Consider the following 128,543-nt stretch of genomic DNA (forward strand, 5'->3'; position numbering starts at 1 on the left):
AATGGATTAAATACAAATATAGTCAATAAAGAAATACATTTCTGACAGAAAAATTTTTAAAGGAAAAAATTTATGTCCACAATTATGAGAGAAATGATATGATTATGGTTAATTTAGAGAAATATTATTATAAATTGAAGGTTCTATGATTAACTTGTTTTCTTTCCACAATTTAGAGGGACATGTCTGTCCTAAAGATGCTTTGCCACCTTTGAGTTTGATACAACAGTCCTCTACGAGATGCATAATGAAGAGTACGAAGGAGTACCAAGTAAATTACACAGAAATATTCTTTTAAGAATTGAAACTTCAGATTTTGTAATAAGTAGGTTGACCTTGCAAATAAATATTAATCATAATAAATTCTATGTTCAACTGAAACAAAAGTAGTTATACTATATAATGAGACACAATAGCAATCTATCATCTCCATTATACTACGAAGTTTGGAGAAAAAGACAAATATGTATCTCATTTATAGCAATGTAGAAGGTAAGCCTTTATTCTTAGATAAACTCGGATCAGAAATTTTTTCTACTCTATGGTAATTAATACTTGATATTCTTGATGTTATATAAATAAGATTACATTCTTTTCATAAAACAAACTGCAACTTTGTGGACAGTTCCAACCATTCTTCAAAATTTTGCATTGCTTGTGCAACTTTCCTTGGGTTACCAATTCAACAGACACAAATTTAACATAGATGCGTACTTTACAAATCCTGAAATGATTGGATATAAATCATCCTAAGTTCATCTTCACAATATTTGTGTTTGCATTTTTCCTACTCCTAAATCGTGTTATACTCATAATTTCATTTTACAGATATTTGCTGAAAATAAAAGTTGGAGATAAGAGTGGAGAGTTATGGATGACAATATTTGATAAACATGTTGAAGCAATATTCAATTGTGAAGTGTCCAAGATGAAAGAAATGAAGGTACAAAAACTAATGCAATTTTTTTTAAAAACTAATTCAAATTATTAATATCACGTATTTTTTCCTTTATTATCACGGCAAAAAGACGATGCAGAGTTCGTTTATTACAACTATGAATATTAAACTCTGGGAATTGAATCCTTAACTTTGAGCCTTAGGGGGCCATTTATAGTTGGAGGCTAACGGGATATTAGGCATGAGATTACCCTAATGCCCCTGGGCAGGTGTCAGACTGCAAATGGGCAAGGATTTGTAAAAGACAATGATCAAAACACAAAGGATTTAATGCCACTTGTTCACACAAAGATTACACTGAGAAGCAAAACCCACCCACAAATCACAACTCACACGAGAGAGAGAGAGAGAGAGAGAGAGAGAGAGAGAGAGAGAGATCTTTTCAATAATTTATTCAAAGCACCAAAGCAAAACCCACCATACACAACACTCGGTGTCTCACGTTTTTGCTCTACATACACATACACTCTACTCTATGCTATTGTATACGTTAACTCCACTTCTCTACTCTCTGCAATCTTGCTCTCTCTATGGATTCACGTTTTGGTCCCATCTCTTTTTATAGACGTACGACCACCTAGAATTCTAACTCCACTGCCAACCTTAACCCACTAGGACTTTAACTCTAACTATTCACAAAAATATCATATGTATCCTCTTTTTAACAAAACTCAGTTGACTCTTTAACTTTGACTACCGCTAAGACAAATCCTATTAGAACACCAACCCATTTTCTACCAACTAAATCTCAATAACCACACATGGTTCCGGCTTTCTCCTTACTCCAACAAAAATAGAAACTAATTCTAACTACTAGTAAACAAGAAATCCTAGTTTGACTAGGACTTGATTGAGTTGGTTTTGCATTCGCCCGTGTGGGCCCGCACTGACCTGCGTGGGTCCACACTGCGTCACGCTGGCCCGTCCCCTCCGGCATGTGTATAGAGTCGGGAATGACTCTCAACAGGATTTGCTCTAGAACCTTCCCAATGGAGCATGATTACTTAATTACCCCAGACACGTGTTAGCCTGTGATTAGGCCGTCATTTTTTGCCCCCATCCAGTGCCCCAATTCCTCGGGTCAATTTTGATATGGGGAATGAGTAGAAGGAGGGAGTTTTGACGGGCTGCTTGTCGTGCCGAGGTCAGTTAGGACGGCCCTTTTTGTTTTTGCTGAGGTGAACCACAGCCCGTCAAAACTCCCTCCTACTCATTCCCCGGCTCATAATTGACCTGAGGAATCGGGACCAAAAAAAATGACAGCCTAATCATGGGCTGACACATGTTTGAGGGTAATTAAGTAATCCTGCTCCATTTGGAAGTTTCCCGAGCAAATCCTTGCCCATTTGTAGGCTAACCCTTGGAGCTGATGGTGGCGAAAAATGACAGCTTAATCACGGTTGACACACGTCTGTGGGTATAATGGTCTTTTAGTTCGTACAATGCCCTTTCTAGGTTGATAGATTTCAAGTTACGTATCATTCGTAAATTAAGAAACTTTTTGTAATTAGTTAGTAAAATTAAGAATTGAAATTCAGTTTCGTAAAGCTTGCCACAGAGTTCATGTAAAAACGGCTTTAATAATCTAAGAAAAAATTAAATTTATAAGATTTTAAATAATCCTTTAGCCTAAGATTTACAGTTATATATACGTTATATGCACCCTAAAAACACTAGATAGATACAAGGCCCTGATTTGATTATCGGAAGTTTTAGGAGAAGTTTGGAAAGAAAAAAGTTTTCCAAAATTCTTGTTTTTCAAACGTTTGGTTACCCATGAAAAAAGATAACTTGAACCATCTTGGTTCATGTTTCACTTAGAGGAGCCTTCTATTTGTGATGATAACTCTCTAATAAACTATAACATCATTTTCCTCTAAATGGTGTAAAGGATAACATTTACCTAAAAAAATTTCTGCTAAAAAATATATTTTTCCTGTAATTTAAATAAGATTTTATTTTTATTGCCGGAATTTTAAGGAAAAGTTTGGAAAGGAAAAATATTTCTAAAAGTCCCTACTTTTTTACACACTAAAAATGATAACTTGAACCAAGTTTATTCAAGGGACCTTCAATTTATGATATTATCCCTCTGGATTAGTTATAATCATAGTAATTACTGGTAATTTGTGGTAGGAAAAAAATTCCCAAGAAAAAAATTCTGTCAGAAATATTTTCTTGCAATCCAAATAGGGAGCATGTGGAGGTTACATGTTTTATCCAACCACGAGGGAGAACCCGTTTTCATGTGGACACCATAGATGAAACATTCAGTTGAGTTTGGTCGAGTAGGTTAGCCACCCATAGTCCATTTCCTTTTAGGGCCTCAAAACCTTAACCTAACTCCCCCTGTTTTTTAGCCAAATCTAAAGGTCAGGGAAACATAGTCGGAAATGAGAATAGATTCAAATAAAAAATGGGAAATGAAATCAGGGCAGCAATTGTTTTATAATTGCACAAACCCCAGCTTGTCTTCTCCTTTTTTTTTATTTGGTTTTTGAGTGCTTTTTGGAAACTGTAATGACCTTTGACTCTGTTCACTTGCGTTCTTGGGAAATCAAATCCTGGGAAAACACCTCTTTTTTTTCCCGAGAAAGCTAAAATAGTGGTGTTCACTTGTTTTCCCAAGAAACTAACAGGATTAGGTGGAAAATAAAAAAAATGACATGGAAAATCCCACAAATGACGTGGAAAGAGTCTTTTCCCTCAAGTGTGAGAAACCATTTCCCACTATTTTGATGAGATTTGCTTTCCCAGGAAAACAAGTGAAAAAGATGGGCAAGCAGTTTCTCGTGAAACCTTTTCCTGCACAGCTCCTGCGCCCGTGAACATTCCCGGGAAACCTTTTCCTGCACAGTTTCTCAGAATTTCTTTTCCTTTTGCCACGTCAGTTTCTCGGGAAACCTTTTATTTTCCTTCCTGGGAAACCAAGTGAACAGAGCCTATGAAATGGAAAAAGATTCAAATAAAAATTTAATTAAAAAAAAAATCATTCGGACCGGGGGGAGAAAAAAATACCACCTATTGGGGTGGGAAACATAGTCGGAATTTTTTTCTCACTTTAATTCTATCCTGGTGTTGTTTCCAACCCCGCATGGACCGGGGAGGGAGGGGGAGAAAAAAATACCACCTATTGGGGTGGGAAACATAGTCGGAATTTTTTCTCACTTTAATTCTATCCTGGTGTTGTTTCCAACCCCTCATGTTGCGTCTATTGATTCCATTGGACCTGGCAAACGCGACCCGTGCCCGCGGGTCGACCCGACCCACCCGCAAATTTGCGGGCACGGGTCTGAGTTTTAGTGACCCGTCAAAACTAACCCGCGGTGACCCAACCCGCAAAAACACGGGTCGGGTCGGGTCAACCCCCGGGCACCCGCTTTTTTAAGGGTGGTGATTTTGTTATGCTAATCTAGTTAGATGGCTTTTTTTTTCTAATGCCAAGGATGGTGATTTTGTCATGCTAATCTATTTTTTAAGGGTTTGATGCCTGAATAGGTTATGGCTAGCACCATAGGTTGATCCCAACCCTCCGATCTGAATGTTAGAGGGTTGATCACTTGATCCTAACCCTCTATAGATCGGAGGGTTGGGATCAACCTATTGAAATGATTTTTGGGGCACAACCTATTTAGGCTGTGGGCCATCTAATGGACGGTTTGGATCATCCCACGGTGCCGGCCATACCGCCCTCATCAAAATCCAGTGATAACATTTCCCAAAAATGGAAGGGTTATGATGATCCTATGAAGCTGACTTTTTGGGCACACCCTATCTATATGAGGGCCTATCATATGAATGCTTTGGATCATCCAAACAATGTGGGTCTCCCTATGTTTGTGAGCTCTAGCTCATATAAGCTTATATGTGCTCTGATTCAATTAAGCGCATGACACATCATAATGGATTAAATACAAATATAGTCTTCAATAAAGAAATACATTTCTGACAGAAAACTTATTAAAGGAAAAAATTTCTTTCCACAATTATGAGAGAAATGATATGATTATGGTTAATTTAGAGAAATATTATTATAAATTGATGGTTCTATGATTAACTTGTTTTCTTTCCACAATTTAGAGGGACATGTCTGTCCTAAAGATGCTTTGCCACCTTTGAGTTTGATCCAACAGTCCTCTACAAGATGCATAATGAAGAGTACGAAGGAGTACCAAGTAAATTACACAGAAATATTCTTTTAAGAATTGAAACTTCAGACTTTGTAATAAGTAGGTTGACCTTGCAAATAAATATTAATCATAATAAATTCTATGTTCAACTGAAACAAAAGTAGTTATACAATATAATGAGACACAATAGCAATCTATCATCTCCATTATACTACGAAGTTTGGAGAAAAAGACAAATATGTATCTCATTTATAGCAATGTAGAAGGTAAGCCTTTATTCTTAGATAAACTCGGATCAGAAATTTTTTCTACTCTATGGTAATTAATACTTGATATTCTTGATGTTATATAAATAATATTACATTCTTTTCATAAAACAACTGCAACTTTGTGGACAGTTCCAACCATTCTTCAAAATTTTGCATTGCTTGTGCAACTTTCCTTGGGTTACCAATTCAACAGACACAAATTTAACATAGATGCGTACTTTACAAATCCTGAAATGATTGGATATAAATCATCCTAAGTTCATCTTCACAATATTTGTGTTTGCATTTTTCTTACTCCTAAATCGTGTTATACTCATAATTTCATTTTACAGATATTTGCTGAAAATAAAAGTTGGAGATAAGAGTGGAGCGTTATGGATGACAATATTTGATAAACAGGTTGAAGCAATATTCAATTGTGAAGTGTCCAAGATAAAAGAAATGAAGGTACAAAAACTAATGCAATTTTTTTTAAAAACTAATTCAAATTATTAATATCACGTATTTTTTCCTTTATTATCACAGCAAAAAGACGATGCAGAGTTCGTTTATTACAACTATGAATATTAAACTCTGGGAATTGAATCCTTAACTTTGAGCCTTAGGGGGCCATTTATAGTTGGGGGCTAACGGGACATTAGGCATGAGATTACCCTAATGCCCCTGGACAGGTGTCAGGCTGCAAATGGGCAAGGATTTGTAGAAAACAAGGATCAAAACACAAAGGATTTAATGCCACTTGTTCACACAAAGATTACACTGAGAAGCAAAACCCACCATACACAACACTGGGTGTCTCACGTTTTTGCTCCACATGCACATACACTCTACTCTATGCTATTGTATACGTTAACTCCACTTCTCTACTCTCTGCAATCTTGCTCTCTCAATGCATTCACGTTTTGGTCCCATCTCTTTTTATAGACGTAAGACCACCTAGAATTCTAACTCCACTGCCAACCTTAACCCACTAGGACTCTAACTCTAATTATTCACAAAACATCATATGTATCCTCTTTTTAACAAAACTCAGTTGACTCTTTAACTTTAACTACCACTAAGACAAATCCTATTATAACACCAACCCATTTCCTACCTACTAAATCTCAATAACCACACATGGTTCCGGCTTTCTCCGTACTCCAACAAAAATAGAAACTAATTGTAACTACTAGTAAACAAGAAATCCTAGTTTGACTAGGACTTTATTAAGTTGGTTTCGCATTCGCCCGTGTGGGCCCCGGCCCGCACTGACCTGCGTGGGTCCACATTGCGTCACGCTGGCCCGTCCCCTCCAGCATGTGTATAGAGTGGGGAATGACTCTCAACAGGATTTGCTCTAGAACCTTCCCAATGGAGCATGATTACTTAATTACCCCAGACACGTGTCAGCCTGTGATTTGGTCGTCATTTTTTGCCCCAATCCAGTGCCCCCAATTCCTCCGGTCAATTTTGAGATGGGGAATGAGTAGAAGGAGGGAGTTTTGACGGGCTGCTTGTCATGCCGAGGTCGGTTAGGACGGCCCTTTTTTTTTTGCCGAGGTGAACCGCAGCCCGTCAAAACTCCCTCCAACTCTTTCCCTAGCTCATAATTGACCTGAGGAATCAGGGACAAAAAAATGACAGCCTAATCATGGGCTGACACATGTCCGAGGGTAATTAAGTAATCCTGCTCCATTCGGAAGTTTCCCGAGCAAATCCTTGCCCATTTGTAGGCTAACCCTTGGAACTGATGGTGGCCAAAAATGATAGCTTAATCACGGTTGACACATGTCTGCGGGTATAATGGTCTTTTAGTTTGTACAATGCCTTTCCTAGATTGATAGATTTCAAGTACCTATCATCCGTAAATTAAGAAACTTTTTGTAATTAGTTAATAAAATTAAGAATTGAAATTCATTTCGTAAAGCTTGCGAAAGAGTTCATGTAAAAACGGCTTTAGTAATCTAAGAAAAAACATAAATGGTGATGATATTTTCACCGCCCTCGCAGTACTTGCACACCCCCCTTATAACGTGATTTGACATAAAGTTGCCCACTTTTGACGTCAAATCACGTTATAAGGGGGTGTGCACGTAATGCTGGGGGTGAAAATATCATCTCCCAAAATAAATTTATTAGATTTTAAAAAATCCTTTAGCTTAAGATTTCCAGTTATATATACATTATATACACCCTAGATACACTGGATAGATACAAGTCCCTGATTTGATTATGGGAAGTTTTAGGATAAGTTTGGAAGGAAAAAACTTTTCCAAAATTTCTTGTTTTTAAAACGTTTGGTTACGCATGAAAATGGAACTTGAACAATATTGGTTCAAGTTGAGCCTTCTATTTGTGATGATAACTCTCTAATAAACTATAACATCATTTTCCTCTAAATCGTGGAAAGGATAACATTTACCTATAAATTTTTCTGCTAAAAAAAAAAAATTCCTGCAATTCAAATAAGGTTTTGTTTTTATTGCAGGAATTTTATGGAAAAGTTTGGAAAGGAAAAATATTTCTAAAAGTCCCTACTTTTTTATACACGAAAAATGATCACTTGAGCCAACTTTATTCAAGGGACCTTCAATTTATGATATTATCCCTCTGGATTAGTTATAATCATAGTAATTACTGGTAATTTGTGGTAGGAAAAAAATTCTGTCAGAAATATTTTTCTTGCAATCCAAATAGGGAGCATGTGGAGGTCACATGTTTTATCCAACCACGAGGGAAAACCCGTTTTCATGTGGGCACCATAGGTGAAACATTCAGTTGAGTTTGGTCGAGTAGGTTAGCCACCCATAGTCCATTTCCTTTTAGGGCCTCAGAAGCTTAACCTAACTCCCTTTGTTTTTTAGCCATATCCAAAGGCCAGAGAAACATAGTTGGAAATGGGAAGAGATTCGAACAAAAAATGGGAAATGATATCAGCGCAACCATGGTTTTATAATTGCACAAACCCAGCTTGTCTTTTCCTTTTTAATTGGTTTGTGAGTGCCTTTTGGGAACTGTAATGACCTTTTACAGCTTTTTAAATAATAAAAGACAAGAGAGTTAGTGCGAATAATAAAACATGGTTGTGCTGAAATCATTTCCCAAAAAAATATCTTTGAGTTCTGTTCATATTCCAATTCCACTGATTCCATTTATTTTTTGAACCAAACGTTAGAATAGGATGCCCATTCCAATGCCTGAATTTGAAACTCCAAACGCAACCTAAAAGTTATTTGCACACAATCTCAAGAGGAATGCTAAATTGAATGGCATACCCCTGCAAAAACCCACTCGCAAGGGCCCGCCCACGTCACCCAACCATATTTATGTATCCCTTAATTATACAGTTTTTCTGTCGTTATCCATTACGGCTTGGTTTTTTCAGAGGCACGCTTCAGTTTAGCATCCCTCAATTTTAATATGCACTTATTCTTATTTATATGTAATGCTAGGTTTGGTGCTGCTCTCGGTCTCCATATCATTTTCCTATTTGTATATATAGAGGATAAAAGGAATGTTAATTTTAAGGGTTCTTTTCAAAAGATGGAGATTTTATATGGTGTAAGCCCGTGCAATCAAGTATTGTTCAAAACGTACTGTTCGGCCCACTCCATAGGATGATCCAAACCGTCAATTTCATGGGCCACACCGTGAATTGGTTGTGCCCAACACTCATTTCCATAGGATGATCCTAGCCCTCCGATCTATATAGGAATTGCATATTATGAAAACCTTTATAGATCGGAGGGTTTGGAATCATCATATGGAAATGATTTTAGGGAATAACTTATTTATGTTGTGACCCATTAAATGGACGGTTTGGATCATCCTATGGAGTGTGGCCTACGGTACTTTTTTTGCAATTGCATCTTCAGTTTAGCATTTCTTTTTTTTTTTCTTTTTTTTTAAGAATTTGCTACACAAATAATGGCTATATGATAGTTTTATTTTTATCTCACTAACTTGCTTCCAAAGAGGCCTTAATCTCCCATTTACGACTCATATTAACTTAATATTATCTTATTTACGAATAATCTCCTACGAAACTTAATATAATCTTTTCAAAAAACAAGGATCGGTTCCATTCCACCCCGCGCTGGGTGGGGAATCCCCGATTTGGGCGGAGACGGAGATCTAAAAAATTCCCTAGACCAGGGACGATGATGGCTCTGGCCAGTCCCGCCCTGTTTAAATACCTTGCATTATGCAATTATCAGTACATAATCTGCATTATCAAAAAAAAAAAAAAATTAAAATTCCAAATCTATCCTTTGGCCTTTGCCTTTTTAGTGTGTGGATCGGGGATGGGGATTAGATATTCCCTGCAGGGTGGAGACGGGGATTGGGAATTGAGCTGGGAATATTCCTTGAGTTGGGGATAGGACGGGGAATGCCCCGCCCCGCCCTAATTATTATGACCTTATTAAACAATATGTAGAACACATGAAGACAAAATGACTATCTGATTCAATTTTTTACATTATATATGTGGCAATGATTTCTTCTAACCTTTTTCTTTGATCTTTAAACACTGAGTGAGCCGTCACGGATCCTATGATGGGTTCAATCAATTAAGCCGTAGGCCCACCATCTGACCCTCATTCACTCTCTCCTTTTTCTCTCTCTTTTCCCACAAAACATTTTGCTTTATTTTAATGCACACACAAATATTCTACAGCTTCGGTGTATATCCGAAGGCTTGCTTTGTTAATTGTTACGCAGAATGTTCTTTGGGACACGTGTCTCTCTTTCGTTTGTGTTGGAACTTGAAATATGAATTCTTTCTCACTTCTTTCTCAATCATTAGCAACTAACTTTCTACTTAAAAAAAGATTATTAGGCAACTTAATATTGATTAAATAAATGGGTCCGGTATTAAAATATCCTATTTCATATGGAGTGATAGATTGACCCCCTTTCTTCTCCGGGCCACTTCTTCTAGTGTATTTTTAGCCACTCCTTGAGGTTTTGGAATACGTTTCCTTCCTAGCTGAAACCGAAATTTCGGCCGGAATATGAAGAAATCATATAATATAATTTTATATCATACAAAATTTCTGCGGAATCAGTAGTTTCGGCCAAAATTTCTGGAAAGTATTTAATAATAGCAAAAATCAAGCTTTTTGGGTGTAATCTTGTAAATTTCGGATGACATTTTGGGGAAAACAAAATTTAGACAGAAATTTAAAAATGGAAAATGCTATCAGCACTACTATATTTTGATGAGAGCACTCCTTACTTTATTAAAAGTATGGTATGGCCAGCAGCATAGGATGATCCAAACCGTCCGTTAGATGGCCCACAACATAAATAGGTTGTGTGTCCCAAAAGTTATTTACATAGGTTGATCATAACCCTCCGATCAACACTCTAACATTAAGATCGGAGGGTTAGGATCAACCTATGGAAATGTTTTTTTGGGGCACAACCTATTTAGGATGTGTCTCATCTAATGGACGGTTTGGGTCATCCTATGGTGCGGGACATACAGTACTTTAATTAAGTCAGGAGTGCCCTCATCAAAATACAATAGTGCTGATAACATTCCCTTAACAAATTTCTATACCATTATGGGTATACCCGATATAGGTGTCGCTCTCGACCGAAACAAATTTCGGATTTGGGACCAAATTTAAAACCATGCTCCTTTTACAATACAAGGGGTGGCAGGGAAATAAAAGGGAACGAATATATTATTTCCCTATTTAATGTATCCGAGCTGGGGATAACTATCTGCCTTTAAAGCTAAATCTATCTGCCTTTATAATAACGTTTATTTGGGCTACACATAACGGCGTGAGGGTTTTGAACTGACGGCGTCAGGTTTCCGGCTGGACTGAGGCCAGCGGGTAATTCGCCGGTACGCTGCGTGTCAGAGGCACGTTGAACTGACACGTGTCGGAGCTCTAATGAGACTTCCTGTAACTACTGCTAAAACCCTGAAAAGGTAAAGAGTAGCATGGGGGGGCGAGGGAGGTGCCGTGTTCTAGTACTTTTGTAATTACCAAAATAACCCTACTTTAAATTATATTTATTACACATCTCACACTCCTCGAGATATCTTATTTTGAATCGCTGTAGAGACGTTTTGGTCAAATTTAATTAGTAATAGAGATAACGGTTCCTACACATATGTGTAGATAAGTTATCTACACACTAGCTTAAAATACAGTGGGGGCCATATTATTTGGGTGATCCAAACCATTCACTTTTAAGGCCCTCACATAGATAGGGTGTCCACAAAAAATCAGATCCATAGGTTCATCCTAACCATTCGAACTGTGGAGGCAAAAAATAGACTAATTTGTGAAGGTTTAAAGACATCCATTTTACCTCCACAAATCGTAGGGTTGGGATGATCCTATGGATCTGATTTTTTGTAAACACCCTATCTATGTGAGGGCTTTTTAAATGGATGGCTTGGATCACCCAACAATGTGGGCCCCGTTTAGTAATAGAGAGAACGGTTCCTAGTACATTTTCATAAAAAAAGCTACTATGAAAATATTAGTTTCACCCAAGTAATAGAGAGAACGGTTCATAGTCCATCAAAGCATTTATATTGGAGAATTTTTAGGTGATTTTGTGAGGATGCATTTTTTTCTTTTGTGAACGATTTTCTTACTTTTTTTTGGTTACTGGGACTTTTGTGGAATTTCCGCTGGAAACCCACGTTTGGTTGGTGGGGCCAAAATAATCCTAGGAACCAAAATAACCCCGCACAAAATCCCAGGAAGAAAAAAAAATACTCCCAGGAACCAAAATAATCCTAGGAGCCAAAAATAAGATATAATCCTAGGAGCCAAAAATAAGCTTGCTTAAGAAAATTTTTCTTCCCAACAGTTCAAGCAACCAAACAATTTTCCCACCATAGTCCGATTAACCAAACATGAGATTTTTATTGTACTGGGATACTTCCGGGGAGTTTTTTTTCCCACCAATCTTCCAGGAAATTTTTTGTTCCACAAAAATCCCAAGAACAAAAAAAATTCCGGCAACCAAACGGAGAACCGAAACCCATAAAAAAGCTACTATGAAAATATTATTTTCTAAAATTTTATTTTTTACTACGTCTATGATGAGGGCATGTTAGTAATATTAATTGTATAATGAGCTCCATGATGCCGGAGAGAATAAATCGACCATACGACTAATTATTGACTCGAACTCAACAGACATATTTTTCCAAATGACAAAAACGACCTCCTAATCATCAATTTCCTATTGAAGAAGAATAAATAAATGCTAAATAGAAAAGGTCTACTTAGTGGGCCCCACTTATCTTTCATTAACGGTCTCGATTTTTCATTCATGTCCCCTGTGCCCTTCCTCCGCCTAGTTGGACTAGTTCGTCTTCTCCACTAACAAAAGGACTCTTTGGTAATTTCACAACTACATTTTAATCAATAAATAGTAAAATAACGAGCGATGATTTTTCACCCCACTTTAGGATAATGCGCCCCTCTTTTAACGTTCTCGTTTGCGCCTCCAAAGTTGGGCACCGTGCTCCTCTTTAAAGCCAAACATTTGCAGCTTTTTTTTCCCAGTTTCAGACTGTATCATCTTTTCTCTCTCTTTCTCTTTAATTAAAAACACTTTTGAAATTTCAATTTACTTTTTCTGATTCTGCCCGTTGCATGTTAGCTTAGCCCCCGTACACCCAGCGCATGTTAGCAACGCCCACTGTCATTTCACGACCATTACTCTCCCATTAAATCCATTTTTCTTCTATTTTTCATTCCATGTGTGTAGTGTTTTCTCCATCCATGGAGGAGGAGAGATTTCTACATAAGAATAAACTTCTTCTCTTTTTTATAATGGCACTCCTTTCATCTCTTTTGCCTGTCTCTTCTCCAATACAGGATGAAGGTACATTTTTTCTGCTTTGTGTTACTGTTTTTAATCACTATTCTACCCTTTTTTTTATTATTATTACTTTGAATATTTTTTTCCCAAAAAAGCTTATGCTCCAAAACCCTTTCCAAGAGATCTCTCTCTTTTTTTAATCACTATTCTATCCTTTTTTGGAAACATCTTTTCCTTTTTCTTTTTTTTTATGTCTTGTATTTTGTCTTCTTTGAGTGATTATTTTTTATTGTGTTTGAATGAAATGAATGGATGATGGTGTAGGAAAAGCACTAATGACAATGAAGGCGTCATTTAGCAATGTTGCTAATGTGCTCCTTGATTGGAATGATGGTGGGAACAATGATCACTGTTTATGGAGAGGCATTGTTTGTGACAATGTCACATTAGCCATTGTATTCTTGTAAGTTTAACTTTGATTTTTTTTTTTTTGTGGGTGTTTTTTAGATTTTCATTTCTATTAGTATTGACACCTCTTTTCTGTTTAGGAATCTCTCAAATTTGAATCTTGGTGGGGAGATTTCACCTGCAATTGGGGATTTGGTGAACTTACAATCAATGTATGTATTTATTTGATATATTTTTCCAGATATTTCTCATAAATGTGCAGAGAATTCTCTTAATTTAAGGAGCTTTATTATCCTAATGTGCAGAGACTTGAAAGGAAATCACTTGACTGGGCAAATTCCTGATGAGATAGGGAACTGTGTTAATCTGAAAACTCTGTAATCTTTTTACTCTTCTCTTTGAAAAAAGCAAATTCTAATGACTTGCTACTATTATATGACTAAATGAATGTGGTGGGTTTTGTCTATGTAGGGATTTATCCATGAATTTGCTTAGTGGGGATATTCCGTTTTCGATATCGAAGCTTAAACAACTTGAAGAATTGTTAGTTGCCTCCCTAAAATGGTTATTTTGATTGTTTGATTGTATAGTTAGGATTGAAGCTTTCTTAGCTTGATTTAAGTTCAAATGTTCAATTTAGGACATTGAAGAATAATCAGTTAACTGGCCCGATTCCTTCAACATTATCCCAGATCCCAAATCTGAGACAAATGTGAGATTTCTGCAACTGTTAGGTTTACTATCAAACTTCATACTTTTTTTGGATTTATTGTTCATGATAACTCTGTTCATATCTATGAAAACTGTCCTTTAACGGGTTGTTTTTGCTTGAGGAGAATCAATAGTCATTGGACTCCTTTTGCTGTTTATTTTATTTACATATTGGATGTTGATCATATGTGGGTGGTTTTTATTTATTTATTCGTGAAAACTTTGGACAGTGATCTTGCCACAAATAAGCTTACTGGTGACATACCTAGACTCATATACTGGAGTGAAGTTTTGCAATATCTGTGAGTTCCAGCTATCTGTTCGTTGTGTCTTTCACTCTGCATTTTTTTCTTATTAATCGATGTTTGCCATGTTTGTTTAAAGGGGATTACGTGGCAATTCATTGACTGGATCATTGTCTCCCGATATGTGCCAATTGTCTGGCCTGTGGTACTTGTGCGTGGTTATTGCTCTATCCCTCGTCCATGATTTTCTCTCATTTAACATATGCTCTATCTTTACGACCCTTGTTTGAGCTACTATCTACTGTTGTGTTGCAGTGATGTGAGGGGTAATAACCTAACTGGGACAATTCCCAATAGCATTGGAAACTGTACAAGTTTTGAAATATTGTATGTAATTTTCACAAACCGCATCTCCACTTGTATTGACTGCCATTGTTATATGGCTTGGAGGATCTTTCTTCATTTACTTATTTTTTATTCTTAATTGTGGATTCTAGGGATATTTCATACAACCAAATTACGGGGGAAATTCCTTACAATATTGGCTTTCTACAAGTGGCTACTTTGTAAGTAAACTTCACTCTTTCAGTTTTTGTCGTCTTATGAAGAAAGAAGGATAAAGACTATTCTTCAAGTTTTAAAGACTTGCCATGTTACTACCAGCTATAATGTGTTATGTAGTTGCTTAAATTGTCTAACTATTTTATCTACTTTCCTAATATTGAGGATTATTTACTATCTCCTATCGTTTGTCTATTGCTTGTTTTCCCCTCTAATTGATCTTTTTGACTTTTGTATTTTGTGCAATCATTCATAAATGTTATTTTTTTTAATGGCAATTCATAAATGGCATTTTAATTAAGTTTTTTTGTTTTTCCAGCAATATTTTACCATTGCTTAAAGCTTTTTTTTTATTCAGGTCGCTTCAAGGAAATAGGCTTGCTGGGAAGATTCCAGAGGTGATTGGTCTGATGCAAGCCCTTGCTGTTTTGTAAGTATCTACACTTGGTATGATCAATGTTTTCATGTACCTTTCATGAATTCTTTGTACCTTAAGCTTTAGTTGGACTGTTGGTAATTTTATCATGCCACCTGAATCTTTTGTAGCTAAATTTAAAATTAATGCATGGAGACATTTGGTGATGTTGAAGGATATCCAATTTTTGTTATGTTGTGACAATGTAGATCTTTTGGTAGATGGGAATGATATTCAACAGAAAAATTAAACAAAAAAAAAACACAATTCTAGGAGTTTGTCAAATTTTAATGAAGCTTGTGTAGGAAGACAATTAATACTTCCATCAAAGCCGCTGAAGTAAATACACGTTAGGATTGAACTTCAAAAGTTTACAGTAACAAACCTCAATCGATAGGGTCATATTGTCTTTTTGGATAACCTTCCATGATTGGCTTCATTTTCCTTCCAGAATAGTTTAAATTTCTAGGTGCTTTTTTCTCAATATTTCATTACTAGTATTGAAAAACTTGGACCAGTTAGCTTCATGGACAGATCTTATATTTGGTTCTTTAACAATTTTTTATTGTAGATTGGATGTCTAGCTTGACATTTTAATTTGCTCGTAGCATTGTAGAAACATTCTAAAGGTGCAAGAATTTTCTTTTTGTTTAGGGATTTAAGTGATAATGTACTTGTTGGGCCTATACCTCCAATACTTGGGAATTTGTCCTATACTGGCAAGCTGTGAGTTCTACGCATATCCTTCCCACCTTTTCACTTTAACAACGCTCGACTGTTCACTGCTTGTTCTTTTTGGTTTCCTGGTGTTCTGAAAGATTCTATGGTTCATTCTCTTCTAGGTACCTTCACGGCAATAAGCTTACAGGGCCAATTCCGCCAGAGTTGGGAAACATGTCAAAGCTTAGCTACTTGTGAGTGTTCTGTTATGAAGTGTTATCATTCAGTAGGTTTCTATATGCAACTATGTCTCAAATATCTCCGATATTATGAAAATATCACGTTTTTATCACGACATTTTTGATAAAACGATAAAACCCGAAATAATCCCGAGATTTAAAAAAAATAGCGATATTTTCTTTTTATCATAAAATAGCACGATATTATCCCGATATTTTTATGCTATTTTTATTTTATTTTTTTTTCTTAAATTTAATATATGTATATATTTTTTAAATAATTTTATATTTATCATTTTTTCCGATATAAATCTGAAAAAATAAAAAAGCTTAATATATCCTGAGATTTTCCCTTGCTCTGAGAAATTCCCGAGTACAGTATTTCTGACATAGATATGTAATTGCTGCTCCTTCTCCACATGCAGGCAGCTGAACGATAATCAACTAGTTGGTGTGATTCCAGCAGAGCTTGGCAAGCTTGAAGATTTGTTTGAACTGTGAGTCTATGTAGTGATTGTATTTTTCTCAGTTGTTTTGTACCCTCATAACTGGATAAAGCCAACTTTTGAATCTTGATTATGTTAGGAATCTTGCAAATAACAATTTGGAAGGACCCATTCCTGAAAACATAAGCTCTTGCACCGCACTAAACCAATTGTGAGTTATCAAACTTGAGCTACCTTCACATGATTTTGGTCTAGGTCTGATAATGTTGCTTCTCATTGCAGTAATGTGCATGGCAATCGGCTGAATGGTTCAATTCCTTCTGAGTTCCAGAAGTTAGAGAGTTTAACATATTTGTAAGTATTAATGGACTCAATGATTAGTTCATGTTCTTGTTGTTTCTCTCTGGTTATTCCTAGGCAAAATTCATTTTGTTTTTGAATTTTAAAATGACATTGATATAGGACTGGTAGATGAATTTAAGCCATGTTTTTATCCCTAGGCAAAATCCTTTTTTTAAAAAATTTAAAAATGACAAGCCATGTGATGCAGATTTTAGGCCTAAATAATAGGCATACTTGCAAATAAAAACTCTAAACATAATAAACTGTCTAAAATGGAAAATAAAATCCTAAAAACTAAATAACATGGAAAATAAATTCCTAGAAAATCTAAAGGGCAAATATGCCTCTTATTTAGGCCTAAAATCTGCATCACCATGTTTGGTTACCATTCTCTGGAGTGATTCCACACTTCTTTTGCTCCAGAGAACTGACAATGGCAGGGAGAATAGTATTCGGTAATATGCTGCCCAAAATTCCATTCCTACCGGCATAGTTTTAAATTTTGGCCGAAATATTTCGGTTTCGGTTTGGACCAAACCGAAAGTACATTGAATTGGATTTTTACATGATTTCCCCGAAATTCCAAAATTTCTATTGAAATGTTAAAGATTTCCACTAGGGGTGTAAACGAGCCGAGCCGAACTTGGCCAGGCTTGGCTCGGCTCGTTAAGCTCAAAAGCCAGGCTCGGCTCGGGCTCGAACCAGGCTCGGCTCTGCTCGGCTCGGCCAGGCTCACGAGCCTTATCTAGCTCGAATTATTTTAATTTTACACCCCTCATTTTCCCTGGACAGCCCTATCTAGTGTTTTTTTACTACTCTTTTTACACTAGGGGGGTGGTCCAAGTAACAAATGGGGTTCCAAAAAAGAAGTGACATATTTTGCCTCCCCCTTTCACTCCCTAGACAACCCTTTTAGTGTATATATTAATATATAATATATATATTTAAACATATTAAATTCTTAACGAGCCGAGCCGAGCCGAGCCGAGCCTGGCCTAACTCGGGCTCGGCTCGTTAAGCTTAACGAGCCGAGCTTTTTTCTAGCCGAGCTCGAGCGAGCTTCTGAGCCAAAATTGACACCCTTAATTTCCACCGAAATTGCCGAAATTTCCATGAAATTTTATACATTTTGGTGAAAATTTTATAAAACCAAAATTAAAGTCGAAGCTTTTCATGATTTCGACCAAAACCGAAATATTTCGGTTTTCGGTTTCAATGGTGGCAGAAACCGAAATTTAAAACCTTGCCTACAAGGTGTTTTATGTTGGATTTTGCAATGAAACAAGAAGTCACTTTTGAGATTCAGACTGTGCCCCACACCGTCCTGGAACCATTTTGAGAATGGTAACAAAATTCGGCCTTAAGTTCTGTTCCATTGGGATGAACTCCAGTGGTATATAAGGTTGTTCTATTCCAGATTTAACTATCATGAAATGTAGATATTCAATTTTATGTATTTCTGAGGTTCATCTTTTATAACTACAGAAACTTCTCATCAAACAATTTCAAGGGAAGGATTCCTGTTGAGTTAGGTCGCATAATCAACCTTGATACATTGTAAGTTTGGAGTTTCTTGTACGATTATTTGAACATCATAAGTTCTTCATCTTGATTATTGGACCTTGTTTTTACATTATGTTTCATAATCCAGGGATCTCTCTAACAACAATTTCTCAGGACACATTCCAGCGTCTGTGGGTGATCTTGAGCACCTTCTTCAATTGTAAGTGATTTTATCTTATGAGATCTCGCAGTTAATATTATGGCCATGGGAAATGCCTTTTAAAGATCTTTCTTGTGCACTTATACTGACACCGCTATATACATATATAATGTTAGAAATTTGAGTAAAAACCATCTTGGTGGACCTGTACCCGCAGAATTTAGGAACCTTAGAAGCATTCAAGTCATGTAAGTTACTAACCCTCTAATCATGTGTCGGATTTCTATAACGGAATAATGGAAAATTGATTTCAAATTTGCAGTGATATATCCTACAACCATCTCTCTGGTAGGATCCCCATGGAATTGGGCCAGTTGCAGAATATTGAAGCTCTGTAAGATCACCAGCCCATAGGAATCATTCTTTCATTCTTTGTAAATTTATAGATTCTGATACGCAGTAAATCTTGTATGTCAGGATTTTGAACAACAATAATATACATGGGATGATCCCAGATCAGTTAACCAACTGTTTTAGTCTTGCGACTCTGTGAGTTTATTCCCTTTACTTTTTTCGTTTTTCTTTTTCTAATTATACCTCGACTGAGTTCTTGACATAGTCTTTGCGTGATCATGTATGTGTTTGATTCAGGAATCTCTCATACAACAACTTATCAGGGGATATTCCTCCTTCCAAAAACTTTTCAAGGTTTCCACCAGAAAGGTACATGACTAACTTGTGTTTTTCTTTTCTGTGTATGCTAGTTTTGTTTCTAACTTTTGTGCGCCCTTTAGTTTCCTAGGGAATCCTTTGTTATGTGGCAACTGGTTAGGATCTTTCTGTGGGGTTTATCCCCTGGCACCGAAAGGTAATTTTTGGGAATTCTTGAGTTGATACATGTGTCCTTGTCAGTTTATTCAACTCTACATACTCTATATTCTCCATTGCAGCCAGCTTATCTAACATTCCAAAATTTGTATTCTCTATTGCAGTCATCATCTCCAGAACTGCGGTTGTTTTTATAACCTTGGGCTTCATCACACTATTATCAATGGTCCTAGTCGCAATTTACAGATCCAACCAACCAAAGCAATTTGTAAAGGGATCTAACAAAACGGTTCAAGGCATGTATACTTTTCAAGCAAAGTTCACCTAATTATATTGAGTTACTCATGGTTTGTACTCTTGGTTCAGGTCCTCCAAAATTGGTTATCCTTCATATGGACATGGCTATTCATACATATGAAGATATCATGAGAATCACTGAAAATTTGAATGAGAAATACATAATTGGCTATGGTGCTTCAAGCACGGTATATAAATGTGCCCTCAAGAACTCTAAACCAATTGCCATTAAGAAGATTTACACTCATTATCCTCATAATTTGCGAGAGTTTGAAACTGAACTGGAAACAATTGGCAACATCAAGCACCGAAACCTTGTCAGCTTGCATGGCTACTCACTCTCCTCCCCTCTAGGAAATCTTCTCTTCTATGAGTACATGGAAAATGGTTCCCTCTGGGACCTTCTTCACGGTTTGTAGCTTAGCTTTAACCGTCACTATTTATTTATTTTCTTCATGTATCTCTCAATATTCAACATTGTTATTCTGTAACCTTTTACAGGCCCATCTAAGAAGGTTAAGCTTGATTGGGATACACGACTGAGAATAGCAATAGGTGCAGCTCAGGGTCTCTCTTACCTTCACCATGATTGCAACCCTCGAATCATTCATAGAGATGTGAAGTCCTCTAATATTCTGTTGGATGCGGACTTTGAACCACACCTCTCTGATTTTGGGATTGCCAAATGCATCTCCTCTGCCAAAACCCATGCTTCGACTTATGTGATGGGCACAATTGGCTATATCGACCCGGAATATGCTCGAACCTCCAGGCTTAATGAGAAATCTGATGTTTACAGTTTTGGGATTGTTCTACTGGAGCTACTTACTGGAAAGAAAGCTGTAGACAATGAGTCTAATTTACATCAATTGGTAAGTATTGGCCTTTTAAGTTGCAAACATTTTGTTGTTGGTTCTTGTTGTGGGGAACTGATATCAACACAACCATGTTTTAATAATTGCACTAACTCTTCTTGTCTTTTATTAAAACACGGTTGTGTTGATATCATTTCCCTTCTTTTGCCACCCTACTTAATATTCTGATTTCTGTTCCTCCACTTCAGATCCTCTCAAAAGCAGATGATAACACAGTCATGGAAGCAGTGGATTCTGAGGTGTCAGTCACCTGCACTGATCTGAACCTAGTAAGGAAGACATTCCAACTGGCATTGCTTTGCACAAAGAGGCACCCTTCTGATAGGCCCAACATGCACGAAGTTGCACGGGTTTTAGTCTCCTTTCTTCCAGAGGCTCCATTAAAACAATGTTTGAAGCCTCCTGAGGTTAATTACGCCCGATGTGTTGTTAACACTGAAGAAAATCCACATGACCAACATGACAACAGCGCTTCTGATGCACAGTGGTTTGTTCGGTTTGGTGAAGTCATATCTAAGAGCTCCCTTTGAACTGCATTTCATTTTAACTGTTATCACAATGAAGAAAAAGGTCCCAAATTTTGTTTTTGGTAGGCTACAAATGTGTACATAGAAATCTCAACATGTTTTTGTAAATCTTCAGTTGGAGCAGAATTGAGATGCTGAAAGCTAGTTGTTTTTAACATTAAACAGGTGTTACCAAAGCTAGTCTTTTGGAATGCACTGCATTTTGTTCTAAATAGGGGGTTGATGGTGATGCATGTACAACCCCACTTTGTAATACGTTATGTGCCTTACTCGAGGTTGTACCCTAGTAAAGCCCTACCTAAATCTCACCATCTCTTTTATTATTCTTTGTTGTTTCTCCTCTCCCCTTTTCTGTCACACACACATACACACTAATACAATTGTGCCCGGTTGGTGCTTATTGGGCCTCATTGCTGTCTCCTAACTTTCTTAGAGCAAATGATGACTTCTTACTCTTATTGGGCCCCCATTGATTCGTATTGCTCATTATTTCGGGCCTTGCCTTTCACCAATCCGGATAGGTCATCTCATCGGTTTACCTTGGCTCTCACATTGTCCAAGATTGGATTTGATAACTATTTGATATAGATCATCTAATGGGCCTGCCTTGGATCTCACATTGCTCAGGAATTGAGTTGATAGCCATTGGAGATGGATCATCTAATGGGCTAGGTGAGAAAGAATAGGAAGGTTGAGATTTAACAACCTGACTAAAAGTAAGGTAGGGCTGGCAATTTAACCCGGAAAAATGGGGATCCACCCCGCCCTGTCCCACTTGGGGTGGGGATTAAGATGGGGATTTAAAAAAATTCCTTGCATCGGGGCGGGGATGACCCTCCCTGATTCAATACGGTACCCAGCATTATAAAAAACAAGTTATTTAACATTTGAAATTTCAAATCCACCCTCGGGGTATACGGGAATTGATATCGGCACACATACTTTGATATTTTCAAACCAATCTTTGATATTTTCCCCGCATTGTGCGGGGCGGAGATGGAGGCGGGAATGGGACTAGATTTTTGCCGTGGAGCGGGACGGGGATTTCCCACTATCCCCGAAGAGGAAGGGGACGGGGACAGGGACAGGGAATACAACATCAGGCCCCGCCCCGCCCCGTTGCCAGCCCTAAAGTATGGGTACCTATGCAAGATTAGTTCCAGGACTAAAGAACTCAACGGAGCCATTTGTTAATCTCACTTTCGTCTTTTTTTTTTTTTCCAAACTAATGTGGATTGGGATTACATACTATTATAGGGCATTGGGTAACTCACGATTATAGTGCATTGGTAACCTCTCTCTCTCTCTCTCTCTCTCTCTCTCTGAGTGGATGCAGATGCGAGCATACCCCACAGACAGCAATCAATAGTGTCGAATTCCTCGACTAAGACCAACTTTCCTTGGCTTTTTCTGTTACTCCTACCAACATAAGCGGACCAAATCCTTCCGAACCTCAAACATCCACTTCCCTCTACCACCCTTGTCTCCCTTAAAACTCAGTCCAGATTGGACCTTCTCTAGTACTACTCTTCACTCATCCACTCTGTTTTAATAATTGTGGTGCAATTTTATCGCCCCATTTTCATCCATTTTCATAGTAATATTATCAAGTTGGGATTTGCTAGCAAATCTGCTAGCGTCCATCGCAAAAGGCATTTCGCAGACGCTCTATCGTATGTCAGAGCAGCCACGGAGTGAATGATGATAAGACTAATGCAGAACGTTCGGCATTGATCAAATCTTTTACTTTTATTTCCTATTTTCGTCATTTTATTTGCAGTATTTATTTTTGCATCAAAAATTGTCTATTTAGCTTGATTTTGGTGTTTTTAGAAAGGTTTTTCGATTACCTATCTAAAGAGCTCAAAATTATGCGATTTGGACTTAATTTGGCTAAGCTATAGGCAGTTTTAGGATATGGTAAGTGTCTATTAAGGGAGTTTTAGGATTATCTTAGTTATATTTCTTGCTTTTATTTTTGTTGCTTTAGATAGAAGGTGGAGAATAATTGTTAGGCAAGTATTTAGGGTTGCTATTCTTAGATTTTGACTCTATATTATGTAATGGCATGAGGAAAGAAAGGAAGATTGAATGAAGTTTATTTTGGGACATCACTTGTGAAAAGAGCATTGGCTCGTTCACATGGGTGAAGGAGCTTCGCTCTTTTCACGTGTTATGTTGGAGTTTCTCCAAACCATGGCATGGGTTTTCAAACCCCCACGAGATTATTTTAGTTGCTGCTTGTGTTGATCTTTATCATGGTGTTGCAGCTCTCCACTCTCCCTGCATCAGTTGGTATCAGAGCACAAGGGATCTCCGGCGCATGTACGGCGGGATGAAGAAGTCGTTGCACCTAACGTCGGCCAGCCTGATCTAGCTACGGAGAACGAAGAACTCCAACAACAAGTGAAGACTTTCACACAGTTAGCACTACTCGAAATCCGCATCCATGAGAAGATACCCATGGATCTGAGAGTGCCTTCGAAGCCCTTTTCATGGCTAAGCGTCGTGTAAGGGATCACAAAAAATAACAATTATAAAGGGGGAATGAAAAATAGAAGATTGATGTGGCGCCTAATAATTAGATTTGAAGAACAATGGCCTAAACTTGAGGTCGAGTTTTTTTCAAGCAGGGGTAAATGATGCAGAATGTTCGGCATTGATCAAATAGAATCCCCCATTGCAACTTCCTACTAGCAAACCTGGTTACTAAACCTTTTTTAAACAACCTAGATTACTCTTGGGACAGTACGAAATCCACCATCTTCATGGTCCTTAGTATAATTGACCTGCTCCTATCTTCAACATGTGGCACATGTTCGGACTGCATGAAACCCGTCACTGAATGGAGCCTATTGTAGATGGGCCCTTAACAGACCCACATTTGGGGCTCTAATAATTAATGCTTAATAAATTATGGAAATGATATCAGCACTCCCATATTTTGATGATCGCACTCGTCATTTTATTAAAAGGGAGGTATGGCCCGCACCATAGGATGATCCAACCGTCCATTAGATGGGCCACAGCCTAAATAGGTTGCGCCCCAAAAATCATTCCCATAGGATGGTCCTAACCCTCCGATCTATAGAGGGACTGAATGTTAGAGGGTTGATCCTATCCCTCTATAAATCGCAGGGTTAGGATCAAGCCATGGAACCATGGAAATGATTTTTGGGGCGCAATCTATTTAGGATGTGGCCCATCTTATTGACGGTTTGGATCATCCTATGGTGCGGGCCATACTGTACTTTTTAATAAGGTGAGGAGTGCCATCATCAAAATATTGGAGTGCTGATATCATTTCCCTAATTATAAGCTCTTATGTATCTCATTGTTTAGTCTAGAACCACCATTGATCTCAAGCCGATAATTTATTCTCACTTATTTCTAATACTTAATACAAAAATCCAGTGATATAAGATAAAGAGTACTTTCTTAATAAACATTGTTCATAGTGAGGGGCAGAGCCAGGAATTTTCTCCAGGGAGCAGAGAATTCAGCAAATGCAAATCGAAGCACAAGGAAAGGACCTACAAGCCATATGGCCTCTTAACATGACCCCAAGTAAGTGAAGAGAGGAAATATATGGCCTCTTAACTGCAACAGGACTCACAGTTGAGCTCTTCAGTTTTATCAAGTGGGAGGAAAGAAACCAATCAAACAAGTGTCATATCATGTCTCCTAGAACTGAACATTAATGGGTACTATGACACTTGCATTTTTATCTCTTGCAATCCTAAAGTAACTAGGGAAAGCAGGGATAAAAGATACTCACCTGACCAAGTGTCTCTCCAAACCCCACACTCTTCAGTCCCCTATCCTAAACATAATTCTGTTAAACTGATAGAAACAATACAAAGTGAGGACTTTCATTCATTTTATTGATATCACCGGATGTACATGAACTGTGCTTATATAGACATACAAATATCTTCCCTGCAATATAAAAGGCATGCAATCCTTTTCTTTCTCTATCAGTCTTGCCATATACAGTAATGAAAATCTCCTTGATAAATCATTTCCCAAAGTGAAAGAAAGTCTTATATAGAGCAATATGATATTTCTTCCATAAGGTCTGCAAATTGTCTTGGGAAACTTGCTCAAGATAGCACACGGTTGGCATGGTTCACTGCGGTTTCCAATACTCCCCCTCAAGTTGGAGCATGAGGATTGATCATGCCCAACTTGCCAATTAAGAAATGGAAATTGTTTTTGCCAAGAGCCTCGGTGAAAGCATCTGCCAGTTGTTGTTTAGAACGTATGAAACTCGGTTGGAGAAGACCATTTTAAATTTTCTCACGAACAAAATGGCAGTCCAATTCTGTGTTTAGTTCATCATGAAACACTGGGTTGGCTGCAATATGAAGAGCAGCCTGATTATCATAGTGAAGTGTGACGGGTTGATTGTGAGGAATGCCAAGGTCATGTAGGAGATATTTAAGCCATTGAATTTCACAAGTAACTTTGGCCATGGCACGGTATTCAGCTTCAGCAGAAGAAAGTGAAACGGTGTTCTGTTTCTTGGTCTTCCATGAGATAAGGGATGCACCCAATAAGACGCAGTAGCCGGTCGTGGATTTTCTTGTCATTGGGCAACTTCCCCAATCAGAATCGCAATAAGCGATTAAGCGGTGAGATGTGTTGTACTGGTAGATGATAAGACTAAGCCTTGGCCTGGGGTACTTTTAAGATACCAAAGGAGGCGAAGAGCTGCATCCATATGAGGCTTTCGTGGTTGTTGCATAAATTGACTGAGAATGTGCACAGAATACACAATATCTGGACGGGTGATAGTCAAATAAATGAGTTTGCCGATTAGGTGTCTGAAAGAGGAAGGATCATCAAGTAGTTCACCGGTATTTTCAAGCTTGAGATTTTGCTCCATCGGAAAATCAACAACTCTAGCGCCAAGAAGGCCCATGTCATCTAAGATTTCCAAAGAGAATTTTTGCTGAGTAAGAAAAATCCCTTTAGAAGATCTTGCAACTTCAATTCCTAAAAAATATTTGAGGGGCCCAAGATCCTTGATACGGAATTTGCTGTGAAGGAAACTTTTGGTGAGGTTGATGGTTTGATCGGTCGCTTCCGATGATAATAATATCATCGACGTACACAAGAATAAAAGTGGAAAGTTTCCCATTATGCTTGATAAAAAGAGAATAGTCGGCTTTGGATTGTAGATAGCCAATTTGCAATAGTGCTTGAGAAAATTTTGCAAACCAATTTCTAGATGCTTGTTTGAAACCATATACAGACTTGTTGAGTTTGCACACATATTGCTCCCCCTGTTTGTGGAATCCTGGCGGTATTTTCATGAACACTTCTTCATGTAAATCCCCATGCAAGAAAGCATTGTGTACATCAAGTTGTTGAATTTCCCAGTTTTTGGCTGCAGCAACGACCAATAGAGAACCGTGACAAGTTTGGCTACAGGAGCAAAGGTCTCATGATAGTCAAGACCTTCCATCTGAGTGTAGCCTTTGGTTACCAGCCGAGCTTTATATCTTTCAACAGAGCCATCAGCCTTGTATTTGTCTTTATATATCCACTTGCAACCAATAGGGCGTTTGCCAGGTGGTAAGGCGGTAATGGTCCAAGTATGGTTATCCTCAAGGGCTTGGATTTCATTGGCCATAGCATCCCTCCATTCAGGTATCTTTGCAGCTTGGTAAAGGTTCTGGGGTCAGGAATATTTTGAATGGTTACAAGGAAAGATTTGTGAGACGATGAAAAATTATGGTAATCTAAAAATTGAGACAGTGGAAACGGGGTACCTGCAGCACCTGCCATCGAAGACGAGAGAGGGGTGGAACTGGGTAAGATAGTGCAATGAAAGTCTTGTAAATATGAGGGTGGATGGTGAGTGCGAGTCGAGCGTCTTGGTGGTGGAGATGGAGATGTATCTATGGTGGCGGAAGGAGGGGTGGGGTTTTGAGTGGTGGATGCAGATGAAGAGTTTGTAGGAGATGGTGGATTTGGAGTAGGGGACGAATTTGTTGGAGATGCTGGAGTGGGTAGATTTGGAGGTGGGGATGATTCGTGATCAAGTATAGGTAATGGAATGACACGATTGGGATTGGTGGCGGCTGGATCGGCATTGGCATAGGGAAAAATATTTTCAAAAAATCTCACATCCCTACTAGTATAGATTTTCCCACTTTCTATATCAAAAATGCGATAACCTTTTTGTGCAAAGGGAAAACCAACAAATATCCCAGGTTTTGTGCGAGAGTCAAATTTGTCTTTATGATGGATGTTGTATGCATAGCATATACATCCAAAAACGCGGAGGTGGGAATAATTAGGCTTAGAATGAAATAGCATTTCATAAGGGGAACGGTTACCCAACAATGGAGTCGGAATGCGGTTAATGAGGTATGTAGCTGTGAGAACAGTCACCCCAGAATTCAAGTGGAAGATGAGCTTGGAAATGTAAAGAACGAGCAACGTCAAGAAGGTGTATGTGCTTATGTTCCATGACGTCATTCTGTTGTGGTGTGCCCACACAGCTATGTTGCTGAACAATGCCATTTTTACCAAGAAAATCCTGCATATTGTGTGAGAAAAACTCACTGCAATTGTCAGTTCGAATAGCTTGAACATGACAATGAAATTGAGTTTTGGCAAGATTAATAAATAATTGTAAAAAATGACATGTATCAGATTTATGTTGCATGAGGTAAACCCAAGTCGCACGAGTGAAGTCGTCAACAATAGTGAGAAAAAAAACGTGCGTTGTTATGAGATGGAACACTATAAGCACGCCATATGTCAACATGTAATAAAGAAAAATTAGCAACACTTGAAATAGAACTCAAAGGAAATGGATGTTGAGTTTGTTTAGCAAGTGGGCAAACCATACATAAGTCCTTATTAGAAACAGAAACAGTAGGGAAATGCTTAGAAAGAATTTCCATTCTTGATGAAGACGGATGACCTAGTTGCCAATGCCATAGGTCAAAGGATGCTGTCCGAATGGAAGCGAGTTCGGAGGTTGTGGGGGATGGATGGATGGTGTAGAGACCGCCGGTGAGTTTACCCAAACCAATCGTCGTCTTCGTGGACAGGTCCTTCATCACACAATGGGAAGGATAAAAGGTGATTGAGCAATTTAAATCTTTTGTGAGCTTATGAACAGAAAGCAAATTATGATGAAATGAGGGAATGCATAACACATTATCAAGGTGCAACTGAGGGGAATTGAGCAACTGCCAATATGAGAAATATAGGCATGATCCCCAGTAGGCAAAAGAACGGGTTTTGATGAAGATAAGGATGTGAAAGAAGAAAGTAGAGAAGGGTCTGAGACCATATGGTCTGTGGCCCCGTTATCAATTATCCAAAAAGGGGTAGCAGCAGAGGAAGAAAAAACAGTCTTACCTGTAAGGTGAACAGAGGCTGGCGAGTTGGTACCTGGGGTAATTAGAGACAACAGTTTGCCATACTCGTCAAAAGTAAAAGGTGGGGCAGTGCCGGTTGGACGGGAGGAAGACGCCGAATGGAGGAACTGTGGTGGCACATTGCTTGATGATGAGGTGCCGCTTGACAATGGGAGAGAAGCCACATTGGACCAAGGGAAGGGCCTTCCTTGCTGCTGTTGCGGAGTGCCACGGTTAGGTCCAGGTTGTTGTGGACGATAATTTCGTCGTTTCGGAAAACCAGTAATCAACCAACAATTTTTGATTGTGTGGTTGGTTCTATGGGAGTGCGTACAACTGCCAGGTTGAGGCGGCCTACTATGTGGAGCAACTGGAGGAGATGGGAGGATAGGGCCACGAGTGGAAAGAGCAGTAGTTTCGATCATGGATGTAGGTTGAACATGTAGTTGAAGCTGTCGTTCCTCTTGTAGGAGGAGGTTGTATGCTCTGTTGACGGAGGGAAGTGAATCCATGATAAGAATTTGACTTCTGATGGAAGAGTAAGATTCATTGAGCCCCATTAAGAACTGCATGAGGCGTTGTTGATGCTCAAAGGCAAAGGCAGATTTAGAAGCACCACAAGTGCATGTGGGAAGGGATGAGATGGAAGAAAGTTCATCCCAGAAAGCTTTAAGTTTGATGTAGTATTGAATGATGGTGGATCCGTCTTGCCTGTGAGTGGCAATGGAACGAGTGAGTTCAAAGATACAGGGTGCGTGGCTTTGAGAAAACCTATCACGCAGATCATTCCAAACATCGTACGCGGAGGAATCATGGAGAATGCTATCAGATATGTCACCAGAGATGACATTTAATATCCAAGAAATGACCATGTCATTGGCACAATCCCAGGAATTAAAAAGGGAGGAAGATTTTGTAGGCCGCGGCAAGGACCCATCAATGAAAGCTAATTTATTTTTTGCATTGAGTGCCATATTCATGGCACGTGACCAGTTGTAGTAGTTGTCACCGGTGAGGGGTTTGGAGACTAAGAGGGGACCGGGGCTGTCGGAATGATGAAGATAATACGGAGAAGATGAATGGCATCATGGGAAAGAGAGTTTTGCAGCAATGGTGTAACAATCTGTGTAGAATTAGATTGTACAGAATGATTAGGAGGTGGAAGAGGAGACGAAGAGTCCTCTGAAGCCATGGAGAAATGACAGAGAAGGATCAAAGAATGATCAAACTAGTGAAGGAGACATCCGATACCATGTTAAACTAATAGAAACAATAAAAATTGAGGAATTTCATTCATTTTATTGATATCACTGGATGTACATGAACTGTGTTTATATAGACATACAAATATCTTCCCTGCAATATAAAAGGCATGCAATCCTTTTCTTTCTCTATCAGTCTTGCCCAAGGTTGCCAGAGCGGGAATCGAAAGCGGGAATCGAAGGCTCCCAGGGAAGAATCCTACTCAAGGTTGCCAGAGCAGGAATCGAGAGCGGGAATTGAAACGGGAATCGAAGCAAGAATCGAAGGCTCCTAGGGAAGAATCCTGCTTCCTTGGTCTTGCCATATACAGTAATGCAAATCTCCTTGATAAATCATGGAAAACATTTCCCAAAGTGAAAGTCTTATATAGAGCAATATGATATTTCTTCCATAAGGTCTGCAAATTGTCTTGGGAAACTTGCTCAAGATAGCACACAGTTGCCATGGTCCTCTACGGTTTCCAATAAATTCGATTATCAAATTTATCAAGAACGGGGCAAATGAACTTTGAAGCTCCTGAGCCTCGACCTCTACCTAGTCTACCAATGTCCCACCTATCCATCCCTCCCAATATTTTTCCTTTGATAATTTTCCTCCACAAAGCTTCCTTTTCCTCTCCAAATCTCCATGGCCATTTACCCAAAAAAGCCTAGTTTTTAGACTCAGGTCGCTAATGGCCAAACCCCCCTTCACCTTAAGGAACCACACTGTTTCCCAGTCCACTAAGTATTTTAACATGTTCCCATCTTCCTTTTCTTTCCATAGAAGTCCTGCTGCAACTTCTCTGTTCTCTTTGCCAGCCCCACCCGGATTTAAAGAAGGACAATAAGTAGACTAGCAAATTTGATAAAGCCACCTGGATAAGCATGACCACCCCCTAAGGATAAAAATGATTTCTTCCAATTAGCTAGTTTCTTCTCCATCCTCTCAAGAATGGGATTCCACATAGAGCCTGGCGGCATTCCAAAACCCAATAGAAGCCCTAGGTATAACATGGGCAAAACTTTCGTAGAGCATCTCAAAATCCTCGTGAGAGAGACTGGACGGGTCCAAAATACAGCTAGCCTGAGAATTTTTTCCAAGATTAAGGTGATACATGCATTTTAAGTCATTCCATCACCTGAAGCTCTTGAAATTCCGGAGGTTACTGATGAATTCTTTTAGAGCCTGTGATAAAATCCTGAATTCCTGATAAGTTTCTATTTACGCAGTTAACCTACTAGCCAAACAGACATCATTGTAGGCTTTCTGATATGGCTAGTTCCTCTTGCTGTAAGTGGAATTTGGTGTGCATTCTCTGGTTCAGTCAAGGAGGTTGGCAGTATAAGAAGCATAGTTGCCTTCATGCTTCACCAGAGCACCTCTTCAGAATTTTATATCTGTCTGTTCGAGACTTCGAGTATCTTATTTTTTATCATCTTATTATTAAGCCATTCTTAAACCAGTGGAGCAAAGTCAATTGGCTTCCTTAGTGGTAGAAGCATAGTTGGCTTCCTTAGTGGTAGAAGGAGACTCCTTAAATGTACTTCTGTGATTAAAAGGATTGCATAATCATCCATGGAGATTCGATAGATATTTTGATGAATTTTTTGACTGGCTTATCTCATATAGCTTTTCAACACGTGAGAGATCTGCTAAGTCGGTGGCGGATAGTCTAGCGAGGGATGGAGTTTCTAAAAAAGCTCTACCGTTATTTGATTCCCTTCCTCCATGAGTTGATGTAATTGTGGGGTCCTAGCATTTTCTACTTGTTTTTGTTTTCGTCTTTTTAGTAATATTTTTGGCTATCATTCAAAAAATATGATGAAGCCATTCATCAATAGTATCAGGACTTTGCTCATCAAAAAGAATTATCATGAGAAAGGAAGGGGCATTGAACTAACAAGACCTGCTTTGCGTTAAGTATGCTGCCTGGTATAAGGATATTGCCATATTGGATGCAACCAAAATTGAAATACTAAGCTCAACATGCTTGTCGAGACTCTTATTGATCCAAAATTGCATTTGGATGCTTAATAATTTAATGGCTTTTGGGTTGCAATTTGAAACAGCAAGATCAACTCTCTATTAAATATTTTAAAAAACAAAAGAAATCTGAACATGTTCTTCCCAGTTACATGCTCTTTTTCTCCCTTCGTAAGAAAAGAAAAACAACCTCTATATATAAGGATAATCCATCCGACTCTTTGGAAAAGTCTCTCCGTTGGAGACGTCTTCTTTGATCCTTGTTGACGAGTTTGCCATGTAGGAGATAACCCATATCTCTTATTAACTTGTCAGGTGATAATGCTTATCTCATTCTCTAGGGGCTTTTACAGATTTCTCTACCTGGATAAAACTTCTAAGAGTCTTGCAACTTCATCCAAAGTGCCAAAACCCGCCACATAATTTGTGGCCAAAAAGACACGTGGCCTTGTGGTTCGCTGCCACTTGAATCCCCTTCAACTGGCCCACTCAACGATCCACCTGGATCACTTATGTCTTATCCTTTATTGATGCAACGTTTTACTTCCTTTGCAAACCAATGTTTAACTATCCTTTGCTGTGCCCTATGCTTGGAGAATGTGAGAACAGGCGAACAGCAACCATTTATATCTCAGCAAAAAAAAAAAATTAGCTGGAAGTGCATTTGCACATGACACATGCACACACATCTTAATTAGTTTGAAATGCTTCCACGTCCTTTATTTTCAAGTCTTGTACTCTCTCAGCTAAAGCTTATCATTGTAGATAAGTTATCCTGTTTTAGTTCTTTGGCTATCTGGTTCTAACAACCTGTTTTTTGAAGGACCTAGGTTAAGAAGCATTCATATCCATTTGACATGTTCATTAATTTCTTTAGATTTTTCAGGCTATGTCTGGATTTATGTCTCAAGTCATGCAAAAACCAATTCATTTTAATCCATCACAAATAGTATTAACAGCTGGTCCAACCCCTGCGATTGAAATAGTCAGCTTCTGCCTTGCAGATCCTGGTCATGCATTTCTTGTCCCCTCACCATATTACGCAGGGTAGATTATAGTTCTTCATTTAATTTCTTAATTTTTCATTTTACCATATTTTTCCCTCGTACTTAAGGAGTTGCAATCTACAGTTTTGACAGGGATATAAAATGGCAAACCGGAGTAGAACTAGCACCAGTTCCATGTCTCTTGACAGGGCATTCAAACCCCTCTAATCCCGTAGGCAATCTGCTTAACCGGGAGACACTTTATACTCTCCTAGACTGTGTTAGAGAGAAAAACATTCATCTTATCTCTGATGAAATATTTGCTGGGTCTACACATGGAAACGATGAGTTTGTGAGAATTTCAGAGTTTCTAGATTCAGAAGATTTTGACAGGAGCAGGGTTCATATAATATATGGGTTGTCCAAAGATCTCTCTCTTCCAGGGTTTAGAGTGGGAGCCATCTATTCTTACAATGAAAAACGTTGTGGCCGCTGCTATGAAGCTAGCAAGGTTTTCCTCCATATCAGCTCCTACGCAAAATTTGCTTATATCGATGCTTTCTGATACAAAAATTGTATCAGGAACTTATTGATCAAACAAGGGCCAGGTTGCAGAAAATGTGTTTTCTGTTTGTGGATGGTTTGAAACAGTTAGAAATCAAGTGCGCAGAGTAGTGGAGGTTTTTACTGTCGGGCAGATTTGAGCAAGTTCATTCGCCCTTATAGCGAGAAAGGAGAGCTTAACTGTGGGATAAGCTGTTGAATGTAGGTCAGATCAATGTAACTCCTGAGTCAGCTTGTCACTGTACTGAACCCGGATGGTTTCGGTTCTGTTTTACGACATTGACTAAAAAATAATATTCCTGTAGTTGTGGAATGGATTCGTAAAACTGAGAATGATGTTCCTGTAGTTATGGAATGGATTCATAAAGTTTCTGGAAGCTGTTAATCTCTCTGTTGAAATTTAATTGGTTTTACAAGATGCATCCTTGGATAAAAGATAATTTATGATCGGGTTTGATACTTTCCAAGCTCTGAGGTGCAGAAGCTTGAATAGCACGTGTTGTGTTTGGCCATTACAAAAAAGGTTCTGTAAAGTGGACGTTATTATAGGATGCCTTCATAGGATTGAAACTCAAGACTCTTGACTTTTGTGGGCTCACTTTTGAGTACAGGGATAATTTAGTTTTTACAGGAGGTTGCCTAGAAAAGTGTTCAACAAAGTAAGCCTTCAGTAGCACAAAAATGATGAACATCATAAATTCATAAGCTTATAGAACAAATATGAATGTGAAAGTAAGAGTTACCACCACAACAATAGTTGTAAAGCAGCTGAGTTTGAGGCAATGCTGGATGTCTCCAGGATGAGACGTAGTAGCCATCCTATTAGCGAAGACTGAAGAAACCTCATATTCAAGCAGTGAGAGAGATTGTGATGCAGGACAATACCTAAATTAGGTAATTGATGTAGGACAATACCTAAATTAGGGTTTGGTAATTGATGCAGGACAATACCTAAATTAGGGAAAATCCTACACTCCTAGTGGGATTAAGACTTTAGGACAATTTAGGGCTTACGCGGAAAACTAAAAGAACACTTAATAACTTACCTAGGGCCGAATTAACACCTAATTAATCTATGGGCAGCAACAATAATGAGACTCAAATAGCATAAATAATTGTAAAGATTGTTATTAAGCATGAACTAAACCTTATACAAATCAATCAAAGCGATAAGATTTCGTTAGATGAATTGATAATAGAAAAATTAGTCTGAAACTAGGCCTACGCATGCAACCAATTAAAAGAACTAAAAGCTAATGTAAGTACCAATGAAATAGATGTCACACAAGCATGAAAATAATAATATCCAATGAAGAAGAAAAAAATGTCCAGCAGAAGTAAAAGGCCCAAAACAGTCCAGTTTTGGGTTGTAGGGGTATTTTGGTAATTTGGCAGATCTAGGATTTTAGTTTAATACTGCTGTCCAAATCTTAGGTTAAGGTTTAGAAGGTAAAGAAAGGTTAATCTAGGGTTTAGGCTCTGATTTTGTGGTAAGTTTAGGTTAGGGTTCACTAAAACTAATTTTAGGGCTTGAAAAGGTGTGAAAATTGCAATAAGGCTAAAAAGGGGTTTAAAGTTAGGGTTCGTAGGTGTTTAGGCTAAGGTTTAATCATAAAAACAATCTCTCAAAATCTCATAACAAGATCTTGGAGAACAAGGATTTTGGGTTTTATAATTTTAGGGTTTAAGAACAAAGAAAATAGAAAATCTGATTTACTAACCTTGTTTGTGTTGATTTGATTGAAGAAATAGAAGATAATAGATGAGAGAAGAATGGCTCACCAAGAGGAGAAGAGAAGAAGAAATCCAAGCCACAATAGCTCTTACAAAAAATTCTCAATTCTATTCAATATTCCAAAGTCTCTTACATTGCTTTCATAAAATGTATTTATAAGAAAAGAAACCCTGGAAGATAACTTAAAGTTAAAAATTAATCTCAACCATTCATCTAATCCAAAGTAAACTAAGTAAAGATAAAAACTTACCTAAAATAATAATCCCGTAATAGACCTTTACCACTTCCTAAAAATACTCATAATTTGCTTAAATCACATCCAAATCATGTGAACTTGGGCCCATTAGATAGGTAATTGAAAAACCATTCTAATAATACCAAAAACACTCCAAACGGATGAAATGTGATGCCTAAAAAGTAGGCTACAAATAAAATAATGAAAATATAAAGTAAATCATTAAAAAAAACAACAATGTCTGTGACCCATGCTAGAGTCCCCGCCATCAGTCTCGTCCACATCTACGCTTGTAAACCTTGAATCCACGCCCATTGTTGATGTCCCCATCAATAATCCTCCCCCTGGTACAAGTTTACTACAGGATTTGAGATGATTCCTTGGTACAATGAAGAGAATTTTCCATTAAATGTTTTGAGCTTTGCAAGGCTGCACGGTGGTTGTTGGAAGAAGAAGTGGACCCAATACCTGTACCCACGCCCTATTGTAGTTGGCCATCCTATGAGGGTGTCCTACCAGGGGGTCTTCTTATCATTTTCCTTACGAAATGTATTAATGTCATGGAAAACTATCTCTTTAAAAGACTCTGACACCTACTAACCGGATTCAACTTGGATTTTGTCACTGCCAAGTCAGTCAATACTCTTTTTAACTCAATGTCAATAAAAATGCCTCAATTATAGACTTGCCACTGTATAGAAGGTCTCAGACATTGGAGGAAATCAGTGTCTTCTCAAACTGGTTACAACAGGTGTTATCTTCTTTACAAAATCTTAACAGATCTAAAAGTTAATCTGCTTTGAAATTCTTACATCTTTGAAAATTCACAGCATACAAGTTGTGTACAATCCCTGATTCCCAGTATGCCATGACAGAAATGAAAGAGGAGAAGACAAAGAATCATGATAAAACTTATTTCTCACCGAGCTTGAGGCTGCAGTGGTACACAACTCTGCTACTTCAGCTTTTGTCTCTGCCTCAGCTGCCTTCTGTGCGATCATAGGTGGTATTGTTGCCACTGGTTCCGAAGATGCAACATCCAAATGCTCTCTTCCTCATGAATTCCTACAATGTTTATAGTCAGACAAGAAAAACTCCCTCTTTGTGCAAAATAACAGATACAGTCCCAACCTCAAAATCTAGTTCTTTTTTATTCATATATGAGAATATGCTCAAACGTTGTTTTGAATGATGAAGAAATTTATTAAAAGACGGAAAGCCCCCAAATACAAGAAGACAGACAAGACACCAAGAAAATACAGAAAGCCAGAAAAAGGAGGAATCAAGGCGGAAGAAAATCAAACAACTCCAAATGGGTATTAATATATGAGAATATGCGCGAACTTAGGAGTACAAATATGTTATGCCAACACATGATATTGATGTATTCAAATGATGCCTCTTTTATTAACAAATAATCAGTATAGCTCCATCAATCTTGTTTGAAAATCAAATTTTGCAGCTGAATAGCAACAAATAATCTAACAGAAAGGGATATTGCAGTTGTATCATAAATTGAAAGGGCTTAAGCTTGAGAAATTACCATTGAGAGAACCCGCTTCCTGATTGGGACCGCCTTCCTTGCATAACTTAATTTGCAACTCATCATTATCAGCTCTCCTAAGGTTGGTGTCTTCCTTTTCAGAATTACACTACAATCACTTGTGTAACTGTTGTCTCTTGTTGACAGTTCTGGCAAAGCAACAGAGGAACCCTTCTCATGGCATCTAACCTTGTCAAGGAAACCTTAATCCGAAGAAAACAATGGGAAACGGAACTCCAAAACAGAAGTATTTCTCCCCCATTATCAAATGAAAAGGCCAATAATCCCACATGCATTTTTCCGTTGTATCGAGACTATATATAGGAGAGGGAAAGCAGGGGTGGGTTAGAGAATCTGCAACTAATCCAAACATGTTCTGGTTTAACAGCACCCTTGGTGGAGTTGGAAAGATTAAGCCACCTGCTGCTCTCCCTATATCTTATCATTTCATAACAGCACTGAAATTGAGACTCAAAAGCAATTATAGTAATTGGTTTAGATTTGATCCTCTTTATTTTAATTTTCAACTTTAATTTCATGAATCCAATAATTTTATGGTAACAGAATCACAATGTAAAATAACAAATGCCCATAAAATGGGTAATGGTAACCACAGAAAGAATGAAAAAGAACAGAATTTTTTTACCTATGCTGTTCCAGGCTTAGTCACCAAATCCACACCAACCCCACAACCAATTCTTTATACCTTTTGCTGTGTTTTCCTACTATGATTCCAAACTGGGTTTGATGGACTCGAGAATCTGAACCACCTCTGCCATGCGCGGTCTCCTTGACGGAGCCTCAGAAGTACAGATAAGCCCTAGCTTCATTACTTGAATCAGTTCATTCTCTGCAAACCCACGCAAACTTTGATCAAAACAATTTGATGCCATGCCTTTCTCCAAAAATTCCCTAACATAGTCACACAGCACCACTACCTCGGTTGCCGCTGGACTCTCCACCGGCTTCCTTCCAGTTACCAGCTCCAACAATATAACTCCGAAGCTATAGACATCACATTTATCACTGAATCTCAAGCTCTGGCAAGCCAACTCTGGTGCAACGTACCCAACTGCCGTATGGAACTTAGTTAAAGCATGATTATCCAACATAGGCAGCAACTTTTCCAGACCATAGTCCGATAACTTAGCTTCGTATCCTTCATCCAATAGTATGTTAGTCGATTTGATATTCAGATGTAGAACTTGGGGCTTACAGTCATGATGAAGATAAGCAAGAGCTCTTGCTGTCCCAAGAGCAATTCCAAACCTCCTGGACCAATTAAGCTCGCTCCGGCTGCTACTACTACTAGTCCCAGAATATGTAAAACCATGGAGATGTTGATAAAGGCTACCGTTGGGGACAAACTCGGTTAAGATTAATTGCATCGTTGATGACCAATAGTAGCCTTGGAATGCCACTAGGTTGGGATGCCGAAGTTTTCCCAGCCGCCCAATCTCTTGCTCAAATTCATCTTGGTTCCTTATCCTTCCCAAAGTTTCAAGCTTCTTCACCGCAATGGAAATCCCACCTTCAAAACTGGTTCTGTAAACTGTCCCAACTGACCCGCCACCAATAAGACAGTCTTTATCAAGCAACGCTTTGGTACCTGCTTCCCAATCTTCATATTTTGAAGGCAAGCTCTTGCTAAAGAGAACCAACTTTCCAATAATAACATTTGAATCCGTGGAAGCAGGTGGGGAGCTCTCTACAACCAATATCTCGTCATCCCTCTTCCTCCTACGAGCGCTAATATTCACCACAGTTATCACACAGACCCCTGTAAGGATTGCTGCGGCAGCAACAATGGCTACTATTGCAGAAACACTTAGCAACCTGGTTCTCCTGGTTTCTAATGTGGTGCCATTGCCAGGAATTGCCGAGCAGGGTGTGTCAAGAGGGGCACCACAGAGTCCCAGATTGAAGATGAAAGCAGAAGCGCCAAATTGTTGAAGGATGGGACTGTCAGGAATGACACCAGTGAGGTTGTTGAATGAGAGATTGAAATGGGTTAATAGGGTTAAATTTCCAAGTGAGGATGGAATTGACCCAGTGAGGAAATTTTCAGATAGATCAAGCCACTGGATTCCGGACAGATTGCCTAGACTCGATGGAATGCTTCCGTTAAAACGGTTTTGACGTAGGTCAAGGACTTGCAGGAATGTCATATTGTAAAGGCTCCGAGGTATTTCTCCCTGTAAATCATTACCTGAAACATCCCTGCAACAAGAGCTTAAAATAAAAGTTTGATTCAACGTAAATGTCGATCGATAGATAGATAGATAGTAGATACACAGTCATAGTTTTAAATTTAGGCCGAAATTCGAAATTTTGAGAAAGTACATTTAATCGGAAAAATACAGGATTCGGGTGAAATTTTGTTTTTCACCCTTATTTAAAAAATTTCCATCAAAATGTTAAAGATTTCCACCGAAATTTTAAAAATTGCCACTGAAATTTAAAGATTGTGGAAATTAAAAAAAAAACCAATTTTTTTACCAAGGTTTAACATAATTTCAGCCGAAATTTCTACGAACAAAACCGACATTTAAATCCATGTACATAGTTTGATGGAAGCATATTGGACTCACAGCTCAAGAAGGAATCTGCAATGGCTGATAACATCTGGAACTTCACCACTGAGGTGAAGATTGTGCAAGTCAAGAATCTGAAGCACCTCAATACTTCCAAGCTCGGCCGGAATACTTCCACTAAGTTGATTAAACCCAAAATTCAAAACCCTAATCCTTCTGCAATTTGCAATGCTGGATCGTATTTCCCCACTTATATTGTTCCTAGAAATGTCAAAAGTCTCCATCCGGTCAGTGCAGGTATTGATCTCAGGGATCTCACCTTGAAACATGTTAGATGACGCATTGAAAAAGCTAAGATTTTTCAGTCCCAGCAGATCGAAAGGAAGCAATCCAGTGAACGAATTGCTAGCGAGATCCAAGAATTCCAAGCTCCTGCATTTAGAGAACAGGTCTGGGACAGTTCCTACTAGAGAATTGCTTCTCACTGAAACATATGCGATATTCGAAGGTACACATATCTCTACAGGGAAATTCCCAGTGAGATTATTGAATGAGAAATCAAACCCAACAAGCTGGGAACAATTAGCAACGGATAGCGGAATCGAACCAGAAAGATTGTTCTGTGACAGTGAGATAAACCTAGTTTTGAAGCAATTTTTAAACAGTGATGAAGGAATTTCACCAGTAAATGAGTTTTTCGACAAATCTAATAAACGAAGCCTCATCAGATCACCAATAAAATCAGGAATTCTTCCAGAAAGTGCATTTTCACTCAAATTAAGCTTCCTTAGGGTTCCAATCCTTCCAAATTCTGTAGGTATATTTCCAGCAAACCGATTTCCAAACAGCGATATGATCTTAAGAGATTTCAATCCTGATAAACTCGGCGATAGGACGCCAACAAGACTAGTATTCTGTAAAAGGATTTTCTCAACATTTCCATTAGAATCACAAAAAATACCATTGAAATTCTGGCAAGGAGTTTGATCAGATGATAAATCCCATGACTTCAAGCTGTTAAAAGGATCTTCTGAAACATTTCCTTTGAATTCCAGCAGAATTTCCTTTTCTTCTGTTAGAGTAGAAAAGGAAGAAGATATTAGAAAACCTAAGAAGAGTAAAATCAGGATAAAAATCTGAAAGAATATTCTCATGTTGAGACGAGAAAATCTATGATTCCGGCAACTAGAGAAGAAGTTGAGAAGCAAAATTTGGGAATCTTAGCTTCCTTTTTGCCTCTTTTTCTAATATAAGCTTCAAATATCAACAAAAGTTGAAGAACAAAACCTAACATCAGCCTCATTACTGTCTAATCACTCATTTCAAACAAGATCTTCTTTGTTTTTCTTCTCCTTGAAAATAGTGTCCAAAACAAACACAGACAGAGAGATTCAGAAATTCCAAAACAAAAAACACAGAAACGAGCTTCAAATAGGACAAGAATCCAGTCGAAACGATTAATCTCTTTGATCTGTCAAGAATTTGAAGCTCCTTAGCCTTAAAAACCTTCGATCCAATGCTACTTCTTCCACCAAAGATTCTTCAAGAGTTGAGAAAATTAGAGAAATCAGAATCATCGATCAATGATGCTGCTTTTACTAGAACAACAATAAGAGCACATTAAACGACTAATTAGTCAAAATTCCCGTCTCAGATCTTTGTTTTGCGTGGCTTGAAAGCATCGAAGATGTAGCATCTCTGTGAGAATCATCAGTTTCTATTTCTAAGAGAGAGAGAGAGAGAGATTTTTGAAGGGGAGCAGGATAGAGATGAATTGAGTGAAAAAGAAATATAGGTGAGAGAATTGAATAAGTGCTTTAAAATTTCATGAAAACTGAAAAGCACGTGTGCGACCACTGCCATCCCACTCACTTTTTCTCTTTCTCACACTGTCTCTCACTCATTAAATTAATTCTGCTCCTCCTCCATTAATTTTCCAACTACCACCTCTCCCTCTCTGTTTTCTTCTCCGAACGTCATTGAAAATCTAACTCAGGCTGTCAAACTCTTATTAAAATTCGAGTAGAGAGAGAGAGAAGCGTGTTTTAACGAAGAAGAAAAAATAGGAAGAATTTTGGAGGGTTAAAGATGTGAAAGAATAAAGGAGAGGTTGTGGGGCATGACTCTCTCATTTAATTTGGACAGGACACGTGGCGATGAACGACGAGTGTTGATATGATATTTATATATACAGCCTCTCTCTTTTGTTTTTTTTCTTTTCTAGGGCACGGGATTTGAGAACCAACAAATGAACGGTTAAGATCATCCAAACGGGTGGGCCCCATCGTACTTTTCCGAACTTACTGTATAACTACATATTTACTTAGCAAAACATGCATGCAGATGGGCCTCATATTAGGAGGACATGAACAGTCAAAACCAGAGGAAAATTACTAAAATACCCCTACTTTGGAGTTAATATCTCTGCCCATAATTTCTATTAATATCCAACAATTTCCAGCTGGCTGGCGGACAACTTTTTTGGCAGAGCATCCTCGATGTCAATTGTTAAAAAAATTGATCCCGTTAGGTAAGGGTACTTCAGTCATTTTACACTAGTTTTTATTTTCAGATTTCCAGAGTTTTTAGGGCGCTTATATCCCCCCCTTGACGGCAGGCTAACGTATTCCCACCTTTGACCGGTCTCTCTCTCTCTCTCTCCCTCTCTCCACACACACACACAACAGGAACAGTTGGTGGGCCCAACAGAAACCATTGGTGGAATGGTGGGCCCATCTTTGAACAATGTAGGCCCCGCAGATACCACACCATAGGATAATCTAAACCGTCCATTTGATGGGCCATAAACGTAAATAGGTTGCGTCCCAAAATATTTTTCCATAGGCGGATCCTAGCCCTCCGATCTAAATAGAAACTACATCTTATGCAAACTCTTTAGATTGTAGGGTTGTGATCATCCTACGGAAATGATTTTTGGGGCACAACCTATTTACATTGTGGCCCATCAAATAGACGGCTCGGATCATCCTATGGTCTGGACGGTACACTTCATTTTCAAAAATATGGGTGGGGCCTAATTGGTAGGAACCACACCATAGGATGATCCAAACTATGGACGGCTTGGATCATCCTATGGTCTGGACGGTACACTTCATTTTCAAAAATATCAGTGGGGCCTACGATTGGGCCTTAATGTTAGTGTACGACCAACTCCATAGGATTATCCAAACCGTGGACGGCTTGGATCATCCTATGTTGTGGACGGGCCTTAATGTTACTGTACGACCACAGGATGATCCAGACCATTCATTTGATGGGCCAACCCTTTTAGGGGCACAACCCATTTACATTATGGCCCATCAAATGGACGGCTCAGATCATCCTATAGTCTGGACGGTACACTTCAATTTTCAAAAATATGGGTGGGGCCTAAATTGGGCCTTAATGTTACTGTTCGAACCACACCATAGGAGGATCCAAACCATGGACGGCTTGAATCATCCTGTGTTGTGGACGGTACGCTTCAATTTGAAAAAAATCGGTGGGGCCTACGATTGGGCCTTAATGTTACTGTACGACCAACTCCATAGGATTATCCAAACCATGGACGGCTTGGATCATCCTATGTTGTGGACGGGCCTTAATGTTACTTTACGACCAACTCCATATAATGATCCAAACCATTCATTTGATGGGCCACAATGTAAATAGGTTGTGCCCAAAAATCATTTCCATAGGATGATCACAACCCTACAATCTATAGAGGTTGCATAAGATGTGGTTTGTATTTATATCGGAGGGCTAGGATCAGCCTATGGAAATGATATTTTGGGACGCAACCTATTTATGGCCCATCAAATGGACGTTTGGATTATCTTGATCCAAACCGTCCACAACGTAAATAGGAGTTGCCAAAAATATCATTTCTATAGGATGATCTCAACCCTCCCATCGATAGAGGAGGTGCTTATGGAAACCTCTATAGATGGGAGGGCTAGGATCATCCCATGGAAAAGATTTTTGGGGCAGAATCTATTTACACTGTGTTCAATCACATGGACGGTTTGGATCATCCTATTATGTGTCCCGTACAGTACTTCTTGAAGAAAAAAAAGGTTCATAAAAAAATAGTCTGCATTCCTCATGCTAGGGAAACTAATTAACATTAGTCAAAATTTCCGTGTAATTGAAGAAAATGTCTTCAGACCGTTAAGAGTTTAGGGAGATTTCCATTCAGCATCAACCTAGACCCACTGGGTTGCCCCCTGAAAGCCCATCAGGCATCAGATCAACGCTCCGATCACCAAACACATGATATTTAAAAAAAGGGCAGTGATAAATCGAACCCCGTATAGGGCAGTGCTTAGTAGTGAAAAAACATGTACACCCTTTCCCTTTGACACCGTATAAAGGCTTTAAGATTATTTTTTTTTGGTGGGTCATTTCTGGTCATAATTAGAAGCTACAGTTAAAAAGATATTAAGATGCATACACACTTTTACTTGCCAATCTGTTTTTCCTCTTTTCAACTGTAATTACTGTATGAGAAGCTTCCTCCCATTCATTCCCCATTAAAGCACAGTTAAAGAACAAATAAGCCATGGCTACACCTGTACAATGCACTCCTCTTGGGACCATGTAGTGTGGAGCTCTGCCACCCAAAAAATATATATATACTATCAGATCAGTGGCGTTCATCAGCTCATCCTTGTTCCAGTTCCTCTTCGGCCTGAAGGTTTTGAAGGGTTCGTTTTGAGTACAAAGTGATGGCTACTGTGGCAGCCACAGCCACACAAAAGCCGAGGCCATTGTAGATGATCTGTTGTGGCGACAAGAACCGGTGACCATTCGTGGCATCGGCTAGGCTTCGTATCAGAATCCCACTGTGGAAGAAAATAAGAAATGTGTTTAATCTTCTCTAATGACCCAAATAATTGGACAGAGATAAGATTGAACACAGAACAAGAAGGGGAACTTGGGATGATAAAATGATGGATAAATGAGAGGCAATAAATAGCTGTTATATGCAAAATGCCAATGATGATCATCAGCCAAGATATGTATGTACAAATGTATATATCCATGTATTTAAGTGGCCATAGAGATTTTTGCATGAAACATAATTTCTCGGTGGTTTTTTTTTTGTTTGTGTGTGTGTGTGGAGGCGCACCCAAATCAAAAATAGAATCAATATGCCAAAACTCAGAAATGACCCAAATCTACTTCAGTCTAATGGTGTAGTAAGGCGTTGGTCTCGGTCTGTTTTGCATTGGTGGGGTTAACAGTTTTAGCGATCACACCGCAGTTGTTTTAACCCAATTGGATTTTGGGTGCATTTTTGTGCACAGTGCACACTCAACTAGGCATAAAAAGGAGCAAGTGCACAAGTGAAGTAAGGGTGGCCATGATTGGCAAGCATCATGAAATTTTTTAGGAAAAGAAAAATGAGAGCAGGTGGGAATGCTGAAAGGGTGTGAAAGGAAGGCCATGTTTCGCAACCATAAAAAAAAAATCATGGAATACTAGCTTGCCAAGTGTTGAGAGAGGGCTAGGTAGAGTGGGTGTAATAACCGGTAAAAATATATATTAAAAATACTATGCAAAATTACTATGCAAATTACTATTCATAAGTACTATTCAGAATAAGACTATTCATAATTACTATTCACAGTAGGACCCACCAAGTACTATTCATAAGTAGGTCCCACGACCAGCGGGCCCCACATCAAACGGGTCCCACCAACAGCGGGTCCCACATCAGCGGGTCCCACACAAGCGGGTCCCACACAAGTAGGTCCCACATCAACGGGTCCCACATCTAGTGGAAAACGGAAATATCATCGCACCGACGAAAATAATAATAAACAAATCGTAAATAGTAGCAAAAATACTATTGACCGACGAAATTAATAATAAAAAAATATATTATTTACTATGCAAGTACTGTTAACCGACGAAAATAATAATTTAAAATAGTAAATAGTCTTTACTATGCAAAAGTACTATGCAAAAATACTATTGACCGACAGAAATAATATTAAAATAATAAATAGTCTTTACTATGCAAAAGTACTATGCAAAAGTACTATGCAAAAAAATGTCTATAAATAGAGGAAGAGAAGAAGAAGAAGAAGAAAATAAGAAGAAAAGGAAAGAGAGAGAGAGAGAGGAAGAGGAAAAGAGAGAGAGAGAGAGGAAGAGGAAGAGAAAGAGAGGGAAGAGAGAGAGAAAAGAAGGAAAAGGGAAATCCACTACCAAGTAAGTCTTTTATAATAGTCTCTCTTTCATGGTTGGTTCTACCACCTAAAATTATTTGAAAGCAATGATCTCTTTCAATGGTTGGTTCTACCACCTAAATTATTTAATGATCTCTTTCATGGTTGGTTCTACCACCTACCTATATTTTATTTGAAGTAATGGTTGGTTTTACCACCTATATGGATAAAGTAATGGTTGGTTCTACCACCTATATACTTAACGGTGAAATGCTAGCATAGTAACCGTAAAGTAAACTTTATCAACTTATGGTGAAATGAATAGTGACATACGGGGCCCACATAAATAGTGACATGATGAGGCCCACATAAATAGTGACATGCGGGGCCCACATAAATAGTGACATGATGGGGCTCACATAAATAATAACATGCGGGGCCCACATGAATAGTAATATGCGGGGTCCACATGAATAGTGCATACTGGCCCCATAATCTTAAATTTGATAGAAAGGACACAGGGAATATTATAGACAGAAAGGAATCTGATAGAAAGAACACTAAACACAGGGAACATCAGAATTTGAAAAGGGTACTTCTCAGCTACACTATCCCACTCCTTTCCACGTACATTCAGGCAAGTGAATATGGACTCGCTTCATAACGGTAATTCAGTGTAATTCCTATGATTATTTGATATGTGACTATGTTAGAAGGTAAAAGTATCTTCAATACCATATTTCTTTAGAATTTCATTTCAGAAAGCAAAGTTTCATATTCATTCAGAAAGCAAAATTTGCATAAATTCTGCATGCCATTCTAGGTTGAAATGAAGGGTGAGAGAATAGTTGACGGCCAGAGTCAGGGTAATTGAGAATTGCCATAATGACCATAATGACCGTATGACTATTGGGGAGATTTTCGGGTGGAAGGTGACCCAAAGAAAATCAAATCCTCGGGTGGAAGGTGACCCAAAGGAAATCCTAGAAAGGAGCACGTCTCATTAGGGGGCGGAGGTTCCTTGATGGTCAATAGTTGACGGCCAGAGTCAGGGTAATTGGGGAATTGCCATAATGGCCATAATGACCGTATGACTATTGGGGGAGAGAACATATTGGGAATCACAGTAAGGATGAGAGTTCATATTACTTGATTTATTTCCAAATTTGATTTATTTGAGAAAAAAACTGTATAGTTTAAAATGGATTCTAATGTTGATCATTGAAATTTTTATGGTTATTGTACTGTTTCTTTTATGTCGTGAGCCTTTTTCCTTGCTCTTACGTTGCTATATTTCCCTCCACAGGATTAGTAGAAGAGGGAGCCTTCGCAAACGAAGACATATAAATAAAGCGGGAATGGGAAATAAATAGAGAGGGTGGAGTGACAGATGGGTCACCTGTCGTATTTAGACTCAGTTTAAGTATTTAATTTCGGACTGTAATAAATTTTATTTGGGATGCTAGGTCCTTAATTTAGAACAGAGTGAGTTTAAAATTTTAAATGGATTTCATTATTGAGAATACTTCCGCTGCTCATAAAGAACATCAGGTGAATTTGTCAAATAGGTGTAACGGCTTGGTTCTGGAAATCGGGTCGTTACAGTTGTGGTATCAGAGCTGCACCAGGTTTAAGCTGTGAGGAACCTGGTGAACGAGTCTTGGGTACGTCTTAAGATGGGATACGAAGATCTAAATAATTAAAAGTTATGGTACCTTCCTATTACCGACAAATCGTCGCTAGGACGAAGGGGTTTAAAATCTTCCAACATACCCTGAAAATGTAAATTAATTGTAGGCATCCCAACATCAGCCTCAAACTCTGAGACAGTCTGCCCCTCAGCAGAACCAGTGGAGGGGTAATCAGAATCAGTGGAGGGGTAATCAGAACCAGCCGCAAAATCAAGAGAAGAGAAACCAATATCGCCCTCTGAGTCAAGATGAGAAAGCGCAAGGAGGGTCAGGAAATCGTTTCTTTGCACTCGTTAACGACAGTGCTAAGGCATCTACTGCGATAACTGAAGGTCAGGATTTTAATTACTATTCTCCTTACAATTTTATTATTCGTATAACTGAAAGTAAGCCTGCGAAAAGTAAGCCTGCGAAAAGTTAGATATGAGATGGTAGGATTTGTAAGGGGGGAAAGAAGCTAGTTAAGTGATAGGAGGCAAATATTTGGGACATCTGTTCAGGAGTCACTCAGGGTAAAAAGGCAGGAACTAAAAGGCAGGAACTTTAGGTCATCATAATAGAAGATAGTGACTCCGAGAGTGAAACCACAGAGACCAAGAACATCCCATATTCAGCTGTTTGTGAGCTATGATAATTGATAGCCTATGCGACGCACCATTTCCTTGTTCTTCTAGAATAGTAAATTTCGGGGACGAAATTTTCATTAAGGGGGGTAGAATGTAATAACCGGTAAAAATATATATTAAAAATACTATGCAAAATTACTATGCAAATTACTATTCATAAGTACTATTCAGAATAAGACTATTCATAATTACTATTCACAGTAGGACCCACCAAGTACTATTCATAAGTAGGTCCCACGACCAGCGGGCCCCACATCAAACGGGTCCCACCAACAGCGGGTCCCACATCAGCGGGTCCCACACAAGCGGGTCCCACACAAGTAGGTCCCACATCAACGGGTCCCACATCTAGTGGAAAACGGAAATATCATCGCACCGACGAAAATAATAATAAACAAATCGTAAATAGTAGCAAAAATACTATTGACCGACGAAATTAATAATAAAAAAATATATTATTTACTATGCAAGTACTGTTAACCGACGAAAATAATAATTTAAAATAGTAAATAGTCTTTACTATGCAAAAGTACTATGCAAAAATACTATTGACCGACAGAAATAATATTAAAATAATAAATAGTCTTTACTATGCAAAAGTACTATGCAAAAGTACTATGCAAAAAAATGTCTATAAATAGAGGAAGAGAAGAAGAAGAAGAAGAAAATAAGAAGAAAAGGAAAGAGAGAGAGAGAGAGGAAGAGGAAAAGAGAGAGAGAGAGAGGAAGAGGAAGAGAAAGAGAGGGAAGAGAGAGAGAAAAGAAGGAAAAGGGAAATCCACTACCAAGTAAGTCTTTTATAATAGTCTCTCTTTCATGGTTGGTTCTACCACCTAAAATTATTTGAAAGCAATGATCTCTTTCAATGGTTGGTTCTACCACCTAAATTATTTAATGATCTCTTTCATGGTTGGTTCTACCACCTACCTATATTTTATTTGAAGTAATGGTTGGTTTTACCACCTATATGGATAAAGTAATGGTTGGTTCTACCACCTATATACTTAACGGTGAAATGCTAGCATAGTAACCGTAAAGTAAACTTTATCAACTTATGGTGAAATGAATAGTGACATACGGGGCCCACATAAATAGTGACATGATGAGGCCCACATAAATAGTGACATGCGGGGCCCACATAAATAGTGACATGATGGGGCTCACATAAATAATAACATGCGGGGCCCACATGAATAGTAATATGCGGGGTCCACATGAATAGTGCATACTGGCCCCATAATCTTAAATTTGATAGAAAGGACACAGGGAATATTATAGACAGAAAGGAATCTGATAGAAAGAACACTAAACACAGGGAACATCAGAATTTGAAAAGGGTACTTCTCAGCTACACTATCCCACTCCTTTCCACGTACATTCAGGCAAGTGAATATGGACTCGCTTCATAACGGTAATTCAGTGTAATTCCTATGATTATTTGATATGTGACTATGTTAGAAGGTAAAAGTATCTTCAATACCATATTTCTTTAGAATTTCATTTCAGAAAGCAAAGTTTCATATTCATTCAGAAAGCAAAATTTGCATAAATTCTGCATGCCATTCTAGGTTGAAATGAAGGGTGAGAGAATAGTTGACGGCCAGAGTCAGGGTAATTGAGAATTGCCATAATGACCATAATGACCGTATGACTATTGGGGAGATTTTCGGGTGGAAGGTGACCCAAAGAAAATCAAATCCTCGGGTGGAAGGTGACCCAAAGGAAATCCTAGAAAGGAGCACGTCTCATTAGGGGGCGGAGGTTCCTTGATGGTCAATAGTTGACGGCCAGAGTCAGGGTAATTGGGGAATTGCCATAATGGCCATAATGACCGTATGACTATTGGGGGAGAGAACATATTGGGAATCACAGTAAGGATGAGAGTTCATATTACTTGATTTATTTCCAAATTTGATTTATTTGAGAAAAAAACTGTATAGTTTAAAATGGATTCTAATGTTGATCATTGAAATTTTTATGGTTATTGTACTGTTTCTTTTATGTCGTGAGCCTTTTTCCTTGCTCTTACGTTGCTATATTTCCCTCCACAGGATTAGTAGAAGAGGGAGCCTTCGCAAACGAAGACATATAAATAAAGCGGGAATGGGAAATAAATAGAGAGGGTGGAGTGACAGATGGGTCACCTGTCGTATTTAGACTCAGTTTAAGTATTTAATTTCGGACTGTAATAAATTTTATTTGGGATGCTAGGTCCTTAATTTAGAACAGAGTGAGTTTAAAATTTTAAATGGATTTCATTATTGAGAATACTTCCGCTGCTCATAAAGAACATCAGGTGAATTTGTCAAATAGGTGTAACGGCTTGGTTCTGGAAATCGGGTCGTTACAGTGGGCGAGGGAGAGAATTGCGAGGGCATGAGTGAGGAGATGGTGCAAAGTCGCTCAAAAAAAAAGGGAAAACAAAAAATCTATTCTGAAAGTAGTTTTTCTTTTCCCTTTTCTTTTTTCATGCCACTTCTCACTCCCTCCTCACTCATGCCCTCTCAATTCCCTCCCCCCCCCCGATAAACTGATATTCCATGGAAAAAACTTTCAAAACTGCCTAACATGTCCGAAATACCATTTCCATGAGATTATATGCGTATAAATTTTAGAAGGTAAACAGAGGTCCTTAGCCATCGAGCAGGAGGCCCTTTAAGTTGAAGTTTTGCAGCGAAAATGCAATGGGCTCAAGCTAACTACAAACAAGTAAAAGAGTATACCGTTGGTTTTAGCAATCAAGCAAGGCACCACCAACTACATTGGCATGCGATGGGAGCCTAACCTTTTTCCATCCCATTAGGAAGTTGGTATGTATCATAATAGATGAGATAATACATCTATGTAATGACACTGATGTTCTAATCAATGTAGTACATCCGCATCAGTAGAAGAGTTAATAAGGCCCCGCCCCTACTCAATTCTGCTCCATTGCATGGATATCATGCTTGCCTTTCACCAAAAACAACCATCTTATACCCACTAACAATGTTCCAAAATCTATCCACAAAATGATTAAACTGTCCTTATCCCCAAAAACATCTCAAAAGCTTCTGGGCATAAAGTTTGTATATATATTTTCTAAGATATATTATTCAGAGAAAAGTTTATCGAGACTCCAATTATCAACAAATAACAAATCAATCAGCTCACCCAGTAAATCTCCCAATTGCATCCAGCATTTCACATTAGCCAGTAAATACACACATGCTTTATATACCATTAGCAAGAAAATCTAGTATTCTAGTCCTGAGTGGAGGGATGTGGTTGGGGATAAAGCTAATGAGCGAGTCCCTTGCAAGAGTCAGGTGACATTGAGGGTCATATGTTATGCTAATATTTGTATTGGTAGTGTCGTAGTTTGAACTTTGAACCCTCCAAACAGGGATGTCCATGAGAAAAAGCTATGATGGAGTGCAGGGGTCTCCAAGATATCCATCCACTCTGCCAGCCTCTAGGAGGGACTTGATGACACTGTTTTGATCCCTATGGCTTTTGGGCCTTTAAGAACAATCCTACGAATCTCTTGAAGGAACTGGGAAGTGTCCTTGGATTGGTCTAGCCATTTCTTGCTGTCAATATACCAGTGCTTTCTTGGCTTACTCTCATAAACCCAATCTCCTCAAGACACACTCTTTTACAATTGGAACATTCTGTCAAAGCCAGTTAAAATCATAGGGAAACAGAGAAGCACTCCTGCAGTGCTCAAACTTGAAATAGTGCATCTGTCTGTAGTTGTCTTACTCTGGGAACCCCTCATCTCGCTTTCCTGGATGCAGTCCCCCCCCCCCCCCCCCCCAGACAGCCCAACACCCCAAATGTCACCTTCCCAGATGCAGAGTATCACGCATTGATCTTCCATCCCACCTTCTGGTATTTAGATTCAAGTCATTCAACCATAGATCCCCATCCCTCCATACCTCCCCCCACCCCACCGAAACCGAAATTTGCACCAAGGATGTGTTTGGCAGCACAAAAGACACGATGGCTTATGGGTTTTACTTCGCATTTGTGTGCCACATCAGCAAAACTCCTTGTTTGGTTGCCAATATAGCATTGAAATCCCTGGAGACTGCCAAGGAGACAGATGTCTCCTGGTTAATCATTGCCTGTCTGCTGATGTGTCACCCTTGTCCCCTCCCTATGAAATCCAAGCCAGTGACCTGCACCTTCTTTTTGCACGCTTCCACCTCATCATGTAGTATCAGAGAAAGGTTTCTCCACTGATCGAACCAGCTTGCCTCGACCATCAAACCACCACCAACCAACAAAAACCATTCTTCCTAAGTTTGTTTTAACGACTGGTTTGATTTAACAACAGCCAATCACACGGTGATCCTGCTGCCATAAGCCAAAGACACAGCAACAGCTGTAGGTCTCCTTGTTTCTTCCCTTGTTTTTAGCATTGGTTTTAGCCACACAAAACTTTCAAGTTTCAGCTACTTTCCATCTCACTTTCAGCCGCCACCTTCAAAATCCTGAACCCCTACTCTTGTAACCGAATTAATCCAAGAACCAGCCTCACCTCTCGGTTCCCCATCTTCCCTATTGTTGGTTGTTAGCAAACCCACCAAAGCCCCTTTCTATCTTTTCTCCACCTTCAAGTGTTAACCGTTCCAGCCCCTTATTTTCTTGAACCGAGACCTACGTTCTCTCTATCCTTTTGACGTAAAAAATCCCAACAACCATCCTTTTCTTGTTTCTTTTATAACCCATTTACACATACCTTCTTGATTTCAACAACTACCCAAGAATCACCACCCATTATCCAAGCAACCTTCAATCAATTCTTGAGTCTTGAACCTTCTTGATTCTTGAAACCTCTCAAGAAACAGCGCTCAGTTCTTTTAACCAAATCACTTGTTGCTTTTCCTTAACCAACAACTTCAATTCTTGATTTTTTAACCACTCAAGAACCAACCAACCAAGATCCATTTTTCTCTCCTTAATTAAACCCCCATAATTATCCTTTCCCTTCCTACTTCCACTTGGCCAAAGTGGCGGCAAAAGCGCGTGGAAAGAAAGGGAAGATCACGGTCTTCAACCTGTTGAAGAATAACACCATCTCCCTTTGATGAAAACCCTTGAATCTACGAGAAAATAAGAGAAAAAAGCCGAAATTGTGTTTATTATTCGATGAATGATCTTCCCATATACACCAAACGTCCCATATTTATAAAGTTTTCAAATCTTCCTCTCTCTCGAATTCGTACCCTACTAAAACTCTTGTAATGACTTCTATTACAATTAAAAGAATTTTAATATCAAATAACTATTTAATGATATCAAAAAAATATCAAATAACTATAACTCATAAAATATAACTCCTAGTTCTAGAGGGACTAAAAACCAAGGAAATCATCCTACATCATCAGTTGACGCGACGGAAGTGTGCGGAAAGAAGGTGAAGATCATTTGTCTTCAACCTGATGAAAAAAATCCACAAAGAAAAAATAAAGGAAATAAAAGAAAAAAACCGAAATTGTGTTTATTATTCAACAGAAGCTGGGGGTTTAGGGATTCGGAAGCTAAAATCGATAAACAACGCTCTCCTTAGAAAATGGCTTTGGAGATTTGGTGAGGAGTCGAATCGGTTATGGGTGAAGGTTATCGAAGGTAAATATGGAACCGTACCAGGCGGTTGGGATTCGGATGATAGTTTCTCAAAGAGGGGCGTATCAATGTGGAGGGATATTACGAAAATTAAGTATAAATTCGATGAAGGTATTAGGTTCAGAGTTTATTCTGGGGAAAGGATAAAAATGTGGCAGCAAAAATGGTGGGGACACAGCTTTAAAAATAGCCTTCCTGGAGTTGTATGAAGTCGTGGAGGATAAAAAGGTGTTTGTTAAGGCTTGCATGGAGGGTGAGGGCTCTCAAATGGCTTGGAACATTCACTTCAGGAGGAATTTTGTTGATAGGGAGCTCGACAGAGTGGTTCGTCTTCTTAACCGGTTGCCGTCAATTTATATCAGGAGGTCTGGGGATGACACTAGGGGTTTGGATCTAGAGCTCTTCAGGATTTTCAACCTCAAGTCTTTTTACCACCATCTTGCACCCTCTCCATTATCCTCGTCCTTGGCTAGAGTGTGGAGCACCTAGCCCCCCTCGAGGGTGTGCACTTTTGGGTGGACAGCTTGCCTTGACAAAATCCTCACCGTGGATCATCTTCGTGATTGGAATACGATTATTATTAATCATTGTGCGCTTTGTGTGGAGGTGGGAGAAACGATGGATCACTTGTTCCTTCATTACAAACTAGCTAGATATGTATGGGGTAGAATCTTGGACAGATTGGTATATCCTGGTTTTCCCTCAAAAGTTGAGTGAATTATTGGGAAGTTGGCAATTTGCCCCTTGGTAGATGAAAGGAATCATCCTTTGGAAAGCAGTTTTCTTGTCTCTTTGGAAAGTAACTAGTGTCAGAACTACGGATGGCACGTCTAGTGAGTTTCCAATTACAATAGGACTGCACCAAGGATCAGCTCTAAGCCCTTATCTTTTTACTCTAGTTACGGATGAACTTACGGAGGGTATCCAGGACGAGGTGCCGTGGTGTATGTTATTTGCAGATGACATAGTATTAATTGACGAAACCAAAGCAGGAGTTATGATAAATTAGATTTATGGAGAACTACTTTGGAATCCAAAGGTTTTAGACTGAGCAGGACTACGACAGAGTCTATGGAGTGCAACTTTAGTAATGTAAGGAGGCAGGACGAGGATGTAGTAAATATGACTGGACAGGAGATACCTAAGAGGGATATCTTTCGCTATCTTGGTTCAATCCTCTATAAGGAAGGAGATATTGAAGAGGATGTTAACCACAGAATAAGAGCAGGTTGGTTAAATTGGAAGCATGCTTCAGGAGTTCAGTGAGATCATAAAACCTACCAAGTTGAAGGGAAAGTTTTATAAGACAGTTGTGAGGCCAGCCATGCTGTACGACTCAAAATGTTGGGCCACCAAGAAGCAGCATGAACATAAGATGAGTGTAGCTGAGATGCTACACTCATATCTCAGGAGTGGTGTCCTCCTGCGTCCGGCCTAGTGAAACTTAACCTTGACGGATCTAGTCGAGGGAACCCGTGACCGTCCAGCATAGGGGGTCTCCTTAAAGACAGCAGGGGGTCGACTATTTGGGACTTCTTTGGGCCCATAGGTTTTGAGGACTCAAATAAAGCAGAGATGCGAGTGGTGTTACAAGGAATAAAGAAACTGGAATCGCACAACCTTAATAAGGTCATGGTGGAAGGTGACTCCCTTAATGTAATCCATTGGCTAAAAGGCTCTTCTCAGCTTCCTTGGAGGTTTGCCCATTGGATGGATGAGACTGCGGATCGGATTGGTGGATCGTCGGTTTTTTCTTCACGTAAGAAGATCGGCAAATAGAGAGGCCGATAAGCTTACTAGAGACGGAGTAGATAGGGCTGCTTTCGAGTGTTTTGATTTCCACCCTCCATGAGGGTCACTTGATATTTTTTGTATCTGTGTATGTATTTTCTATCTTTGTCATGACCATCTCAGTCGCGGGGTTCTCCCCCTTCTCATTTAACACAATTCATTACCATTCAAAAAAAAATCAACTAGAGGGATGACGTAAGGGAAAGTGGGCCCGTGGTAGAAGGGTTGAGTCGAATGGAGGGGGAAGGGGTAGGAAAGGGTAAGGGGGCCATGCGGTTGGGAGATAGGGTGGAGAGGTGGTCGGGTGTGGCCTGCAGCAACTTGGCCGTGAGTCTGGGTTTGCGGCAAACAAAAACAAAATGCAAAAGAGAGAGAGAGATTTCCCTTTAGGGTCTTCTTTAGGTCCAATCTTGGGAGCAAACTTTTCTTCCGTGAAGTTCTTCAAAATCGGACAGAGGAAATATAGACAAAAAACTAATATTTCTAATCCTAATAGGACTCGATCTTCTAACACAACTTGAACTTCAAATCTAGCTTGACAAGGTTTAATCCACAAATTAGAACTCCTAATTATAATTCACAAGTAAATATATAATGGGTTCATGGACACTTAATTGACTTCTGTGTTTAAAACACATGGGCTAATTTTGATAAGGACACCCAAAGTACTTTAATGCTTCCCCATGATTTGATATTGGCAACCCTTCAACTAAATGCTCCTTCGCCGTCATCCTCGTTCCAAACACATGCCAATTTTATTGAATTCGATCCTCCAGCGCCTTTAGACCTTCTGTTGTAAATCTTGAACGCCTTTGATTACTATCACTGCAGGTATTTCTTATTGGAGGGGTTCTAAAAGATGCAAAGGATGGAAGCCATCATTCATTTTTTGGTCCAATCGGCCAAACGGATTCTAACAAAGTTTAAGTACATGTTTTTCTCATTGGGTTGTGCATTCTCATAAACATGTTTGAAGGAAGCCTTATAGTAGAGGGAGAGAGCAAACATGATAGCCTGGGCAGTTTAGAAGAGTGTTGGCCTCTAGTTGTTGGCCTCATATACTAATGAGATCATGGATCAGGTAGAGGGACCGATTGTGGATAACTTTGAGAGACTGACAATTCTTTTCACACTCCTAGGATCACTAACAAATTAAAGAATAGATTTGTTATGGCAAGGGTGCGTAGGAATCTTCTCTATACAGAACAACCTTTTCCCCACTCCCCACACACCAAAAAAAAAACGCACCAACATGCACCATATGCAATAGAAGCATCATGTAATAACAACACTTAGTTGAGTGCAAGTTACACTTTCATGTACCACGGAATTTCAATAAACTAGAGATGTGACATATAACTCATTAAGATGTAAAGGTTTCCCTTAAACATTATTCAAAACAAGGGTAAGTATCGGACTAGCCATGGTTAGTTGTGAAAGCCGCATTCCCAAGAGAAAGGTTGTAAGTAAATGGGATATCATTCGCAAACTTATAAAAATATTCTGTGGACGAAGTAATTAGAAAAAGAAGAGAGTTCCAACCTGTAAATTGTAACAAAGGCTTCTGGCACCATTCCTACCAATGATCCAAATATGTAAGGACCATACTTGACATTTGTTGCAACAGCAGCATAATTGAAAATAATATATGGAAATGGAGAAACCCTTATCAAAGTAACGGCTCGAAACTGATGGAACCAATTTCCTTCACCAGTTAACCTTATGATAGCAGCTTGATTAGGCCATCTCTCCAGCCATTTCTGCATAAAATATATAGTTTCATAAGCCTTCAAACACCAAACTTGATTTTTTTTAATTTTTTTTCAGATGAAATAAAAACAAGAAATAGGAATAACAGGAGAGACTCACATGTATTCTGTGACGAAAAAGGGAACCAATAAAGTACGGCAGTGACATGCCTACACTCGTCCCAGCCATAATTAGGAGAAAACCATAACCATAACCAAAATTTATCCCGGCTATCCACATACAAGGTGCAGATGGTAACAACAGTGAAGGGAATACTGCCAAAGAAGCAAACAGTATGAACCCAAGCACTGATGTGCTAAATGCTGCCGTCTCCCAATCCAAGAATGGCACAACCACCTGCAAAAATTATGTTCTGGCAAGAAATTACCTCCCATTCTAAATTGTGGTCAAAAGTAATTCTGAGGATAAACCATCCTTAATACTGCCTAATAAAGATTAATTCCTATATTTACAACTTACCATAAATACACACAAGCACTAGCAGCTTCACGTTACTTACATTGCGTGGTTAAAATGTCAAAAGCCTTTCAAAGACAAATGTGCCCAGTTGAATGAAAGAGTAAAGAAAAGAAAGAAAACAGATGCATTCTTAAATGGTCTGAACACTTACAGTTATTTAATTTTATTAATTTGGCTGTATTTCCATTTTTTGTAAAATAAGAGAATGACATGAGATCTAATGGCACATGAGGTCTTATCAATAAAATTTCCATTTATCCGAGATCTAGGCATGGTTAACAATCCATTCCATAATTCTTCTCATTACCCCTAGAGGGAAAATGATCCCACAAACAAAGGAATTGTATAGTACGAAATCACATAAAAACAAACGGACTCATTCTAAAAAAAAAGGTGTCGACCTTCCACTCAAATTTAGTTTGAAAGAACTTCAAATGCCCACATAAACTAGTCCCTTAAAAAGCCTCTAATGGTTATGAATAAATATTACATTTTTTCTGTTTGTTGTGTTGATTGGTGACTTATCTTCAGTTTCTATAAACCAAATGGGTATGAGCTTATGTTTTTAATATCTCACAAAATTCTTATATTCATGTCCATTATGAATGGATGTCCGTTGAGAACTTAGAATTAAATGGCATCCTCAAACCTTCATTAATTAGTGTTTAATTAGCGAGTTACAGTGTGGGAATTGGATACCGCAAGAATTTGGTATGGGGATCCTCCAAGTTCCAAAATCTTAGGATAAAGATACAACAAGGATTGCATATGTGAGGGTGGGATTTGGCTCGGAATCCTTTAAGAAAAATGTTAAAATATTTTAAAGTTAAACCAAATGTGGTTTGAATTTTGAAAATCACACACATATCTCTCGTAAAACATATCAGCACCTCTTTTCCGAGAGACTTCTCTCTCTGGCTTGGGATTCTCTTTTCCCTTTTTATAGGTAAATTAGATTGATGGGATTCTCACTTCCTTTTTTGATGCGGAATATAAAAAGAATAAAGAAGCATTTATTGCTTATGATTCTTAAGATTCTTATTCCCTTTATGATGAGAAATATGAAACAAATAAAGAAGTTTTATGGTCAATAGGTCATCTTTCTTTTGTCTATATAAAAAAGACCAACACCTCAACAATAGCAGCAAAAGCAAAATCCGAAAATGATGATACAAATTAGATGTAAAAGACCAACACCTCTTATCCTTACCGTATCTTATTGAGTCGATTACTCTACTCATTTTGGAGGATCCTGCTTTCATAGAATACCATCCAAAAACTTCATGTAATTTTATAGATGTCTTGTTGTTTGTAACTTCTACAAAACAGACATGAAACATTTTAAATCTATTAACAGATGACCTAGAAAATGAATGAGCTTAGCCATATTCATATGATCTCCTTTTTGGATGTTGGTGTGCTTAAGTACCGAAACATGTTCGTAATCAAGACTCAAACTCGTGCATGGTTAGCATAGTTGGAAACCATTTTTAAAACCATCATCATATTTCTAGTTGTTATACCTTTAAACTAAGAAGAAGAATTTCTCAAGTGTATACGTGATTAAAGACCTCTATAGGTATATTAGGCTTGACTGCTTGAGTTAAAATGTTCAAATTAGAATAAACCTATGGGAACTACATTATACACTAGGATAGCATAGTGACTCCACACCTTCTGAAAAAATTTGAGACTACATCTGAACTTTTCCTTTTTTCCCCAGCTCTGTTTGGTTGCAAGTATTTATCTTGTAGAGTATGTAAGTAGTCAACAGGGAGGAGACAAGTGTTGTATATAACTGGAACTTACCTCGTAGAATAGCGGTAAGTAGTGTTTGGTACTTTGGTTGTCAACCTCGTAGAGTAGTGGTAGGTAGTGTCATTACCAATATATATATATATATATATATATATATATATATATATAGAGAGAGAGAGAGAGAGAGAGCATCATCCCAAGAAATTCAAGCAAAAAACCACCTTTTATTATGGTTTTTGGCTTGGATTTTGTTGGGAGGAAACAAGGGTGACACATCAACATACAAGCAATTAACCAGGAGACATCCCTAGTAGTCTCCAGGGATTTCAATGCTATATTGGCAACCAAACAAGGGGTTTTTCTGACGTGGCACCCAAATGCCAAGCAAAACACCTAAGCCATCCTGGCATTTGTGCAACCAAAGACTTAAAGTGGCAAGAGACTCATTACAAACAAAAAAGGTACCTGAAGAAAATATGGAAGTCAAACCAAAGGTTTTCACAACACGGCTAAAATGTAGAACCGGCATGCTAAAATAGTGAATTAAGGACATTACAACTCCCAAGAAAAATCAACCCATCACCTCCATATTTGCTTATCAGGGGGTATCGGCACATTTTTTTCGATTAGCATTCTCCTATGAAGATGCAAAGATTCTTACTATAAGAAAAGATAATAAACCTAAATGACTAGCAGATCAAAACTGTTGACTAGGGATTTAGGGTTACCACCCCTTGCATGAAAGCTGGAAGACCTAAATATGGAACTTTTGCGTATTGCACGTCCCTATGTAAAATGTCTCCCACCTTTACCTTATGTGGCTTCCATGTGCTCCTTTCTTTTGCAGCTCAAACAAAAGTAGAAACCATGTTTTTTTTTTTTGAAATGGTACAAAAGTAGAAACCACACAACATCATCTATGGAGAATCCAAGGTCTCTCCTACAAGAATCACAAGGCCCCCATGGTAAAAATGCAAGACCTCCATAGGTTCTCTCCTTTTTGGAATCGTGTTACTAGATACCCAATGTTTCTGGTTTCGGTTTCATTATGTGTTTTGGTCGTGGTGAAAATGGAAAAATATTAGTTTTGAATGGAAATTTTGGTAGAAATCCTGTAAAATCACGAAAACGTACGGAAACAAATGCATATGATGGACATTTAAGATGAAACTTCAGGAAGTGCTAGAATAAGCACAAATTTACATTCAAAATTCATCATATAAGCCAAAAAAGAAAGAAACAAAGATATTAGCTAGCTTGGGGCTCCCCAGATAAATCAGGGACACGAGGTAAAATGTATCAAGCTACCTTTTACTCCAAAAAAACCAAATCCCAAATGGAATCAGAAAAATCAATGATTAGAGAGTAGAAATCCAGTAAATCATGAAAACGTAGGAAACCATATGCATATGATGGACATTTAAGATAAACTTGAAGAAGTACTAGAATAAGCACAAATTTACATTAAAAAAACATCATATAAGCAAAAAAAGAAAAAGAAAAAAACCCATATAATGTGGGCTATCATATTAGAACAAGACTCCAAAGATATTAGCTAACTTGGGGGTCACCAGATAAATGGAACCAAAAAGTAAATCCCAAAAGGAACCAGAAAAATCAAATAAGAGAGTGTCAAAGAACCTTGTCAATGAGTAAAGGGGCACCCCAGATAAGAAAAGCAGCAGCAGCAACCAACACAAAAAGGCACAATAAAATCGTCTTCAACCACCAACATAAAGATCCACTCTTTTTATGAGATTGGGGCTCTATCCTCCCAAAATCACATGATTCCTGAACATTGATATTTCCCAACCTCACATAATCCCCATTCCCATCCCCCATTCGCACCTTCGTATCCGGACCCTCTTTATCATCGACTACTACTAGAGTCTGATACGTCATGACCGAAAACCCTAGTATCCTATCCTTTTAATTTCCAAAAACCAAAACATAGAACAAGATAGCTTTTCTAACCCAATTCTTCAATTGTAGAAAACCCTAGTATCCTATCCTTTTAATTTCCAAAAACCCAAAACATAGAACAAGATAGCTTTTCTAACCCAATTCTTCAATTGTAGAAAACCCTAGTATCCTATCCTTTTAATTTCCAAAAACCAAAAACATAGAACAAGATAGCTTTTCTATGCCAATTCTTCAATTGTAGAAAACCCCAGTATCCTATCCTTTTGATTTCCAAAAACCCAAAACATAGAACAAGATAGCTTTTCTAACCCAATTCTTCAATTGTAGAAGAATACTTGAGGCTGAAGAAACCCTAAACAAAAAGTACAATCATCTTTACATTCAATAAAGAGCCAGGAATCGAGGATCTGGTAACCTAATAAAATTAAAACCCTAGTTATACAAGAAAAAAAAAAACCTAATTTTCCATCATCCTTTTCTTCAAATGTTGCCAGAGAAAAAACCCTAGAAACACAAAACAGAAAACTAAGATGGAATCAAGAAATCAACACTACATTCGATGAAAAAAGAGGATTTGAGAATCCGAATAAAACCCTAGTTTTCTATCTTTACTTCCTGCAAATGTTGCCAGAGAAAAAACCCTAGAAACCCAAAAATAAATAACAACTCGGATGGAATCCTGAAATTGAGGTCAGTTTAGAACTAATGCTGATTAGGATAAGAAAATAACAGATTAACGATGGTTGCTTGTGGAAAAAATTAGTAATTAGGAACCGCCAAAATACATGCTAGACTGGTAGGATTATGCGCCCTACTGTTCATGTGATTTGACGTCAAAAAACGTTAAAGTCTGCCACAATTCATGTGAATAGGTGGGGCGCATAATCCTACGGGGAGTGAAAAATCATGTCTCTTTCTATAAATACTTTCCGGAAATTTGTAGAAAATCTACGTGGCAGTCTCTGGATGAGGAAAGTATCTGCTGGTAGGGGATTCGTGTTGTGACACGTTGGAAAACTGATTGCTGACGTGGCAAGGATTTCGGTTGGGGAATTCCGCGGGAAAGATCGGGCGATTTCAATTTCCTGTGGTGTGGGGTACAGCTAATAGGTACTCCTAAGTTAACCGACTTGGTGCTGACGTGGTATTTCGGGAATTTTTAATTTGGTAAATGACATCAGCACAACCATGTTTTTATAATTGCACTGACTTAGGTTGTCTTTAATTATTTATGTAGTTGTTAAATGTTATTATAGTTCCTAAAATAGCTCTCACGAACCAATTATAAGAAGAGACAACATGAGTCTGTGCAATTATTAAAAGATGGTAGTGCCAATATCAGTAGCCTTTAATTTTGGGAAATGATATCAACACTCCACCATTTTAATAAGATGCGCGAAAGCATCTTACCATTTAGTATTTAAAGGGTTGTCAGGCGGATATTACAGTTCTCAGAGCTCTTTCAAGCTCTTTAAATACTAAACGACAACATGCTCTATGCATTTTATTATTATAAAAGTGGAGAGCGGATGTCATTTCCCTTATATGTGTATTGTTTGTTAGTGGGAATGTGAGGACTCCAACGTAAGGCGGTGCGTCGGCTTCTAGGGTAGTCAATTTCAAGAAAAAGAGGAAAAGGGGCACGGAGTAAAGTGGGCCCAATTGTGGTACAAAATCAAGGCAGTTGTTCTTGGCGATATTGAAAAAAAACGATTGTGACTCAAAAATCTGCTATTGAACTTAAAATAATGTTTCAGAGGGGTTAGTTTTGGATTCAAGATACAAAAATGACTATTAGACTTAAAATTATATGCATTACATTGCTTTACTTTTCTCCCAGATCAAGAGAAAAAGAAAAGTAAAGAGAGAGGAATCTACATTCCTTACCTTATACTTTTGCATGAAGTGTGTCCGTCTCAGAGAATTTAAACCGAGGGATTTGCTAGCCTCCATCACAAAAGGCATTTCACAGATGACCTGCCGCATGTTACATCAACCACAAAGGCTCACTTTTCAGCAGATTGTGTTATCGGACGCTAGCCAATCCCTTAAACTAGAATTATCCTTTTAAAAGAGGTATGTTGAAACTGAAGGGCGCCCTAGCAAAAATGGGCTGAAAGGGCACCCCTCATTGGCTGCACATCACCAAAGTGCATTTAATACTCTTTGACATATAGCCGCTACAAATACACAATGGTGGGCACCCTTTCAACCTATTTTTGCAAGGGCACCCCTAGCATTCCTCTTATAAAAAAGGGATTTGCTAGGCAATTTCGCAGAAAGCCATACCGCAACTGGCTTTTGCATGTGAGAACAGCCACCTCGTATGAATTAAATTAACAAGACAAAATCTGCCAAAAAGTCAACCCCTGTGGCTGTTGTCACATGCAAAAGCTAGCCCCAAAATGGCTTTCCGCGAAATTTCCTAGCAAGTCCCTCTAAAAATTCAGTATTAAAATAAATTTCTCTATAACATTTTCCTAATAGTGAGTGTAAGAATAGTAAATAGTAGCCAAACAATGCTAGGAAAATGAAACTGTGTCTTTTTACTTTCATTTTTCCTATATTTTTTTGTGCATCCAAGTGACCCTCATTTGATTAAATATGTTGATTGATCCGAACAGCCACCATAATACCAGTCAAATGTAGGGGTGCAACTTGGGCGGGCTCAACCCAAACCCGACAGGTTCAACCCGGGAAAAAGTCGGGTTGGGTTGAGTTCAGGTCGGGTTCGGGTTGGGGTTTCTCAACCCGGGTTGAGTTCGGGTCGGGTTCTGGTGGCAACCCGACCCGAGTGAACCCTACTTTTTTAATAATTTAAAAAAAAAATTAAGCTAAAAATCTCGGGTTGGGTCGGGTTCGGGTTGGCAAAAAGGGTTCCTTGGGTCGGGTCGGGTTGGACCTTGTCAGGTTGGAACTCGGGTCAGGTTTGGGTTGACCAAATGGTTGCTCAGGTCGGGTTTGGGTTGGGTTTGGGTTGGCCTCAACCTGACCCGAGTTGCACCCCTAGTCAAATGGCATTGAGATCACCTTGATAGGACGATAGTAAGCGCTTGATCCATTGGGTCCGACCAGTCCTTATTTTTAGGTTTTTGCCTAGAAAAAGCCAACCCATTAATTTCTGTAGTCACTTATCTAACACTCGCCATGTTTGTTCAGGGATGGGACCAAGAGCATTTTGGAGTTCCACAATATCAACCAATCCTTCTTGTTAGCACTTGGGCCAAGCTCAAACTAAATCCAACAGTTCGGTTTGGTTAGGGTTGGGTAAAGCCAACCGGATTTGATTTTGGGTTGGGTTAGGGTTGAGGTGTTGGGCAACCCTACGCGAACCCAAAAATCCCCGGACCTGTCCTCTAATTTCATCTCAGTTTTCAAAATCTCAGGGCTAGTTTTTTTTTTTTTGGCCCCGAAACCCGAACCCTATTTGGACAAGACAGGATAGACAAATAGGTCTAGGGTAGAGAGATTTTGTGCAGGATTATATTAGAATTGAGGGAATGCTACCTGAGGTTGGGCTAGGGTTAACCTCAACCCGACCCGACCCAACCCGACCAGAGTTGCACCCTTACCTCTACTCCTATTGTAGGACTCAAAATGTGTATTTTAAAACTGTCCGTCTTCTTTTGTTTGTTAACTAGCATTAGAGCAGTGTGTGGCTGACAAGATCAATAACCAAGCCATATCATATGTCTCATAGGTTTGTCATATTGCGGTCCATTCAAATCAGTGATCATGCCGACCACATAGTTTAGAGGTTAAATGTTAACTCTCTTTAATTGTCTTCATACCATGAAAATGAAACTTCTGGGAGAGCAAACACGAGCCTGGATCTTAGGTGATAGTGCTGATATGAGCCTCTAGCTCGAGCTTTGGTTTTCAACCTTGAGGTCGGAGGTTCAATCCCTGTTTACCCATAAAAAAAATGATATTCTAAGCCTCTAGCTTAAGCTTTGGTTTTCAACTTTAGGTTGGAGGTTCAATCCCAGCTTAACTATAAAAAAAAATGCTACCAACATCAGCAATTTCACATGAATCAAACAATTCTGACCGGACAATTGATCTAGATCGTTAATCTAAGAGGCTTTCATGCAGACTAGCATTCTTGGCCATTATATGTATGGATGTAAAATAATGGGCCCACACCATCAAAACATGAGGTGTGAAAATGGTGGGACCCGCCATTCCCACGATCTCCACCCAAGCTTATGCCTGGGGTGGGGTATGCATGGGTTTGTGTAACGATGGTGGGTCTACTCATAGGTGTAAAATGGTGGGGCCCACCCTATGCATAGTTTATCATATCAAAACATGATGTGTAAACGGTGGGCCCAACCTAATCCTAGGTGTAAAATGATAGGTGTACCCTATCAAAACCATGTTGTAAAATGATTTGGTCCACCAATGCTATGCATTACATGGAAAATATTTCAGTAAGGCTCCATTTTTTTTCCACTAAAAAATGGATGTAAAACTAAAAGAGTAATGCTAGGGAGACCGAGAGTAGGACCTAAAAGGGGACTGAACAAATTGTTTCACGCCACAACATCACTAGTGATGTGAGCAATCCCTTAATTTTAGGGAAATAAAAAAGTAAAATTTTCTTTAACACATGGCTTATTTTCCTTGCAGGTCCGATTTAGGTCCTGCTCTAGGTAGGGTTGCAAACGAGCCGAGCCGAGCCAAGCCAAACTCTGGGGTGTTCGTGCTCGGCTTGCTTAGTTTGAGCGTCGGCTCGTGTTCGTGACAAGCTTTTTACTATGGGCTCGTGTTTGGCTCGCCAAAATTTAACAAAGCTCAAGCTCGGCTCGGCTTGACTCGTTTAGTAAATGAACGAGCTCGAGCCATAGCCGAACTTTTAGTGAGCCGAGCCGAGCCAGGCTCGAGCTTGGTTGGGTTCGGGTTCAGCTCGTTTAGTAAACACATCAAATAAATACCATTAAGTAATATATATATATATATATATATATATGAGGAAAGTGAAGCTACACCGCCGGCTTAAAATACAATGGGTCCACATTGTTTTGGTGATCCAAAGAATTCATTTGATTGGCCCTCACATAGATAGGGTGTCCACCAAAAATCAGCTCCATAGGATCATCCCAATCCTACGATTTGTGGAGGCAAAAATGAACGTGTAAAAACCTTCACAAATTTGTCCATTTTTGCCTTCATAAATCGTAGGGTTGGGATGATCCTATGGAGCTGATTTTTGGTGGACACTCTATCTATGTGAGGGCCAATCAAATGAATGGTTTAGATCACCAAAACAATGTGGGCCCATTGTATTTTAAGCCGGCGGTGTAGCTTCACTTTCCTCTCTCTCTCTCTCTCTCTCTTTCTCTCTCTCTCTCTATATATATATATATATATATATATATATATATATGTGTGTGTGTGTGTGTGTGTGTGTGTGTGTGTGTGTGTGAGAAAAGTGTAGCTACACATACGTGTAGCTAACTTAGCTACACCGATGGCTTAAAATATAGTGAGCCCCACATTGTTTGGGTGATGCAAATCATTCATTTGATGGGCCCTCACATAGATAGGGTGTGCCCAAAAAATCAGCTCCATAGGATCATCCCAACCCTACGATTTGTGAAGGCAAAAATGGATGTATAAAAACCTTCACAAATCAGTCCATTTTTTGCCTCCACAGTTTGAAGGGTTGGGATCATCCAATGGAGCTAATTGTTTGGACACACCCTATCAATGTGAGGGCCTATCAAATGAATGGTTTCGATCACCCAAACAATGTGAGCCCACTATATTTTAAGCCGTCGATGTAGCGAAGTTAGCTACACCTATGTGTAGCTTCACTTAACTCTGTGTGTGTGTGTGTAATATAATATATATAGTAATATAATGAACATAATCTGAGCTTTAAAGCTCGGCTCAACTTTATGAACCGAGCCTAAAAAGTTCATGAGCTTGTCCAAGCCGAACTATACAAAGCTCGAGTTCGGCTCGTTTATATGACGAGCCTAATTTTTGGGCACGGATTCGGCTCGTTTAGTAAACGAACGAACTGAGCTTTTAATGAGCCGAACGCAAACATGTTCATGATCCGGCTCGGTTCATCTGCAGCCCTAACTCTAGGTCTCCGTATCATTTTCCAAAACAATTTTTTTTTACGTCCATTTTTACACCGAAAGAAACGGAGCTTTAAATTTCCATGAAAAGAAAACGAATGACAATGGAAAGATAGGAGGGGAGCCTTTTTTTTGGGGGGGGGGGGGCTTAAAAGCAAGGTTTTAAATTCCGGTCCTCACCGAAACCGAAATTTTAGCCCCGAAATTTCGGCCAAAATCCCAAATTTTCGTCCGAAATTTTGGTAATTTCGGCTGATCTGTAAAGGAATAAAAACTTAATATTTTATCAAAAATTTCGCCAAAATTTGATAAATTTCAGTGTCGTTTTCGGTTTCGGTCCTGACCAAAATTTAAAACCTTGCTTAAAAGTTGTAACAGAAAGGCAGAAAGATCTATATAGAGTCTACGATTTTCCTTTTAGAGAAACCCACGAGTCTCCAGAGTCCACACACGAAGCCGAGCAAACCCACCCAAACTCCTCTAATAAAAGTTCCCTTAAAACCATCCGAAGCGCAACGTTTTGTGACTCTCACGCAACTCACATTCCGCGAGGCATTTTTACAAATGGTTGGTGATCATTACTTTCGTACTCTTTCCTCTCTTCTCTCTTCTAGCAGTGCCCATCCCTTTTACTTATTTTTCCCAATTTTGCAGTCAGTCACTTTGCATACTAATCTCGGCGACATAAAGTGCGAAATCTCATGCGACGAGGCCCCCAAAACAGCTGAGGTACGGACCTTAAAAACCGTTTATAGTTTGTTCTATTGGAATTTCAATCTTCAGAACATGTGACAATCAAACTGCTTCTAAGATTATTACCCTTCTCCCTTCTAAAATTGCTTTTGTGTTTTGAGTTTTATTACACTCTATTGCTTAGATTGTGCAATATGATAAGGTTAAAATAGAAGAACACAAAAATGGCTAGGAAAGTCCAATGTCAGGGGGGGAACCCTCATTAAACGTTTGTTGTTTTGTTATTCCAAAGATCAGCGCTTCGGGCTGTTGGAATCAGAAACTCTACTCAAATAACTCTCTTTTGAAAAATGATATTTGCACCGGTGTATTTCTTCTACTGGATTAAGAGAAAGCTAAGGGGGAGAGAGAGATGTTAAGATTCGTCTGTCTTTTACTTCACACACACCATGCATTATATAGAATGCATGTCATTTTCATGTTACATCACATAACACCTAACACATTCAATGCCATAAATACAAAACAAAGAAAAAGCAATACTAAAGGATTTTTACGAATCTTATTGGCATGCCTTGATATCTTCGAATTTGCATGCGCCGAATTTTGACCAACCGCCAAGAATTTACCAATCTTAAGATTTGTCAGCAAACATTAAAATATAGATTTATTTTCAACAGCCTCCCTTAAATCGATTTTTAAAATCAACAACACCGAGCATCAGTTTCAGTTTCTCAAATAATTCTGCCTTTAATGGTTTCGTCAAAATGTCTGCAACTTGATCTTCGGATTTGTAGAACTCAAGCTTAATTTCTCCATCTCTAACCAAGTCTCTAATATAGTGATACTTGATGTTGATATGTTTACTCCTGCCATGAAAAACTGGATTTTTGGCCAATGCATTGGCTGACTTATTATCACACATAAGTTTGGTGGGGCCGTCATGTTGATGCATTAACTCACTAAGCATTCTGCGAAGCCATATTGCCTTACATGCTGCAGATGTTGTAGCCATGTATTCCGCTTATGCTGTAGAAAGCGCAACCACATGTTGCTTTTTTGAAGACCAGGAGAAAACTCCAGCTCCGAGAAAGAAAGCATATCCGGAAGTATTTTTCCAAGTTTCTGTATCACCTCCCCAATCACTGTCTGTATATCCCAACAAATTGAAATTGTTAGAATAAGAGTAAAAAATTCCATGATCACGGGTATCACTGATGTATCGCAAAATGCGCTTCACCACCTGCAAGTGTGATTGGTAGGGCTTCTCCATAAATCGGCTAATAATCCCCACTCCATAAACAATATCTGGCCTAGTTGGAAGTCAAATATCTCAGACTACTAACTATGCTTTTAAAATATGTAGGATTTATTAGTTCTCCGATTCCTTCCGTCTTTAATTCCAACCGTTCCATAACTAGAGTGTCCGAATGGAATTAAGAGACTCCATCTTGAGATGCTTCAGACTATCACCGGCATACTTCTTTTGTGAAATAAATATGCCATCATCTGTCTGTAGTACTTCAATGCCCATAAAGTAGGACATCAATCCCATATCTATCATCTCAAACTGGCAAGTCATAGCCTCCCTGAATTCTGCAAACATCTTTTCGCAATTTCGTGTAAGTATCAAGTCATCAACATAAAGACAAACAATAATGAGATCACCATCAGAGTTTGACTTGATATATAGTGTATGCTCATAAGGGCACTTCCGGAAATCATGCTGCAGCATATATGTATCAATGCGTGTTTACCAGGCTCGGGGTGCCTGTTTCAAACCGTATAATGCCTTCTTCAATCTGTAAACGTGATTCTCATGCTCTCTTTACATAGCCAGGAGGTTGATCAACATAAACCTCCTCTTTAAGAACACTGTTCAGGAATGCCGATTTGACATCCATTTGATGGATTTTCCACCGATTCTGAGCTGCAAGTGCTATGATCATTCGGATGGTATCCATTCTTGCAACCGGTGCGAACACCTCAAAGTAGTCAATTTCTGGCTTTTGCTTGAAGCCTTTCACTACGAGTCTCGCCTTGAACCGGTCTACCTGACCGTCGGGTTTGTACTTCGTCTTGTACAGCCACTTGACACCAATTGGCTTCTTCCTAGATGGTAAAGAAGTCAATTCCCATGTGTCATTCTTCTCTATTGCGTGGATCTCCTCATCCATCGCCTGAATCCACCGTTCATCATTTGCCACATCCTCATATGTGACTGGGTCACAATCTGCAAATAGACAAAAATTTACCAGAGTTTCATTTGTTATGTCATCATCAGTGTCGTTGTCAGTTGTGATAACATAATCCTATAAGCGAGCCGGGAGCACCCGCGTTCGCTTTGGACGTGCCGAAGACTCAGGAGCTTCTGTTTGTGACGGAGAAGTTTGTATAGGAGATGAATTGCTTCGATAAATTTTACATCTCTGTTTACTATCACTTCCCTTGTTACCGGGTTATATAATTTATAACCTTTGGTGACATCACTGTAGCCGATGAAGATGCATTTCTGGCTCTTGTAGTCCAACTTCTTCCTTCTTTCGTCAGGTATATGTGGATATGCAATACGTCCAAATACCCGTAAGAAAGAAACATTTGGCTTATTTCCGCTCCAAGCGTCTTCTGGAGTTCTTCCAAGAACACTCTTTGTTGGACACCTATTCAACAAATATACAGCACAAGCAACAACTTCTGCCCAAAAAGACTTTGACAGAGATTTAGCTTTTAACATACTTCTGGCCATTTAAAAAATTGTCCTGTTTTTTCTTTCAGCTATACCATTCTGTTGAGGTGTATAGCTAGCTGTCAGTTGACGTTGGATCCCTTGAATTTTGCAGTAATTGTTAAATTCAGTTGAGGTGAATTCTCCCCATCGGTCTGATCTCAACGTTTTTATGTTTAAAGCAGCTATGTTTTTCAACAAGGGCTTTAAATTCTTTAAATTTTCCAAAAGCTTCCGACTTTTCTTTCAGAAAATATATCCATGTTTTCCTGGTAAAATCATCCACAAAAATTAACATGTTCCTTTTGTGTCCGAGTGATTCTACCTCAACTGACCCACAGATGTCTGTGTGTACCAACGCCAAAGGTTGCTTGGCCCTTCTTGCCTTCTCAACTGGAAAGGATTCTCTGTGCTGCTTACCAAGAATACACCCTTCACAAGGGCGATCAGGAGCCTCGATCAATGGTAACCCAGTTACCATCTTCTTCTGGACTAACTTTAGTCCGCGAAATTTCAGATGACCGAACCGCAAGTGCCATAACCAATCACTATCTTTCAACATTGTTGAAAGATTCATCATGGTCTTTGTTTGAAGCATCAAAGGGAACATCCGATTTCTCGTCATCTGCACTTTTGCAACCATTTTTGTTGTTTTTGCCCTTAAGTGCAAACTCCATTTTGGATGTCAATTTTGTGCCCTTTTTCGGAAAGTTGTCAAACACTCAATAAATTCCAAAAAAGTCCCGGCACAGAATAAACATTTGCAATGGTGACATTAGTACCATCTTTGGACTGAATATTGATGTTACCTTTGCCCATTACAAAAACTTAGGATTTATTCCCAAAATTGACTTCTCCACGAACCGTCTCGTCCAAGTGTGAGAATAGCTCCTTTGTCCCACACATGTGATTGCTGCATCCTGTGTCAAGATACCAGGTATTTCTATCCTCTCCATCTGGTTCGTCTGTCTTGCACGCAAGCAACATATTTCCTTCAACTTCGGTGGCGTTTGCATGCTCCGCCTGATCATCTGGCATTTTGGCTCGACATTCATTTTTGTAATGTCCAAATCTTTTGCAATTAAAGCATTTGACATTAGATTTGTCTCGTGCTCCAGCATTTCCTCCACGATTTCCTCCACGATTTCCATCACTTGATTTTTCTTTATTAGTGGGATAAAAATTTCCACCTCTTCCTCGACCGCGCCAACGACCTCGGCCCCCTTGATAGCCACCGCGATTTGATTGGACAATCTTGCGTTGCAAAGCTTGCTCCAGTGTTGAGATGATAGCCTTCTGGTTCATTCTATGCTCATGTGAGCACAACGAACCCATCAATCTCTCCATTGACATGGTTGATAGATCATACGATTCTTCGATTGCCGCGACAATATACTCGAACTTTGTGGTTAAAGATCGCATGATCTTCTCCACAATTCTTGTGTCGTTGAGTTCTTCACCGTTAACCCTCAATTGGTTAACAACGGATTGAACATGGTCAAAGTACGTCGAGATGGTTTCCGAGTCATTCATGCGTAAAGACTCGAAATCACCTCTGAGCGTCTGTAATCGCACCCGTTTGACTCGATCATTGCCTTTGTAGGATTTTTGCAAAATATCCACGCTGCCTTTGCTGTCTCTGTGTTCGATATTTTTCCAAATATCGATTCTTCTACGGCTTGAAAAATCACGTATAATGCTTTCTGATCCTTTTTCCGGTTCTCCACCAATGAATCTCTCTCCTCCTTTTTTAGTGCTTCAAATGCTGCTTGATCGGCTACTTCGGTGTAGCCACTCGCCACCAAATTCCATAAATCTTGAGATTTAAAGAATACCTTCAATTGGACAAACCAATGGTCATAATTTTTTCCATTTAGCTTTGGGAGTTGCAGTTGGATCGAATTTGACGCCATGTTCGACGAGGTTCTGATACCAGATGTTGGAACTAGAAACTCTTCTCAAATAACTCTATTTTGAAAAATGATATTTGCACCAGTGTATTTCTTCTACTGGATTAAGAGAAAGCTAAGGGGGGGAGAGAGAGAGAGATGTTAAGATTCGTCTATCTTTTACTTCACACACACCATGCATTATATAGAATGCATGTCATTTTCACGTTACATCACATAACACCTAACACATTCAATGCCATAAATACAATACAAAGAAAAAGCAATACTAAAGGATTTTTACGAATCTTATTTGCATGCCTTGATATCTTCGGATTTGCATGCGCCGAATTTTGACCAACCGCCAAAGATTTACCAATCTTAAGATTTGTCAGCAAACATTAAAATATCGATTTATTTTCAACAAGGGCCCTGTCCTTTGGACGGGTTGCGTGTGAGCGTGTGTTTGCGCGTAGGTGCAGGCGTACTAGCCCCTCTCCGAGGCAAGGGTGTGAAATACGAATCGAAGGTGAAATGGTCGAAAGTCCGGAGATTTCAGGCAATTGAGAAGAAGAGGGAAACAGTGTTACGTGCCTAATTAAGCCGTAACACAAATAAACAAAGAGAAAATAGAAAAGGGGGGGAGAGAGGTTGATTCGAGGCAACTTGACCTCCTAATGGCTCGATTTGAGAGGACCCGTGTCTCTCCTACAAAGTTTCCTTTGCTGTAAAATTCTCTTCTTCTCCATTTCATTAGATGATAACATTTTAAATACAAATATATGCCACTTAGCACATGCATAATGCAACCACTACTAACAAAACCACCCTAACTGACTACCACTACTCACATGACATCAACACTACTACTTAATAACCACACACCATTACCCACATTACATAGCACTACTTAGTAACTACACACACAATTAACACCACTAACATGCACATAACAAACGACACTTGTTCCTTGGGCGCATTCTGCCTTCTCGTAGATGGAAAAGGACTTCTTTCCGTGTTGGGAACGTGGTGCTAAACTCGCATGGGGTGTGGAAGGCCCTGAGGGTCGACAGACTGTCCGACTCAGACCGAGCGACAAAGCAAAACACAGACCCAACGCCAGTGCGAGGGATACAAACGAATTCGAGAGAAAGGCTCACCTGGGGCGATGAATCCATTGCTTCCTTAATCCGAGTTACAGCTCAACTCAACTCAACTCAACTAAGCCTTTGTCCCAAACTAGTTTGGGTCGGCTAATGAATCCTTTAGAAATTTTCATGAAGAAGGTGAAATGATCTACCCAGCTCAAAATTGCTAAGTCTACTCCTGACACTAGTTGGGTTCGTCAACATGTATCATTTTTTTTCATTCTATCCTATCCAAGGTTATGTTCTTTGTTATGTTCCTTGCCCTCAAGTCTTTCCTCAGTGTTTCTACCCAAGCTGTTTTCGGTCTGCCCCTACCTCTTTTTACTCCATCAACTTGGCACGAGTCACTTCTCACTGGAGCATCCAAAGGCCTACGTTGGATATGCCCAAACCATCTTAAGCGGTGCTCTCTCATCTTCTCCTCAATTGGTGCCACCCCCACCTCTTTACGGATGTCTTCATTTTTAATTCGATCTAATCTTGTGTGGCCGCACATCCATGTAAGCATTCACATCTCCGCTACACTCATCTTATGCACATGCTGCTTCTTGGTGGTCCAACATTCTGAGCCGTACAACATGGCTGGCCTCACCACTGTCTTATGGAGCTTTCCTTTCAACTTGGTAGGTATTTTACTATCGCACAAAACTCTTGAAGCATGCTTCCACTTCAACCAACCGGCTCTTATTCTGTGGTTAACATCCGTTTCAATCTCTCCATCCTTATGTAGGTTTGAACCAAGATAGCGAAAGATATCCTTCTTAGGTACCTCTTCAATCCGAGTTACAGCTACAGCAACGAAAAGTAAAAGTAGGAAAGATAAAGATAAAAAAGCTAATACATGATTTCTGGATTTGGTTCTAGGATCTCTTCCTTGGAGGCGAATGTCTCTTTATATAGCTTTATTCGGGTAACCGCTCCTCATTACCCCACGTTTTGCTTGAAGGGAAACCTTTTTGGTAACTACCCTCGGTGGGTCACCTCATTTTCACGTCCTCCATAGTCTAGGTGGTCATCTTCCACCTTCCCACGACTGGCAACAGACATGCCACGTCTTTGAATCATCCCATTAGACGACATTGTGTTGATTCGGTCCGAACGTGCTTTAGTGGATATCTTCAATAACAGCCTACTTAGACCATTTTGGGTCATGCACGTTTCCTTCTATCTATCAGGTGCCACTGTGGCACATGGTGAGTTGACCCAGTCTAGGCGAATGGTCACTCGTTGATCAACGAGTTGTAAAATCCAAAATAGGTGTAAACACTTTTGCAATCGTTTCCCATATTCATCTACTACATTCCAACTACCATCTAACTCGGCTACTCCTAAAGATATGGTTGAGATATCTTGGTCTCTAACCATATATGCATCTAGATTTCTAAAGATAACAATTCAGCTATTCCTAAAGATACCAACTCCTAACTTTTAGTAACTAAAACTCATAGAGATATCGTTTCATATGTTTGGATTCCTAAAACTAAGGAATCCTAAAGAGAAATGTCATATTCCCTTCCCCTTGAGATGGACCTTGTCCTCAATGTCTTAAGGAATGTAACTAGCAATAAAACTTGACCACTCCCCTTTTTGCAACTTGAAGAAAATGTCGATGTCCATTAGATGTGAACTCCATCTTTAATTGCATAATGTCCCAAATGATGGGTTCCAATGTGGCTGACTACTGGACCCCCAATACCATGTCGCAACCACTAAGTGGAAGAAGGCGCATATCTGCCCGAAAGGACGTCCCTATCATGATCCATTGGGAGTTTTGGCATATAGCGGTATCTGACAACTTAGTTCCATCAGCCACAGATACAGACACGAGTTTAGTAGGTTGTACATAGCTCCTAGTTCCTTAGCCACCTTCGGGTCCAATAAATTATAAGTGTGCCCATAATCTATCAAGATTACCACATGACGCCTTTTGATATATCCTTTAACGAGCATGGTTCAGTTTGAGGTTGTTCCATCCAGTGCATGTACTGAGATTTTTTTGTGTTGTTGATAAAATTGACAATTATATTCATACTAACAAAAGCCGACCCCAACTAGTTTGGGACAAAGGCTTTGTTGAGTTGAGTTGAGATTCATACTAACAGAAGTACAATGGGACCAGTAGTCCCACTGGATGTGAGAAACCGAGGAGCAATGTCCCTGATGGGAAGAATCCTACTCCTGGAGATAAACAAACAACTTTACATTTTCCTTTTCAGATTATAAAAAACACTGAGCTAAAAAGCCAGCACAGGAAATTCCCATGGATGTATTGAGATTTGAAATTCCTTGTCTGCATGTACTTTTGCTTCTTCTTGAATGTCGGGAGGTTCATCTTCTTCATCATCTTATAATAAGAACAACTGTTGTTGCTTGCATCTATGGCCCATTGCATATCATTCATCATAATTATAGCACAACTCCTTTTCCCTCCTCACATTCATCTCGGCTTGTGTTAGCCAAGGAATAGGAGTTAGAAACGATGACGAAGAGGTCTTTGCACTAGAGTTCTCTAGTATGGGTTATTTGAAAGGTGTCTTTGATCACCTAGCCATAGCATCAGTACTGTCTTCTTGTAACCTCGCCAGCCGTATCACCTGTATGATTGTGGATGGTGCACACATTCAAATTCCGTCTGCTGTCTCCTCCTTAAGCTCGCTGATAAAGAAACTTACAAAAACTCCTCTTGTAACCCGTGGGTGCGATTACCTAGCTCTTCAAACTTCTTCTGATATGTCTTGATAGGGCCAATCTGTCTCATTTTGGTCAATTCTACAACTGAATCTTCATTGGCCGTTTGCCCAAAATGGAGGCGTAAGGATTTCACAAACTCTACCCATCCAACAATCTTTGGATTTCTCAAGCCAACCGAACCAGTGCAGGGCTTTTCCTCCAATTGAATGGATGCCTGTTGTACCTTGTGAGCTTCATATATTTGATTGGAGTTGAAGAATTCACACATCGGTACACGCAACCCTTGGGATCTTCCCCATTAAAACGTGAAAATTCAACTTTTGCAAATCGGATAGGTACCCATTAAATGGAGATGATGATTAATGTGATGGACACGATGACTCAACATGATCATTGCCTCCTGGTGAAGAAATTTTCGCTATGAGCTGATCGTATTTCAGGTTTATCACACCCACCAATTGCATAAGCTCCATCATAGCCTCGGCTTGTTTTTCTGAACTCTTCTGAAGTTGCCTGATCGACTCCTCCATGCGTCAAGGATCATGTGCTCTAGTTCCTTCTGGCATTAGCACCTTCTTCACAGGTCAAGATTCCTGCTCTGATACCAGGTGATAAGGTTAAAGAAGAAGAACACAAAAAATAGCTAGGCAAATCCCACATCATGAGGAAACCGTCATAAAATGTTTGTTTTTTTCCAAAGATACCTTGGACAGCTGTTGCCCATCCTTTTCTCCTCTACACCTTAACTACCATACAACTCAGGTACTCCTAAAGATATCGTAGAGATATCTTGGACTCTAACCATAGATGGATTTAGAGCCTAGACTTCTAAAGATAACAATTTACTATTCCTGAAGATATCAACTCCTAACTTTTAGCAACTAGAACTCAGAGATATGAACACTTAACTAAAACTCAGAGATATCATTTCATATCTTTCGATTCCTAAAACTAAGGAATCTTAAAGAGAAACGTAACAACAGATTACTTTGACTGACTGACCATACTCCCTACATTGACTGAATCTTAACAAGACTCACCGTATTAAGCCACATGGCTCCCAAATCCGCCTAAACATGCACAAAAGATTTCTCTAGATTCAAAGAGCAACACCACATGAACACATCCAAAACCAATTCAGAAATAGCATACAGCTTAACTAATCAAAACATGGCGCATAACATTTCACTCCTGCATAACAACCTTGTCCTCAAGGTTGCAAATGCGGATCCCTCTCCTTTAGCTTGTTCCAGACCTCCCAAGTAACATCATCTGGGTCCATATTGGACCAATGTAAAAGAATTTCAATCAGTTCAATGACTTCCAATTCCCTTTGTTGAGTATCCTCTGATCTAAAACAGCAATGGGCTCCATCCTTATCTCTCCATCTTCCCCCACCATGGATATTGTTGACTGTGGCAGAACTCACTGATTTGGACCATTAGATATCATTTGATACATTTAGTTTAATGGATGTCATCTAAAGTCCACAAAATTTTGTAGAACCATACATACCAGATCTTTCCTCTACTTTACCCCATTATAATCCAAAAAACCAAGCAAATATGGAATAAAGGAACCTATTGCAGCCAGATCATACCACATGCGATTTGGAGGAGCACACACTTTGGCCCAAAACATTGCTTCACTTTGGGAATCAATTGGAGAAAGTGAACACACTTACATGACAATCCTCATACTAATTTCCATCTCGGTCACACATTCATACAACAGTTATACGATCTTGAATTCCCCTCTTATCTTTTGATTCATCAAAAGAACTTAAGATGTAGGAACACCACCGGAAAACACACAACCAACGATTAGGATGGGTACACAAATTTAAAACCTTAACTAGGGTTTTACAATCTGAAGAACCTAAAATTAGGGTTTCACTAATTCACAGAAGAAAAAGAAAAAGTGGAAGGAAGATAGAACTGAGAGGGAAAGGTGCATAACGGGACCAGATTTTCTTTTTTCCTTTTTTTTTTGAATGCTAGCAGATTTCATTAAACAACAAAAGGGATGACTAAGGTAGTCAACCCAATACAGAACACAAAACACAAGAGAACATACACAGAAGAATTAGCAAAGGGGAAATACAACAAAAACTTTGGATCAAGGGGGCAGAAAATCAAACATCTCCAAACCCTACTTTTCTACTCCTTTCCGTGCTAGGCGATCCGCAATGCTATTAGCTGATCTTCTAACGTGCATAAAAACCATTGACGAACCGACAATCCTGTCATGAATCTCGTCGAAGAACTGCGAAAACCTCCAAGGGGGAACCGATGACACTCTCAACCACCGAACGGCATTGAGGGAGTCCCCCTCCACTATAACATCATCCAAAGACTCCTTTTCCAAACGAATAATCCCGTTGTGAACGGCTCGAACCTCAGCCTCGCTAGCATCCGCAATCCCTATCGGTCCAGAGAAAGCCCAAATCACGACTCCCATAGAATCTCTCCTGACTGACTGACTCCGCCTATTGCAGCTGGCCCAGGGTTACCCATACTTGAACCATCAAAGTTTGATTTGAGACTCCCATGGGTCGGAGGCTGCCAAGACTGGACTACATGAGGACGACTTTCCACGTCAAACAGACCTCCTTCCAAACACGCCCCCCTTCTCATAAATCAAAGGCTGAGATGAAACAGATTTCCTCCATGTTACAGATCAGATGTATAAATATAAGAGGAAGGGGAAGAAGAAAACGAGAAAGAAGTACTGGGAGGAAAAGAAAATTCATGTTGATCGGAGACACCACCCCTTGAAAATCACCTTATCGTATATATTATTTGTGTTCTAGCTAATTATAAGTATGCCATTAGTAAGTTCACTAGTGATGGCCCCCATCCTATATTAGCATAAAAAACAGTTTTTTTTTAATGCTGAAGAAATTTATTATGGCATAAGCAACAGTTAAAAGTTAAAACACTCAAGTGATGAGCCCTATCGTGTTTACAAGTACGAGATCTGCACAATGATGATGAGCTAATTGTTGATAACTGATGCCAAATCCACACAATGACTTAATTGTTGATGTTAAAAGAAAGTTCACTGGCTGGGATGCTGCTCTTGACTGGAGATACATTGTAAGATATTAAAATCTTATTCAGATAAAGCAAAATGAAAAGTCTAATGATAATTGAGACACTGTCAGAAATGCTGATAAAGAAAACCTACAGTGGATTTATTAATTACATTAAGCCCATGTTTTGCAGAGACAACTGTTAATTTGTGGATGTCATGTTAGTGTTGTGCTACCTATCGGGGGGGGGGGGGGGGGGGGGGGGGGGGGTGTTGTTATGAGAACAACACACTGTGAAAGTTAAGGGAGAAAATACTCGCTCATTTCAAATGTTTAAGCATGGATAATGGAAATAGAATAGAAGAGGAACTTGCAGGAACTTGTGGGGAAAGTTTATGGGAAACACAGGGGAGTATGTAAAGAGAACACAAGGTCCACAAGTTCCTTTTACACTTGTAATTGTAATACCACTATACTAGCATACCCTTTGAATAAAGCATGCGCTGCATGCCTATTAAAATGCCGAATGATATTCAAGTTCTCTTTGTTGTCTTAAAGCTCATAATTACACTACTATTTAAAGTTTAATATTATGGTTTTGAAGTTTAGCCAAATTCCCATTATATATGGGCTTTAATCTTTTTTTTTGAAAAGAATATATGGACTTTAAACTGAGTCTGCTATGTTCTGAATATCTATTTATATTTAAATAAATAGTCATATCAATCAGGTAAAATTGTTAGAGCTTTGGTTTCTGTATGCATCTTTTTAGAAACACTACAATTTCTACTTGGATAAGTTATGGCGAGTAAATAATTGATAAATTCGTGCATGTAATATGAACCCAATGACATTGCAACCATTTGAATACTTATTTTTTTTCTCATGCTTGGTTTTTAAAGTTTAATAATATGACATTGAAGTTTAGGCTAGTTCCCATAATATATGGATTTAAAAAAAAAAAAAAAAAAGAAGTAAATAAACACCTACTATTTAAAGTTTAATAATATGATATTGAAGTTTAGGGCAATGATATTTTCACTCCCGCTGAAGTATGCATTCGCTCCCCTTTTAACGTGATTTGACGTCAAAAAGCGTTAAAGTTGGCCACTGTTCACGTTATAAGGGGGCGAATGCGTACTGCAGGGGGAGTGAAAATATCATCGCCCACCTAATTCCCTTAATATATGGTCTTTTAACTTTTTTTTGAAAAGGCTATATGGACTTAAAATTTTGTCTGCTATGTTCTGAATATGTCTTTATATTTAAATACTCATATCAATCATGTAAGATCACTAGAGCTTTGATTTCTATATGCATCTCTTTAGGAACATGGGCAAGAGCCATAGTTATTTGCTGTTTCCTTTTTTTTTTTTTTTTCCTTGTTGTTGATACCGGCAAAAGACCCAGCGAGATGATGTCTGATGGTTGGTAGTGAGAGGACTCTTAGTACCTGCAGACCCAAAGGGGGCACTGGTTAAAAAAAACATGAATCTGCTTTTGAATTTTGTTCTCATTTAGTAGCGGGAAAGGAGTCTATCTATTTGCCTAGCTTTGATAGATTTCCCCTTACGCAATCCACAATTTGAAATTCCACGAATTCTTTGGTGGATAAGTCCCTTGGTGGATAAGTCCAACGACTCAGCAGTTGTGCGTAATTGAGTTTCGCATCCAATGGTTCTGATCTATAGTTGGGGAAATTCATACCAAAAGGTTCGAAGAAGGAATGCACATCAGAGAATATAACCAGCCCACCCTTCTATATAACCTATTCACATTAGTGAAGCAGCTAGTCTTTATATTTAAATATTCGTAGCAATTAGGTATGATTGCTAGAGCTTTGATTTCTATATGCATCTTTTTAGGAACAGCACCATTTCTACTTAGATATGTGATGGTGAGTAAATAATTGATAAATTCGTCTATGTAATATGAACCCAATGAAATTGCAACCATTTGAATACTTATTTTTTTTCTCATGTTTGATTTTTATACAGAATTTCTTGGCACTCTGTGCTAGTGGTTATTACGATGGCACTATATTTCATCGAAATATCAAAGGTTTTATGATCCAAGGTGGGGATCCTACCGGCACAGGTAAAGGGGGGACTAGTATATGGGGGAAAAAGTTCAACGATGAGATCCGTGAGTCACTGAAGGTATAACGCTAACATTCTCAAGTTAAACCTACATATTAAATTGCTCTTGGTGTCTTAGTTGACTTTACTGAAGCAAGGCAGAGTCAGAAATAACAATGATGTTTCTAAATACATTGAAGGTATACATTATTCATTCTCACGTTTTCTCTTTGTGTCTAATTTGACTTTGTTGGAGCAAGGTAGATTCAGAAATAACAAAAATGTATCTAAATAATAGTCAAGTGCAATAGCTGGGGAGCTCTTGTTCCATTCAGTTAAACTTTATTGCTTTGAACCATTTTCCCTTAAAAAATTTGGTTTTTTTTTGCATGTTGTACTCCATCATTCTTCTTACAAATCTTGGGCATTGATATCAGTATGCCCACTACAAAATATTCACACGCATGTTTGTTGTTCTGGGGTGCTAAATAGTTTGCCCTAACCGGTGCAAATACCTTAAAAGGAAAAAAAAGAAAAGAAATGGAAACCTTTGTCCATGAAACTTCCTCTCTCTTTTCCTCTCTGAAAAGTCGAAGGAAGGAGAGATGTAGGACAGAAAGGGAAGGGCACTTGGTGTTCGTAGTTCTAATATTAATTGACATAGGGCAGAATGCTGATAATAGTAAAGGTTCTTAAATGAGTTTCTTGAATTCTTGAATTCTTGAAAAGGTTTAAACAAAAGTTAAAGAAAATTAAAGTTTTGATAAAGGATAAGCAAATAATGTAAAGAAAGGGTACAGGCCGATAATGATTGGTTATACGGGTTGGGGGGATCGATAAAGATTGGTTCTTGAGCGATTGGGTGATATATAGGTTGTGTAAGGGAAGAGATTGTTAGCTGGTTTGGGTTGTAAAGGACATAGAAGGAGAAAGGACTCCCTTATGTTGCACTGTGGGCCGTAGTTATTACTTAAGTGATGTGATGTCTCCTTATGTCATGTGGGCCCTTGTGGCCACTTAAAACTTACACGAATTAACAAGATAAATGACTCAAAATGCCCTTCTCACTTGTGATTTTCGTAATGCACTCGTGGGCCCCATTTTGAACACCTATAACTTAAAGAAACCGAGTGATATTGGTGGGAAAAGACCGGGGTATCCCTCGTGTAACTAAGAGACTTAAAAGACACCTGAATGACACATAAAAATTTGAATATGGGCCATAGAATGGTCCCCATCAAGGAGATATTGGCTTTAGGGTGATAGTTTTTCGGGTGTGGAAGTTTCTATGATGAAATCGTCCCCTGTAGAAGAGACATGGGTAGAGGGGATTAATGACTCTCTACAAAGTCACAACCGCCACCATACCCATGAATTGCAGCAGTCTACGGATGGGTTACATCCATCCTATGTCACAAATATCGTTCTCGGGAATTTCTCAGCAAGGGAAAATCTCAGGATATTTTAATTTTTTTATATTTTTTCCGTGTTTACATAAGGAAAAAACAGTAAAAATAATTTAATTTGCAAATATAAAATATCAAATATATAAACATTTTTAATTTGGAATTAGGGTTAGGTCGAAGGTTTTAGGATGTTTGAGAGATTTTTAGAGTGAATGAGAAGTTCGAGATATTTTTTAAAGTCAACTCCCCAATTTATTGCGATAATTCGCGATAAAGTCACGATAAAATTGTGAGAAATTCAAATTCTCACGATAAAACTTATTTTTTACCATTTAATCAAAATATCATGATTTTCTCATGAGAAATTGAATTTCTCGGCAATATTTGTGACCTAGCATCCACCAAGCTTGTAATCTTTAACGTTGTCAATGTGGGCAATCCTGAAATTTCGCCAGTAATCCTCTCCACCATTGTCATTCTCATCGAACAACCAAAACAAGAACACATCCACTCCCTTCTGTAGGCATGGCGACTATTTTGATCACGGAGCAGACCTGGAGAACACATTTGTTACAGGTGGAGATGTCGAATCCAAATCACTGGAGGATGAGTCAGAGGGTTTCACCGAGGGCAAGTCACCAGATGCAGATAAGTCATTGGTGGATGGGGATCGTGCCACAGGGCATGATGTCTTCTTTGGTGACTACCAAGTTGAGCTATTCACAGATCATGTCGAATATGGCTCGGCCCGTACATAACACGGGGTAGAACTTGGGTTTTTGGAAGTCAGGGCTATTGTAGCGGTCCCACCATGCGTGGAACCAAACTTTGACCCAGTGCCGACAATGGTGGTGGTGCCGGACGACGTCGATTGGCTCATTTGATGGCAGATTCGGATCAGCAGCAAGTGCTCCGGGACAGGTGCTTTTGCTACGGAAGCAATTGAGTCGTCAAGGTCAGAGTAGTAAGCTTAGAGGTGAGAGTAGTATTAGAGGCATGGCATGGATTTTGCCCTTATAGTTTGCTTCCGTGGGCATTCTCTCTTGAGTGGTGATTGGTGAGACATATCTTATCGGTGTTGGTGCGTGTGGTCGAGATGGTCATTCCATTACCAGCACAACAACCCAAGAATCATGTTTCTCCCAATCGTGGGGTGTATCCATTTGAAAGGGATACCACACCACACCATGTTTAAAATGGTCGATGAACATAGGAGATTGGTCTATTTGCATGGATTGGATTTCTTGTGATGACTTGTCGAGATAACCGGTCTAGCAACATATGACCGATCATCTTCCCTGATTTCTATCAGTCGTATCAGAGTCGGTTTTGACAGCTCGCAAAGGGTATGTTCCAACATATTGCTTGCAGGCATGCTTGCGGGGTTCAAACAGCTGTAGTCACCCACCATTTTTTTGAATGGTAGTCACCCTATAAATTTTTGTTATATTTTCGCTAATGTATTAATGTTGCATACACCGTCGCCACCATTTATTATTCAAAGAGATTTGGATCCATTAATATGTCCAGAGATTAGGATGAAACAAGCTAAACTACTTGTATTCTGGCCGTCTCGCCTTCAGATTTCTATTAATGAGAGGGATCGGGTCCATGTATTCAAGACAATGGGTTCTATGAAGTTACTGCAGAAAGAAATGAAAGCTGACACCTATTTTCATAACAAAAAGAGGTGGAGAAGAGACTTCTTACCTCCTCCTCTCTGTTGTCTTTGGCTAAAAACCTTATATCAAATCCAGCCATTAATCCCTTCTTTATCGACTTGGAAATTGCAATTTCTTACCATTCAAAAAGAAAAAGAAAAATGCAATTTCTCCATCGTTTCTGTTGCTGTTTTTCGTCATTTAGTAAAGGTCTTCATCAACCACTTTTCTTATCACCAGTGCTTTCTCCGCAGCAATATGTTCCTCTACATCTATTTCGTCCATTTGTCACCCCTACTTCATTTTCAGTCATTTTTCTGGTAGTTTCCGGTCACAGTCAACATAATTTATCATCTTTGGTATGATTCCCACCGTAGTGGACCAATCACTGACCTTTTCTCGTGAGATTCAGTTGGACAAGGCATGACAACCCTCCCCCTCTTTGCACGACCCTCCTAGAAGATAAACACAACTGAGAAGAATACTGAAAAAAAAAATCTTCTTTCTAAAAAAGGTGGTGATACCACCAAGTCTCTTTTTATTTCGGTGACCTGTGAGTCACACGAATTTGGTGTACTTCACAGACCGCTGATTTGCGTACAACCCGAATTTAGATGATTTTTTAAAAAAAAATTTGCACCAGAATTTTTGCTGATTTCTTTGCACATCTTTGCACATAGACCTACCAGCATATGCATGGGCCCTGTAAACAACATATCCACACTCAAATCTAAGATGATCTTAACTATTGGTTTTAGATCAAGTGATATCATGATCAAGAGCGATTTGAACACTAAGCTGCATATGCAGGAATCATATCAAGACCATCATATCACTTCAGTAAATAATGAACGGGCTTTTTCTACATCAGCCAACTCTGAAATTGAGGGTGGATCTTAACTGTCCTTTGAATGATCATTAGGATCCAGCCATACAACAACTATATACTCTGGAACCAAATCAGGACCATTAGATCATACCTCAGAATAGTGGAAGCTCCCCTACTCATGTAAATTCGTCCATGAGCCTAATTGTTGAAGAATATTGGATCTGTATCGACGCATACAACATCCCAGAAGATTGAAGTTCGACGAAGCTTATAAAGGACATATTTTGCCACATGCAGTCGGTTACAAATAGCCCCAAAATCGGGTCAATGATCTATCGTTTTGAGATTCTATGTTTCTTGTTGTTTTATATTACAATGTTTATCCCAAAACTATGCAGATATTGACTAGTGGATCTGACCGATATTATAAAAGCCATTTGATATGTAAATATGAGAACCAATCATCGATTCTTCTATCTAACTTTTAGAAAACACCATTACATAGATCCAATGGTTTATATTCATCCAATTGTTTATCTCTTCATCAAACTTGAATCTATGGACAATAGAGATTGGTCAGTGAAATCTAAATTCAACGAGAATCAGATCACTAGATTTACTAATCATTCTGTTCTCCTCAGATTACTAGGGATGTTATACAAGCTTTATCTATCCACCTAAATCATCTGAATGATATTATGGGGATAATTGTCTGACTGTGTGGTAGTGGATTGTCCTGGATTTAGATCACCATTAATGGAGGATTGTGCCAACATTACAAGATGTGGGAATTAGTGTGTAAATTCTACACACTCGTTGACAACCAGAGCAATTTTTATTGTCTTTATTTGCTTCATGAATGTTTGGTTTATTACGACCATCTATTCTTTATTTTAATATAGTAGCATCTTGGTTTGCTACTTACTTGACTGTCTAAGCTACAAAGAATGAATGATATAGGAGATTGTATTACGTACTAATATAGTGTAGAGATGTCATGTACTAATATAATGTAGAGATGTAATTTTCTAGAATATATTAGAGATGATAAACTGAGCATAATAAGAGTATTTAAAAAATCAAATATAGAGATTGGCCATGGAAATGAAAGGTCTAAATAGTGAGAGAAAATTATTATATACATCTGCAACTATGGGAGCAAAAACCATTGTGTATATATTGCCAATTAGTGAAGAACAGTGATCGAAATTATGTGTCAAAACTCAAAACTAAGTTGCTATGATGTGCATTTAGTTGATGAATTTTGCAGAAGAGGCAGACAATAAAAAAATTGACATGTGGACATGTATCTCTCCTAGGAGGTGGCTCTGCCACATGTCCAATATGAAAAAGAAAAGATGCGTTACCAGATATACTTGGAGGCTGAATAAATAGCCTGTAACATGAAAATCACATATTTTGTCCAAATTAGGGCATGTATGGTGCCCTAGACCAAAATGGTTAGAAATCCATTAATAGGGAAGCCAATTGTGTTGACGAGAGCCTTGTTAAATAAACAATGGAATATGAATATCCACACTGGCCATGATGCAATCAAATTGTTATAAAATTCCCAAGGGAAATATCTCTGAAGATCTTTGAAAAACATATCCAGATGATGGGACTTAGAGACGTCTACATGCATCAAATTTGGCATAACTCCACTTGTGTAGATGAGTCTTTCTAATAATTAATGGAATAACTGCCATTAAAAAAAATAAAAAATTAATGGAATAACCACAGTGGGGATGGTGCAGCCAGAATGTTAGTTGCCAGACATGTGACTAGCTTTGCTTGTGAGCGATGGATTCATATCCAGACTTGGGCATATAAAGTCGTGATCATGGCTATAAATTTCGTCCGAAATCCAAAATTTCAGATTTCGGCCGGGACTGAAATTTAAAACTGAGACCGAAATTTAAAAATTTCGGCTGAAATTATAAGATTTTCACCGCCGAAATTTCCACTGAAACCGAAATTGGCACTGAAATTTCCGAAACCGAAATTTCAAACCATGGTCATGAACTCATGATTCATTCATGGGCTTTATCATTTCGTGAAAGCCACCATGAGCATCATGGTTAGGAGTTGTGTGGAAGTAGAATGATAAATGATTGGAAATCATTTCATGAAAGCCTCGGGAGGATTACTGTATGAGAGTGTTAGTCCTACATGAAAGCCAAATAATGAATGGACATCATGACCATGTGGGATAATGGCTTTGGAGATTTGGTAAGCAAGGCTCTCAATTATGGGTGAGGGTGATAGAAAGCAAATACGGTACTACCCCAGGGAGATGGTCTTTAGGAGATGTCTTTTGACATCGAGGTGGAACTATGTGGAGAGACATAATGAAATCTCGTCATTTGTATGAGGCTGGTATCAAAGTTAGGGTTTATTCAGGAGACAGAATCAGTTTTTGGCATGATGCATGGTGCTCGGCTAGACCGTTAAAAGATATGTTTCCGGAATATTCTGATTCCTCCCAGAGTTGGCTTTTTTGGGTGGGCGGCTCTTAAGGAAAGAATTCAGATGGTGTTTCCTTAGAAAATGGAAAATACTTATTGTCGATCATTGTGCTCTTTGCATAGAGGTGGGGGAATCCGTTAATCACTTATTCATACATTGTAAGTATGCTAGAGAATTATGGAACAAATTACTAAGTAGATTTGGGATATCTTGGGTTTTTCCCGTCTTTCTTATTGAGTTATTCTCTCAATGGTCGGTTAACCCTTGGAACAAATTACCATTCAAAAAATAAAATAAAATGGTCGGTTAACCCTTGGAAGGAACGAGGAAAAATTATTTGGCGAGTTTCATTCTTTGCCACCCTATGGGTTATATGGAAAGAAAAAAATGATAGGGTGTTCAATGGCAAATCCAAAGGCACGTCATATTTGTTTGTCAAGACACTAGCATTAACAATCTCTTGGGTTAAAGCTCTTCCTCTATTCAGGTTCATTCCTTCTTATGATATTAGGGAAAGGTGGAGAGACATTTGTGCTAGCACGGAGGGATCTCATAAATCAGTCCAAGTGTGGAAGCCTCCTCCTCCAGGGTTCCTTAAGCTCAATTTTGATGGTTCCAGCTTGGGGAATCCTGGTCCTGCTGGAGTGGGGGGAGTTCTCACTTTGGGCCTATGCAGAGCCAATTGGGACGGCAGATGCTTGAGAGATGGAGGTTCGTGCAGTCTATCAAGGTTTAGAGTTGATCAAGAAAAATAATGCCGATCATATTGTGATGCAAGGTGCTTCATTCAATGTCATCAGATGGCTCACTGGAACTCCCCACCCACCTTGGAGATTTGATAGGCTCTTCGACGAAATGTTTGATTGGGTGAGAAACATGGAGGTGGTGTTCACCCATGTCAGGAGATCTGCCAATCAAGTGGCGGATAATTTGGCTAGAGTTGGAGTTAATAAGGAATCCCTAGCCCTTTTTTATTCTCTTCCGCCGTGACTTTGTATCTTTTTGTTCATTTTTTCTATGTATAATCTCTCCATCTTGTATCTTGACCTCCTCGGTCTTCTTTTCTAATTCCATTGGCTACCATTTTCAAAAAGAAAAAAAATAATTCATGACCATGTGGGAACTCTTGGTGCGTGACCGAGATGTCTGTTCATATGAAACTCTGATTAATTCAAAGAGGGGTTGTTTCTGTTGTCAACACAACAACCCTAGAATCACCTTTCTCCCGATCTCGCAATGGGTCTTTCTGTTGGAAAGGGACACCACACCATGTATAAAATAGTGGACGAACATAGGAGATTGATCTATATTCGAGGATTTGATTTCTTGCGATGAAAGGTCAAGATATAAGTTGTCCTGACCCAGACCGTTTGGCCACCTTTGACATCTTCACTAACTAACCTCTGCCAATGCAATAGCCAATGTATTGATTATTGTCAACACCTTGATTGAATCTATTCATCAAGGTGTCAATAATTTTTTATATTTATAGATCTTCCAGCACCCATCTTGAGGTTGTATGTCTATAAAACGACATGTTTCCAGATGATCGCCAGTATAATATTATCTCATTTGTTTTGTAGCACAATGCGAGGGGGATACTTTCAATGGCTAACAGTGGGCCCAACACAAATGGAAGCCAATTCTTCATCAGTTATGCAAAACAACCGCATCTGAATGGACTGTACACTGTGTTCGGGAGAGTGATTCATGGGTTTGAAGTTCTCGATCTCATGGAAAAGGTATATAGTTCATTGCCCCACTGGATTTACATATCTGCACAAGCCATATCATTCTCTTGTTATATTATGCTTTGTTAAATGAAGTGACTGTACTATTTCTTACCTAATAATGCTTATTACTTATTTCACCAGACCCCAACAGGACATGCAGATCGACCTCTTGCGGAGATCAGGCTCAATCGCGTGACTATTCATGCGAATCCCCTTGCTGGATGAATTCAGTGGCCCCTGTAAGCATTTTATTTCATTAGCTCTCTTTGCTTGGTTTTTTTTCTTCTATGGGTAGCTCTCTATTGACGGTTCAAAAAGTATATCTTGGTGACAATAGGATCAACCTTCCATGGTGCTTGAACAGTTTCTCGTCTTTCAATTTCATGGTCGAGTTTGCTTACTGGATGGAAACTGAGAAAGCATAGTAATGATAAGCTATTTTCTGCGTAGAACATGTATATAACACCAAAATGTGATTACATTCATACCCTTAACCATAAGGACCAGGGTTCTATGCTTTTTGCTTTGCTTTTACACAACAGGAATTTCATAGGAAAAAATGCCACCAGCTTTATCTCTTTGTTTTTTAACTACATGGTCATTTCTTCCTCAAAAGCCAAAAGAAATTTCCAATTTTCGTAGATTTCTCTGCCAGGAAGTGGTTTAAGATGCCTTCTCATCCAGAGAAAAGACTGAATATATTCTCCCCCCCCCCCCACAATCAAAATGTTGCTCTTATGTTGGTTCGATTGAAGTTATCTCAAGTTATCTTATGTTTATGAAAGGACTAGGATTATGTGCACTTTGACTCTATACAACAGGAATTTGATAGGGAAAAAATGTCACCAAATTATCCCCTTGTTTTCAAACCACTTGGTCGTGTCTCTTCATCAGAAACCATAAGTGTGGGCTAACTCATCTTGTCTTTTATTATTTAAAATGCTCTCATATGTTATTACATTTCCCAAAAAGCTCTCAAAAGCCAATTCAAACAGAAAAGACAAGTTGGGTTTTTGCAATTATTAAAACATGGTAGTGCCAATATCAGTATTTTTTCTTCTTATAAAAAGGAACATTTATGAGCAGCCAATTTCCTTTCTGTGAGAGACATTATTTATATGACTTTTTTAAAGTCTCTATGAACCTTCCATACTGAGGTATAACATCCTCTGAAGCTTGGAAATTGTAACTACAGTTGGGGTGAAGGTGACCTATTGAGGCTGTTCTGCACGGGGATAACAATTCCTGAATAAGGTGTTCTTTGGATTGGCTATCCTGGCTGGGTTAAGTTTATCTTGAATTATCTCATCCATTTGTTATAGACACCCCCTCATTTTGCTACGTGCTCACCTTTGCAAAAAAAAAAAAAAAAAGTGTTAGAAAATGAACAAGCTAAGAAGGGCCATCAGGCCGTGCAGACGGGCAAGATTATCAAGTATAACTGGAGACTATCAATGGACGGTCGATATCATTCGAGAGAACCCACGATAGCTTTTCGATCGATGATATATTCTTACGATAGCAAAGGATTGATGGACAGCCTCAGACTTTCAAAACCTTCTGGATTTTACAAGCTAAAACCTCGATTTTATGAGTTCAAACTTGGATTTTATATGCTAAAACCCGGATTGTACATGTTCAAGATTGTAAAATCCAGGTTTTAGCTTCTAAATTTGAGGTTTTAGCTTATAAAATCCATGTATCCAAACATCTTATTCCTTTTGTTTTGATTTGCTCACAAATACAATCATGATACTCCATTATGGCGGCCTGACCAAAGACTTCAAGGTTCTGTCCGGGCAAGTTATCTTATGGTGTTACGATATGCAGATCTAGCCGTTGGATTTGTTTGGGTGTTACATTAGGTGGTTAGATAGATTAGGCAACTAAGCTAATGGGGTACTTAGGTTAGATTAAGAATCGTTATAGGTTTAAACTAGGTTTACTTTTTATGGTGATGCCTTTGATTGTTGCATATAATTAATCCTCATTAGGGCTAATTGTATTGCAATCCTAGATTAGTGAAGTCTCTTTCCTTTATCATGGTATAAGAGTCGGCCTTTCCCGCGTCTGCCTCACCACAATAGTGTCAATTTCATTCTCAAGTGAACAACTGATGTAGCCATCCACCCGGCCCCGTTTTTTATCTCTTATTTTTTCCCCTAATTGTCTTACTTTGATTCTTCAATTTCTTTTATTAATCTAACACCCAAATAATCTAACTGCTAGATCGTAGAAGATATGCGTATATGTGCGGTCTAAAATCGCTTGTGTGTGTGTGTGTGGTGGGGGGAGGGATACACGGGCGTGCTAGCCTCCTGGGAGGCAACGATCGAAAACTCAGTTTGAGGGGTCAATAATCGAAACGTTTCCGTCCCCATGTGATTGGATTTCGGGATCGGCTGACCGTTCGATTTAGCTAGCTAGCGAAACGATGAACGTAAATCACCAGTGCAAGGGATAGTCGAATTAAAGAGACAGACTCACCTGGAAAGATGAATTCATTGCTTCCTTAATCCAAAAGCTACAACTACGGAAACTAAAAAACGGTACATGAAAAGTAAATAATAAAAAAGATAAATACTAAAACATGTTTAGTGTTGGTTCTGGGACCTTTTTCTTAGAGATAGTCATCTCCTCATACAGCTTTATTCAGCTTTATTCTAGACCACTCCCCATTACCTCACGTTCTCATTGACGTTCTAATGGACGGAACTCTTCTAATAACTGCCTATCTCATGCTCCAGTATTTGCACATACTCTTTTCTTCCATGTGGTTATTACCCACGTTCCCTCAAATGACTGTCACTTCTCTGACCTTGTCCAACTGGGTCTTGGTCTAGTAACTCAGTCCCTATTGACTGATCGAACTTAAGTATGGATGTAAACATGCGGGAACTCCCAATAACGCTTAGTTTTAGGCACCATTTATTCGGATTTTCCCCGTACTCCTGTTGAGTGCCATCCTGGCATATAACTCTTTTGACTTGGTCCAAACGAGTCATCATCTGGTGATTCGGTCTCTCATGACTGATTCTGTCCCAAAAACGGGTGTAAACAGTATCTGTGCGTATGTGGCTGAGCTTTCCAATCATAGATGGATTGAAAGATAGAAGGGGTGGCACAAGATGTGAGCTGCCCGAATACCAAGCTCTTATTAAAACGTTCATGACTCGTATCTCTTTTAAAACATCCAAACAACTACTAGAGACAATTCAGTAGCGACTACACCCCAAGATATTATGATGGTCAAGTGTACCAATCCTGAAGACAATCAAGTGCATGGGGAAATGGCCGTTGGGTGGAGAGAGAGAGAGAGAGAGAGCCCAATACAATCCCGCGTGCCTTTTGAGAGAGGATTTTATTAGTTAACATGAAAAACATGTTAAACACATGCTTAACTTTATATAACTACTTGTGTTTGAAATTCAAAATATGTAACTAAAATAACTTCCTAATCTAACACTATAATGATCCAATCGTCAGATCTTTCTAGATCTGATCTATTCTAACGAGAGAGAGAGAGAGAGAGAGATGTGAGTTTCTCCTTTCTCCTTATTTGGAGAAGATTTTAGGGATGGGGCGAGGCTGCCACCTCAGCTGACAGCCCCCCGACATCCATGCAAAATCCCAAGTTGTTTTGGAATTTTAATCAACCAAGTGGGGGATTTAGCCAACATGGCAGTTCTAATCCAAGCAAAATCCTGGCTAATTAAATCTGGGATTTCGGGCAACCAAACAGTGCCTGGAATGAGTAAAGAGGTGGATTGTGGACCCTTAAGGGAATGAGTAAAGATCATACATGAGTGCATGTGGAATCCGTCAAAGGTATTAATTGATAGAGAAGAAGAGCGTGGGGTGGGGAAGGGTTCATTTTCAGGTTGACTACATGCATGTTCAAGATGAATATGAAGAAGATTATGCAAGTGGTAGCTCCTCTTAATCCTTTTTTGGCTCGAGCCTCCATGTTTCAAAAGGGAATGATGATGATGAACCATCATCCATATAGAGTAGTAAAAGTATGCCATTCAATTAGTCTAAGGTCCTCATAAATGAGATTGACCCTTTTTCTTAAGACACTTTCTACGTTCAAACGAGTATGATGAAGGAAGAGCCCTTAGATGGACCACATGCAAGGAACATCATTCTTTTAATGACATCCCCTTCCCTTCTAAAGCAGAGAGTGACATCAATTAAATGATGCATTTGGATTGGACCCATCTCTTTATCACACTGGACCAATACACCAAAAGCCTAAGAAGGGATGGAACAAGTTAGGTTAAGCCCTTTATGTCCCATACCAAACTATTTCCCACATAGTCCTGTATCTAGGCTGTTCCCCGCTTAGGACCACAACATTTCACCATGCTTCCGCATCCACCGTCCTCAGGGGCTTTCTCTATGGCAGCTTTTACTCTAGCCTTTTTTTCCCCTTCAGGTAGCCCCTTCCACAGGTAGCCTTTTGCAGTGACCACTCTGTGGTAACTTTACTTTGACAGCTTTCACTTGGCTTTTTTACTAAGTAGTCCTCTCCACAAGTTGCCCCTTCTGCGATGAACATGAGAGGAGATAACTATTATAATACCAAATGTCAGATACCTAACTAGTACACCAAAATCTCCAGAGCTAATAGAACCCGTTAGGCTAAGCTCTCTAAACTTGTACAATACCAGGCTAGGTCCCACCTTGTCCCATACCTAGGCATGCCCTCACTTAGTAGACCCACCCCCACTTGGGCCCACCAATTGAGCTCTAGCCACACATCTCTTTGCGTGTGTGGGCGCGTGCGTGCTCTTTCTTAGAAGTGAGAACTCCATCCACTGTCTACTATAATTTTGCAAATTTATTTGGGTTTTCTATTTCTAGCAGCCTCGGCCAAAGGTGACAAAAAGTTTTAAGGAAAGAGTAAAACGAAGGAACTAAAATAGAAAGCAACAATGCCCATGTGTTGTCTTTTTTCTTTTAAACCTAAACCTGACGTTGAGCAAGCATGGATTGAAGGCTTGAAGCTGATTTAGTACAACACTTATGAAGGTTTGTCGCATTACTTCATCTTCAACTTATTATAACGTATGGAAAAAGGACCCTCCAGACGAGTGGTACCACTTGTTTTGTGATGGGTGTCTCTGTACACCACGTGTATGATCATGACTTACTAATATGGCTGCGATCCAACGATCATAACCTGCTAGAATAAAATGTTTCATTGGTGGGGCCCTCTATATAAATTCATTTACCGTATAGCAGGCAAGGAACTATCATCAATTGCGTGTGGGTGTGGGTGTGGGTGGGGGTGGGGGTGATGTGAGACCCTCTATATATAATAATAATTAGTTGCAAGAAGGCACGCTCTTGTTGGCAAGGGTTGCAAGGTGTTTCTCCTCACCCATAGTTAGGGGTGTCGATGGATCCACTTCGAGTCGGATCCACCTATGCATTTTGGATCTTACTTTCGGAGTTTCGGTCACCATCCATATCTAATTAGACCATCCATGAGAGCCCTAGGCTGACTTAAATTGTACATAGTTAGAGCTTAGAGAGAGAGAGAGGTTGTTTGCCATTTTGAATATGATTTTTAAATATTACAAAAAATACATGCGAGATCAATCACGAACACTCCCCACCCATGTGGCTCCTCTTTTGGGTTGGTAGTAGATATGATTTTTAATATCAAGGAGTTGTTAGGTTTTGAACCCAGGACCTGCATGAAGCAATAGCTTTGATACTAGGCCGGACAACCAATTACTCCAAAAAAGCTTAAGCTATTAGAGTTTGTGTTATTTAGTCATTTATACAACAATACCCTCATAAATCGTCATAAATAAATGAAACTGTGAAGGGTATTTTAATGCATCCATCCATTCGGATCTAGGAAACTATTGATTTTGTTGTTGTCTGAGTCACTATCCGAAATAATTTTGTACCCTAGAGTTTTTACCCAATGTGCACGGTTTGGATCCAGCTATTGTGCCCAAATCCTATCTATTAACTTTTGGATCCTTTTAAGCCATCAGACCATCTTTGTCCATTAAGAGAGAGATGGAGGGGTTTCCCTTTCCCTTTCCCTTTCCCTTCCCTTCAAAATGTAAATGAATGCAATCAATTACACTTGGATAGTTAGAAAAGAGAAAAAATTATAGGCAACCAAACCACATTGGCTCGTCCACCACCACCACCACCACCCTCAACCCATATCTAAATCCACTTTAAATAGTGTTTTTCCTCCTTGTATCATTGAGATTTTGGCAACCCAATTTCATTTTCAAACACTGTAATAATGGAGTGGAGTTGTAGCCCTCCATTTTCATCACAAATTTACAAAACCTCCCGTTTTTTTCATGGAAACCCATGTACCTGTTTCATAAACTCATTGCTTGTTAGAAATTTCCAAGCAGAGATGTCAGTGGTTTTCTCTTTCTCTTTACCTCCTCCACCTAACAGTAGATTTCAAACTTCAAAGTGTTCTCTCTCTCTCTCTCTTTGTAATAAATGGGTGCAATAACAGCCCTGAAACAAAACGAAATGATATCAATTTTGTAATTGATGCAACTGAGTTGAGTAATTATGTAAATTTGTCCACACCCTACGATTCAAATCAAATTGATGAATCACAGAAGACCATTTTGGGTTGAGCTCAGTGAAAATTATCTGCAATGGAAGACTTGGTAAAACAATTAAAGAAAAAAATTGTATCTAATGAGATAGACTGAGAATGTGATCTAGACCGTTCATCTGAAGGAGCTTCATTGTAGGGTCGATTACAACCCAATAATTGGATGATCGTTTGCCAATAGATGATGATGAAGAAGTTGAGCCATGGTGCAGTTTCAACTATGATTTCCAATTCATTTAGTGGGCCTCACAGTGTTGGGCCATAACCCAAAAGTAACTTTGACCAGATAATCTTAAATGTTGCCTGCAAATTGATGGTTAAAGAATTAATCCACATTCAATATGTAAGAGTTTTTATATATATATATAGAGAGAGAGAGAGAAAACGGTTTCTCATATATATATATATATATATATATATATATATATATATATATATATATATATATATAGCAGAAGAGAAAAGAAGAGAATTTTTTGAATTTTTTGAAAATTCTATGAGAATTACACATCACTGTTTTTGACTTTTTTTAACAAATGCACCCATTCAACTCACATATTTTCAATCCTACCATCTCCTTTATGCTTTTTAACAAAGGCACCCATTAAAGCCACATAATTTCAATCTTACCCCCTGCTTTATGGTTTTTTAATAAAAAATCTATAGGATGATCTTAACCATCCGATTTTAGAGGAAGTATGAAAACCTCTATAGATTGGAGGGCTAGGATCAACCTATGGAAATGATTTTTGGGGCACAACCTATTTATGTTGTGTTCCATCACATGGACGGTTTGGATCAACCTATGACGTAGTCCGTACAGTTCTTTATCGGCCTGTGCATCGCACGGTTTTTTTTACTAGTGTATATATATATATATATATATATATAGAGAGAGAGAGAGAGAGAGAGAGAGAGAGAGAGAGAGAGAGAGAGAAGGAATTTCTTTTCTTTTTATGTGAGATTTACACACCAGCATCACTCTTTTACCATTAACCCCTTTGCTGATATCTAACATCTATCTCTATGAGAAATTATTTGAGGGTAAAATCGTAATCTACATACGATATCTAACATCAGCATTACTCTTTTACCATTAACCCCTTTGCTGATATCTCTATGAGAAATTATTTGAGGATAAAATCATAATCTACATACGAAAAGTACCGACCTAGGGTAACTGTCTATGACAATTACAAAAAAAAAACTACCAAGAAGAGGTAAAGACATATGACAATGACGAAAGAACTACTTTATATTACTCATGCAGGACACTTGCAAAATATTGACGGATTCTGGGCACCTGAAGAGGAACAACAATTACGGAAACCTCTATTGATTGGAGGGCTAGGATCAACCTATGGAAATAATTTTACGGGCACAACCGATTGATGTTGTGTTCCATCATATGGACGGTTTGGATCAACATATAACCCGCTATAGATCGGAGGGTTCGGATCAACCTATGAAAATTATTTTTGGGGCACAACCTATGTAGGCAGTGGCCCATCTAATGGACGGTTTGGATCATCCTATGGTACGAGCCATACCGTACATTTTAATAAAGTGAGGAGTGCGATCATCAAAATACGGTGAGTAGTGCTAACCGATTGATGTTGTGTTCCATCACATGGACGGTTTGGATCAAAATATAACCCGCTATAGATCGGAGGGTTCGGATCAACCTATGAAAATTATTTTTGGGGCACAACTTATGTAGGCAGTGGCCCATCTAATGGACGATTTGGATCATCCTATGGTACGGGTCGTACTGTACATTTTAATAAAGTGAGGAATGCGATCATCAAAATACGGTGAGTAGTGCCATTATAAAATATGGTAGTGAGGACATTAGCACCATTTATAATTTGAAACTATCGTTGTTACTTGGATGTTCCCACGCGAGTCGGGTTCAACCCGAATTTGGGCTGGGTCGGGTTAAGCTTTTTTTGCAAATCGGGTTGGGAAAAATCAACCCGAATTGGAAATCAGGTCGGGTCGGTTGGGCTATCCGGCAACTCGACCCGACCTGAAACCCGAATTTGGGTTCCATCTGAAGAAGTTCTGTATATGTGTTTTCTTTTTCAACACTGAAATAGTCTCCACAGCCCACAATGGACGGTTTGGATAATCCTATGGTGCGGGCCATACCATACTTTAATAAAGTGAGGAGTGTGATCATCAAAATATAGTAGTGCAGATAACATTTCCCTTTGTTAATTGTTAGTCCCTGTTTCGTTTGGATTTTGAGAACCGATTGTGAGTTAAAAACTTATTATTGGTGACTCACTATTGGTTCTCAAAATCCAAAACAACCCGGCTTGAGTTGAGGTGGTCAACAATTGGTACCATATCAAATCGGGTCAACCCGACCCGAATTGGAAATCAGGTTGGGTCGGGTTGAGGAAATTGCAAATCGGGTTGGGTCGGGTTGAACCCAGTCGGGTTGCAAATCGGGAACTACTTTTCCTTATTCACTATGTGCGGGTCAAATTACGGAAAGTTTGATATTACGAATGCAGGACACCTGTAAAAATATTGAGGAATTCTGGGCACCTTAAGAAGAACAACAATTATCGAAACCTCTATAGATTGGAGGGCTAGGATCAGCCTATGGAAATTATTTTATGGGCACAACCTATTTATGTTGTGTTCCATCACATGGACGGTTTAGATCAACCTATGGTGTGGTTTGTACAATTCTTTGTCGGCCCGTGCATCGCACGGGGTTTTTTGCTAGTATATATTATAGCGGGAGGAAAAAGAAATTTCTTTTCTTTTTATCTTAGATTTACACGTCAGCATTACTCTTTTACCATTAACCCCTTTGCTGCTATCTAACATCTATATCTATGAGAAATTATTTGAGGGTAAAATCATCAATATATTCATATATTTTACGTCTCTTGCCTATGCTTTTCTCACAATTTCTTTGTCTTATTCATACGAAAAGTACCAACACGGGTACCTGTCTATGCCAATTACGGAAAAAACCATCAAGAAGAGGTGTAGACATATGACAATGACGACAAAACTATTTGATATTTCGCATTTGGGACAACTTGCAAAATATTGACAGATTCCGAGCACCTGAAGAGGAACAACAATTTTGGAAACCTCTATCGATTGGAGGGCTAGGATCAGCCTATGGAAATGATTTTACGGGCACAACCGATTGATGTTGTGTTCCATCACATGGATGGTTTGGATCAACCTATAACCCTCTATAGATAGAAGGGTTAGGATCAACCTATGAAAATTCTTTTTGGGGCACAACCTATTTAGGCAGTGACCCATCTAATAGACGGTTTGGATAATCCTATGGTATGGGCCATACCGTACATTTTAATAAAGTGAGGAGTGCGATCATAAAAATACGGTGAGTAGTGCCATTATAAAATATGGTAGTGAGGACATTAGCACTATATATAATTTTAAACCATCGCTGTTACTTGGATGTTCCCACGCTATTCAAGAAATACAAAATGATTTATGCCTTTGTTTTGATTGCCACAGTTAGGCAATGGAACCAGTATGTAATTCTGTGCCATTATCAAAATATGGCAGTGAGCATGGTTTAAAATTTCGGTTTTGGTACCGATTTCAGACCATCGAAATTTAGAAATTTCGACCGAAATTTAGAAATTTCGACCGAAATTTCTAAATTTCCATCGAAAATTTGAAAATTCGGTACCACAAAGAAAAAAATAATTTTATTCGATATAAAATTTCAGCTAAAATTACCGACATTTCGGCCGAAACTTTTTTAACAAAGGCACCCATTCAACCCACATATTTTCAATCCTACCCCCTCCTTTATGCTTTTTAACAAAGGCACCTAATAAAGCCACATAATTTCAATCCTACCCCCCTCATTTATGCTTTTTTAATTATGGAAACCTCTATAGATTGGAGGGCTAGCATTAGCCTATGGAGATGATTTTACGGGCACAACCTATTGATGTTGTGTTCCATCACATGGACGGTTTGGATCAACCTATGATGTGGTTGTTGGGTGTGATAAATAGCCAAATAGACTTCCTTCTAAAATACGAATACCATTAATAAAGCCAAAAGGAAAGAGATGAAGAAGATGATTAAGCAAAAAAATAACCTGCTGGAGGGAAAGGGGTACAAAAATCTCTACCGTTCCTTTGAAGGAGACGAGGATTTAAGGTATCAAGTCGCTGACTATCCCGAAGGACAAGGAAGAGACTTGCTAACTTGTACCCCAAAGGCGTGAATAGAGAAATGGATCCCTCTTGAGAAATGTGTTGGCTTCCTTTTGCCAACTCATATCTTCAACCAGCCATCCATGGTAGGTATTTATAGGGAGAATTTGACTCTTTACATTCATGATGCATTTACTCTCCAACTTGGCCATCATTGGAATTAGCAATATACAATGAACGTAAAGGCCATCAAGAGTCCCTAAAACACCACTTACACGTGCATGAATTTTCAATGTTTAAGTCTCTTTTAACCAATATGTAAATATAATAAAGTGCATGTAATGGCATCTAAATTAACCATTGATGTGCATAAGTGCAAGTACATGCACATAATCAAGCACATAAATGGTGAGACTTAAATTATTGAAAATATCTAAATACATTTAATTGTATGTGAATTGGGTGAAGGGCATACAATGAATTAATTCATGTACATATAAGCTCAATTACTTCCATTTCGATCAGTTAGCGGGTCCCATGAGACTGACCAGACATAGATTATTAATACAATCTCGATTGTTGCATAAGGTGTCCCTTGATTGCATAAGCTCGCATGTCATCACCATGTCAGGAATTAATTGATATCATGGTAGGTCGTGTCCTTTTATTTTATAACACAATGTGCAATGTGTTAGGCCCCATAGACATTGCCTCTGTCCGAGAGTCCAGATCCATTTCCAATGGAGACTGCGGGTGGTGGCCAACTATTAAGACAAAGTTATATTAACCTTGTCATCCTAACTCTCGTTCGGTGATTCATTTTGGGATATGTACTTGGTGAGATTGTCCCATTATAGAATCATTAATGCTCTGTTTGGATGCTAGGTTTTTTTTGTTCCCAGGATTTATGTGGGTAAAGTTTTAGTGGTCACATCAGCTTTTTCTTGCTGACATCAGCAAAATCTTCTCTTGAAAATGATGTTCTCTCTTTCTCTCTCTACCCTCTCTCTCCACTCATCATAATATCTTTCTCTAATTAATGTTTGTCCCCTCTTTTGTCTCCTACCTTTACCCACATAAATCCCAGGTAAAAAAAAAAACCCGGCATCCAAACAGAGCATAAGGGATAAACCCATCCTCCTATACACCAAGTTTTTAGTTTATGGAGTAATATGCCACCTAGGCAAAAGGAAAGTCCGGCCATGCAGGGTCAATATCTAACAACAATTTGTACAGCACTTTGTCGGCCTGTGCATCGCACGGGTTTTTATACTAGTATACTATATAACAGAAGAGAAAAGAAGAGAATTATTTGAATTTCTCCCAAAATTCTATGAGAATTACACATCACTTTTTTTTGACTTTTTTTAAACAAAGGCACTCATTCAACCCACATATTTTCAATCCTACCCCCTCCTTTATCCTTTTAAACAAAGGCACCCATTAAAGCCACATAATTTCAATCCTACCGTCCTCCTTTATGCTTTTTTAATTAATTAAGGAAACCTCTATAGATTGGGGGGCTAGGATCAACCTACGGAAATGATTTTACGGGCACAACCTATTGATGTTATGTTCCACCACATGGACAGTTTGGATCAATCTATGATGTGGTATGTACAGTTCTTTGTCGGCCCGTGCATCACACAGGATTTTTTTACTAGTATACTATATAGCAGAAGATAAAAGGAGAGAATTATTTGAATTTCTCCCAAAATTCTATGAGAGTTACACATCACTTTTTTCACATTTTTTAACAAAGGCACCCATTCAACCCACATATTTTCAATCCTACCCCCTCTATGCTTTTTAACAAAGGCAACCATGAAAGCCACATAATTTCAATCCTACCCCCCTCCTTTATGCTTTTGTAATAAAAAAGTGGACAAAGTCACTTTGCAAAATTACGGATTGGGTACATATGTTACACAATACTACGGATTTTTGTGAACAAATTACATAATACTACGGATTTAGGACGCCTTTCAAAATATTGATGAATTCCGGGCACCTTAAGAGGCACAACATATTATGGAAACCTCTATAGATTGGAGGGCTAGGATCAGCCTATGTCAATGATTTTACGGGCACAACCTATTTCTATTGTGTTCCATCACATGGACGGTTTGGATCAACCTATGATGTGGTCCGTACAGTTCTTTGTCGGCCCGTGCATCGCACGTGATTTTTTACTAGTATACTATATAGCAGAAGAGAAAAGGAGAGAATTATTTGAATTTCTACCAAAATTATAATAGAATTACACATCACTTTTTTTGACTTTTTTAACAAAGGCATCCATTCAACCCACATATTTTCAATCCTACCCCCTCCTTTATGCTTTTTAACAAAGGCACCCATTAAAGCCACTTAATTTCAATCCTACCCCCCTCCTTTATGCTTTTGTAATAACAAAAGTGGACAAAGTCAACACAGTGACGTTTTTTCTGTACAAAATTACTGATTGGGTACATATGTTACATAATACTACAGATTTTTGTTAACATATTATATAATACTACGGATTCAGGACGCCTTTCAAAATATTGACGAATTCCGGGCACCTTAAAAGGATAGATCAACCTATGATGTGGTCCGTACAGTTCTTCCCGTGCATTGCACGGGTTTTTTTACTAGTATACTATATAGCAGAAGAGAAAAGGAGAGAATATTTGAATTTCTCCCAAAATTCTAATAGAATTACACATCACTTTTTTTTGACTTTTTTTAACAAAGGCACCCATTCAACCCACATATTTTCAATCATACCCCCTCATTTATGTTTTTTAACAAAGGCACCCATTAAAGTCACATAATTTCAATCCTACCCCCCTCCTTGATGCTTTTTTAATTATGGAAACCTCTATAGATTGGAGGGCTAGGATCAGCCTATGGAAATGATTTTACGGGCACAACCTATTGATGTTGTGTTCCATCACATGGACAGTTTGGATCAACCTATAATGTGGTCCGTACAGTTCTTTGTCGGCCCGTGCATCGCACGGGGTTTTTTTACTAGTATACAATATAGCAAAAGAGAAAATGAGAGAATTATTTGAATTTCTTCCAAAATTCTAATAGAATTACACATCACTTTTTTTTGCTTTTGTTAACAAAGGTCCCCATTAAAGTTCCATATTTTCAATCCTACCCCCTTTACAATACCTATTTAACACTTCTTTATGAATTTTTATTATCCATTTTGTCCACAAAGTCAACATGGTGGCATTTTTTCTTTGCAAAATTACGGATTGGGTGTATATGTTACATAATACTACGAATTATTGTGAATATATTACATAATATTACGGATTCACGACACCTGTAAAAATATTGATGAATTCCGGGCACCTTAAGAGTAACAACAATTATGGAGACCTCTATATATTGGAGGGCTACGATCAGCCTATGGAAATGAGTTTACAGGCACAACCTATTTATGTTGTGTTCCATCACATAGACGGTTTGGATCAACCTATGATGTGGTCTGTACAGTTCTTTGTCGGCCCGTGCATCGCACGAGGTTTTTTACTAGTGTATATATATATATATATATATATATATATATATATATATATATATAGCAGAAGAGAAAAGGTTTGAATTTTATGAATTATTTGAAAAAGCTGTGGAATTAACACGTCGACGGTAATTTCGAATCATTCTTTCCTATCGTTTTCTTCTCCACCTTTCGTTTTTATAGGTATTTGCTAGCCACCTTCTCCAAAGGCTACGTCTCGCCCATCCTTTGCAATTGTATGCGTTCAAAGATTTGTTTTATAAGACGTGGTGAAAACTGCACGGAAATACTATTTCTTGAAAAGTGGCTAGCATTAATAAGTACCGAAAGAAGCTAGCAATAATAATGATTAGGTACTAAAGTTTTGGAGGAAAACTACGGACAAAGTGCTTAAAAGTCAAAAAATTACTGAAAAAGTACCGAAACGGGTACGTGTATATGACAATTACGGCAAAAACTACAAAGAAGAGGTTTAAAAATATGACAATTACAAAAAACTACTCTTCCTTATTAATTTTTTGGAAAACCTGTCGATTTAACACATCAACATGGTGGTTTTTTACTGTTTAATGCCCTTGCCATATGTATGTCCAAACTAACTATGTGAGGCTAACAAGTCATTTCATGATTTCCCTCCTACTTTTTTAATATGAATGTGTCACGAAAGTCAACATTGGCAGCCTTTCTATATGCAAAATTACGAAAAGTTTGTAGTAATTACATGATATTACGAATTCAGAACACCTTTGAAAATATTTACGAATTCCGGGCACCTTAATAGGAACAACATATTATGAAAACCTCAATAGATTGGAGGGCTAGGATCAGCCTATGGAAATGACTTTACGGGCACAACCTATTTATGTTATCTTCCATCACATGGATGGTTTGGATCAACCTATGATGTGGTCCATACAGTTCTTTGTCGGCCAGTGCATCGCACAGGGTTTTTTACTTGTGTGTGCGTGTCTATATATATATATAGCTAGAGAGAAAAGGAATTTCTTTTCTTTTTCCCTGAGATTTACACGTCAGCATTACTCTTTTACCATTAATCCCTTTGCTGATATCTAACATCTATCTCTATGAGAAATTATTTGACGGTAAAATCGTAATCTACATACGGAAAGTACCGACCAAGGGTACCTGTCTATGACAATTACAAAAAAAAAACTACCAAGAAGAGGTAAAGACATATGACAATGACGAAAGAACTACTTGATATTACTCATGCAGGACACTTGCAAAATATTGACGGATTCAGGGCACCTGAAGAGGAACAACATTTATGGAAACCTCTATCGATTGGAGGGCTAGGATCAACATATATCGATTGGAGGGCTAGGATCAACCTATGGAAATGATTTTACGGGCACAACCGATTGATGTTGTGTTCCATCACATGGATGGTTTGGATCAACCCATAACCCGCTATAGATCGAAGGGTTCAGATCAACCTATGATAATTATTTTTGGGGCACAACCTATGTAGGCAGTGGCCCATCTAATGGACGGTTTGGATCATCCTATGGTACGGGCCATACGGTACATTTTAATAAAGTTGGGAGTGCGATCATCAAGATACAGTAAGTAGTGCCATTATAAAATATGGTAGTGAGGACATTAGCACTATATATAATTTGAAACCATTGTTGTTACTTGGATGTTCCCACGCGGGTAGGGTTCAACCTGAATTTGGGTTGGCTCAGGTTGGGAAAAATCAACCTGAATTGGAAATCGGGTCGGGTTGGGTTGGGCTGGGCTGGTCAACCCGACCCGCTCCGAAACTCGAATTTGAGTTCCATCTGAAGAAGTTCTGTATATGTGTTTTTCTTTTTCAACATTGAAATAGTCTCCTCAGTCCACAATGGACGGTTTGGATAATCCTATGGTGCGGGCCATACCGTACTTTAATAAAGTGAGGAGTGTGATCATCAAAATATAGTAGTGCGGATAATATTTCCCTTTGTTAATTGTTAGTCCCTGTTTGGTTTGGATTTTGAGAACCGATTGTGAGTTAAAAACTGATTATTGGTGACTCACTATTGGTTCTCAAAATCCAAAACAACCCAGCTTGAGTTGAGGTAGTCAACAATTGGTACCATATCAAATCGGGTCAATCTGACCCAACCCAACCCGAATTGGAAATCAGGTTGGGTCGGGTTGAGGAAATTGGAAATCGGGAACTACTTTTCCTTATTCACTATGTGTGGGTCAAATTACGGAAAGCTTGATATTACGAATGCGGACACCTGTAAAAATATTGACGAATTCTGGCCACCTTAAGAGGAACAACAATTATCGAAACCTCTATAGATTGGAGGGCTAGGATCAGCCTATGGAGATTATTTTACGGGCACAACCTACATATGTTGTGTTCCATCACATGGACGGTTTAGATCAACCTATGATGTGGTCTGTACAATTCTTTCTCTGCCCGTTCATCGCACGAGGTTTTTTGCTAGTGTGTGTATATATATATATATATATAATATTATATATACATAGCAGAAGAGAAAAGGAGAGAATTATTTGAATTTCTCCCAAAATTCTAATAGAATTACACATCACTTTTTTTGACTTTTTTCAACAAAGGCACCCATTCAACCCACATATTTTCAATCCTACCCCTCCTTTATGCTTTTTAACAAAGGCACCGATTAAAGCCACATAATTTCAATCCTACCCCCCCCCTTTATGCTTTTTTAATTATGAAAACCTCTATAGATTGGAGGGCTAGGATCAGCCTATGGAAATGATTTTACGGGCCCAACCTATTGATGTTGTGTTCCATCACATGGACGGTTTGGATCAACCTATGATGTGGTTCCGTACAGTTCTTTGTCTGCCCGTGCATCGCACGGGGTTTTTTTACTAGTATATATATATATATATATATATATATATATATATATATATATATATATAGAGAGAGAGAGAGAGAGAGAGAGAGAGAGAGGAAAGGGTTCCTGCTAACGTTAACGTAAAACAGGGTGGGCCCACATTGTTGGGGGGATCCAAAGCATTCATTTGGAAGGCCCTTTCATGGATAGGGTGTCCACAAAAAATCAGCTCCATTGGGTCATCTTAGGGTGTCCATTTGTGGGGTGAAAAAATTGGCAGATTAGTGGACAAACAATATATGTCCATGTAATGGACATCCTATGATGATCCAATGAAGCTGATTTTTGGTACACACCCCATCCATGATGAGGCCTTTCAAATGAATGCTTATGATCTGCCCAACAATGTGGCCCACCCTTGTTTTACGCTAACGTTAGTAGCTAAGTTAGCTGCTAACGTTAGCAGGAACCCTTTCCTCATATATAGGGCTGCAACAGGGTCGGGTTTTTCAAAACCCTAGCCCAACCCTGGATTCCATTATCTCGGCCCTGACCCGCCCTGACCCTGAGTCAGGGCCAGAAAACCTCAACCCATTACCCGCCCTACATGGTATTGTGCTGGCCCTGGCCCGCCCTAATTGGGCAGGGCCGGCAACCCTGGATCCCATTATTTTGGCCCTGACCTGCCCTGACCCTGAGTCAGGGCTAGAAAACCTCAACCCATTACCCGCCCTACAGGGTATTGTGCTGGCCCTGGCCCTAATTGACCCTAGTGCAAATACCCGTTAAGAGTGCCAAAAATAAAGCAACCGCTTATCATATGGAACAAAATGATCAATAAACCGAGAAAGGGAACAAAATAAGACAATATGAATTCAACAACATGTGGGCAACAGAGACAATGAATAATAATAATCTAAAGAAACATCAATCCAAGATAATAGAAAACATTAGCAAAAGAAACATGCACAGATGGTTTAATTCTATAATAGAAAACTCAGGGTCGGGCCGGGTCAGGGTACCCGAGGCATTAACCCAAAACCCGCCCGACCTGAGTCAGGGTAAAAAAAAATGAACCCTGACCCGCTCTCAGGGTTAGAAAATCCAGCCCTGACCCTGTTCGGGCTCAGGGCGGGTCAGGGCTAACAGGGCCAAACTTGCACCCCTACTCATATATATATATATATATATATATATATATATATATATATATATATATATATGGAGATCCACGGCACCTTGGAAACCCTAGCTTCAAATATCTGTCAGCTTCAGAAGGGAGATACACCATAGATTTGAAACCCTCGAGCCTCAAATCTCGTCTCGTTTAAGCAACTGTTTTCGAAAACCCGAGCTCTGGTTTTTCTCTAACGTCGAGAGAGAGAGAGAGAGAGAGAGAGAGAGAGAGAGAGAGAGAGAGAGAGAGAGAGAGAGAGAGAGTTGAGGGTCTATCTTGCGCTCTACTGGTTTGAAAACCCAAGCTCCACAAAAGCAGAGAGATGGCGCTTTGAAAACCCTACTCTAGTTTTTCCGTTCTACTGGTGAGAGAAAGTCGAGGGTTTTTTGCCTTAACTCATCGCTGGTTATTATATGGCTGAGATTAAATGAAACTTGCATTAAGTTAAGCGACTGAGTATATAAGGTTAGCTACTCGACCGAGTACCAACACTTTTCCGATAGATATATATATATATATATATATATATATATATAGATAGAGAGAGAGAGAGAGAGAGAGAGAGAGAGAGAGAGAGAGAGAGAGAGAGCAGCTGCTCCAGATAAGCTTATCTGAGCAGAGCTCACAAACCTAATATATATAATTCATTTAATTCATCCCTCTCTCATTGAACAGCCGGTCCTAGAAATGCGTGGAGAAAGAAAAAGGGCAGTGTAATAGTAATGATATTTCCGTTTCCTTTCTACCATTTTCACCCTTATTTGTTTGTCTTTTCCTAAAAATGGAAATGGGGGTGAAAGAGTGAAAAAAGGGGATGGAAATGAATTTGCTGTAACATCAGTGAAGGGCCATAATGGTTTCCAATGGGGTTCAATATCGCCATCATGGGCTATGCGTAAAAACAGCTCTGTGTAATTTCGTCGTTTTAAGGTATCACAATTTTGTGGGCACTTTCATCCTCCCACCTTCCGAAAGTCTACCCTTCATCTCCATCTATAGAGACAGATGGGAGTCATCATTGATTCCTCTATGCATCATTACGAATCTACACCATTCCATACATGCATATACACACACATACCACATAAAACCAATCTTCATCCCCTCCATCATCTCTATCTATTTATATATTGCTCAATTCACTCACTTTCCATTCATTTATTCATTCACTTCTTCCTCTCCCCTCTCTCAATCTTCTCACACAGAAGAACATTCATAAATATTATAAAAGTTAAGACATAAACATGTGTCTGAACGCATCAAAATGGGATCATCACTCCTATTTTCCCATCTCCCAACGCCGCAAATCCAAAATCCGAGCCCGGCTAGGAGCAAGGTATGACGATTTCTTCTCCTTTTCTCCTTCTCCATCGTGAAACAACCAATTACTCCAAAAGCTTAAGCTATTAGAGTTGTATTATTTGATCATTTATACCTCAACACTCCCTTACTGTGTAGCACCATTTTTTGGGTTAGCCATGGATTTTTAATATCATGGAGTTGTTGGGTTTTTTTAAGCCAGTACCTGCCTTGAGCAATAATTTGATACTATGTGAAAACAACCAATTACCCCAAAAGCTTAAGCTATCATTAGATTTGGTGTTATTCAATCATTTATACTTCAACACACAACGCCTAACTTTTACATGAAATTTAAGATGAGTTTGTAAAACAATATCAGGTCATCGGAAGGACTATGTAAAGGTGTGATGGAAATGGAATTGAAGAACTTGAAGCTATACTTGGAGAACCGGTGTATCATCGAGGAGAACGAAAGGCTGAGGAAAAGAGCTCTGCTTCTTGGCGAAGAGAACCGAGCTTTGCTTTCCGAGCTCAACAAGAAACTCTCCAATTTCCATGAAATTCTCCCAGCTTCTCTCAAACACTAATCGGGCTCTTTTTCTTATTGTTTTCTATCTTTTTTCCCTGTATGCTTCTTGTTGGGTTTTTTGACTATTTTCTGTTTGTTGACTCATGGGAAAACAAAAATAAAACATGGGGATGATTTTGTGAAACAACCAATTACTCCAAATGCTTAAGCTATTAGAGATGGTGTTACTTAATCATTTATACTTCAACACTCCCTCTCACATTGACTTTTGCACAAGAGAGCAGCCACCTCGTATGAATTAAATGAACAAGACAAAATCTGCTGAAAAGTGAGCCTGCCTGGCTGTTGTCTCATGCAAAAGTCAGCCGAGAAATGGCTTTCTAAAATATTGCCTAGCAAATCTCTTATTTTCGTTAGGTTCCATTTCTTTAGAAATTAAATGGGCGTAAAACAAATTTTATGCCTATTTTAACTGTAAAAATAGGCTTAAAATTCATTTTACATCTATTTTATATCCAAAGAAGCTGAGCCTAAGAAAGATAATCATTTGAAATATAATCATCGTAGAATATGAAACCGCTGCTATGTGTACGGTGATTAGGTACGAATTTTAAGTTTGCTCTATTTCCTAGGGTTGCAATTTGGGTTGATTGTTACAAATTTTAGTTGAGCTTTTTCCAGAAAATCGAGTCAAGAGTTAGTTTATTCCAATTGATTATTTAGGATTAGCACAATCCGACCCAACCCAAGTTGTACACTGTTGTTTTGGCTGGATGAATGGTGAGACGGCTCCCAAGATGAGGATAAATAGCCTTCGTGCATGGATAAATGGTCAAAAAACCATCCGGAGTTTTGGACTCAGGGAAGGCTCTCCGATGCTTAAGTCAATAGCAGCAACAAATACGAAGAACTATTAGAGGTTTCAAAATCCATAGCTTTGACCCTTAAAGTCCTTTTTATAGGATGAGAGTCCTAGAAGATGGGGAAGATTGCATCTTTGAGGCTTTTTCCTAATTGGCTGAGTTTCCTTCATGGATTGACTGACTTTCCCGGAATAACGGGTTTCCAATATTATATTTGGCAGCTACCTTCTTGAGTCGCTGCTTTAAGGTTTCTCTAGGGCTTCCACATGATCTACGAACTTACCCTCTTACCCTGGTGTGTTTGGGTCCAAACATGCCACATGTCCATGTCCAATAGGGTGCTTATTTTTACCCCTAACCGACCCACTGTATTTCCCATGTATCGCCCTCATGGGATGATTTTAAACCCATGATCAAGCTTGATAATACCAATTAGAAAATCCTAAAAAATCAAAGAAAAAAGAAAGAAAGAAATAGATACCTTTTAATTAAACAAAGAAAAAGGTTGTGTTTGGCAACCATTCAAGGAATGGCTTATATATACAGATTCTTCACCGCGGACAATGGAAAAAGCCAGAGAATGAAGTATGGGAACCCAATCCAACAAAGCCCGTTTCTTCATTTTCAAGTAAGGGAGATGGTAGCCGATTGATGATGCAAGCACTAGTTTGTAAGGCTTCACCCAATATTGTGTGTGTGGGCATGAGATGCGGTGGGCACGAAGGATTCAAAAGTATGGCTTGTGAATCCTACACGCCATCACTATGCAATGGGTAGAGCTAAAAAAAACAGAGAAAAATCATCAACTAACATTAGATAATAACGAAAACCATGAAGTGAGGGCACTGGAGATGGCCCCCACAAATCTACATGAACTAATTGTAACGAGGAACAAGAGACACGAGATGACAACTCAAATAGTAAATGCACTGTTTTTCAAGCCACACAACTAGGGAAAATAGACTTATTTTGAAGAGAACCGGAAATTAACAAATTATAATGTGAGCAAAGATAGCAAAGACGCCGAAGAGTATGCGAAGACGCATGGCCAAGCCGCATATGCCATATGTCATCCCTAGCTTTTATTCCAATGAGAGCTTGATGGGGAGAAGCAGGAAGGGTGTTGATTGGATAGAAATCATGTCACGCCTCAAACCCCACCCTGGGCGTAGGACGTGGCAGCGCCATACACCTGCAAGACAAGTCCTACAAATGTACAAGGCTACAAAGCAGAAAACAGAAATAACCTGTCATTCATAATTAAAGTGTCACAGTCAAATTAATACGGACCCATCAGAGTCAAATCAAAACTCATCTCTCCCCAAAGAGTCAAAGCGGAAATAAGCAATAATATAATAAGGCATTTACATCTTATTCAAAGTACCCACTTCTTAAAGAATCTGAAAATGAATAAACTAAATTAGTCTTTGAGCCAAAGTCAAAATCCAGAACTAAGCGTCCTGCTCCCCGTTAACCTCAGTCAGCTGAAAAGCTCAGTACATAATAAAGCACTACTCTAAGTACAGTCTAAACTTAACAGGTTTCAATAAGGTCAATTAACAAAGTCAAAACTGAATGTTGGATTCTTGACTGAACAGTGGGCACGAGGTAGATATAGTGTATATCAAATATGGTTCTGATTTAAAGGTGCAATAAAGCAAACTCAAATTCTAAGTTCTGATCAATTCAAAGGTTTTCAGAGTTCAAATACACTTCGGAGTCATCGGCATGGTTCAGAAGACATGTTATTGCTTATACACCGACAGTCCACGGTGTTGGAACCAGTTCCTCAAAGTTCAGATACAAGTCAACAGGGCCAGCGTTTTATCCCACTGACGGGCCAGAAGTTCCAGTGTACTACCTCCACGGTGGGTCCAGAGTTGCCAAATATTTTAACCCCATATGGCAGGGTCCAGAAATTATCCAAGCCTCCACAAAAGTGTTCAAAAGTGTCCAAGGTTCTTATTCAAATAGTTCTAAGCATTCAGTTAGAACAGATATTCATAACAGTTATTTCTAAGGTTCAAAATAATAGTGGTAAAACACTAGATAGGCCAAACAGAAACAGACATACTAGACCAAAGCTAGTTCAGTAGTTCAAAGGTCTCAATACAGATTTCTAAAGTCAATATTGATTCAAGAGGGAAAAAGGGTTTATAATACCCAAAGTAGTACGTTATTACGTACCTAAATGACAGTCGTTCTTTCCTTAAATCTGATTATGTTTCAATGTTCCAATCTGACCAGGGCGTAGACAACAAATAAGGGTGTTCTTAGAATTATCATTATCATGAAGTCTTCAAACACTTCTGAATCTATTTTTATCATAAAGTACGTCTTCTGCTGAGTCCATAGAGTATAAAAGCATCAAAAACGGATAAGAGATGAAGGAGTTATGATTTTTCAAAGTTTTACACATTTTCAGGGTTCGAAAGTCCGAAGGTTTCTTCAGAAGTCCGAAGGCCTCGGACCAATTCTACTGGCCTCCCTTCGGAAGTCCGAAGGTCACAGACCAATACTCCATTCGAAAGTCCGAAGGTTTCTTCGGAAGTCCGAAGGTCGCAGATCAATACTACTGGCCTCCCTTTGGAATTCCGAAGGTTTCTTCGGAAGTCCGAAGATCGCAGACTGGGTTTTTCGGGAAAATTCCAAATTCGTCCCGAAAACTTCAAGAGGCCATAACTTCTTCGATTTAGCTCTGATTCGTGCGAGGTTGGATTCGTTGGACTCGTATCGACGAGAGGAATCCATCTAATCCAATCTCATGCTCTGAGTTCAAACGTACGATTTATGAAAAATTGCTAAAGATTCTCATTCGGATCTCCATACTTAAAAATTCAGAATTCGGATTCTTAATAATCGACTTTGAGTTTGTTGGAATCATAGATTAATATCGAAACCAAGAAAACTCAAGACCAATCCAGATGTTTCTTATTCCTAATCCATATCGATCAAAGTTCTTATTTCTTTTCTATTTTCAAACCCTAGATTTAGAGTTTCTAATTATCCAAAGCTTTCATAGTTCATAGATCTTACATGGATTCGCGGCTTCGACTCCGAATTCGCGATCTCCTTTCTCTTCTTCTTCTCTTTCCCAATTTCTCTTTCTAGGGCTGCACAACCGTTTAGGGTTTGTTTAGCCACAATAATCTATTTATAGGCTTTATTAGAAAGCCCTAATCAGAGTCAAACTTGAACGGACAAAAACACCCTTCTTTTAAAGAGGGGGACAAAAATTTAAGTGGGGGTATTTTTGGGTATTTACAAACCACCATCAACCTTTCCTTGATGAAGAAGCTTCCCTGTCGTACAATCCTTGATCAAGAAACCATTGGAGAAGAAAACAAAGACACAATCCAAATCACGAGTTAGTTGAACAACACGAAGAAGTTTACGAGTAAGATATTCAGCAGGAGATGAAGAGGAAGGAAGAGTGGGCGTCATGTGATTTGTGGCAACAGTATCCGGAAACCACTGTTGATCACTAATGGGCAAAGACATCGTGGCGAAAGCAGAGGGGAGTTCGTCGGCCTGAAATGATTGACTGAACCTTTGGTAGCAGTGTAGCGCATTATGGCCCCGTTTGCCACAAATTTGACATTGAACAGGAGTAGAACCTGAGTTATTGGATGGAGGAGCACCAAGTATACCTTGATTTGTGGTAGAAGTGTCAGAGCGATGGCCAGATTGTGGGATAGAGAAACAACCCTCCCTCGACCTCGACCGTGGTGACGAGAGTCATTGCCGGTGCGAGTAGAACTGGTGACAAACATAGTGGAATGATGTTGGACTGATGCAGGATATGGGACTGTTCAAGACGAATGGTGTGGCTATGGAGAAGAGATTGAAGTTCAAAAAATGAGACATGATTTTCACGCACAACAATGGCAGCGTAGAAGAGGGAAGACCCGAAAGAGTGTGTAAGATGAGGTTGCCATCCAAGAGAGGTTGTTGGACTGCAGCAGGGGCTTCTACAATACCTTTGATTTTTAAGAGTTTGCAACTGGTAACAGAGGTTGATGATTTGCGCATTTGAGGAAGCAACGAATGCCGTTTCAAGGGATAACCAGACAGAACGAGAAGAGTGAAGGCTTACGACCTGAGCTAAGACAACTTCAAAAGTGTTGCATTAAGCCAACTTAATAGCATTTGATCAATACGAACCTAAGCGACAAAGTTGGAATTGGGTACCTCCTTGACAACACCCTTTTCATTAGTGGTGGAAATGGAGGATGGAGGTTCGGGACATGAACCATCAACATATTTGAGGAGATAGTTGGTTCGGTAAAGCTTAAAGGAGACAAGATGAGTGACATTCTGAAGTGGAGCTTAAGGATAGAGGAGGAGGCGGAAATGAGAGAGGAAGATGTCATAGTGAGGAACGCTAGTGCAGAGTTGGCGGCGTTTGAGGATGCCGTGGTGTTGGTCGGTAGGGCCATAAAGATGGAAAAAAGTATGTAAGCAATAGAAAAGGGAGAACAGTAGGAACGAAAAGGATCACGACAATCAACTTTGATTGTCCACTGATACCATGTGATGACGCCCAAAATCTGATTGCACGAACTAGCTTCGCAGAACCTGTAATCCTGCGCTCACAGAAAAAGCATCATTGGGCCCGGAGTTGTGGCTCCGGACGGCCACTTCGACACTCAAGTCAGAGATGGGCAATCACAGACAATGGACGGGGAATGGGAGATGGTTCAATCAAGTTACCAGACCAAACGAGGAGAGGGAGAATGAAATGACCCTTTGCTTGAGTGTATAGACCCCTTTTTATAGGTGAGGAGATTCGTGATCTTGAAGATATCAATTAGGCCTTTGATTTAGCCCACGTGGTGCGTGATGGATGGAGAATGAGATCATGGAGATATGATTTCCCGCGATTCCGGGCGGAGATCGTGGATGGTGATTTAGGCGGGATGTTTTGAATTCAAATGTCGCGCCTTACGTATAACAGCCGTCCGGATTAGTCGCTTGGGGGTGAGATCCCCGCGATTGTGTTTGATTCCCCTGGTAGCTCGGTACCAGTCAAGGGAAAAGTATCAAGGAGGTCCAATCAATGTTCGCTACAGAGTATTGTTGCGGGGGTTGTATTGATCCAGTTGAGTGGTGGAGAAGGGGTTTGAGGGTCGGTACCGTAAAGCCGATTTTTACCCCCAACATACTGCCCTCTACTTCCTAGTCCCTTTGTAAGGGTCGACGAAGTAGCTAAATTTTCAAGCGGTGGATCGGTGCCGATTCTCTGGGGATGATAGAGTTGAAACGTCTTTGGCGGGAATTTAGTGAGTGAATCTGGTGCCTCACATCACTCGTAGATCTTTGATGAGACGGTTCATGATGATGCATGTTTTCCTACCCGTGCTCACCATTATGGGCTTTCGAGAAGCAGCGGGTGAATTAAATTTTCGCCTGGTTTCCCCAAACTGATTTAAAAATTGGCGAGATTATTTGATTCCCACCGAATGCGGTTTCGAAAATCGGCGGGATCATTTAATCCCGCTTGATTGTCCCGCCCAGTCGCTCCTATAAATGAGGGAGTGGGGAAAGGGCTCCTTGTCACTTCCTCTTATTTCTTCTCTGCTTCCTTTTGCTTCTTTCTTTCCTGCGCTTTCTTTGTCGGAAAATGTCTCAGGAGTTTGCGGGTGATGTCATCTAGGGGCGATAGTTCCGGTGGTGGAAGTGGAATCGCTTTCTGACGGAGATGAGGAGAACCATCCCGTCATCAGAGAACCGGTGGCCCGTAGAACAAGGAGATTGCAGAGGATGAAAGGCTCACCAGCGGTAGAGCCTAGTTCATCGGAAATGGTAGCTCCGGTGGCGATGGTTTCGCCGGTGGCTTCCCCTACGGCCGGAATGGAAGAGGTGGATCATGGTTCACAAAGCAAGAAGAAGCGGAAGGTTGAACCCGGCAGCGGTTCAAGTTTTTCGCTTGCCGGGAGTTGCCTTCCTCCTTGTGACGTTCCGAGTTTCGCCGCTAATTACAAGCGGTCTTTGAAGCACGCGATGGAGAGAGGGCACGGGGTGGCGGACCAACTTCTTCGGCAGGGCACAGAGGTTCTCCAGTTAAGAGCCAGAGTTGGAGAATTGGAGATGGAGAACGAGGCTCTGAAGGCGATGTTAGAAGGGGTGACTGAAGGCGCCGCGAGGGTCAGATCCGTGTCCCCCGGTCTCAAGCCTCACATGGAGGAGGATTTGCCAAAGGAGGACCCTGAGGAGGAGCTGGCCGAATGTCCGCATCCTCGGCCACGACCTTGGCTCTGTCATAATCGAGCTCCCTTCCGGGGTCAAGGAGATTGTGCCAAGTGAGTGCCGTGGTGATGGTGAGGTCCAACGCCAGGTGGTTCACCGGACATATGATACTGAAGCTCCTGGTGTCGACCCTTCATAATTTCCTTCTCGAGCACCCAGTTAAACATCCCAGTAGCATACTTTTGTCCAAGCCGGTGGACCACCGACCGCATCACATTCCTTCTGTCTTTTATAGTTAGCCGTAGTTTAATGGAGCCTCGGATGTATTTCTTTTTTGTTTTTGGCCTAGAGGCCCTCCTTTTGTAAAGGTTTTCCCCTCTCATGAATAAAAGAATCTTTCTTATTTCTGTCATCTTCTAGTGACACTTTTCATCCGATATGGTAAGTAATGCATAGATGTACAGTAGGCACGTCACTTGATAGATAACAGTCGGGAGCGAACGTATTCGGACTTTGGCACGGATATCGCATAACGCGGGAACATCAATTTTTCCAGATGACACTCGGTACCGGAGGAAGTTTTACTTCGAGGCTGCGAGTAGTCATATCTTGAATAAGTGTCTTGAAGAGACACGTGTAACGGTCGTGACTCTTGGGTAATGGCAGTCTTTGGCACTTTCAATAATGATGAGGAAACGGCGTATTTAATGCCCTTAAAAGTTGTGCATGGATCACGGGACGCCACGTGTCGTCTATCGTCAGACGGATGCGACTTTTGATTTTCCCGATATTCAGCAGGAGATGCAGAGGAAGGAAGAGTAGGTGTCATGTGATTTGTGGCACCAGTATCCGGAAACCACTGTTGATCACTAATGGGCAAAGACATCGTGGCGAAAGCAGAGGGGAGTTCGTCGGCCTGAGAGAGGAAGATGGCATAGTGAGGAACGCTAGTGCAGAGTTGGCGGCGTTTGAGGATGCCGTGGTGTTGGTCGGTAGGGCCATAAAGATGGAAAAAAGTATGTAAGCAATAGAAAAGGACAGTAGGAACGAAAAGGATCACGACAATCAACTTTGATTCTCCACTGATACCATGTAATCGAAAGATTGTTTGAACTGGGAGCCCTCGCAAAAAAAGAGGTGAAAGGGCTCTCGTATTGGCTACACATCACCATCATGCACCCTTCACCTCTTTTTCCAAGGGCTCCCATCATGATAAATACAAATAATGACCATAAAAATCTGCCCAACAGTTACGTGTTGATAGGGAAACGTTAATATCTTGAAGCCGTTAAAATAGGTGTGCTTCCTTGATGCACGGGATACGTAGTATGGGCTGTTTGTGATGAAGCTTATCCTTTACGAATGCAGACACATTAACTACTGAGGTAGAGGGCTCATATATTCACCACCAATTTTCCCCTCGGTCACCCCTTTCACCCCTCTTGCGATTCACATGGAAATAGATTATCACCTGGGGTGTGCATCCGGTAATCCTGAGGCCAATTTTTGCAACCATTATTCTTATTCCATTTAATATTAGTTTACTCAATGGTTAGGGGCGTGGGAGAGGTGTTAGAGGTATAAATGATTAAATAGCACCAACTCTGATAGCTTAAGCTTTCGGAGTAATTGGTTGTTTCACACATGGGTTCAAAATCCAACAACTCCTTGATATTAAAAATCTATGGGTGCTGCTAGGGGTGCAACTCGGGCTGGTTGGGTTGGGTTGAGGCCAACCCTAGCAACCCAGGGCAGCATTCCTAACCCTACCCAAACCAAGCCTCAGGTCAATGCTAACCCTCTAAATCACCCAACCCTAAACTCAACTTGTCTATCCTACTTTTTTCCCAAATCGAGTCAGGTTGGGTTCGGGTTGGACCAGGGCAGAAAAAGAAAAACAATTACAAAAAAATACATAACCCTAAGATTTAAAAATCACGATGAGATTTGAGGATGGTCAGGTTGCCCAAGGACTCAACTTCCCTAACCCATCCCGAAATTAAGTTGGGTTGGATTTTCTCAATCCTTGCTCAACCTAAGCCGGGGAAACCTAACCCAAACCGAGTCGAAAACGGGTAGTTGAACCCGTCTGGTTCTGGTTGAACCAGACCCTAGTTGCACCCGTACGCTTCACTCCCTTTTCCTATATATTCCCACAACATTAGAAAACAAAGGAACAAAGACAATGAAGAATCGTCGGTGGACTCCCTATCATCATGGTATCTCACCTGGTCAGCATCAGAGTAGGCTCTTAGAGTAAGATTGGTGACTTGCGTACGACAAGACCTATGTTGAGAGTGCTTTTGAGATATCATAAGATCCATTTAACTGTCGTCCAAAGTTTAGATATAAGTCTTTATAGTAATGAATAGAGTTCATTGGCGACGAACTGACCGAGTAAGCTGGAGATATTACAGAGTGCTGGCGTTTTGGTGTGGCCCACATTGGTGGGACCCACATGTAGTTAAAAACGTTTTTGTTCTTCTAGTTCCTTATCCATAAAAGCTGTATTTGCAAAGGAATCTTAAAGATAATCCCAAGTGTTTTAAACTTGTAAAAGACCAAAGTGTTTAATGTGTGGAGGAAGTCCAAAATGTGATCCCACAATCTATAAATATGTGTTGTTTCTTCATGGGAGCACAGGCATAGTTTATAGCTAAAGTTCCATCAAAAGAGGGAATTCACGATCTCAATATCATTGCCATGGTCGGAGGTAAGTGTTGGGTTTTTCGCCGAAGAAAACCCACTTCAATTAAGAAGCAAATAAATATGTGGATTTAAAGAAACCAAACCAGCAAGAGAGCAATCACACAAAAGAACACACAGATTTACGTGGAAATCCCTCCAACGAAGAGGGAAAAACCACGGGGTGAATCCGATGAAATATCCACTAATCGAATAAGTAATAAAACGTCTCTTTCTCAAGTTTTCACCCAAAACTCGAGCCAATACAAGAAACAAGAGAGATAAAGGGTTACCTTGTTGCGAACAACAAAACCCACTTTCTCACCAAAAATTACCCACTTCGATCTCCAAGTCGAAGAAACTCAAATCCTCGCGAAGTCTCCGTACAACGAGAGGATCCAACGGCGCTGTGAAAATCTCCAAGAAGAACGCCCAAGAATAGGCCCTAGGTTTTGACTCCAAGCAAAACCCTTAGGAAGAAGCCACAAAGAAAAACCCTAGCTTTCTTTTCTTCTTCTTCTCTTCCCTCTCTCTTTCTATTCTTTTTACTTTTTCTTTATTTTAACGTTTTTTGCTAAAACGTTAACACGGCACAACTCTCTACCCTTTTTTTCAATCGGATAAACATACCATTCCTGTTAAAAATAGGATATATCGGGATTGGGTGTGGGGCCCATCATGGGCTGGACCCACAACAGTAAGTTCCCCATTAATTACATTAGAAATTTAAAGTTAACACAGAGAACCCCTAATACCGCGATATTATCAGGTCACACAGGCTAGATTGAAGACAACAGGAAGAATTTGTATCATTGAAAAAGAATTATGTATGTATGTCAGGGGAGGGGGCAGAAAGAGAGGTGAGGTGAGGCGAGGCAAAAAAAAGGGCGATAAAAAAAATCTCCCTCCCTAAGCCGTCGACCTAGGGAGGGAGGCAGTTTCTCCTCTCGACTTCCCCTCTCTCTCCCACATCTTCCTCTCTCATCTCCCTCTCTCCCTCTCTCTCTTGCTCGTTCTCCCGCTCTTCTCCATTTATCTCGCTCGTTTCCCTCTCTTTCCCCATTGCTGATCCTCTTTTTACCATCTTTCCCATTGCTGGCAAAAGATGAGCTGCGGAGGCCGAATCGGGATCCGTGGAGACCAGATCTAGAACATGGCTTTTCCGTGGTGGCTAGATCTAGGGCTGTGGAGGCAGGATTTGGGGCCGTGGAGGCTGGATTGGGAGTCGTTGAGGCCGAATCTGAAGCTATCGAGGCCGTGTGTCTGGATCTGGAGCTGGGAAAAATCGTGAAGGTTGCCGGTGGCCGTGAAAAGCCATGGGGTGCCAGACCTTGAGCCGTGGATGGTTAGAGGAGCGGAATGGCAGGAGCTGGGCTCAAAGAGGCCATATTTAATGGTGAAAGTGCCGGCTCTTATTAGGGATGATGGAGAAGTGGGTGGGGGAGTCGTTGGAGGCTGTGGAAGGAACTGATGTAAGGAAAATGGTGTTCAGATTCAGGGGAAAAGTAGGAGGCTGGATATGGAGGTGATGGGGGGTTGTGGATAGCAACAATGAACCTTGTAGGGTTAAGATTTGAAGGAGGAGCATGAGGAGGGGAGTTTTAGGGTTGTTAGGGTCAGGGTTGATTGGGAAAGGAGGTTGAGAGTATTATAGTCTTTAGGGTTATGGTTTAGGGTTAGGGCTTGGAGTATACTTTTGGATGGGATGATTTTTGGGTCAGTGGAAGTAGGTTTTGGAGCGAATGGTGGAAGGATTTGATATATTTTTAATGGGGAGCCGTTGGTGTTGGGTGGTGGTTCGAGGTGGAGGCCGCCGGAGATTGGATGATGATGTTGGGTGGTTCGCTATTGTGCACAGTTAGGGGCGCACAATAGCTATGGGCTTTCAAGCTGGATTTTTGAAAATCGAATTTGCCAGCAGATTGTAGTGGAGAAATCGGTGTGACGTGGTAGGTCACGATCTTGACTTGGGGGTCCCACAAATATGGCACTTTTTGCTGGATTCGATTTATTTGAGGCAATTGGATAGTCTAAGGGGTAATGGGTTTTTCTTTTGGGCCAAGGAGAATGCTCCTGCGCAATTCGTACTATGTAAATCTAGTGGGACTAATGGTCCCCTTGTAATTTTGCTGGTACGATTATATTTGTCAATTTTCAAAAAAGAAAGAAAAAGAACTATGTAATCTGTCTTTACTTCGATGAAGCACCTTCGGATCAACCAAAGGGGTAGATCCAGGAAAATGAGATAGATAGATACATGCATAGAGAGATAGAGAGAGACCGAGCCATATGAGAGCTAGAAGGCTTGGCCCCATCTAATCTAAGACAAACAAAGTAGATCAACAATATATATCCTCTGAGAAAGTACTACACCACTTGTAGTGTGAGATACCTCAATGCCAAGAACAAAACATGTCAGTTCTAGATCCTTGAAAGCAAATTCAATTTGGGGTCGAGCGAGCAAGTGAGAGATATGACAACATGCATATGACCCATGATAATAATGTCTTTAGCATAGATGAGGATGGGGATAATGGCACATGACGGCCGATATATAAGTAGTGATGTGCCGGACCCGTAACTGATAAAGCTAAACTCACATAAGAAACCTGTTTGAGGCCACATGATTCAGGCACAAGGAACCTGTTTGAGGCCATAGATGGTTTTTTATACGCAGCTGACATGCGTCGGATGGTAAGCACTAGTGAAGCCAAGAGGCTGAGCCATGTACACATAGAAACCGATAGAGAATTGGTAGTGCGAGGCTTATCAAATTAGGCCTCTAAAACAATTTTTTCGAATCGAAGGTCTTGGTCAAGATACTTGAGGCGTGAATTGTTCATATCATTGTTAAAGATATCATTCCGGTTCTTATGGCCAATGGAAACGGTTGAGTAGATGATCCAAAATCACACTTCTATTTCATTCTTGGAGTGAGTCCCACTTGGCCCTTTTAAGTGGGATGCGTTTTCTCTCTCTCTATAGGGTTTGCGTACGAAAGAGATGGTTTTGAAGAAGCAAAAATGTCCTGAGGAGAGGAGAAAAGGCTAGGGCAAGGCAAGAGGAGAGGAGAAAAGTCTAGGGCAAGGCAAGAGGCCGGGTTTCTTCTTGGGGCCCTAGGAGGGCTTTTGTGGTGAAGCAAAAGCAAGGTTCTTCAAGAGAAGGTTTAGGACAAAAGGAGGGGTTTTCACTTGGCTCTTACAATGTTGTTTTTGTCCTCTTCTTGTTTATCAAAATGTATTCTTCTTCTTTCATTGTTTTTCTTCTCCATAGAATTTTCATCTTTGCAAGAGAAGTATTATAGTGGAGGATTTTCCAAAGGGGTTTTCCTCATACTCGGCATAGAGATTTGAGGGTTGCTCCATGGTCGGAGAGAAAGGTTTTACTCTTTGTTCCCTTTTTGGCTTGTTGGTATATATATATATATATATATATATGAGAGAACATTTCCTACACACTTGTGTAGGTAAGTTACCTACACACTACTTTAAAATACAGTGGGGCCCACATTGTTTGGGAGATCCAAACAATTCATTTGAATGGTCCTCACATAGATAGGATGTCCACAAAAAATCAGATCCATAGGATCATCCCAACCCTATGATTTGTGGAGGTAAAATGGACGTGTATAAACCTTCACAAATTAGTCCATTTTTTGCCTCCATAGTTTGAATGGTTAGGATGATCCTATAGATCTGATTTTTTGTGGACACCCTATCTATGTGAGGACCATTCAAATGAATTGTTTGGATCACCCAAACAATGTGGGCCCCCACTGTATTTTAAGGTAGTGTGTAGGTAACTTACCTACACAAGTGTGTAGGAAATGTTCTCTCTCTCTCTCTCTCTCTCTATATATATATATATATATATATATATATATATATAGAGAGTATATATATATATATATATATATATATATAGAGAGAGAGAGAGAGAGAGAACATTTCCTACACACTTGTGTAGGTAAGTTACTTACACACTACCTTAAAATACAGTGGGGGCCCACATTGTTTGGGTGATCCAAATAATTCATTTGAATGGTCGTCACATAGATAGGGTGTCCACAAAAAATCAGATCCATAGGATCATCCCAACCCTACGATTTGTGGAGGTAAAATGGACGTGTATAAACCTTCACAAATTAGTCCATTTTTTGCCTCCATAGTTTGAATGGTTAGGATGATCCTATGGATCTGATTTTTTGTGGACACCCTATCTATGTGAGGATCATTCAAATGAATGGTTTGGATCACCCAAACAATGTGGGCCCCCACTGTATTTTAAGGTAGTGTATAGGTAACTTACCTACACAAGTGTGTAGGAAATGCCCTCACATAGATAGGATGTGCCCAAAAAATCAACTGCATAAGATCATCCCAACCCTACGATTTGTGGAGGCAAAAATGGACGTGTAAAAACCTTCACAAATCTGTCCATTTTTTCCTCCACAGTTTGAAGGGTTGAGATCATCCAATGGAGCTGATTTTTTGGGCACACCCTATCAATGTGAGGTCCTATCAAATGAATGGTTTGGATCACCCAAATAATGTGGGCCCACTGTATTTTAAGCCGTCGGTGTAGCTAAGTTAGATACACGTATGTGTAGCTTCACTTAACTCATATATATATATATATATATATATATATATATATATATATATATATGTATATATATATATATACATATATATATATATATATATATATATTGGGCGAGGTTTCTGAGGTATCGCGCAAGGTGAGCAGCCCTCTATAAAACACCATCTCCATGTAGCTTCACCCATCCATCTCATTCATTCTATAGAACCTCACATAGATTAGGTGTTCCTAACAAACCATAACCATAACCCAAATAATTAGTAACCATCCATTTGAAAACCTCAACTAATCATAACCATAACCATAAACCATAACCATAATCCTACCTATAACCTACAAAACTAATGGGGTGGAGAGTCAACCAACTATGGGAGATAGGGTATTTAGAGGGCTGCTCAGGGTGAGCGATACCTCAGAAACCTTTTCCCTTATATATATATATATATATATATATATATATATATATATATATATATATATATAGAGGAAAGTGTTTCTAGTCCGGCCGACTAGAGATCATTCTCTAGTTCGCCACCCAAAAACACATGGGTCCCACATATTTTGTGGTGATCTAAAGCATTCATTTGATAGGCCTCATCATAGATAGGATGTCCACAAAAATTCAGCTTCATAGGATCTTCTTAACCCTTCGATTTGTGGAGTTAAAAAATAGACAGATTTGTGGCGGTTTATAGCCGTCCATTTTAAGCTCCACAAATCATAGGGTTGGGATGATCCTATGAAGCTAATTTCTTGTGGACACCGTCTCTATGTCAGGGCCCATCAAATGAATGCTTTGCATCACCAAAATATGTGGGACCAATGTGTTTTTCGGTGGCGGACTAGAGAATGATCTCTAATCGGCCGGACTAGAAACACTTTCCTCATATATATATATATATATATATATATATATATATATATATATATATATGAGAAAAGAGAAGGTACTCCTTGGAGTAGATAACTTATCTACTCCCTACCTTAAAATAACAGTTGGGGCCATATTGTTTGGGTGATCCAAAGCATTCATTTGATGGGCCCTCACATAGAGAGGGTGTGCCCAAAAAATCAGCTCGATAGGATCATCCTAACCCTATGAACTGTGGAGGCAAAAATGGACGTGTATAAGCCTGCACAAATCTGTCCATTTTTTGCCTCCATAGTTCATAGGGTTAGGATGATTCTATCGAGCTGATTTTTTGGGCACACCCTATCTATGTGAGGGCCCATCAAATGAATGCTTTGGATCACCCAAACAATGTGGCCCCAACTGTTATTTTAAGGTAGGGAGTAGATAAGTTATCTACTCCAAGGAGTACCTTCTCTTTTCTCTCTCTCTATATATATATATATATATAGAAGAAAGTGTTGGTGAGCTTAAGCGCCCCAATCACATGGGTCCCACATTTTCTGTGGTGATCCAAACCATTCATTTGCAAGGCCCCATCATAGATAGGGTGTGTACCAAAAATCAGCTCCATAGGATCATCCTAACCTCTCCATTTGTGGAGGACAAAATGGGCAAATTTGTGAAAAATAATGTCTGTCCATTTTGACCTCCACAAATGGATGGGTTAGGATGATCCTATGGAGCTGATTTTTGGTACACACCCCATCTATGTAAGGGCCTTTCAAATGAATGCTTTGGATCATCCTAACAAAGTAGGCCCCAATGTGATTGGGCGCTTAAGCTCACCAACACTTTCCTCATATGTATATATAAGAAAAGTGTTTCTAGTCCGGCCGACTAGAGATCATTCTCTAGTCCGCCACCCAAAAACACATGGGTCCCACATATTTGGATGGTCTAAAGCATTCATTTGATAGGCCTCATCATAGATAGGATGTCCACAAAAATTCAGCTTCATAGGATCTTCTTAACCCTTCGATTTGTGGAATTAAAAAATGGACAGATTTGTGGCGGTGTATAGCCGTCCATTTTAAGCTCCACAAATCATAGGGTTGGGATGATCCTATGAAGCTAATTTCTTGTGGACACCGTCTCTATGTCAGGGCCCATCAAATGAATGCTTTGCATCACCCAAATATGTGGGACCCATGTGTTTTTGGGTGGCGGACTAGAGAATGATCTCTAGTCGGCCGGACTAGAAACACTTTCCTCTCTCTCTCTCTCTCTCTCTCTCTCTCTATATATATATATATATATATATATATATATATATATATATATAGAGAGAGAGAGAGAGAGAGAGAAAAAAGGTTCCTACACATATGTGTAGAGAGTTCTCTACACACTAGCTTAAAATACAGCGGGGGCCCACATTGTTTGGGTGATCCAATCCATCCATTTTAAAGGCCCTCACATAGATAGGGTGTCTACAAAAAATCAGATCCATAGGATCATCCCAACCCTATGATTTGTGAAGGTAAAATGGATGTCTTTAAACCTTCACAAATTAGTCCATTTTTTGCCTCCACAGTTCGAATGGTTAGGATGATCCAATGGATTTGATTTTTTGTGGACACCCTATCTATGTGAGGGCCTTAAAAATGAATGGTTTGGATCACCCAAATAATGTGGCCCCGACTTTATTTTAAGCTAGTGTGTAGATAACTTATCTACACGTGTGTAGGAACCGTTTTCTCATATATATATATATATATATATATAAATAAAGAGAGAGAGAGAGAGAGAGAGAGAGAGAGAGAAGGGTTCCTGCGCTCGAGCGCAGATAGCTTATCTGCACTCGAGTGCAGGAAACAAGGGTGGGGCCACATTGTTGGGGTGATCCTAAGCATTCATTTGAAAGGTCTCATCATAGATGGGGTGTGTACCAAAAATCAGCTCCATTGGATCATCATAGGGTGTCCATTTGTAGGGGTGAAAATGGACAGATAATGTTTGTCCACTAATCTGCCCATTTTTTCACCCCACAAATGGACACTCTAAGATAATCCAATGGGCTGATTTTTGGTGGACACCCTATCCATGAAAGGGCCTTTCAAATGAATGCTTTGGATCCCCCAACAATGTGGGTAGATTGGCAGATGTTATTGGCAGTGGTTTTGGCCGCTATAGAAACTCTTACTCTAATTTAAGAGTCTTTAGAGCAATGCATATATTTTGATTGAAAAAATACAAGCCTCCAAAGGAGGTATATTTCACATTCACAAAGTATCTTCTCTAAGTGCCTTATTGTATCTATGGATTACAAATGAGGAAAGAATATCACAGGAGCCTCCTTGGATACCTCTAAAATATACATGTGTATAATCTTATATTCAAATGGTTTTGAAGTTAGATATGAGTATTTGTAAATAATGGTTTTGTTGAGAAAATCCGCCGGGCAAATCCAATCCGATCGTGCACAAATAACGGAAAGGGTAAAGATACACACAAGCCACAAGATGAACACCGAGATTTTACGTGGTTCGGCCAAGCCTATATCCATGGGCGAGAAACATGATCTTGCACTATGAGAAAACAAACCCGTGGCCCTTTCTTTGCTTCTCAACCAAGACCATATATAAGAGAAATCTGAGAAAAACCCAAGAGAAGAAACTCTCCTCTTCTCTCCTCTCTCCCTTCTTTTTCCTTGTCTTTCGTGTATCCTCTTTGCAGCTGTTGCACAAAGAGCCTTCTCCGCCAAAGCGGAAAAAATGTCTCTCATACTTATATATTTAGGTTTTCCAAAACCAAAACCCAGTCTTTCTACTTTTACGTCCTTTCCAACCAAACTATGGGAAATAAGGCAACTTTCCCAACAGTTTTTGAAATGATATATTTAAAGGCTTTAAAAGAGGGCTTAATGTTCCATTTGCAAGTAAGATTAAATTAAAATAATTTCATTTGCAAATAAATACCAATATTTGTGGCATCCAAAGGCCTCTGTATAGAATTCAGATAAATTCTTCGGGCCCTCTATATTTATCACTATAATCTACAAAGAATTTGGATTGAATCAGATTAACTGCTCGCAATCCCAGTTTGTTGTCAATAAAATTCTCTCATATGCAAGTTTGTTCGTTAGAGAAAATTTCGAGCGAATGCAGCTATTGAATCATTTGAAAATTCAATTTTCCACTAAAATCGAATCCCATTGCCCCCTTTTCCCTGATGATCTCAAAATGTTGTATGGAATAATTACATTGGAAATTAAAATTTTCTATCCAGGTTTATGTTGAAGTATAAATGATTAAATAACACTAACTCTAACCACTTAATTAATATCAGTCATTGACACAAGGTGGGTCTCAAAA

At 39.3% G+C, this 128,543-nt stretch overlaps 5 protein-coding genes and 1 pseudogene across 9 annotated transcripts; 3 read left to right on the top strand and 3 right to left on the bottom strand.

Moving 5' to 3' along the window:
• The first annotated feature begins 12,874 nt into the window (after window positions 1–12,874).
• On the top strand, window positions 12,875–21,685 carry LOC143883711 (uncharacterized). Its single transcript, XM_077387028.1, has 27 exons — window positions 12,875–13,208; window positions 13,470–13,608; window positions 13,694–13,765; window positions 13,859–13,930; window positions 14,025–14,096; window positions 14,194–14,265; window positions 14,495–14,566; window positions 14,649–14,720; window positions 14,825–14,896; window positions 15,007–15,075; window positions 15,429–15,500; window positions 16,140–16,211; window positions 16,328–16,399; window positions 16,810–16,881; window positions 16,970–17,041; window positions 17,113–17,184; window positions 18,658–18,729; window positions 18,824–18,895; window positions 19,012–19,083; window positions 19,158–19,229; window positions 19,313–19,384; window positions 19,487–19,558; window positions 19,630–19,703; window positions 19,828–19,959; window positions 20,030–20,371; window positions 20,462–20,832; window positions 21,024–21,685. Exons 1-27 carry the CDS (start codon window positions 13,082–13,084, stop codon window positions 21,363–21,365), a joined length of 2,964 nt encoding a protein of 987 aa, XP_077243143.1. The 5' UTR covers window positions 12,875–13,081; the 3' UTR covers window positions 21,366–21,685.
• Window positions 21,686–26,676: 4,991 nt separating this feature from the next.
• On the bottom strand, window positions 26,677–29,616 carry LOC143883135 (uncharacterized). Its single transcript, XM_077386492.1, has 3 exons — window positions 28,746–29,616; window positions 27,140–27,937; window positions 26,677–27,029 (listed from the first exon to the last, which is right to left on the bottom strand). The coding sequence occupies exons 1-3, from the start codon at window positions 29,614–29,616 to the stop codon at window positions 26,677–26,679; spliced, it is 2,022 nt and encodes a 673-aa protein (XP_077242607.1).
• Window positions 29,617–32,861: 3,245 nt separating this feature from the next.
• LOC143883136 (1-aminocyclopropane-1-carboxylate synthase 6 pseudogene) lies at window positions 32,862–33,816 on the top strand (annotated as a pseudogene).
• A 2,335-nt stretch (window positions 33,817–36,151) lies between these two features.
• On the bottom strand, window positions 36,152–41,598 carry LOC143885432 (putative LRR receptor-like serine/threonine-protein kinase At1g12460). 4 transcript variants are annotated; one of them, XM_077389603.1, is made up of 4 exons: window positions 39,627–41,598; window positions 37,974–39,255; window positions 37,036–37,885; window positions 36,152–36,557 (listed from the first exon to the last, which is right to left on the bottom strand). In XM_077389603.1, the coding sequence occupies exons 1-3, from the start codon at window positions 40,721–40,723 to the stop codon at window positions 37,874–37,876; spliced, it is 2,391 nt and encodes a 796-aa protein (XP_077245718.1). In that variant the 5' UTR covers window positions 40,724–41,598; the 3' UTR covers window positions 36,152–36,557; window positions 37,036–37,873. The 4 variants fall into 4 exon arrangements, with proteins under 4 accessions (XP_077245718.1, XP_077245717.1, XP_077245716.1 ...); XM_077389602.1 differs by having other exon boundaries at window positions 37,036–37,184; window positions 37,682–39,255; window positions 39,627–41,597; XM_077389601.1 differs by having other exon boundaries at window positions 37,036–37,493; window positions 37,682–39,255; window positions 39,627–41,597.
• Window positions 41,599–43,866: 2,268 nt separating this feature from the next.
• On the bottom strand, window positions 43,867–62,055 carry LOC143885434 (uncharacterized). The gene is made up of 4 exons (XM_077389604.1): window positions 61,095–62,055; window positions 57,336–57,572; window positions 57,009–57,226; window positions 43,867–44,413 (listed from the first exon to the last, which is right to left on the bottom strand). Exons 1-4 carry the CDS (start codon window positions 61,353–61,355, stop codon window positions 44,233–44,235), a joined length of 897 nt encoding a protein of 298 aa, XP_077245719.1. The 5' UTR covers window positions 61,356–62,055; the 3' UTR covers window positions 43,867–44,232.
• A 5,591-nt stretch (window positions 62,056–67,646) lies between these two features.
• On the top strand, window positions 67,647–90,404 carry LOC143883712 (Cyclophilin-like peptidyl-prolyl cis-trans isomerase family protein). Of its 2 annotated transcripts, XM_077387031.1 has the most exons (6): window positions 67,647–68,035; window positions 68,123–68,197; window positions 81,646–81,807; window positions 89,675–89,833; window positions 89,966–90,063; window positions 90,162–90,404. In XM_077387031.1, exons 1-5 carry the CDS (start codon window positions 68,033–68,035, stop codon window positions 90,047–90,049), a joined length of 483 nt encoding a protein of 160 aa, XP_077243146.1. In that variant the 5' UTR covers window positions 67,647–68,032; the 3' UTR covers window positions 90,050–90,063; window positions 90,162–90,404. The 2 variants fall into 2 exon arrangements, with proteins under 2 accessions (XP_077243146.1, XP_077243145.1); XM_077387030.1 differs by having other exon boundaries at window positions 67,651–68,035; window positions 89,966–90,404.
• The last annotated feature ends 38,139 nt before the right edge of the window (window positions 90,405–128,543 follow it).

The sequence above is a fragment of the Tasmannia lanceolata genome, unplaced genomic scaffold (assembly GCF_043159265.1).
Source record: "Tasmannia lanceolata isolate RefF3 unplaced genomic scaffold, GAP_Taslan_0.1 ptg000008l, whole genome shotgun sequence".
Classification (NCBI taxonomy): Eukaryota; Viridiplantae; Streptophyta; class Magnoliopsida; order Canellales; family Winteraceae; genus Tasmannia; species Tasmannia lanceolata.

Coding starts and splice junctions, on each gene's coding strand:
- LOC143883135 (XM_077386492.1), bottom strand. CDS start 29,616: ATGGTCATTTCTTGGATATTAAATGTCATCTCTGGTGACATATCTGAT. Junction 27,938..28,745: donor AGCCTCTGTTCACCTTACAG/GTAAGACTGTTT, acceptor TGACAATTGCAG/TGAGTTTTTCTCACACAATA. Junction 27,030..27,139: donor TTCGATGGCAGGTGCTGCAG/GTACCCCGTTTC, acceptor ACCTTTACCAAG/CTGCAAAGATACCTGAATGG.
- LOC143883711 (XM_077387028.1), top strand. CDS start 13,082: ATGTGTGTAGTGTTTTCTCCATCCATGGAGGAGGAGAGATTTCTACAT. Junction 13,609..13,693: donor ACATTAGCCATTGTATTCTT/GTAAGTTTAACT, acceptor TTTTCTGTTTAG/GAATCTCTCAAATTTGAATC. Junction 16,212..16,327: donor TTGTCCTATACTGGCAAGCT/GTGAGTTCTACG, acceptor ATTCTCTTCTAG/GTACCTTCACGGCAATAAGC.
- LOC143885432 (XM_077389602.1), bottom strand. CDS start 40,723: ATGAGAATATTCTTTCAGATTTTTATCCTGATTTTACTCTTCTTAGGT. Junction 39,256..39,626: donor TGCAGATTCCTTCTTGAGCT/GTGAGTCCAATA, acceptor CTCTTGTTGCAG/GGATGTTTCAGGTAATGATT.
- LOC143885434 (XM_077389604.1), bottom strand. CDS start 61,355: ATGACGTATCAGACTCTAGTAGTAGTCGATGATAAAGAGGGTCCGGAT. Junction 57,573..61,094: donor CCCCTTTACTCATTGACAAG/GTTCTTTGACAC, acceptor TAATTTTTGCAG/GTGGTTGTGCCATTCTTGGA. Junction 44,414..57,008: donor GCCTTTGTTACAATTTACAG/GTTGGAACTCTC, acceptor TTTCTTCCACAG/TGGGATTCTGATACGAAGCC.
- LOC143883712 (XM_077387031.1), top strand. Junction 81,808..89,674: donor AGATCCGTGAGTCACTGAAG/GTATAACGCTAA, acceptor TTTGTTTTGTAG/CACAATGCGAGGGGGATACT. Junction 89,834..89,965: donor TTCTCGATCTCATGGAAAAG/GTATATAGTTCA, acceptor TTATTTCACCAG/ACCCCAACAGGACATGCAGA.